At 39.7% G+C, this 121,677-nt stretch overlaps 2 protein-coding genes across 4 annotated transcripts in view; one reads left to right on the top strand and one right to left on the bottom strand.

Moving 5' to 3' along the window:
• Window positions 1-14,131: 14,131 nt before the first annotated feature.
• OXCT1 (3-oxoacid CoA-transferase 1) lies at window positions 14,132-102,536 on the bottom strand. The gene is made up of 17 exons (XM_061469484.1): window positions 102,391-102,536; window positions 99,803-99,911; window positions 98,377-98,467; window positions 87,012-87,147; window positions 84,143-84,292; window positions 82,359-82,465; window positions 78,938-78,998; window positions 53,613-53,720; window positions 50,894-51,005; window positions 50,314-50,408; window positions 49,632-49,680; window positions 46,514-46,586; window positions 45,673-45,748; window positions 28,686-28,775; window positions 22,891-22,971; window positions 21,321-21,422; window positions 14,132-14,259 (listed from the first exon to the last, which is right to left on the bottom strand). The coding sequence occupies exons 1-17, from the start codon at window positions 102,472-102,474 to the stop codon at window positions 14,224-14,226; spliced, it is 1,560 nt and encodes a 519-aa protein (XP_061325468.1). The 5' UTR covers window positions 102,475-102,536; the 3' UTR covers window positions 14,132-14,223.
• Window positions 102,537-118,794: 16,258 nt separating this feature from the next.
• RIMOC1 (RAB7A interacting MON1-CCZ1 complex subunit 1) overlaps window positions 118,795-121,677 on the top strand; it is a 3,878-nt gene continuing 995 nt past the window's right edge. Inside the window, exons 1-5 of one of the 3 annotated variants that reach the window (XM_061469462.1) lie at window positions 118,795-119,047; window positions 119,493-119,593; window positions 119,997-120,143; window positions 120,535-120,666; window positions 120,878-120,992. In XM_061469462.1, the coding sequence (XP_061325446.1) occupies window positions 118,939-119,047; window positions 119,493-119,593; window positions 119,997-120,143; window positions 120,535-120,666; window positions 120,878-120,992 (604 nt within the window). In that variant the 5' untranslated portion in view covers window positions 118,795-118,938. Of the gene's footprint in view, window positions 119,048-119,492; window positions 119,597-119,996; window positions 120,144-120,534; window positions 120,667-120,877; window positions 120,993-121,677 lie in introns of all 3 variants that reach the window. The other 2 variants (XM_061469461.1, XM_061469463.1) reach the window with 2 other exon arrangements.

The following is a 121,677-nucleotide window of genomic DNA, read 5'->3' as shown; positions in this document are numbered from 1 at the left end:
GATGACTAGAGAGCTGATCATAGAACACTAGAATGATTTGCATTGGAAGGGACCTCAAAGATCATCTAGGTCCAATCCCCTGCCATGGGCAGGGACACCTTTCACTCAAAGCCGTGCAGGAGGGAGACGTTCTCAAAACAAACCTCCAGTGTGTGCAGGAAAGAGTACTTCCCCTTACACAGCATTTGTGTAGAAACTGTCCTGCTTTAGGGGTTATATCAGCCAGTTACTGTTGGAGGCTTTGGAAGTCTCTGGGCAGGTTATCACATGTTTGTAGCCATGGAAATTTGGTGCATGTGGGAAGTGGCCCTATTTTAAGAAAAATCAGTTTCAAAAAGCAATTTAATTTAGTGCAAAACTCCAACAGGGGTTCTTTGATAGCAGATTAATCTTGAGGTATCAATTTAGCCGAAATGAACTCCTTGCCAAACTAAGCAAGACATGTTATGGGTTAGATGAAGAAGTTATGGAAGAAGCTGGATGTCAGGCACTAAGATGATGTTAGCCCCTATGGGTCTCCAAAAGCTATCCATGGTGTTTAAACCTGATTTTGGACTGCTCAGATGGGATTTCAAACTTTTGAAAATATCACTTCTGAAAACATTATACTGAGTGGGATGCACATTTTTGCCAAGAGGCCTGTAAAACATTAGCCTCTTGGTAGGGCAAGTGGCTGGAGGACAGCAGGGAGCCGGAACAGTCTGTCTGTCCCACCAGCTCACCATACCATTCAGCACAGTCTGTGTCTCTGGAAAGCCCCTTTCTCCAAAACTAGGCTGTGTTTTTCAGCCCCAAAACCTCATCTACCAAATCATTGCTTTAGAAAAGCCAAAATGCTAGAGTTTTGTCAATATGAAAGTAAAATTCTAACAAGCATTTGCTCTCCTGCCTTTTGGAAGTTGATCAAAAGCTCTCTGGCTCTGGCAAGCAAGAACTGAAGCATTATTTGTTTGAGTGTCTTCAACTCTTTGCAACCTGCCTTTGCTCTCTGGTTTGCCTGTGGAAGAAGTCTGCCAGGCTTTTGGGTGGGGAGGAGGCAGCTGAAAGCTGAGCCTGTGAAACAAAACTTTACAGAGGGTACCTAGAAACTGCTTATGTTATTTTGCAAATGCATTGAAAATAAATGTTTCAGTTGCACTGAAAAGCAACATTTTGGGATTTTTTTATTCTTAAGTGGCTTTTCATTCTGAAGTGTTTTATTTTGCTTTGCACCTTACTGAAAAGAGAAAATCTGTTTCACTGTAACAAAATGTTCTAAATGGCTGATCTGAAATTAATTGCTTTTTATCTTGTTATGTGAAGGAAACTTTGATGCTTTGGGCTTTCTTTTCATTTTGCTGTGAAAACAAGTAGCAATATTGTGCAGCTTTCCCAGGCAAAGGAATATTGAATTTCAACCAGATCTTGTTAAAAATCACAAGCATATGAATTGCAGAGTTTTGTCTGTATCTTTACGAACAAAGATTTTTTTATTCTGTTTTTCCTGGAGTTAACAAAGATTTGTGAGCTATGGGAAGAGGCTGGGGAAGTCTAATTTGTTGCTTCTTAGTGGTACAGATGTAAAACATTATCTGTATCCTTATTTACAGCTAATAGCAAGATAACATGCCCAAGAGACAATTCATAGGCTCTTTGAAGTGCTTGTTAGCTCAGAAACACAACATCCCACAGCATTCAGCAAATAACAAAGGCTTGCAAAGGTATTGTTAAGTTTATTGTTAGAGAATAAAGATGATGTGAATGGACACAGGACTATAAATATAATTTCATGAAAGGCCACTGAGAGGAAAAATTGAAACCAGCACCTTTGCGGCCTGACCACAGAAGCAAAGAGGGGTGAAGCCATGCGAGGGTGATGGAGGAGGGTCCTGGGGCAGCTGAGCTGAAAGCTTGTGGGAGGGTAATCAGCTGCTCCAGTGACTCTAAAAGCAAAAGTGTGGCCTGAAATCACACTCATTTGACTTCAGTGCTTGTTCCCAGGCTTTTACCATGGTTGCAGCTTCCTTGGAGAGTATACCTTTGTTGCCAAAGTGTGTACTGGAGAAAAATGAGGTGCCAGGCGTGGCTGAGTTGGGTCAGTGCCTAAGATCAGGAGGCACAGCTTTGACAGGGCTGAAGGCTTTCCGCTTTGATAAGGGAAAAAAACAGGAATTTTCTACATTTCCAGTCTCAGTCTAACTGACTAGAGCTCTTCCCTCTTGTGTTGCCATGTGGCAGGGCAGGTCCCTTCTCTGTCAGAACCTCCTTGCTGATAATTCAGGAACACACACCTCTCTCCATGTTTAATTCTCACTTCCCTCTGTCCCTGCAGTGTTATACACAGCATGGTAAATCCCAAGAAATAGTCATATTGTCATCTTTTTCCAGGGTTACTTGAAGACTTCCATTGTGAGCAGCCTGAGAAATTGCCTTGAACAACATTACGGCAAAAGTCCCTGTTGCCATAAATGACAGAAATGAGCCTGCTGTAGAGTCACGGGTGAAGGCTGCACTGTCCCTCTCTGCTCTCTTGGTGCAGGTTTGCTCTATCAAAAGAATTACTGCATTGGAATAAACTGTTACTGTGCCAGACTTCCCACCCCTGAGAGCGTTACTGTATAACTTATTATGAAAAGAGCATTTGATTGGAGGAACATACAGATGGTCAAACCTACTTTACACTCATTAGGAGCTGAAGTGAAGGTTAAGCGAGAGGATGAGCTTTCAGGGATGCAGTCAGATGGGACATAAATGAAGGGAAATAACTTTTTCTGGTAACAGGAAAACTACCACCATTGCACAAAAATGTTTTTTAAGTTTAGTGAGACTTTTTCCAGTTACTGGCATGGGCAGTGAGCAAACTGTTCTCCTGGCCTAGGGACTATGGGAGCCACTCCTCTCCCAGGCTTCATCTGAATTTTAAAATGAATTTATTCTCCTGGATACTATTATATTTTTCTTTGGTTTTGAGGGGTTTGTTTTTGTTTTTGTTTTATTGTACTAGGATGTTCTGGGGATGATTCCAGAACCTGATTAAAAGACAAAGCTCTGACCAAGTGCACACAGAGAAGCCTTGTCCCAAGCCCTGTCCCCAGCAGGTCCCTGCCTGCAGGCCCAGGGGGGCTCCATGGCAGCTTACATCAGTACCCACAGCCCTTGCATCACACACATGCCCCATTTTGTAATCAGAAAAAATTTCTTTCACCTGTCCAAAAATAATCCATGGGGAGTAATGCACATCTCCAGTACTGAAACCGCATCTTGCCCTGCCAACACTTCACATGCTCCGTCAGTTCCAGCGTTGTCCAGAATACTGAGTAGCAAACTTTATGTATGCTCTTTGGCTATCTAAAAAGCTCTGAGACTCTGAAAGCTGGAGATTTGCCTTCTGCCTCACTGTTCCCTCATTTTAAATGATTCCAACAGCAAGTCATAGGATTTTCAGGCACTATGGCTCATAACCTGATGTGCAGTCCCTTTCCAAGGGCTGGTAACAAGACAGTGACCCAGGCAAAGAGATTTTAAATTTATCCCTACCCACAGCGTATCGAGCACCATGCCTCTTAGTATCACTGCAACATGTGTGACTGCAGTCTTCTCCCACTTTGTCTTACACTCATGCAGATGCACATATGCTGAGGATCCTGATCATCTCTGGAAAATAAGGTACAAAACCCCTATATCTTTTGTTCCAAGAAAAAAAAGCTGATTTTTTTTTTTTTTTTTTGCCTACACAGGTGAAAAAATGAATATTCTGTTTGTACATGACTGAGAGGAAAGGAAAACTGTGGGGAAATGATGTGTGAGAACCAACTCTGCCTGTGCTTTCTGGAGATGGTTCTCAGCTGCAAAGATTTTTTGTTTACTGCAAGTATGTCTGCAATTTTTGAACCACTCAAATAGAAGTAAGAGCCCTCTGCTTTGAATAATATCTCTGCAACAGCTCCATTTTATCCTTAAAGATCTCCATTGCCTCTAAGGCAAGGACACCTTCCACTAGACCAGGCTACTCAAAGCCCCATCCAACCTGGCCTTGAACACTTTATGAATATTTATGATAACCTTCAGAAATGCCCCACTCCAGCCAGAGTTCAGCACTCAGCTTCTCAGGGAGAAGGTGCAAAATCTCTGCAAAACAGGCTGAAGGTCCTCCTCTTTTCAGACAGCTTTGCACAGCCTCGATGAGACTTTGAGATGGGCTTTGACAGCATGCGGCAACTGTCACACCAGCAGCAGCATGCACAGCACTTCCCAGCTCTCCTGTCCACCGTCACTTGCTCTGCCCAGAGAGTAGTGGCGTGTCCCACACACTTGGCAAACAAGTGCCCCCTTGACTTCTGGCATTTCTGCTGCAGCCAAAAAGCCATTTCACAGCAGGGTGCCTGTCTCCTGCTTTTCTCTGGCCTCTTCCACTAAGCCCTTGCTCCTGAAGGTCCCCAAGCACACGTTTAAATATGATTAAATTTGAAGATATGCTTAAACTAAACATGCAGTAGTAGAGATCACCCAAAAGAGGATCCCATCCAAATCAATAACCATGAGTAGTGACTTTTGGAGGGTGGGTCTATTGGAACCCCCATTGGTCCCCAGGACCAGCAGTGCCATGATGTGATGCATGGGGCTGTTCACCTGTGACCCATGGCTGTGACTGAAATCGACTTTCATTTGCTGCTCCCTGGTCCCTCTACCGCTTTTTAGTTGTGCTGTGAAAGTCATCTGATGCACAATTAAAATCCCCATGGAGAAAGCTCTCAGGCTGGTACCTACTCAGAGGGATTGTTTTGCAAAGGGTCAGTCAGGCAGGTTGTTAGGTAGAGACATACAGAAGTGGTGATTTGGATAATCAGTTTCTAGAGGTCACTAGTGGGGAATGACTTCTGCTTTTGAAGTAAAGTTACCAGTGATTGTTACCCTTTCTCAGTTTCTCTGCGTTAATACACATTAGCTTTATTTTTTTATCCATGTGCAAACATGGAGATTTTTTTTTCAGATTGGATGAGTTTTACAGCTCCACATCTCAACTGGTCTGCAACATGTTCTTTGTAACTATTACCCTGTTGATGTACTGAGAATGACTTTCCTACATGACTGAGGGAAAGTACTTTGGAAATTATAAATGGGATTTTACAAGGCTGTGTTTTATTTTATATTGATCTGCAGCTGTTAACGTGTCCTAAAAATGCTGAATTGCTCTTAATGAGAACATGGATATGCTATTGCAGACTAATTTCACCATCCTTCAGTTTTATAGCTACTGGATTTATGCAGTTAGCTTTTTTTTTTTTTTTTTCTTTTCCAGGCTGTAGGTTGTCTGAAAAAGAATCTTGAAATGTCGGTCTAAATCAATACAGCAGCAGAGAATCAGCAAATACAAGCTTGTAAGCTTGAAGAAGAAGGGAGCATCAACAATACTGTAAGCATCTCTTTACATAAGCCAAAGTTTCAATGACAGTTCTGCCACACAGGGCAAGGAAGTGTTTCTGTGCCACTTCAGTCCCTTTTCTTAATCCAGCCCTTTGTTCCAAAAACATCCTGAGCCATTCTCAGTCAAGGCAGTCAGACCTGATGGTACAGCCTTGTGGCCTGCTGCTGTTTAATCATGTCCTGTACGATGAGCATCTAAGATCTGAGAAGAACCATGTCCAAGCTTGGCATCTTCCTCCTTGCCCCAGCAGGCATTACAGCCAGGAGTTTGCCCAGGGCTTGGACCAGCCAGCCCCTGGCTCTTCACCAAGATGCGTCCATTTCACAGGAGGGCATGGTATTCATTTTTCATCTATGTGATCTCCAAGCTGAAATGAAATGACAAACATGCATCTTCTTTATTCTTCTCCTGTCAGTAGGTGCATGAGTAGCAGTGCATTTTAAACAGGTCAGCAAACTAGACAGGCTGATGTCACTGTTAGCTCTGTAACACCATTCCTCAGCACCGCCTCTGCCTACACCATCCATTGCAACCATATTTTGGCTGAGAGCACCAGGAGTGATCAGTGTCCCCCTGCAGCCATACAGTCAGGCACTGCACACATCAGCTCTGCTCTTCTGGTCTCACTTCCCCCACTGGCATGGCTCAGCTGATGCAAAGAGACATGCTTCTGCCTTCTCTCCTTCAGCTGAGAATGAGCTCAGGAAGCAGGAAGACTAATGAAAATTGAGCAGTCTTCCTTGGTCAAAGGGACATACTCCTTTAGTGTTACGTGCGTGCCAAACCACCACAGGTGATGGACTTTATAGGAGCGAAGGCAAGATGGAGATAGATGGAAATTACTAGTAGCCAGAGCACCCTATTATAGCCTTAAAGTTTGTATTTTTAGGGATGTCCATTGGACAAGACAGCTTTGCTTGCTGTAGGATCGCACTGATTGCCTCATTCTTGGACAGATCTGAGAGAAAGTGTTAATTTCCCACAAAACTGGATTTTCCAAAGTGATGGTGGAAGCACTATTTTGCAGGGTATGGGCATCAGATACAATTTATAGTCTTTATTTACTCACCAGCCAAACAGAGATTAAATTTGCCCTAGAATTAATGTATGCTTTCGGTAGGTGGTACCAATGTGCTGCTTCTGTGGTTTCCCTTTATATTTTAGGGTTAACATATTAAATTTGCTTTCCAAGTTGCTTTTGCCAAATTTATGCAATTTATGCCAAATTAATTCTCCTCCTGGCTGCAGTTTTTGTGCTTCTTGTAACATGTTTTCCCTGCATTTATTTTTTTCCAATTTCCTTTTCTACCTATGCATTACATACTTTCCAGCTGACAGAACAAAAGGGAACGTTCAGAAACTCATCCAAAAAAAATAAAAGTAATTGACACAGGCACCAGCAAGAGAGTATAATTAATTTGGGCAATCCATTCTTGAAAGTCAAAATCCCTCTCTGTGCCATGCTGAGGTGCCAGAGCACCACACTGCTTGACCTGCCAGTTATGCAGAAGCCTTCATGCTTCTGCTCTGCATTTGCCCTGAAACACCTGGCTAACTGCAGGGAGATGCCAACATGCACGGGACCCAGAAAGGAGGGGAACTGAGTTGTTTTCATGGTTTAAACCCGATGTCAATAAAACAAAACCCATTCTTCAAGGGATAATTCAGACCTTGCCATTACTGGGTGAATGACTTACACATTAGATTATGGTCTCCTGCTCTTTCATTACTTCTTCACTCACAGCCTCATAGCCCTTGCAATCCTTTCTGTAAAATAAGCTGTTTCCCCCCAAAGCAGCTGTCTTACCCAGCTCACCTCATAGTGTGGCAGGTTAGGTGCTTTCCTGGAACAAGTGAGATGAGCTTTGGATCTTCCTCAACAGAGTTAGGAACTGAACATTCACACACACTCTCCTCACTAATACAGGGAAAGAAGCAGTGTTGCCATTTTTTAAAGGAGCTATGGCTGTGCCACTTCTGTGTTGAAAACTGCACAAACATACCTACTTGGTGAGACCCCTCAGCAGTCAGGTGGAGGGACACTGACTTGTGAATCTTATACAGGCACATGTTTGAGACAAATGTAATGACTTGCGTAGCACCAAAAGTAGCAGTTCTTTCACCCTGTGCAACAACAGCACTCACGATGCTGAAAGTATTGCAGCAGCTGCAGTCTAAGCATCTACCACAGCTTTACAAAAATTTAACAGTGTTTCTCCTTATTGCATGCTCAGGAGACAGTTTAAGAGAATGGAAATAGAAATTCTAGTTTGAGACCCTACTGCTCCCACAAATAAGCAATGTTCTACTTGCTTTTGCATGCTATTACAATAATAAAATACAATAAATAAAATCTAAGTACCATGGGAGGCAGATGGAGAACCCATTGGCCTTGAAGGCAAGCATTTCTTCCATGCTCTCATTTATTCTAAATATGTACATGAATACATGAAACAGGAAAAGCAACACAAACACTATAGTACTTTTACCTTTGCTGAAACCTCAAAATCTCATGTTACATAAATGCATTCAGGAAAGGAATTTCTCCTCCCACAACCTCCCTCCCTCTCCCCAGGCGTCTCCTAAAGTTGTTCCATTAAAAACTAACTGCTATACATCCCGCAGTGTAAGTATATTCAGAGCTAAAACCATATGGTCTATAGCAGCAGATGGATATGGGCAGAAGACGGGCACAGAATACTGCCGTGTATCAAAGAAATGATGGGAAATTGTAAAACAGTTATTGTGGGTTAACCCCAGCCAGCAGCTAAGCACCACACAGCCACTTGCTCTTTTCCCCTGCAGTGGGACGTGGGAAAGAACTGGAAGGGTAAAGTGAGAAAATTCATGGGTTGAGATAAAAGATGGTTTAATGGGTAAAGCAAAAGCTGCACACACAAGCAAAGCAGAAAAAGTAATTCATTCACCACTTCCCATGGTCAGGCAGGTGTTCAGCTGTCTAAAGGAGAGCAGAGCTCCATCACACGTAGTGGTTACTTGGGAAGAAAAACACCATCACTCCTAATGTCCCTCTTCCCTTTTCTTGCCTCAGCTTTACATGCTGAGCATGACACCATATGGTAGGGGATATGCCTTGGGTCAGTGGGAGTCACCTGTCCCGGCTGTCCTCTCACTACTCCTTGTGCACCCCCAGCCTGCTCACTGGTGGAGTGGTGTAAGGAGCAAAGGCCTTGACTCTGTGTAAACACTGCTCAGCAATAGTGAACACATCCCTGTGTTATCAACACTGTTACCAGCACAAATCTAAAACATAGCTCCCCACAAGCTACTATGAACGACTGTCAACAGAAGAAATGCAAAATGGAGCAAAACTGCTCAGATATGGCTATAAGCAACTTTTTTCCCTCTTATCTAGTAAAACTTTTCCTTCAACATTTGTGTGAGTGGATATTAGAGCTGCAAGACCAGTGTATTATCTGCCTCAGTGGTTTTGGCGCTTACCTTGTATCCCCTGTCACATGGGTGACAGACTGTTGGATTTTGACTATGCATATAAATTACTCAATAGTTTCATTTCAGAGGAAATCATCAAGGTTTTTTCTGAGCCTAAACATTCTTCTTCACATCCATCAACCTGCTTTCTGATGATACTAAAGACAAAATGAAAATATGACATATTTACTCATGACCTTACACAGGTATGGAAGGATGACCCAGACCAGCATTTTCATCACTTTGCAGTCATCTACTTTATCATTCACTAGGTGGTTAATGGAATTCATCTTCATGTGTCATCTAGTACTATTTTCAGAGTGCAGCCACACACTATCATCAATGATTAACATCTCAAATGCTATCATTTCTACAGCAGCTTTAATCAAAAGGTAAAAAATCACTTCTCTAAGGACTACATATGTAGTCCATTATTTGGCTTGATTGAAAAACAAGTAATCGCATAAACGAACGTGATAATTATATTTGAGATTGACCCAACCGATACATCAGTGAGGTGAGAAGACATGGAGAATCCAGCTGTTAACTGAGTTTCAAGCTTTATTATTCCTGTTTATCAAATCCATCTTCAGAAAAGATCTTAAGTTTTTTGTGTGCGCTGAGATGTGACGTGCTGGTGAGAACATGAAGTAATGTTTTACTGCACAAATGACAGAACAGAGCACCATGAAATACAGTAGCAAGAGACAAAACCCAAGATTTTGAATTTTTATTTTATTGATTGTTTTGCAAGTACATAGAAGGACTTCAACATTTAGTTTGCAGAGTTTACAGTACAACTACGTTTTCTATAATATTTCATTTTTTTTTGCTTTTTCAGGGCAAGAGTCAATAAAATATAAAGTTAAATAAGTCCAATGTGATAATATAGTAGAATCATCATTTTCTTCAGGACAAATGATATCAGCTATCCTGTCCTGTGAAGTGCTGTCAAGCAGGGGATATCTCAATGACATCCCAATTAACATTCACGCATATTATCAGCCACTGAAGAGGAGTAAGACAATCTCATCCCTGTAATACCAATCATCACAACTACTACTCAGAGTAAACCTCACCTACAAAACCACACTTGCCCCACAGAAAGGGAGATACTCAGAAGTGCTTTAATTTCTAATCCTACTTTACAAATCAGCTAAAAAAGTGGAGTCACAGCTTGTTGCAATTAGCTTGTGCGGACACATGAGATTTTCTTAACAATACCAATATTCTACCACAACATGTCCTCAAGATGAAAAAATTCAAGGGTGACATGCAGATATTTGCACCACTTATATATAAAGAAAGCCTGTTTTCCTTTCTTCCCCAGTTTTCAGCACTATAGTGACTTTCACTCTCTTGCATTAACAGTGACACAAATAAGACAAGCCAGAGAGCTCTTGGTGAAGTGCGATCTGCAAACTGAAGAGAAAAAAATAAGCTGTTGCACAGACCTTTTCTGGTTATTTCTCACAACATCCATGTGAGGTAGGATGAAAAACATCTCCTTTTCCAGCAACAGGAGATAAGGCAGAGAGCACAGATGACATTTGTCAAGGCAGTATGTGCAGAACTGGAAAAACGAAAACTCGGGAGTTCTTGGCTCTTACTTCTTTGCTTCAGAAACCAAGGTGCTAAACTCTCAGACATCAGATCATCAATCTTTTTATAGCCATACATTAATGATAGATATGGCTTCTGTGCGTATGCCAGCAAAGCACAGTTTTATGGCAGAAGCAGCATACTCCTGATGCTGCCCTTAGACACTTCCCTTGTACTTTATTTACGTCAATAAATGTTCATTGCAATAAACTAATCAATCAGTCTTACAATTAATGTAGCAGAGGTAATTGCAATAGATCACATTTCACTTATAGATTTCTTAAAGACTTCCCAGCTATTTAAATACATTTGTTTGTTTGCTTGTTTGGATATATTAACAGTTACTCCCTTTCCTTGTATAATAGTTTTTATATTCCTCCCCTAAAACCAGCATCCCTTCTGGGTACTCTTTATGAGAGCTTTGGGGGATGATGAACAAGACACCTTCAGGGATCACACACATCCCATCAAGAGCAGCTTTCCACCCATCCTTGGCCATGAAGGTAAAGGCAGGCACCTTCTGCTGTGTACAGCACTCCACAAGGGTCAGAATTGTCACTGAAGTGTCTATGCACTGGGGAAGATGCCTCTGGTCTGCTCTATCCAAAACCAAAACTATTTCATACTGAGCTAAAATGGAGTAAACTTTTCTTACACAGAGAATTTTAATCTGCAAAAACTCTGCAAGCAGAACTTCAGGCTACCTCCATAGCAATAGAAATAGCCAGACTTTAAGAATGTCACTTGTTTGGAACGAGTAAGTAACATAGCAAATACATCTAAACAGAGAAAAAAGCTGAAAACTAAATCTAGGTAAAAACTAGCTTGTGCTAATCCTGCATTAAGATATTTTAAAGCACTTTGATCAATATAGTTTCAAGTCTTGCATGCAAATTAGCTATCAACAAAAACCCTAGCATATGCTTAGCAGTAGCCTTTGTACAACACGTTTCTTTGCCATGGGCTCAGCATCAGGCCTTGCCTATGCCTTCGGGCTGCACAACAGCCTATCACCTGTTAGCACCCAGCAGCTCAAGTCATATAACTTGGTACTATGGCAGTACTTTTGTACTAGCATAAAAGTGCTTACAAAGGCATTTTGTTTATTGCTTTGTGGGAAGAGGGATAATCTACGCTGGTATTGACAAGAAATTTAAAAAGAACTGTTTAGAGTTAAGTGTAACTAAACAAAATAATCTCACTAATCAAAACAGTTTTACTGCTTTAAAACCTATGTATGTGTGGATCAAGACAAATTTTAAAATTGTCCATGAAAGAGAAGCATCTTTTATTTCAGAATGGAAAAAGTGCAGTACAAAGGCTAGTACAGAAGCTAAACATTGCTGGATTTTTTTATTCAATTTTTGGTTCCCTAGAAATGAGTTATACTTTTTCCACAACAAACACTGGCTATGGTGAATACCTCACCTACCTAGTATTCAGATGCCTTCCATACCATATCCCCATACTGTTTATCACTGCATATCACAGGTATGATAGGCATATATATATACATACATATTTATTCGTGCATCTACATTTTACATGTTTTTTCAGTCACTTAATTTGCTCCAGTCCTGATGTCAAAATTATATCAGAATTATGTCAGGAACTATTGTAACTGAAGTGTTTAACACATTCTTATTTACATGAATGACAGAAACCATTATACTTGGAGGGAACACTGCATTTTAGTAAATGCAGATCTCCAGTCAATTCATGATCTGTACAATAAAGACATATTGTGCTGATCTGGGATGTGATATCTAATGCTGTCATACTACCTATTTGCAAAAATAACAGTAATTTTGTAATTAATAACAGGGAAAGGAAGATCTTTATCAAATAGCAGAACGAGTATGAGAGAATGACTTTGGATTTTGATTCTCTCACGGTGCTCATTCTAGTTATCATGAGTCCGCTTCCAAACTGTTTAATTTTTGCTGATTCCTCAACTGACAAGTGGTGCAAACTTTTTACACTTAACCAACTGTATTCCTTTAGAAAGAATCTTCTAAGTGCCCACAGCATTATCTTCCCAGTTCTCTATGTAACACTGCAAGGACAGACCTCACTCCAGAAACAATCTTAACTTGCCTTTGAATGGAGGCTAGGGAGAAGGATTATATCTGGAAAATAAGAGCAGTTCAAGTAGGACAGTTGTGCAGCTGCCAGCTGTATGCATGGGGACATACTCCTTCACATTAGCCCCATTCCTGTTTGCATGATTTAATTTGCCATCCAGAGGGACCTTGACATGCTTGTGAGGTGGGCTGATGCCAACCTCATGAAGTTTAACCATGACAAGTGCAAAGTCCTACACCTGGGTCAAGGCAATCCAGGCACAGCTACAGGTTGGGCAGAGAAGAGATTCAGAGCAGCCCTGCGGAGGAGGACTTGGGGATGTTGGTCAATGAGAAACTCAACATGAGCAGGCTTCAGTGTGAGCTCACGGCCCAGAAAGCCAACAACTATCCTGGGCTGCATCAAAAGGAGCGTGACCAGCAGGTCAAAGGATGTGATCCTGCCCCTTTACTCTGCTCCTGTGAGACCTCACCTGGAGTATTGTGTGCAGTTCTGGTGTCCTCAACATAAAAAGGAGGTGGAACTATTGGAACAAGTCCAGAGGAGGGCCACGAGGATGATCAGGGGACTGAAGCACCTCTCATATGAAGATAGGCTGAGGAAGTTGGGGCTGTTCAGCCTGGAGAAGAGAAGGCCATGTAGAGACCTCATAGCAGCCTTCCGGTATCTGAAGGGTGGCTATAGGGATGCTGGGGATGGACTATTCATTAGGGACTGTAGTGACAGGACAAGGGGTAACGGGTAAAAACTTAGAGGAAGTTTAGTTTGGATATAAGGAAGAAGCTCTTTCCTGTAAGGGTGGTGAAGCACTGGAACTGGTTGCCCAGGGAAGCTGTGAATGCTCCATCCCTGGCGGTGTTCAAGGCCAGGTTGGACAGAGCCTTGGGTGATGTGGTTTAGTGTGAGGTGTCCCTGCCCATGGCAGGAGGGCTGGAACTGGATGATCTTAAGGTCCTTTCCAACTCCAACTATTCTATGATTCTACGATTCTATGAATTATAAGGGATTAGAGTTGGACTGTGGGAGGTGTAGGACTCTTAATGTCAACAGACACACACTGTGAAACATCAGATACAGTCAAGGCTAAGGACCTAGTTATTTCCACCAGTATAAAGAGTTTTGTCACTCATGAAAATTTTCAAGAAAAGGGAAGTTCATATTCCTGATATCTCTCTACAGGTGTGTACATTTTCTCTAGACCACTCTAGGAAAAAACAACACACCTTTACAGGCACAGGAGAATGGACATCCTAAGTGCTGTAGTTCCAGAGCAATGGAGTGACTTGTAAGTTTAATGACATCAGGAAAAGGAGAAGCAATTGTAAGTTTGCATGGACATTTTCTGATTCTGTGTAAAAAAGCGTAATGTTTGGCAGAGAGACTACAAGGCTTTTTTTTTTTTTTTGACAATGTTTATATTAGCATAACATCATTCAAAATAAATTCACCCATCCATTAAAATTGGTAATGTAATGAAAGTAAAATACAATTCTGATAGTCACAGCCTGAGTTTAGCTATCTGGAAACTACTTAACAAGCCCTTAGAAAAATTAAAAAAAAAAAAATAAAAAGAAGACAAATAAGAAGTAAAATTGCAAACCAGACATCAATTTCTCTTCACTGAGCTCCCGTTTGGAAACAAGCTTTCTGGCAAGTTAAGCCCAGTCCGTATTTCACGTTTAAATCTGCCTCATTGGTGTTAGTTTTGGTGAAACCTAGCAGAAAAGAGGGAAAAAACCACAACAGTTGGCATACAGATATAGCAGTACAACGCACCATTCACTTTCACCTCTATCAACTGTGCCACTGAAGACTAGAGATACTGTATTTATTTAAACTAATACATTTACAGGATTTCTGAGATAAACACTCCCACCACTATATTTTCCAATGCAAGAATGCAAGATACGTGTGGTGTGCTAGTATCCATCCTCTAAATTTCATTTATCTTGATTTGGGTTATTGATTTAAGAATACAAGAAGATTAAAGAAACTTTGAAAGCTGAACGTGTACTCGCCCCTGCTAACTGCATGGTCTTCTTGCATAGCTTCCAATGCCAGCAGAAGAGATAGCTGTACTCAGGTGAAGGAGCTCCTCAGTTGTACATTACACGAACATCACTCAAAACCAGGCCTTGACCTAGTTAATGCACCGGCCCATAAATGGTTATGGGTGCAGAAGTAGTCAGTCAACTGAGTTTTGGAGCATGCACATTAGAAAGGGATATACAATCAAATGTACATTACAATATACATACTGTACTTACAGTATATGCAACCTTTGATTTGATACTAATTTGAAGATGATATAATTCAGTACTTCTAATTTTACCTATTTTTAAAAAAATATTTGCCTTCTTTCATTCACATTTGATTTGTTTGATGATGATGTAGTTTAATCTTTGTAATTTTACCTTTTTTTAAAAAAACTTGCCTTTTTCCCTTCATATTAATTTTTGTGTGACAACACACATATTCTATTAATTCCACATACTTGTAAAAATAAATTAGTGATATTGGAAGACATCCAGCAGGACAAAAATAAAACACAGTAAGCTTAAATAGGAAACTAGATGAGGAAAGAAGGTTTAAATGGAAACAATACAAGACTTTGAAGAGTAGCAGTGGTTGAACCTGGACTGCAGGTCTACACAAATATCCTGAGGAAAAGCTCTGCACTGAAGATCCAAGCCTCTTCAAATATCTCCTGTTCTCAGCCCTATTTAAATATATGCTCCAGTATCAAAACCAAAACCAACTCGTGATCTTGTTCAGGATAAAAGACACTTCCATAGATAATCTGGCTCCTAGTTCATCCCTGTGAAAAATGCATTCCTTCTGCCTCCTTCTCCCATCTTTTTCACTTAATAGTACTGAACAAGCTAACTCATCAAAAGTGATGTATAAAGGCCTTTCCAAGCATTAAAGCTTCTTTTTTTTTGTTAGAGTACAGGGCTGTATTTCCTGTGCCGGTTAGATTTTTACATTTTCCTTCCTCTAGCCATTATCTATCATTACTTATAATCTTATGAGAAAAACCAAGAAAAGCTTAGTTCATGAAGAATGTGTTTACTCTATCAAATGCTAATGAAATGTTTTTAGGAGATGGAAACTGTTCATTGGTTTTTCAAAGTTGCGTGTGAACTAAGATAATAAATAGATGTAAGAGATACAAGTGCAGAGGAGATGGAGAAAATCCCTGAGTGCACCAGCTTTCCTGGACTAACTTCAGAAATGTTTCAACACTCCTAACTCTAAGTACTTATGTGCCTCACTTAATTTGTGCCTACTTCTGCCTTACACAGGGATAGTTCCATTGAATTGAAGGCAAAAACTAGACGGTGAAGACAGCACCATTAAAATCTGTATTCTGCAAATAACGACAAAAGCCAGTTACTGGAGGAGATTGTTCTTTCCTGCTAACGTAGATTCTGGTGCCATCAAAACCTCAAGTGTTTTACATTTGAGCAGATTACATTAAATGTAATGTCTGCACATCTGATGCTAACAGCTATCATTTGTGTGTACCACTGTCTGCTTCAGACATGGTCAGATCCCCTGACTCCTGAAATGCCACAATGCCAGATGAAGATAGTAGAGGTGGTGAGAACCCAGCACCCCTCAGAAATGGACTCAAATGCAGCTGTTTATTCTAAATAAAATGGCATTAAATAAGCATAAAACTGCTAATGTAACAAAAAAGAAGGTTTGTGCTTGGAAAACAAGGGCTCTGAAATGCAGAAAGCCCCTGACTTTTAAATCCCGTAAGAGTCAGTCAATTTGGTAAGGGCTGAATGTGCTTAATGATGTCTGTTTTACAGTATACATCCACACAGTTGTCACTTTCTTACAGTACCTCCTAAGCACATTCTTAATATTATTTCACTTGTAGGAAGAACAGCTTGTCTTGGAAGCTTCACAGTAGTTTGCTACCATTAAACAAGAAGGTATACTGGGGGAGGATTTTGAAAGGGCAGTCCTGTAAGCAGCCTACAAACTGGTAAGAAAGAGGACACAGGGCCTCCAGGATTTCCTGCAATTCAAGCTCATTGGCTCTGATTTCCAACCCAAACTACCCTTCCAGCTACACAACACAGCCCTATGCCTACTTAGTTCTATTTCTTTTTAGCGAGCAGTTCTTTCAAGACCTGGTTCTGAACAATGCTTAGTCCTAATAACTTCTAATGACCTCACCAGGTGCGCAAAAGCAAGTTATTGTTCAGGAATGTAAAGAATCAGAGAAAAGAAACACAAACCAAAACACAAAGATGGCCAGCTTTAGCATATCTGTTAAAATAAGTTGCTTATCCCTTATTAACTCCTAATTATTTGAAATAGCAGATAAAAGCAAACTACATTTCCAACATCAACTTTTGTACAAAACTCTGTTCCTAATGTGACTTTGATAATGGGGGTGATTGATCAGGAGAAAACACAACATCCATTTTAAAATGGACTCAATACTTGACATCCTGTTTCCTCAAAGGAAATGTTCTTCCAGAAAATAAAACCTTATCCTCTATTATTTTTTACTCACTGGCAGATGCTTTTCCTAAGCAATTTTCATGATTTAGTGTGAGGTGTCCCTGCCTATGGTAGGGGGGGTGGAACTAGATGATCTTAAGGTCCTTTCCAATCCTAACTATTCTATGATTCTATTCTATGATTCTATGATTCTAAACTGTTATCTTTTAAGATCATTTTGTAAAACTGAGATTTTACAAAAAAAAAAAAAAAAAGAGAGAGAGAGAGACTTATCCTGATTATTTTTATAATGAAATACAAATTCAGAAGTATGGTTCTCTCATGGTCTCCTCAATGATATAAACCAGTACCAGCCCAAACACATTACCTGCCAAGGTGATCTATATGCTAGGCTACAGCAAATATGATTTAAGCACACAAGATAAGCCAACATTTTGTATTTAGAGCAAATTTAGTAAAATTGAGGGTGAACTGTTAATTTTTTATGTAATGCCAGTCTTTAATGAAGATCATTGACTCTAAATCACGTGTTCTTTGACATTCTGTTGCTGCAAATGTCCTTTAGGGGATGTTTTCCCAAATAAATAAGCAGGCTGATAAAATGGGAATGCACAGCTGAATGTGTCTCTAAGAAAGGCCTATAAAGGAGTAGTCTGCAGGAGGCAGATAGTTACATATAAAGTTACAGCTATCCCTTACAGTCTCACTTGTAATGAACCTAGAGAGATGTTTGTTTCAGTTCAGATCACCCACTGCACTCATGGAATAAAGCTGCTAGAAAAGGGTCAACTTCTCATTTTCCACCCATTATTTGCTTCAAACTAGCAAAACATATGATCCAAAAACCTGTAGCAATACAGTATCACTAAAGTTCCTGTCACTGATACAAACAAGAACAAGATGTCTCGTTCGGTGAACGAGAGGCACAACTGTTATTCTTGCAAGGAAGCCTGAGGCAAAGTCTTGAAATGTGGAAAAAAGGACCAAGGATACTGCTTTCTTTAATAAATAAATAATTGTGGTTCATGCTTCCTATGTTTAGTGCTATAGAGATTTCAGGCACTTTCCTATTTAGCAATCAGTAGGTAACACTGACCCCCCCCCCACATTCCCTGGCAGAGGTACACGCTCTGCACGAAAGATGTGCTTTGCAAGCATTCATGCAAGCTGCATGCTGTTAAGGTAAGTATATAATAGTGCATAAACCAAGCAGTATCTACGTTTTTCATGCCCACAGCTCCTTTAGTGCGGCTCGTGATTTCATGCATGACAATGGCAGCTGTACAAAACACACTGCATCAGTTTGCCTCCAGGAGAGCTAGGAAATGGTGCCTGTGAAATGTCCCAGTGAGACAGATCCCAGAGACCTAGATGGTGGACTGTTGCAATACCTCTCATCAGTTGCTAACTTCAGGTTACCTTAAAGATTCAAGATTTATGCCACTGTTCTGTAACATTTACAGTAAAGTACTGTCCTGGGTTCAGCAGTAGCAGTCATGTTTCTCCTCCTTGGTAGCTGGTGCAGTGCAGTGTTTTGACTTTCATCTCAGGAACAGAGCTGATAGTGATGTTTTGGTTTGGCCAAGGACTTCGTGAGCCTCATGCTCTGCCAGGGAGGAGGGGAAGCCAGGAGGAAGCAGAGACAGGACACCTGACCCAAACTGACCAAAGAGGTATTCCATACCACAGCACGTCATGCCCAGGATGTAACTGGGAGTTACCCGGAAGGGCTGGGAGTCTGCAGGGTTGGAGGAGGTATCGGTCAGTGCTTGGTCGGGCTGGGGGGGGGGCGAGTTATCGGTCGGCTGGTGCTGAGGTGTTGTATTCTCTTCCCTTGTTATTTCCTTTATCATTATTATTATTGGTGGTAGCAGTAGTGATCTGTGTTATACCTTAGTTACTAAACTGTTCTTATCTCAACCTGTGAGAGTTGCATTCTTTTCGATTCTCCTCTCCGTCCCTCCGAGAGCAGGGGGAGGGCAAGAAAGGGGGGGGGGAAGTGAGCGAACGAGTTACCTGACTGGGTTTAAACCACGACAAGTACGAAGGGATAGTGGGTGGTGCTAATCTTTTCTTTGGTCCTAATAGCCTTGCCCTCTCATATCCACCATGCTGCTGTAAAGCTTAATCTCATAGCCCATCATTTTAAGGTTACCACTTCTTTATCTGAATTCTTTGGCTGCTTCTGCTTTCATTGCCTTGAGCATAGGCTGCTGGATTTTGAGTAACTCGCTCTCAATTAATACATATATACTCGTCACCCGAACCAAAAAGAAACAACTCCTTCCAAACAAGCAGGTTTGGAACACGTAACGACTGGTGTCTTCTGAAAACAAAGGTCCTCTACCGTAGTGTCAGTCTATTTAAATGCTTACTATACATCATACCTTTAAATCATGAAGTTTATCCCCAAATTAAATGTACAAGGCCAAAACAAAGTTCCTGACTGCAAAAGACAAAAACTTAGAAGGTTGTCCTGGTTTCAGCTGCAACAGGTTGCTTTTCAGGTTTTTTTCCTCCTTCCTAGTAGCTGGTGCAGTGCTGTGCTTTGGCTTCAGTCCGACAATAGTACTGATTGGTTTAATTGTTGCCAAGTAGCAGTTACTCTGATCAAGGACTTTTCAGTCTCTCATGTTCTGCTGCTGAAGAGGGGTACAAGATGCCAGAAGGAAGCAAGGACTAGACACCTGACCCAGACTAGACAAAGGGGTATTCCATACCACAGCACATCATACCCAGTATATAAACTGGGGGGAGTCACCCAGAAGAGACCAGTCGCTGCTCAGGTTGGGCTGGGTATCGGTAAGTGGGTGGTGAGCAATTGTACTGTGCATCACTTGTGTTTACTGTTTTTTTCCTTTCCCCTTTTAGTCTTACATTATCTCCCCTTATTATTTCCCTTATCATTATTATTATTAGTAGTAGTAGTTTTATATTATACTTTAGCTACTGGACTCTTCTTATCTCAACCCATGAGGTTTACATTCTTTCCATTCTCCTCCCTACCCTCTCCCAGATGCTGAATGAATAATTTATTTTAAACATAGAATTGCTGAGCATGGAAAGTTGCTTCTAGCATAAATTAAAAAGTAACAATGACCTCTATAAAATGTTACATGGAAAATTAATAAAGAAGCAAAGTGAATTTGTAGCAGTTTCCTGCCCCTGCAATTGCAGGACACTTGTCTCTAACCAAACAATTGTTCTCAGATAAATGAATGTATTTTCAGAAGTAAAGACATCTTTACTTAGAATATTTAAGAAAAACATACACTATCAAATTTAGTTATCAGAAATTACAGGAATTGTAGAGAAATTCCACAAGCTCATTCCTCAGATAGTTTTACTTACTACCAGTAGTATGCTCAACCCTTAATAACAAACTCTTTTACATACTAACTGCTCTGCAATCTTTCAATTTTGTGCCCTAGCCCTGCCAAGTAACTGCAAAGAGGAAGAGTATTGCACATTACCAAATATTCCTCAACTATTTTTACAGCAGTATGTACACTGCCATACTCTCTGTCCTTGCCAAAGGAGGGCTGACCTGCCCCAAAAGACTTCACATCATGGAAGACAAAATTTTGCAATGTGCACGCAGAAGACCGGGAAGAAGCTGTATGTTTTCAATCACACATATGCAATCAGTTACAGTCCCGTGCACTACAACTTTTCCACTGGCTTTTCCACTGATAAACCAGTTTTATGTTAGCATTGAGTAAGACTTCAGAATGAAGTGAAGGTCGAAAGGCAGTGGCTTTTCTGGATTAATGCAGAGCATATGTTTCGCTTGTAGAAGGCAATGGGAGAGAAAAAGCAAAGATATCAACAGTAGAGTACTTAACTGATTGGCACTAGTAACAGAGAGTGATGTGTAGTCACCCCTGTTGAGAAGACTCAAACCCTACCTAAAGATAGCATGAAAACTTAGTAACAGCGTTAGGTAAACTAACTTACACAGTGGAAAAATAAATATTCCTCCACCTTTCAGATATTAATAAACTCCTCTCTTCAAAGCATCATGAAAGTTCCATTTACACTTTGTCCTTTTACTCTTTGTCATTTCTCCATCTCTTCTGTTCATCCCAGCTGCTAATGCTTCCATTATAATCATATGAGATTAGTCCTAGATTGTCTTCTTATTTTTATTGAAAATCCAACAGCTAATCTACCCAGCTCTTACAAGTAAGGAGGAAACTTACTGCGTCTCCAAGACTTCATGTGATGAGTATTTGTGGAGAATGTATGTTCTGACACTCGACTAACTATATTTGCTTGTAAAATTACTTACTGTGAAGTCACAGCCAGTGCTTTTCTTGATATCATCCACTGTCAGACCTTCCCAGATTTCCACAAGGGTCAATCCCTTCTTCTTGTCCACATCAAACACAGCCTGTCATGGTTCAAATAGCACAAAACAATTTTTTTATTATTAAAGCAGAAAATGAGGGTGTAAGTAGTAATATTGTATAAAATGGTGCCAAAGTAGGCAGTGTTCAGCCAGTAACAAAAGATGCCATTATCACTGGGTTTCACTTTTCACTTTTCTGACTGACCAATTAAGATTTCTGCTACCTTTATCTGTACGTGAAAGAATCTGGAGTCTGAGACGTTTAAGTTTTGTGAGGAGAGTGTGCAACTGCTCTTCAGTGCACAAAATGAAGACCACGTTCCCAAACAATCTGGTGAGAACTGTCAAGTCCAAAAGAAAGGGCTGAGATGTTCTTTGCTGCAAGACAATGCTCATGAGCAGATTATGAAGAAAATCAAGAAAAGACAATGTCTTCCTCACTCTTTGATTTCGTTTTAAGGCCAGCAGAGAGGTACAGTGTGGTTGATCACCTTCATCAGATTATGAGATTCTCCAACAGCTATTGCACAGTCAGTACAAGTTTTAGTATTTCCATAAGATAGCAATGGAAGAACAGATTTCTTGTTGTATTTTTAATAGAAAGCCTGGGAGGAAGTGGCTGAAGGAGCAAAGGTTGTTCTTTCCCCTTGCAAGGCTCACAAGTGCATCAAATAAAAACACATGTAAAATGACGTGCACTTTAATGATGCCTACCAGAGGGATATATACAGGTTGCAAGCTAGTTGCCATGGAAACCATAAGGTCTATAGTGATTTTTCTTAAAAAAAAAATAAAGAAGTTAGTAGCAAAAGAACAATGAAGACTGAACTTGAAATTAAAGCAAAGTCTTAAACTTATCACAGAAGTGTACTTAGGTTCAGCTGTCCTTTGAGCATAAGACTTATTTATAGGATGGAAAAACAATAGCTCCTCTAAATCTTAAAAGAAAATCTGGGCATAAGGAAGTTAGTGTGGAAACAGAATTTGTAACACTACCTAAGTATTGTTGTACATTTGTGTCATCACCTAATAAAGCAACAAGACATGACAACTGGTAACACAGGGCAAATTCTGTTGTTTATTTTCTATCAGTCTTCGCTCACTCTATTTTTTTCTGTACCTTATATTTGTATGAGGTCAGTTAGTAGAAGACTGAAAAAACTTCAGTTTTCATTTGTTTTCCCTTACTTTGTGGAGAAAAAAAAGAACAAACCACATTTCAAATTACAGTAGCAATATACCACCAGGAAAAAGCAAATTCTACACCAGCACCTTTGATGAATTCTATTTGAATGTATGACAGATGGCTTATAGAGGAACTATTCTAAGCTCTTAAAAATGTAAACACTAATAATAAAAGGAGTATGACTGCAGAAAAAATCTTAAGTCACTTATCCTTTGCTGAAAAGATCCTCTAATGTACTTTGAGCAGCAGCACTATCAGATGCTCACACACACTTGCACTGGAGAAGAGGAACATATTGACAAGTATTCCAGAAAAGTATTTTACCTTCTCTGTAATGATGCGGTTTACACATTGTTTCCCAGTAAGTGGTAAATTGCACTTTTCCAAGATTTTATGGACATTACCCTGTGTTTAACAATAGGAAGACAAATGTTAATTTTAAAAACCAACACAACTTACATAGCATTCAAATGCTTACATGAAAATTGCAGATGTAGCCATTCAATATTAGTGAAACATTCACTGTACTCAGAACACTCTTTGAATTAATTTATATGACAGATTACATCTCCGGCAATTTGGGACAGTTATTACCTAAATCCCACATATAGGGAGATGAGTAATAAGAATCTCACTGTACTACTGAGTGGGCTCCTGAGTTTAGAACTTCTGTATTCTTCTGGTTTATAATTTGTCTTTCCTTCTGCAATGTGAGGATAAAAGATACATGATAAGACCCCAATGATGAAGGACAAAAATAAGGGAAAGACATTATAGGCATGACATTTTTCTGTCTTACACTTTATCATAAACTGTATGTGCAGGATCAGCCATACACACAGGCATTTCAAATACCTGCTAGGGCACAAATGCATAGTCATGCTCTGAAATTACTAAATACACTTTCTTTACCTACACTGCATTCACACTCCCTGTATCTCTCCACGAACGCCCAAAAGCACACGACATGAGTACAATAGGCTCATCTTCAAGTGCTACACAGGAGTTACATCTCCATTTTAGACAGAACAAATTAGCATGCAAATACAGAAGAAAATAATACATACATATATAAAATTGGATTTATTTTAAGGCACTTCCTTTTAGGGGCATTAAATACCTGTTCCTCTAAATCGTAGGAAAAATACTACCTAATGAGAAGGAATAACTTTTGACATAAAGGTTTGGGTGGTGAATTTGGGGAGGTTTTTCTCTTCTTTTTTTGTTTTCTTTTTTTTTTTCTTCCTTTTTTTTTTTTTTAATAGTTCACAAATGGCTTTACACCCTCCTAAATGAATGTAGGCTGCAAAAGCTCTGAATGAATATAAAAGTGATGGATTATTTTATTTTCAGTCAGTATTTGTAGGCATTTTACAGAGGTAGCATAACGTACACGTTTCTCCCATTACCATATGCTTTTATTTTGTCTCTAATTATCAATTTTCAGCTATGCATTTTGAAACTCTCAGAGTATTATGTGTCTTTATTTAACTATCTGAATCTAATACTTTCTAAATTGACAATCATCAGTTTGCCTTAAGGCTTAATATAATCTCAGGAACCATCTCTCAGCCAGTTTGACTCCTGAGTGATAATAAAATGAGCAATCCATGCACTTTTGAATTTATCTTTTTCTGTGAAGACCTATTTCTTCATTCTAATTCTAATTATACTGGCAAGATCCACGTCAGGTACCAAGGCAACTGCTTTGATGAAACTTGCTTACTCGTAATGAAACTAATGACTTGCCACTGTTACTTTCAATTGATCTACTTATATCCCATCCATCTCAGGGACCTTCCTGTGTGCTTTGCCTAACAGTCAAGATTAACCTGTGCTATTTGTAATATCTTCAAAAAGATATCAGGTATGCTTCTCAGCCATATGAAATGAAGCATCTCTTCAACTAAGATTGAAATGTACGGACTTGCAGAGGTGACAGCTTGAATATCTCCCATGACCCTGAGAACTGGTACCTTCTATCTTCCTAACACTTCAGCTTAAGATCATTGTATTACCAATCGGCATAGGAGGCCACTTTTGGAAGACATTCATCAGGGCACTATCAGAATAGGAATCCAAATGGAACTGCATGAATTTTTACCATCTTGAGTTCATACAGGATTTGTTCAGACAAAGAAAAAGACTGCTGTGTAAATACGTAAAGCCTTAAGGTGTTTAGTCTACTTTAAGTAGAGAATTCTGTTGTTGAAGAATAAAAATGTCCTTAATCTTCCACAATACATTAAAATCAAAACTATTCACAATGATACAAAGGAGTTTTCAATTCAGGGCTCCATGCTTCAGTCATGTCCAAATCAAGGGCTTAAAACTAGTTTCTGTTCTCTTTTTCTGAATGGTGTAGACAACTCATTTCACAACATGGAACAATTACCAGCCATTACTTTATTATGTTTTGCAAAACATGTCAATGATGCTATGAGGGTAAGAATTTGATTGTTATTTCTCTTAGGCAGTATTCAGCACATTAGGCACAGCTGCACAGTGACTTTTAAAAGATTAAATAGCAACCTTACATCCTATTATTTTTCCTTATGGTTATAAACAAAACCCTAATTTAGCAAAAAGTACATGAAGAAATATCGTAATGAATTAAACTTAAGGTCTGTTTGCAAAGTCTTTCACAGGGGCTTAAGCATATGGAGCTTAAGCATATGGAGCAAAAACTGAGATAACCCTTCCATAGATACGTACTCCTGGTTCCTGCCATGCGGTGATGTACAGATTTTCTGAGCTACTGACTACTTCAAAGCAATGCTATTTAATTGTCACTAGTGAACTTAAGATCATAAAACAGTTCAGTCCCTTTCATATAAATTTAATTCTTGGAGCTTCTGCATCATCCTGCCAATCATCCACAACTTCATTAGCTGGCTGTTTTTTGTTGCTTTAAACACGGTAGTTGCCAATTTCAGTCAAGTACCCCTACTTCTTTTATAAGGCAGTGACTAGCCATTCTGCATCTATCTCCTCCATGCCATTATAATTTTTTTCATTTCTATGTCACCTGTCCACAATAGCATTTCTTAAGCTAAAAAATCTTATCACAGAATCATAGAATAGTTAGGGTTGGAAAGGACCTTAAGATCTTCTAGTTCCAACCCCATTGCCATGGGCAGGGACACCTCACACTGAACCATCTCACCCAAGCTCTGTCCAACCCGGCCTTGAACACTACCAGGGATGGAGCATTCACAACTTTCCTGGGCAGCCCATTCCAGTGCATCACCACCCTTACAGTAAAGAACTTCCTCCTTATATCCAATCTAAACTTCCCCTGTTTAAGTTTTAACCCACTACCCCTTGTCCTATCACTACAGTCCCTAATGAACCTCCCCAGCATCCTTATAGGCCCCCTTCAGATACTGGAAGGCTGCTATGAGGTCTCCACACAGCCTTCTCTTCTCCAGGCTGAACAGCCTCAACTTTCTCAAGCCTATCTTGTACAAAATTAATTTTACGCTCTGTCATCTTTCTTCTGTACGTTTTGGTTTTCATTACAAGTAAGAAGTTTAGTAATTAAAAAATGCAAATAGCTTCTGGCAGAGCGTATTTAGGTTTAGTTGCAATATATTGTATATCAGAGTTTATCAGTGTTAAGACAGATTCTAGTTTCACCTTCATAATTAAGCTAAGTATTTTGCCTCCCCTGCAAGGACTTAGCCTATCCCTATGTTTAAAAACTACAACGTGTACTGAAAAGGAGAATGCACTTTTAAAGTCTTGGAAAACTTATTTTACTGCTTAAGAATCCATTACTGTTCCAAAAAAAAAAAAAAAAAGGATTGAAATATCCTTCACAAGATCACAAATCAGACAAAGCTGACTCCAAGAACTACCTATCGCAGCAACTCTTGAACAGGTCCATTGAAGGTACTGCGTATATCTCATGCCTTTCACTTTATTTCTATCCATCAGATCTTGACTGCTGTTGATTTACAGAAGTCTTTGGTGTCTAATGATAGATTTCTTATTATTTATTTGGAGAGTAAGGTAACAGAAAAGCCCTTATTCTAAAAAGCCAGCAGACACCACAAACTGTCACAGTACATGCAGACATTTCTTTCACTCAGTAGCACATTGGGCATTGAGCAGGATAGAACAATGTTCCTCTGATCCATAAATACAGATGCAGTAACTTTGTGAGAAAATATTTTGTGTAAAGAATTAGACAGCTGTAGTGTGAGGTGTCCCTGCCCACGGCAGCGGAGTTGAAACTGGATGATCTTGGACCTTTGCAATCCAAACTATTCTATAATTCTATGAATAGAAATCAGCTTTGTAAGAAACAGTCACTCCAAGAAAAAGCTGAATTTCAGAACTGGTCTCACAGGTGCTATGTTTGCTTGTGTTCAAAAAGATTAAAAAAAAAAAAAAAAAGGAAAAAAGATAGAGGAGCACCTGAAAACTTTAAGATCAGCTTTTGATTTCCAAATGTAAGATTTTCATATTTTGTATCTTCACTTATGAGCAAACAAGAAGAAGCAGTATGAAGACCCCAAAAACAGCTAAGGTAAGAGGAAAGAGCGCTAAGAATACCCTCTTTGAAAATAAGAGTAAAATTAAAAATCATGCATATAGTTTAGTTTTGCTGTGCAGTCTCACAAAAGCAGGAGAAATAATTTATGAAAGCCTACAACTGGCTCCGTAGTGGTGCTCACCAGGCATCTCATGTACTTAAGAGGCCAAGTTATGTATACATATGCCAATAAAAATAAGTCAGTGCCTGGACTGTTTGTAACAGTGAACATATCTATGTTTCCGTCTTTTGCAGGTTTCTGTACTCCTGCTGACAAAAAAAAAAAACAGCATGCAAACACTTCGAAATAACTGTAGTGAAAAAAAGATTCTGGTAATACTACTTTTAAGAGAAAAACTGGCATGAATAATTACATCTGTGTGGACTCTGGGCCTTAACCAAATTCCACAATAACTAGAAATTTAACATAAATATTTTTTCAGATCATATTTGCACGTCAAGTACATCTCTGAGTAAATGGATAATTACATATTGAGTTTTGGGGTGGCTGTGATACAGATGCGAATCACATAAATGAATTTGCTTTGTACATTAATTTACTTATTGACACAAATGCACACAGAAACCATCAGGTCAAACTCAGCCCTGATACTAAAAATGTGCTCCTTGAGATCACAGCTTAGTATAAACTGTGAAACTACTATATTTTATAACAATTTTTTCAAGTGAAAATTCAATTCTTCAAACAATATTTAAAAACACACAACTGTTACTATATTTAGTTTAAATATTTACATATTATAGTTTACCATGCAAATTCCTTATGTTTGCCCTTATGCATGCTGAGAGGGATATTATCTTGCACAACACACAACTAATTCTTATTGCAAGCGTTCAACAAACTTGGAATTACAAAAACACAGGAATAAAAGAAAAAAAAATCATTTTTTAACATTTGGTATACTTCCCTGAAAATTAAGATATTTGTCCTTCAGCACATTTTTGTCATAGTTTGGACAGTGCCATTTTAGAATTTTCAAATGACAAGTTTCTTTGACCTTCTGTGGGAAACTGTTTATACCTATAAAACTCCACACCCCCCCAGCCCCCCCTCAAAGAAGTCTCTAGATTAACCTCTTAACCACATAATGTTGTAAGGCATCCAGCATTTCATCACGCCAAAAAGATCAGTGCTGTTAAGCTGTCAGTACTGGCAACTTCAAAGGTAAATACCTTTCCATCGTAACAAGTTTTTAACCGTGGGGAACCTCATTTTCCAAATTATTCTGAGGCAAAGAGTAAAACCTCTGGGGTAGTATCTACTGCAGCTTTGGCAATTGTCACCCTCCTTAAACTTTTATAAAGTAACTAAAAAAATGTGTACAGCTTTTGAACATCAACTTACTATTTTTTTTTTCCATAGTGAATGATTCTCTTACAATACGAAAGGAATCATACTAACCTAGCCCCCTGTTGCACCTCCATAATAATTAACAGCAAAACTGTCAAATCCTTACAAAGTAGCAGAATGAATGTAAGATGTCTTTTTTTTTTTTTTTCTGTCCTTTTTTTGGTATAGTACAAAACACTTACCTAGAAAGAAGTGACAGAGCCTTACCTTGGCTGAGTGCTCCATGGTGACAACCACTTTGGTTTGTGCACTGGATACCAGGTCCATGGCACCTCCCATTCCTTTCACCATCTTACCCTAAAAAAAAAAAATTTAATGGAAATGTAACATTCTGACTACTACAAAAAAAAAAAAAAAAGAATATGTTGGCTGCACCAACGCAAAACCAGCAGTCTCATTCTAGGCTCTATTCAATGCAAATACGAGAAGAATAGTGAGTAGAGTAAGGACCTACTGTTTTTAACTTAAATCTAAGTAGTACCATTGTCTTAATGGAAGCCCTGACACCCAGGAGTGATGAATTCAGTTCAATGGCTCTGACATTAAAAAAGCAAAGTGTTCACTCTCCTGTTGATAGAAATGTCATTACTTCCTCAAAAGAAATCTTTGCTTATGAAATGTAGCAACAAGAGCATCTGAGCACTCTCCACCTGCCAGTTTAGAAAGACATAGCTTGTATCACTGTATCAGCACAAACCAATCATTTTGTTCTATTCCAGATATGTGGATACCATTTCAGAACATGGCCAAACAAATTAATGTGGATCAGTACTCACTTCTGTTTGCCCCTCAAACCACACAATGTTTTCTGCATCTGACTCATTCTTCTCTTAGAGTGCCTGAATTTCACCTGTTATCACAGCAGCGGTATTATGGCTTGGTGTTCAACGACCTCTATTTTTACTTTCTGTAATGCTACAAACAAGGCAACAACCTCATATTCCATTTGATGAGAAGGGCAAAAGGGGAGTGAAACATCAAGGTACCTGCATGATACTGGAGGTCAGTAGGAAATACTAGGCAAGGAATTTTATAGCTTAAAATAAATTAACTTCTGTCTCAAGTGTTATGTATTTGCTCTCTTTTGACTGGTTATTATCTGTAATTAAAGTAAGTTATGGACAGTAATAGCATTTATTTTACGTTTCATAACCTAAAAGTAAACAGTTGACTGGAAAACTTGCTAGTATAAGCCTTTTCTCTTCATTTTATTAGCTAGGTGATTCAGTACTTTACTAGTATCAGTACCTATGATCCAATACATAAAACATATGGAAGGGACTTACTGGTCTCTTGATCATCATGAAGGGAATATGCACATGCTCTCCCCTTAAAAATAACCCAAACAAACAAACAAGGAAAAACAACCATATTTTCTTACTGTTTGCACTGTAAATAATAAATAAAATCTTCCTGTATCTATAAACAACCCCTTTGGAATTTCTCACATCAGATTAATATTTACTGTTAATCACATTAATTAACATTACCACTAAGTATTTCTTGGCAAATACAAACCTGAAAGGAATGAAAATATTTATCTACATCCTTAACTTCCTAGCATTCAGATAATTCTCCATCTTACCTGGAAATACAGAGCTCTTACAGAGACTGCAATAATCTCTCACCTGTCTGGCAAAGGCTCACTGACGAGATAATGCAGAATAGCTGAAGACAATGGATTATCTCCCTAGTAACTCATCCCAGCAGATAAAGGCTGGATGGCTGCACACACAGAGTTGTGGTCAACGGCTCGTTGTCCAACTGGAAACCAGTAACAAGTGGTGTCCCAGAGGGGGCGGTGTTGGGACCAATCCTGTTCAACATCTATGTCAGTGACATGGACAGTGGGACTGATGCACCCTCAGCAAGTTTGCCAACGACACCAAGCTGTGTGGTTCAGATGATCAGCTGGAGGCAATGAATGCCATCCAGAGGGACCTTGACATGCTTGAAAGGTGTCCAATGCCAACCTCATGAAGTTCAACATGGCCAAGTCCAGGGTCCTACACCTGGGTTGGGGCAATCCTAAGCACAAATACAGGCTGGATGGAAATTGGATTGAGAGCAGCCCAGAGGAGAAGGACTTGGGAGTGCTGGTTGATGAGAAGCCTGGCAATGTGCACTTCCAGCCCAGAAAGCCAACCGTATCTTGGACTGCATCAAAAGGAGTGTGACCAGCAGGTCAAGGGAAGTGATTTTTCCCTTGTATGTACTCTGCTCTCGTGAGACCCCACCTGTAGTATTGCATTCAGCTATGAAACTCCTGACATAAGAAAGACATTGTCCTGCTGAAGCAAGTCCAGAGGAGGCCACAAAGATGATCAGATAGCTGGAGCACCTCTGCTACAGAGACAGGCTGAGAGAGCTGGGGCTGTTCAGCCTGGAAAAAGAAGGCACTGCGGAGACCTTAGACCAGCTTCCAGTGTCTAAAGGAGCTACAAGAAATCAGGAGAGGGCTATTTTACAAGGGCATGTAAATAGAGGACAAGGGGGAATGGCTTTAAACTGGAATAAAGTAGATTTAGATCAGACATTAGGAAGAAGTTCTTTATGTGAGACACTGGCACAGGTTGTCCAGAGAAACTGTGGCTGCCCCATCCTGGCAGTGTTCAAGGCCAGGTTAGATGGGGTTTGGACAACCTGGTCTAGCAGAAGGTGTCCCTGCCTGTGGCAGAGGCATTGAAAGTACATGGTCTTTCAGGTGGCTTCCAACCCAGATCACTCTATGATCCCATGAAAGAGCCTGAGAAAATAATTTAGCTTAATAGTAATCCCTAAACAGAAACCTTCCTGCTGGTTTGGTCACCTTTGCCATCCAAGACAATTTGTGGTGTCCCAGCAGAAGGTTGCGTGTACCTGAAGGTGGGCGAGACAGTAAAGATATTTTTCAAGAGAATGTGAAGTTTTTTCACAATGGGATAGCAAGCAGGAAATAACTTATGAGAAAATCCAAACCGGCTAAAAAAGAGGTGGCTGAGAGAAAAGAGGAAAGATCAGGAGCCTTCCAAGCTTTTGAAGGTCTTGTAACCACACTGGTGTCTTATACCATTCCTTTATATTCCCGGGGGGAAGGACTTTTCTTCCATAACTGAATTTTATAGCTACTCCAAACATTGTAAGATAAAACACACCTAAACTGATCTGGTTGTGTTAAAAGAACATAAACTTTCGAGACAAACAGATATCACATCAACTGTACAGCAAAGCAGGTGCTGATGACATGTTTGAGGAACAGTGAAAACTGTGGTAACTGTGGAGTTTGAAGGATTAATACTCAGATTGAAGGAAACAAAAGCTTGAATAATTCCATTTAAAACTGAATATCAAAGGACAGCCAAGATGAAAATGTGTACCTGTTTGAAAAGGAACTAAGGTACTTCCTTATTGAGTCCCTGCCCATGTTGCCAACTGCCCTAATACTGTATTAAATAAATACCATCCAGTCTGAAACTTCTCTTTCCTTCCATTAAATGAAAGAATATATATGCTTCACACTATGCTCAAAGTTCGTGAAAACTATTTCAAAAACTCTCACAGAAGATAATGAATGCTTCTAGTTCAAACTACAGTTGTCATGGAGGCTTCCCATTCAATCTGTATTCCAAGTCATCTCCCTGGAAGCAGTTGAACAAGCTACTTAGGATGAGAAAGTGAAGATTTTAAAAATGTCAGTGTGGTCTCTGACAGCTACAAACACAGACTAAGTAGCAGGTATGGAATCCATCACCAGTCTCAAGTTCCTTACAAAAGGAATTAATTACATAGCGCCAGTGATGGCTACTAAAATTCGCAGGAACTGGAATTGCACAAACTCCATGGAATGAGACCATGGTTTGGGTTGGAAGGGACTTTACAGATCACTTAGTTCCAACCCCTTTGCCACGGGCAGGGACACAGAAATTAACGTAATGCACTAGATACAAGACACTTCCATGACCACTGTCAATGGTGCTAACGCTGCAGTCGAGAGGATGAGCTTCAAAATAGTTTGCTCTGCCCCTCCCTCCAGTGCTGTGTATGCACTAACATACATTAGTCACATAGGTTTCCCTATCCATATAGGTCTGTCTGTCTTCACAGATGTGCCAACTTCAAATGACATGCATAGCACAAGTTAGGAGCTCACCAGAGCATAAATAGTTATTTAAAAAAATCTCGTTAATTGTTGTGCAGTTAGATGTTGCTAGTTTGGGTGGGGTTTTTTTGTATGGTGGCTGCATATTAACACAGAGCTTAGCTTTGTACAAAGGAGATACCAAGCAGAAGGTAATATTAAAAAAATACATATGCATAAATCTCCTCTAACTACATAACAATGTAGATAAAAATCCTTTGCTCATTGTTAACAGTCCTGTCCAGTGTTTAAAGGAAATGTACATCTATAGTTGATTACAAAATGAAGGCCACAACTCTTCCAGATTTCACTTCCCATTTCTTCAGTGCAAAAGACTGTATAAATACTGTATCAAAAATTATGGATAAAGTTGAAGATTAAGTGTTCTAAAATATACTTCCTTGTCCTATTTTCCACTGATTTGATGTCCTTATACAACACATTTACAGAATTATTGTAATTATGCTGTCAACTATGACAGCTAGATTAGATTTTACTCCAAGAATGTGACTGAATAAACATTACCAAGAAACAATGGGAAATCATTATTGGGATATTTTAATCAGTAGAGCTGATAATTCAATAACACAACAAAGAGTTAATACCGTCTGAATGTAACAAAGCTGAGCAGACTCTACATGCATGAGGGTGAAGATACTTTTTTAAAGGACGTCCAAACAGAAAATGACCTGTTTTTCCAGAATGCTAACCAGATATCTCCTAACACACACACAAAATGAAAAACAAATGTAAAAAGAAAATATAATTATTTTAAAAAATGGAACGTAAGTTCTTGAGTGACTGATACTTCCTGACAGAATTTATTAATAACTGTTCCCTAAAATGTAACATACACAAATATGATCACTAACTATATTTATAGTTTTAGTTGCTATAATCAGAAAATTAAGGAAGTATAAAATACGTGCAAAGAAAGTTGGCTTAATTTCATTCTTTAATTAGTTGGTGAAATTTTATTCCTTTATTCTCCCATAAAAATAATTTTAAAAAACCGTTGGCAACAGATTCAAATGACCGAATGAAATTCAAATGAATACATTGAGAAAGTGCGTCTCAAAAGCAACTCAAAACAGTCTGTAACATGCATACTGAAATTGATGTGCTTTGCAGAGGTGAATGTTATTTCAGTGTAACAGGACAGTTAATCCTTCTATTTACCATTGCATACTGTTTCCAAAACACACAGCATAGCATGCAATAATTAAATATTACTGCCAACATAATACTAGTCTCACTTGAAAGTGATGGTTCCGTATCATAGTCACAATTGTTACCACTAACCTGTGGATTTGGAGTCTTTTAACATATGCTTGTATTCTTGGCAGAATTTCTTCAGCTGTTCTCACTTTACAGATGCCTCATGCAAAGCAGCCACTTCCCACATGAAAATTTAAGTATGAATAAAATACCAACAGTGAGCTCCTACATTCCCTCCATGCAGTTTAAAGAGAAATCAATAAAAACAAAATTGGTAGAACAACCCTCAAAAAGATGGAAGAAGTAGACCTAACATAATATGCTCCCTTTCTCCTTTGAGGTTCCAGGACTCTTCAGTAGTGGTAACCATGTGTTGCAAGAGCTCTGCAGGGCTTCCAGGCACACGTTTGTTGGGAGAGAAGGAGTAAACTGATATACTACTGTAGGCTTTATTCCAAGACACATGCCTGCAAATACCTAACAGCTATTTATATTAAAATAATACCCCATTGAAATGTAGATTTCCAAGGAGAATAACTAACTGCAGGTCCTGTCCTCTTTAGTTCGAGTACTGCTGTATATCACTTAGTCAGTCATGTCCTAAACATTAAACAACTTCACACTGCTACTATGAGAAACACAGTCATTGAGCATAATTAAACTGCACATTTTCTAGTCACACAGAATTTAGCTGATTTGTAGTCCTTAATTCATTTTACAGTTAATAGCCCAAAAAAGTTTCCTAAAATTTCTTGTAATGCCGTACAACTTGAAACAGAAATATTAGAAGAGTGTTATTAGACGGTGCATTTTGACTCAAAAGTATAATAAGCCTTGTGCAAAGACTCTTCTATTCAAGCAAAGTGGCAAATAGCTGGCAACAGGACTTCTTGGAAAAGACATACTGTGTTCCCAGGCATGCAGGGATACATGTCCCTTCTCCCATCACTAAAATTACAATTTGAAGTCAGAAAATCGTTTGCTGCGGAGCCCTCTCCTATCAAATTCGGCACTACAAACAGTAATTAAAACCAAAACCAAACCCAAAACCCCATCCCACAGTCACATACTCAGCTGGCCTCTGCCAGTTTACTATCATTTTGAAAATCTCTACCAATGAACATGCAGTTCACCTCATGGCCAAAGTGTCCAAAACTGTCCAGAAGATGTACTTTGAAACTCTCTAGAAAAACTACCAATAATGTATAAAATTATATTCCTAACCTTAGGTTATACACCTAATAAAATAAAATATTACTAAATTTGAATTGCGGTTCCTGATGCCTTCTTTTCAGATAATCTTCTTTGCCAATGCTTAAAAGTTTTATACAATTTTATTTTAATTTATTGTATTATTACTGCTTTAATCATTTAGGTTTTACTAGAGCATTAAAAACTAAGACTGTTGCTTCTAAAATTGAAGGACTTTTTTTTTTAATTATCAAGATTTATGTATCCAAACTGCATCATCCTGCAAAAATTACATCACCCTCTTCTTCAGTCCCCTGACTGCACTACGTTACTTACCAAAATTTATCAAAAAATTATTTACCAAAAATTGCTGAGGTGAGTAGCTCGAAAAAGGAGGCCTCCAACACCGCAGCTGGGGAGAGATCAGCGTTCAGGAGCCTCAACTCCGAAAGGCGAGAGCCACCGAGGGAGCCTCAAGTCCTCGACGGGACCTGCCCAGGCGCCGGCAGCTCAGCTGAGGCGAGCAGGGACTCCCAGCGGGCGGAGCCAGGAGGGGCGGCACCAGCCCTGAGTGGGAAAAAACCTGCCCCAGGGAGCGCGAGCGAGCGGCCAGGGCAGGCAAACAGGTCGAGGCAGTTTGCGCGGCAGTTCGAGCGGGGATGGTGAGCACTCGCCGTGTGAGCAGGGCCCGGTCTGGGAGCTCTGCTCTGGCTGCCCCGGCGGTGGCCAGCGTAGGCACCCAGACAGAGCCGATGGGAGGGGAGGCTGCAGTGCAGAGCTCGGAGTGCAGAGAGGGCCTGCACTGGTCTGGTGAGGGGAGGGTGCGCAATGGGCAGCGCTGCACCCAATGCTCCCTGGTGGAGTTCCTCCTGCAGCAGAGGCTGAGCTGCGGGATGCTGTTAATAGGCTGCGAGATGTCAGGGAAGCTGAGAGGAAGCAGGAATGATTGCTCCTGTCCCAAACTGGGCGGGGGCCTCGAGCTTCCCCTGTAGCTCATGAAGGAAAGAAGGCGGTCGTTAACCCAGGAAGCTGGGAATTAGTGACAAAAAAAAAAAAAAAAAAAAAAAATTCCCCAAAAAAGGAGGAAAAGGACAATTAAAAGCAAGGGGCTTCCCCCTAAATCTGTTGTCCCCACGCAGAACCGCTTTGCTGTCCTGCGGGGGGCTAATGAGGAAGCGCACTTGAGCCAGAAACAGCCGGTTGATGCTCTGGTAAAGAAGATCTCTGCTGGTGCTGCTAGGAAAAAACAGCGGGTCATAGTAGCAGGGGACTCTACACTGAAAGGGACAGAAGCACTCATCTGCCGGCCAGACCCCGTCTCAAGGGAGGTGTGCTGCCTACCAGGGGCATGGATCAGGGATGTTGCAGAGAGGCTGCCTGCTCTAGTAAATCCCACTGACTATTACCCACTTCTAGCGATCCATGTGGGTGCTACGGATATAGATAGTAGTAGCCTGGGGAACATTAGGAAGGACTACAGAGCCCTGGGGGAGGTGGTTAGGGGCTCTGGAGCTCAGATTGTCTTTTCGTCAATTCTCCAGGATACAGGGGAGGACCTAAAAAAAGCTAGGAGGATTGGCCTGGTTAATATATGGTTAAATGGGTGGTGTCATAGTCAGGGGTTTTGGTGTCTTCAACACGGGACCCAAGTTTGTGGGCCAGGTCTAGTGGGAGCTGGTGGAGCTGGTCTGATAAAGAAGGGAAAGAGCAGTTTTGGTAGGAGGCTTGCCAGACTGGTCAAGGAGGCTTTAAACTAGATGGGGGGGGGGGGGCATCATTCCATCCCAACACACTCAAGTCAGTTGCCAGCACCTATAATAAATGCTCGGAGCAATGTAGAGATATTCCAGCCGCTCCAGCCAATGAGCTGGCTTCATTTGGAACTCAGCTCAGATGCCTCTAGACAAACGCCTGTAACATGGGGACCAAACAAGAGGAATTAGAGATGTGTGCACGTCTACAGGGGTATGATAAAATAGGCATCGCAGAAACATGGTGGGATGGCTCCTATGACTGGAGTTTTGGAATGAAAGGTTACAGGCTTTTTAGGAAAGACAGGCCTGGCAGGAGGGGAGGGGGAGATGTCCTTTATGTTAGGGATAGGCTGGAGAGTATGGAACTTTGTCTAGGGACAGGTGAGTGGTTAACAGAGAGTCTGTGGGTCAGGGTTAAAGGGAAAACAGCTATGGGAGACATTACTGTGGGAATCTGTTACAAACGGCCTGATCAAGGAGAACCTGCATTTCATAGACAGATGAAGCATTCCATAGACACACAGGAAAAGCCTCATGCTCACAGGCCCTTGTTCTCATGGGTGACTTCAACCACCCTGACATCTGTTGGAAGGATGGTACCGCCCAGCACAAGCAATCCAGAAGGTTCCTCGATTGTGTAGAAGACAACTTCCTTCTGCAAGTAATAGAGGAGCTGACAAGGAGAGATGCCATGCTTGACCTCGTGCTCACCAACAGGGAAGGGCTGGTTGGAAATGTGATGCTCCAGGGCAGCCTTGGATGCAGCAATCACAAGATGGTCGAATTTGAGATCCTCAGGACAGTGAGAAGAGTGTGCAGCAAGCTCACTGCCCTGGACTTCAAAAGAGCAGACTCTGGCCTCTTCAGGAACCTGCTTAGTAAGGTTCCATGGGATATAGCCCTAGAAGGCAGGGGGGCCCAAGACTCTTGGTTGATATTCAAGGATCACCTGCTACAAGCTCAGGAGTGTTGCATCCCAACTAGAAGGAAGTGCAGCAGGAGGGCCAGGAGACCTCCTTGGATGGACAAGGAGCTGCTGAGGAAAATACAAACGAAAAAAGAGGCTTATAAAAAGTGGAAGCAAGGACAGGTGGCCTGGGAAGAGTACAGGGATGTTGTCCAGGAAGCTAGGGACCAGGTTAGGAAAGCTAAGGCCCAGTTAGAATTAAACTTGGCTAGGGATGTTAAGGATAACAGGAAGGGATTCTACAGGTATGTAGCAAATAACAAACAGACTAGGGACAACATAGGCCCGCTCAGGAAGCACTCGGGAAAACTAGCTACACAGGATTTGGAGAAGGCTGAGGTTCTGAATGACTTCTTTGCCTTGGTCTTCACTGGCAAAGGCTCTGACCGCACCACCCAAGTCTTGGAATGTAGATGCAGGGACTGTGAGAATGAAGACCTTGGGCCCACTGCAGGAGAGGATCTGGTTTGAGACCATCTTAAAAACCTGAACGTACACAAATCCATGGGACCTGATGAAATCCATCCGCAGGTTCTGAAGGAGCTGGCAAATGAAGGTGCTAAGCCACTGGCCATCATATTTGAGAAATCATGGCAGTCAGGTGAAGTTCCTGACAACTGGAAAAAGGGAAATATAACCCCAAATTTCAAGAAGGGGAAAATGGATGACCCAGAGAATTACAGACCAGTCAGTCTCACCTCTGTGCCTGGCAAAATCTTGGCAGGCATGCTAAAGCATATGAAAAACAACAAGGTGGTTGGTGACAGCCAGCATGGCTTCACTAAGGGGAAATCCTGCCTGACCAATCTGGTGGCCTTCCATGATGGGGCTACAGAACTGATGGACAGGGGTAGAGCAGTTGATGTCATCTACCTGGACTTGTGTAAAGCGTTCGACACTGTCCCACACGACATCCTCGTCTCTAAATTGGAGAGACATAAATTTGATGGATGGACCACTCGGTGGATAAAGAACTGGCTGGATGGCCTCACACAAAGAGTTGTCAATGGCTCAATGTCCAGCTGGAGACCAGTAACGAGTGGTGTCCCTCAGGGATCCGTGTTGGAACCGGTCTTGTTCAACATCTTTGCTGGTGACATGGACAGTGGGATTGAGTGCGCCCTCAGCAAGTTTGCCCATGACACCAAGCTGTGTGGTTCGGTTGATGGAGGGAAGGAATGCCATCCAGAGGGACCCTGACACGCTTGTGAGGTGGGCTGATGCCAACCTCATGAAGTTTAACCATGCTAAGTGCAAGGTCCTACACCTGGGTCGGAGCAATCCCAGGCACAGCTACAGGTTGGGCAGAGAAGAGATTCAGAGCAGCCCTGTGGAGAAGGACTTGGGGGTGCCGGTCGATGAGAAAATGAACATGAGTTGGCAATGTGCGCTCACAGCCCAGAAAGCCAACCGTATCCTGGGCTGCCTCAGAAGCAGCGTGACCAGCAGGTTGAAGTGATCCTGCCCCTGTACTCTGCTCCTGTGAGACCTCACTTGGAATATTGTGTACAGTTCTGGTGTCCTCAACATAAAAAGGACATGAACTGTTGGAACAAGTCCAGAGAAGGGCTGCAAGGATGATCAGGGGGCTGGAGCATCTCCTGTATGAAGAGAGGCTGAGAAAGTTGGGGTTGTTGAGCCTGGAGAAGAGAAGGCTGTGTGGAGACCTCATAGCAGCCTTCCAGTATCTGAAGGGGGCTATAGGGATGCTGGGGAGGGACTCTTCATTAGAGACTGTAGTGATAGGACAAGGGGTAACGGGTTAAACAGGGGAAGTTTAGACTGGGTATACGGAAGAAATTATTTCCTGTTAGGGTGGTGAGGCAGTGGAATGGGTTGCCCAGGGATGTTGTGAATGCTCCATCCCTGGCAGTGTTCAAGACCAGGCTGGACGAAGCCTTGGGTGAGATGGTTCAGTGTGAGGTGTCCTGCCCGTAGCAGAGGGTTGAAACTAGATGATCTTAACATCCTTTCAACCCCTAACTATTCTATGATTCTAAACTATGATTTTTATACTATGGCAGAAGAATATACAAAGCTAGAGCTAATTTTCTTGCTCAGAATTGTATTTAGTTTATTTTATTGCAGGGAACAGATATTAAGCCGGCTCAGTGTCAGTAACACCTCTCAGGCTGCTGCTTGTTAACTGAACTGCTACCCACCAGGCTGTGAACCTAGTGGTTTAGAAAATTACCAGCTTCCTTGACACCTTCGGATGTATCCTATCTGCTCTTGTGGACTTTGTGTGTCCAGTTTACCCAGTCAGTCCCTGTTCCTCTTATATAATGAGTACTATACACCCTTCCCCACTGAAGTGTAGAGGTTGCTAACCATTTCTCCTTGGATTATCGGGCTTCATTGTGCTCCCTGTCCCTGTCTTCAAGCTCAGGGGGCTGATTACCTATCTTACTATTAAAGAGGCAAAGAAGGCATTAATTACCTCAGCATTTTCCTCATCCTTTGTCAGTATGTTCCTCATTTCCCCACCCAATAAAGGATAGAGATTCTCCTTAGCCCTCCATTTGTTACTCATGTATTTATAGAAACACTTTTAATTGTTTTTTATGGCAGTACCAGATTAAATTCTAGTTGGGCTTTAGCCCTTTTAATTTTCTTCAGTCATAATCTCATGACAACTTTCTAGTCCTCCTGAGTATATTACCCTCTCATTAATGGTATGCTTCCTAGGTATACTTTCCCCCATAACAAGTTTCTGCCTACTGGAATGTGACAACACAGACATTTCATCCATTTTGCTTTTTCATATTCATGAACCTCCAGCTGCAGGGCTCCTCTGCCTAGTTCAAAGTTTTTTCTGCTGGTGTAGCATCTCAGCTGTATCAGTAGTCATATTATTAGTATGTTTTAATGGTTAAGGGATGTTCAGAAATTCATATTAAGAAGACAGAGGCTCTGGTGTTTTGTTTTGACCAATGCCCAGTCTCTTGACACATCACAATGGCAGTCAGGTACCTTCCATTAGGAAGGCTGTAGCAAACAAAGCCATACTTCTTAGTAAGGTGTAGCAACCAAAAGGGCACAAAAACCTGTTTAATAAAATGTTTCTATTCTGAGGGTCTCAAAAATTCACCAATAGAAAGGAACTACAGACAAAACAAGTAGAGGCAGGGGGATGTGCATTCAACCCCACAACTTTTAAAATCCCAAGCGACACAATGCAAACTGCCACAGGAGCCAGGACTGCTGTGACAGTACAGTTTTATGCTGCTGTCCTGCCTGCAGCAATTTCTGACAGTTGCTTGAGAGATACAGACAGGTCAGATCCTGTGCCTGTCACTCACGAAGTGAAACGTGGCTCCACCCAGTGGCTCCCAGCAGACATGGGCTCCCATCTGCTCTGGCCTGTCTGCCCTACTACGTGGTGGTGGCCTGGCCGTTTCTCTTCCACTTCTCATCGCTTTCTCCCAGCTGCATTATGTTCCCAGGTACTCCCCAGAGAACAACCTCCTTCTCTGCAGCCTCCTTCTCCTTTCCCTCTCCAGAAACCCTCTTGTTAGTTGGAGAAATACCAAAGGGAAAAACACGAAAAGCCATTAAGTAGTAGTGCTTAACAGAATAAAACTACCAATAAATGACAGTGTTTAGGGAGTAACTTTTGCATAAGCAAACAGCATTGTTTACTGCAGGTACTTAAAATATTCTCACCCTCTTATTCCTTTACTCATAGGATTTTCCTATGCATTAGAGATTAGCATATGAGAGCAAAGAAAGGGCTATTGTTGCAATGAGCCTCCTTAGCTCAGTTCCTAATAAGAGCAAGTAAATACTCACATGCACACATTAGGGCTCTTATGGGAGAAGGGTAGCTTCCTGATGGTACTATTCAAAACACAAAATTTAGAGTTATCACTTGCCTCTGAAATAACGGTGAATACCATCAATCCAAGAATCCAAAAGCTACTAGTACATAAGTACTTAAACCAAACCTAAATGCAAAACTAAGTAAAAAATGTTACAATAATACAGTTTAGTTTTGTTACACTATGAGCTTTCAGCAGTCAATCTTTGTATCACCTCACTCAAATCTTGTGACTAAAAGAAGACACATCATGCTCGCAATTCAACTTAACTGACAATGACATACCACCTTATTTACAGGAAAAGCAGAAAGTCCTGAATGCCTACATGCTGGTTAATCCCATTTTACAAATCTGTACTGTAGAACAGTAATAACAGCAGTAAAGCAGATTAAAAAGCATCTGAACAATTCTCAAAATAAAGTAAGTTGAGGGAAATGACTGATGATTTGAATGGCTGGATTTAGAGTGTCATAAGGCATATTTACTCAGAAGTATATATGAAGTCACTGCAAAGAAAATGTACAGACAGCCAAAGCTTAGTAAGAGTGGCAAATGAAAGTAGCAAAAAGTCAAATATGCATGTATGCTAGTAAAAAGGTACACCTCGAAGGTAACAAAAAGACAAATAAAAGCTAGCAAAAGTCTTATTTTATTCTTTCCTGTTTTAAAAATGCACACATAGTTCCTAAATTTGGGACTGAACAGAATGAAAAGGCATTTTCATAAGCAGAATATACAATTACAGATATGAAAAATAATGCCCTTGATATGGATGCTAAATTGAAATCAGTATCTTTTAGAGAACATAAAGCATTTAAAAAAGGAATACATAAGTCTGCCCAGTTTTAAGAAAAACTTAAAATACAATCTGAACTTCAATGTTTCATGAACTATATTTGTAAATACACCTGTTTTATTAATGCCAAATACTGGCTTCATCTTTTGATAGAACAGATCTTGAAAGATAAGTCACAAAAACTGTCAGTGAAGGAATGTCAACGTCATGATCAGAAAAATGAGTTTAACTTCCAGATGGGAAAAAAGTATTCTGAAAGAAAGTAAGAATTGCACAAAGCTACTGGAAAAGTTAATATTACTTAGATCCTGAAAGCACTGTATGTTATTGTACATATTATGTGTGCCTGCATTGCCTGTGAATGCTGTGCTTTTGTCCAGTGTAAGTCTAGGATATTGAAAAAAAAAAAAGCAAACAAAAACAAACAAAAAAAAAATTAAAAAAAAAAAAAAAAAAGAAAAGGAGGGAAAAACCCACCTCAAGTAAGAAACCAAGCAAGAAAACAAGTAGTGAATTGCTCTGGCTCATGACATTACCTTTCAAGATTGAATGATCTAGTGAATAGATTTTAGATTCAAAGCTATTATGCAACCACATAAAATTTCATATCCTGAGATACCAATATGGTCAGTTGAAATTACTGGGATTTTTTGGCATTAAAACCTATTCACCTATTCAGGAGTGCCTTTTTTCAAACATTTCAGCTTCATAAGCTCTCACTAGAGGTACATTTTTGCTAGTTTAATAGGAATACTTTAGTGCAGGAATATTTATTTATTACTTTTTCACTGGGTATTTTGAAGAATACTTCTCTTGCCACTTCAATTTACAAAATCAACAATAAAGCAAATACAGCTATTCTTCCTACCTAAAATTCAACCTACCCCCTTCCACTTTCTGATAGGTCTTTCAAAAACAGTTTGAATAAACATAAGGCTTTAACAGGTGCAGGAACATTCAACACTGCTTTTACAGGACCAAAGGACTGTCAAAGAAGAAAATCTCAGGAGTTAAGTAATCTTGAATACAAAAGATAGTCTAGAGACACTTTTACATATACAGTGTTATTTCATTTTTCAAAAGTATAAAGAGAATGTCAGTTTAAAGCAATTCAGCTAAATAAAACCTAGAACTTATCTGACAATTGAAAGAAAAAGAGATATAGATTAAAATAATCTTGAGCTATGCCAATAAGAAAAATCTCTAAACACTAATAAACCCTCCCCCCCCCAAAAAAAGTTTATACCATAACAGCATAACAACCTAAGTTTAAATGTTTTTTTCTCCTCTATCTTTAAAATTTTGACAGAGAATGTAATAATTCAGAATCATTCTTAAAAGCCACTATGGAAACAAGTAATTTCTACTTGTATAAAACACTATGTCCATGCCAAATTAACATGAAGGAAGTGCTTTCACAAAAACAAAGTTTCCTTATCCAGTGAAAGAAAGGAGTAGTTCTTAGACTGACACAAAAAAAAAAAATCCTACTCAGCTTGTCAGTGACACGTACTTGCAGTGCTGGACTGACAGCGTATATTTATTTATGTCGATCATCTGAAGAAAGTACATTTCACTAAATGTGTTTCAAAGTTAGCAATTTAAAATATGTAATTTGAGTTTGGGTGACTTATCATACCTTTGAGATACAAAGCCATGGATAAACCAAATGAACTCCAATTTCAGTTAACCAAGGTTTTAACTCCTTGAAAACATACACTATCATAATTTTGCCTTGGCTCAAACGGCAAACCTAGGGTCAAAATTTAATTTGATTTACCCCTCATATTTCAAAGTGTGTGGTGAGTTCACAACAGAGGCTGGTTTCATTTTGGATTCTAGTGACAAGTTTTTGTAACTCTAGACAAAAAATAAACTGGAATTGAAAATGCAAAACTAACCAGTATTAACTTAATGCATGTCATACTTGAACTCTTACACTGTATCTGATCGTCAGGTTATGTTTAAAACACAGAGTTCCATCAAAACATATAAAACAGCAATAGAGCACAAACAGGATCCCAGAGTGCTACACTAACAGAAGCACTAATTTCCAGACCCTGTTTTTCACACTATATACTTGATGACAGCACAAGTAAAAATGTCTCGAAAAGCTAGCACTTCAATCAATGGAGTATGAAAATATCTAGGCAGAACTAATTTGTCTGTTCTCATAAAATCAGGTTATGCTGTGACAACATTGAAGGACTGTTTTTTTATGGATTTCTCTCCTATATGCTATATTCCAACCCAGCCATAACCCCTTCACATTCCCTTACAATCACTCACATGGAGACCTGAAATCACTCTTCACATATTCCATTCTCCCACATCTGCCTGTACAGACCTTTTCTTTGTCCCCTCTTGCTAAAAGCAGCTTATGCTCCAGCCACTGCTCCATGACTTGTACACTCACAAGCCTGCTGGAAAAGTCACACAGACTGCTAGGCTCAACCAATGCTCCTCCAAGAGACAGGACATGCATTGTTTTTTTTATCTCCTCTACCCAGCTTTCAGTTTTCAAAAGACTCTCCTGAAACTTTTAGCAGTGCTCAGGCAGATAGAAATATGCCTCATTACCTTAAACCAGGCTAAAAAGAAAATTTGTTTCTAGATGTCTTTGATGAAAACTGTATTAGAAAGAACCATATTGAAAATATTAAACTTGCAAACCACGTGAAAGGTAGATATGTTTTTTAATGCTGAAACATAAACTTTGTTCAAAGAATGGCTTAATGTCATCAACTGCTTTAATAATATATTGGGATTAGCTTGTACTTTTATGGTTGAAACCTGTAGGAATTTTTTGGTGAACACAGTAGTATTGCTGCCTTCTATATTTATTCAACACTGCAGTGCTGTGATCCTTTGACAGGAACACTGAGAAATATAATGCAGACATTTTAATTTTTTTTTTTTTATGAGCTATGTATTATTTTACACCTTCCTTCAAGTTCTTGCTCCAGGCACAACTATACAAGAGTTGACAGTCTCAAGAAAAAGCACAAGATCTCAGCAAAAGAAATGTAACATTTGAAAGGCATAGACCCAAGTGGAAGGAAAAAGGCTTGTGCATAAACAATGTTTATGCTTTTCACAATGCTTAGCACAAGGATAATTTTAGGGGGGTCACTCCTGATAATTGCAGCTTGGTGCCAGAAACGGGAAAAAATACCTATTAACCTTAAAATTGAATATATCCTATATTTTAATGCTTTAAGCATCACAACACCCATTATGCTTCAGCCCTTTTCTCCTTTGCCTGACCCTCAGCTACATTTATATTATCCTAAATATAGTGCATTGACAGTAGTACAAACATCTACTTACAGGAATCATCCAGTTGGCCAGGTCACCATACTTAGACACTTGCATAGCTCCAAGCATTGTCAAATCAACATGGCCTCTGGCAACAGAAAGTGTGTAATTAGCATTATCATGTTCAAGTAACAGCCCACAGACCATAACAAGCTTTTGTTCTCGTTATTATTACATCAGTACAAAAAAGGTGGCATACCACAGAGGTAGCAACCATTCTTTCACACACACAGCTGGACTTTTTTTCCCCTGCAGATGTATCACTGATGCAAATTTTTCTACTGAGCATCAAATATGTTACTACTTTTTGTCTGGGTTTAGCTACTGCATGCAGAGTCAATCAGTTCTGAACTCATACTTTTAAGTGCACTCATTCACATATTTACATGCGCTCATTATCTTTTCAGAGCCATTAGGATTTAGTGTTTGTTTGCATTCAACCTCCTTCTCCCCAAAACAAACAAAAAACAGGTGCAGATAGTGAATTTCCATTAGGGAGGTGAAATGATGATCACAGTTGCAAGCTGAGCAAAGAGAATATACAGAGTGCAAGTACAGATTAGGTACTTGGAAATGATGAAAAAAATAGTTGTTAAAACATAGTTACAAACGTGTTTATATATGGCCAGGTGGTGGTAGACATGAACATCACTATAGTATCTATTAGTTACAGTGGTTTTCTATTTCCAATAGTGTGACCTAATCCTCTGTAAACCCTCACTGCTTAAATCCACGTTTATTTTACAGGTTGTTAAACGCTAACTGCATTTCAAAGAATTACTAATGAGTTCAGTCACTGACTCAGTTTATTCTTTTCATGTTTCAAAAGATCAGGGTTTGTGTTGTTACGTACCCTCTTATCATTGCAAATGATTCATCACTAGAGAAATAGGAAGAACCTGGAAGAACAGTGACTGTCTCCTTACCTGTAAAAGAAATAAGCTATAGTATGTACGTGTTCTGTCTCTTTTACAAATGAAGTCACAGCTATTGACCAAGATAAGTTCTTTAATCAAATTCCTTTGGATTCTGCAGAACTATGGACCTGATTACACTTACTATGTCACATGTAAACCTAATCATAATGAATTGTAGCAGTTTGTTACAGTTTTTAATGATAGGACTGTCCACTCTTTGACTACCAACAGTTTCAGGCAAGACACCCCTGACACCAGAGGCTAAGAAATCTCTGTGCATTTCAGCTTTCTGCTCTGCCTACAGAAAAAGTGAGAGGTAACTCTTTTGAAACAGAAAGAGCATCATCAGGAGAGAGGGAAGTTGCAAGGAAGAGTGAGCAGATCGCTTTGAACAGTCTAGAGTGATAACAACATACAGTAGAGAAAAATAAATTACAGATCTAGTCTACTCTTGCTTTGCTAGAGTGCACCAGAGAATGCGCTTCTGTGTTCTGGACTGTTCTTTCCACAGTGCTTGGATCAAGCAATGAAGCACACATGGAAGTGCCTTATTTTGACTCTGTCCAGGGCCCTTTCTTTCCTGCCAGCACAGAAACAGTCTAAGCAACAACCATGCATACAGAGTGCCTCTGGAAAAGCATATGAAACACAGCTGAAGGCAAAATTATAAACCAAGCCTTTATCACCAGATGATTTTATGAAGAAAAAGGGAAAGAGGAACGAGACATCTTTACAGTTTCCAGAAAACAGGGGAAAAGACAATGGGATTAATTAAGAGGATGGGAAAAAGGAAGAAAAAAGTGCAGGAAATTAAAATGGAGACCAAGTTACTTGCTTCAATTTACTGAGCTCACTCGATGTATATTATAGGCCAAGATATTGCATGAGAATGTAATTTTGACACAAGTGCACAGAATTAAGGTTATACAGCAGTCCTGTAGTCAGACCTCAAGAGTTCATCATGTTAATATCCAGACCTTCTAAAACTGCCTCAGTTGCCTTTCCCTACCAGGTACCCACCCAAAGCAGTGGGAGAGACAGCATAGCCTGCAAACAGCTAGATGGAGTGAGAACCCTGGGATAAAGTGACAAGCTAAGAAAATGCTAAGTTGAAAGAGACACAGGCTGAGGATCCAGCAGCACCACATTACTCTGTAAGACAGAACTCTGCTTTGGGGAAAAAGAACCCATACATTTTTCAGAGAAATACAACTGCATTTGCAGACAATATCTGGCAAAAGCCCAAACCAGGAGTGTATTTCTAAAATGTAGACTTTGGGGGCCGATACAGGACCATTCCAGTAGATGAATACAAACAGAATTAAATCCTAGTGTTTTGTCATATAGTTTCTGTTTTCTTCATGTATTTATATATTTAGCTGGAAAGTATCCAGAATGGTCTTAATTCAACTAAAGTGTCTGAGAGGTTTAGCAGCTACTGAATGCTTCAGCAATGATAATGATAATTTTGGTGGTAGAGCTGAGGTTTGCCTATCCTGTGTCTTGTCTACTGCAGCTGCAGAGGAAGATGTAAAGGTGCTTAACAAAGAATTAACAATACTAGAATAATCTTATTTCCAATGTTGCATTCTGACCTCCTAAATTACCTTCATCCCTGCAAGATTACCTCTTCAAAAATATTTATCACCCATAAACAACAATTCAAGATCATCTTGACATCCATATAAGAGCACAGTGATTCTTCAGAGTATTTATCAAGTTCTTGGATATTTTTCCCATCATTAATTTGTTAATGTGTTCATTTCTAATGCACCCATATTAGAACTTAAGTTCTAATGTGCATGCATATAATGTCACCTCTTATAGTAACCATTTTTTTATTCTGAATTTTTCCTTCCAGTGATACCTTTAATTTTAAAAGCAAACTACCAAAACACAACATTTTCAGTTCAAGTGTTAACATAGCTCTCATATCCCTAAGACATTTTTCTTTGTGCGGTTTATCATCAGCAGTTACCTAGCTACTATTGAAATGCTGGACTCAAGTCCTTAATAATTTCTTATTTCAAATCAATTTTTTATTTAAAACATAATACTGAAAGAAGGGCAATAACATAGCAGAATGATAATATTATCAATTAGTTAAGACAGGTAGCAAATGTTTCAAGACAGTGAACAACTGATAGACTTCATCCTAATATTAAACAAAAAGCAGATAACTAAAAAATATAAAATGCACAGGTTTTCTATATGAAAAGAACAGCTCTAATATGTCAGCTATGGGTCTATAACCTATACCATTAACATTAATGAGAATTTATACCGTGCCAAGGCCTACTTTTGTTTGTTACAATACTATATGTAGGTGCAATTTTACATGGAAACAGAACAGATGCAGGCACAACTTTCCATAAAGAAAACAGATATCAGAAAGACACATTAAACCATAAAAAGCTTACATTTTTACATTGTATGGCTACTTCTGAGGTGTCATGCCCCAAACCAGTTTGGCGAGAACAGTATGTGAGGACTGGCATTTCCCCCTTAAAATGGCAAAACCAACCATCTGCAGCAGAGTCCTCCAGTGGCCAGGTGCTGTTTTGGGAGGCTCTTTCCCCCAGCCCTGGCTACTGTTCTCTCTCTAAATGCAAATGAGTTGTATTCCTGCAACTTACTAGCCTGGAATAAAGCAGACCAGGAAACATAGGATGTTTTACAGCATGTCCCAAACACAAACCATTTTCTAGAAGACACAAGGTGAAAAGTAGCAGGAAAACAAATCCACATTCACATCTAGGCTTAAAACAATCTCACTTCTGAAAAGGAAGAGTTAACCCTTTACTGCCTGGCCTCAAGGACAACTTCCTTTAGTACCAACTAGAATGCATCAAAGCATAAGCTCTTTAACTAGAATATTAAACATCTCCATTGATCAAAACCAACCTTCAGTTAAAAGAAGACAAATACATTAATATTCATAATATTCAGTATATGAACCCAAGAGTCTGGGTTCATATACTGAATCAAAATTATATTTTTAGATTAACATTCATTAACAATTTTCCATGAAATAAATTTATTTGAATATTTTACCTGCATTAATCAGGTCTGGATCTACTTCATTTTCAAGCGGATAAGGACCCTGAAAACAACATACATATATGTCTGCTTTATATTAAAATACATTTGAGAGAGAATTCACAACTTCTTTTATTTCTAATGCTTGTTACTGAAAACAGTTCATCACAGACCTGCATTTTTTTAATCTTCAGCAGAACAAAGTCCCTGACAAGAGAAGCCACAATTTACATCAACTATCGTATGAGAACTGATGAACATATTGTTAGAGTTGTTACATAACCAGAAAGCCTGGGGTTTGGTTGTTTGGTTGGGTTTGGGTTTAACCAAAGTGACAGACATTTTTCAGAAAAAGGTAGATAGGTGAAACTTCATAAAACCAAACAACAGTGAAAATAATGTTTACCTTAAGATTTATTTAAAATTATGTTTAATGAGGCTTACAAGGCTTGGTCTTGAAAACTACTGAAGTTTCTGACTCCTTCTAGCAAAACATGTACTTAAAAACATATTTGGCAAAGCAGTACTACAATCCTGAAATAAAGATTTCTAATGAGAGTTTTATGATCATGAAATATGGCATATATTTGAATATGACTTTTAGTAAAATTCTGATCAAGCTGGGGGTGTGTGGGGAATGAAACTCAGCCCCTGCAAGGTAAGTACACTGCAGTAAGGGACCAAGATATATTCTTACCAAGCCTAGGACTCCATTTTCACTCTGTAAGTGAACAGTTATGTCTGGACTGATGAAGTTACTGGCCAACAGTGGGATTCCAATACCCAGATTAGCTGAAGAGAATAGGTTAAGGCACAAACAGGAACATACTGCAAACTAGTAAATTAAAAAAAAAAAAAAAAAATCATTCTACTATGACTAGAACTGTTCTCTTCAGAAACACTTTCAGTTTTAGTTAGATGCCCCATATTTGTGATGAATTATTTTGCCATTTGGATTGTTTAACTGCATTCTGTCAATGCTTTACATGCTATAAAAAACCACAGTGCAAGTAACCTTCATTTTCAATGTACGTAACTTTTTTGAGAAATTCTTCAAAACATTCAACTGCTAACAAACTTTCCAGATATGCTTGGATAAAAACTCCATGTACCCTATTCCCCAACATCCTATATATTTCAACAAGGTATTAATAAAATGACAGAAGCCCAGCTCTGTGAAAGACAATGAGCATGGTAATTAACCCATCTTAAACAAACTAGCTGTAGTATTATTCTAATGAGTCATCAGTTTAACCTATAGCACAGATGAAGGATACCATACATGCCATCCTCAAACTCTAAAGCAGCCCGTCTGATGATTCTCTCCCTCACATTGTCTCCTTGTTTTTGTTTGGCCTTTGAGTCTTCAGGCTTTCGAATTGATAAGCGCTGGAAGAAATGAAGTAATCATAAGTAAAGATTAGAATCCAAATTCTTGCTTTTCACAGCACAAAAGCCCGATGTGTGGTTGCTCAGAGGTACTTAGTGTAAGGATAAAATTATTTATGCATCTTCTACAAAAAAACCAACCTTTTATTCTATCAGTTTATCTAAGCCAATGAAGTCATCAAATATCCCCAGTGATGGCCTTAGAGCAAAATGTTATTTCTTTGACTGTATTGCTATGGCTGAGGTAATACACAGACAACTGGTTAAGAAGGCACCAAGCATTAGTGCAAATATTAGCAAGTCTGAGATTCATTACCCAAGAGATACTTAAATAGATTTGTTAAATGTCAGCCTAAAATACAAATACTGCTCTCTTTCTTCATTTAATTCAGTGGTGCTAGTCTAGATTTATATGCATGAGACAGACAAATGCCAGTCATCCAAAGATACTGGGAGCTAAACAACCAAATTTTCAAACATAAGTCTGTATAATCTTGCAAAATATGCCCGAAGTTTTTTCCTGATATTTTCTGCCCTTAAGTTAATGCTTTCTAAATCACACATTGGTGAAAATGCCATGATATTCCAGAAGTTTGCAAGACTTTTTTTGAAAATTATTGTTTACATTGATTATGTTCTTTGCACATCTCTCCCATGTATATAAAACTGCTCTGAGTAGCACCATGTCCTGCACCCCCATTATTTTTCACACGCCTTCCTACTTCAGGCCATAATGAACACATCATGCAAAATTATACTCTGTTACTTTTCATCACCACAAAAAAAAAAATTTTGCAGTCTCTTTTTTCTCCATGTTGGAAGTCACTTTCCTCTCAGGCAGCCAGAAACAGTCAGTATAAATCCTCTTGAATTCCCCAGAGGCTTTCTTTTTCTGCCTTGGCTATTTCCCTACAATTGCTTCACTTGCAAGTTACAGAAAAAGAACAATCACAGAGGGTTTCTCTGCAGCAAAGAGAAGGTTGGACAGAGAGTATGACTTGCACTAGTGGGACCACGTCTAGGCCAAATTAAGAAGGAAATGCTATTTAAATCCAGCAAGAATTACAACAGACTAGATTCTTCTTATTCTCTTTATTTCTCATCTCTCCTCTTACCACTAACATACTCAGCACTTTCATATGTACAGCTACTTCCTTATACCTAATCTTTTATGGAAGAGTAAATAAATCTACCGTTTCCTTCCTATGCTTCTATTAATGAAAGGCACCACTGCCAGAATTACAAAATTACACAACCAAAAATAATCTCTGTTCCTTTGCTGAGCCATTTATAGTAGTTCTCCTCCCACACCCCTTCATTTTTTCCTGAAGTATATAGGAAACAAGGCAGTTGACTATGTAGGTGTATTTACTTATATAGGCAACCCAAAGAAAATCAGGTGTTTGTACAAAGGTCTTCTCTGGACAGAGAGTCACCTTTTCATCCACTGCCAAACTGCAGTGAAAACAGCAATATAATTAATGCAGAATGGATTTTGCTTGTAAAAGGCGAAAGCTTTTATGTGAGATATTGCATCCTCAATAATACAGGCCATTAACGTAAGTACAACAAAACATGCACAAAGAAAAAAAAAGAGAAAGGAAGAAAATATATTTGACACATTTGTTTCCAGTTAAATACTCAACAACATGCAATATGTTTTTGCAGAATGAACAGATGGAACGAAGAAAAAAAATGCTTTTTAACCTAACATTCATGAAAGAGTTTAATCAGAGAAAAGGCCTTATATGACTTGCTAGGACTTTATGACTTGATTTTAATATTAAAAGTTTAATTATTACTATTCTTTTCTGCACTGTTTTTTGAGATGCTTCTTTTTCCTTACGTCATATATCTCCCCCTCCACCAGCTCTTCTTATGACATTTTGAATAATTCCCACCTCCAGAGTATGGAGACATAGGAGAAATAAGAATTTTCAATTACACTTTAAAAGCACTGTCAAATCACCAAAATTAATAATATAGGGACATAGCCTGAGTGGGCAAAGCCACAGAAACAAAGAACAATTATGTAATCCTCATTTTTCAGTGACAGAATATTATTGCTGTGATGTTGCTATTGACATCTTATGCAGACCAGAAATGCCACTGATTAATGAAAAAGAAAGGGGCCTTTGCAATGTAATATAATTCAATACACAGCAAAAAAAAAGGGGCTGATGCTGGCCCTACATGTTCATATCAAAAGCTCTACAGCAGAAAACATCTGATCAAAGACAGCTCATAAGTCTATGTGCTCCCCTTGTTGTGTCTGCAGTAGGTGAAGTGAGAGAAGGAAGGAGAAAGAGGTAGCATTTTCCATCAAAACTGCCGCTGCGTTAGAGCCCCCAGGACTACAGGCTGTTGCTCTTAAATTATTCAGGGAATGAACCAGAGAGGCTGAGGTATAGGAAACAATGCTTGATTCTCAGGCCCACACCTAACTACTAACTACGTAAGTACCTACCCAAGCTTCTAGCAAAACTCAACAAGCGTTTCTAACACTGTGTTCTCAGTGCTAAGACTTGGTGTCTAGAGTAAAACCCTATATATTCTAAAATACCCACCAAGCTGAAATATATTGTGACCAAACACTCAGCTACTTACTTCAATTCTCTTCTCAAACTTCTCTCCTTGTATCAGACGATCAACATAGATTTTGGGAACATGAATGTCTTCTGGGGCAAATGCTCCTATATCAACAATTTCTTCTACCTGTAGAGAGAAATGGAAAAGTGAAAACATTTAGAAAAGCTTATTCAACAAGACATTAGCCATGCGGTTTCAAATATTAAATATACAGTGGATCAAATAAAGAAAACTAAGGAATAGGACAAAATAGATACACCATTTAAAATAGGCTGGCTTGGATGTTTAGATTTCCTCTTCTTTCAAAGGACATTTCTACACACAAATTGAAGGTTTACATTTTAACAGCACAATTTGTATGACCACCTTGAAAAAACATACAATATACAGTTACATCAGAATTGGTTTTACCGACAAATAATTTCCGTCTAAATAGAGAGAAGCAATACACTGGTAACAAAACGTCAGAGTATAAAACAGAACTGGGAATATTAAGGATACAAACAGAGAAGCTGGCTTGGAATTTCTCCATGGTGTACTTGAAAATAAAATTGAAAATATTTGAACTGTAATAATTGACTGTAAGAGAGATGCAAAAATCTAGAAGTCTCTACCTTTAGTGAAACAGAGATTCAGCACAAAATGTCACCATTCCACACAGAGTATATTTGAAATTTCACCTATTTGGAGCACCACAGACAACAGGATTTTCCTTCCTTCTATACCTGAATTCAGGGTGGTCTATGCGGAGACCCTGCTCTGGTCAGACGCCTGCAGCAGAGACCCTCAGCTGTGTCTGGTGCTTTCTCTACAAGCCTTATGTGCAGAGAGCTCACAACTCTCTGACACAAAACAGACACTGTGTTAGGGCTGCACCTGCATCTGTATAACATTAAAGCTACAGGTCAAAGATAATGTCTGAAACAATCTAATAACAAATAAATTAAGTTTCTAAACTGCTTTATCACAAAGAACTAGTTAAGCTTTCAGGAATGTCTGAAGTCTAATCCAAAAAACAAGACTCATGACATATCTGTAAGGGTACATCATTTAGCAGCCATCACCAATGAAGCAACATTAAAGAGCTTAAAATTCAGTTTGACATCCTACTGTTACTGCACAATGTGATCAATAATAAAATCTATACTATATCTCATAAGCAATTACCTTCCCACCGTCCCTTGCAGTGTGACAGTAAACAAACAAATCCACGCTAAAAAGGCAGAGGGAGAGAAAAAAATAAACTAAAGATGAGGAGGATCAGGTTCAGATGATACTTAAAAGAAGCCCTGGGGTAAACAGATGGGATGAGGCAAGTTGTGAAATTTGCAACGCAAAGGCTGTAAGGAAGATGCAATAACAGTAACACCAAAATCTGTCCATGGAGAGCAGACACTTCCAAAAAGTCCTTATCCACAAGATAAAGAGGGACAATCAGAACGAGTATTTTAAGAAGTCAGACTATTGTTTTCATGAAAAATGATGCAATTGCATCCATCCCGTCTCGCTTAAGATTTGCTATTTTATACATGAAACTTAAAATTAAGATGGAGACCAAGTCAAACACAGGGTAAAATGAAAAAATCCTGAAGCACACAGCTGAAAGACACTGCACTCTTGGTGCAGTGACTACTATCAGAACATGCTCAGAGAAAAGACTTTTTGAGGAAGCCATGCACAAGCAGAGATGGTCTGCTATTAGAATTCCCAAATTCACCTTTCTTAATTAAATTTGTCCTCATTTATCAGGTGGAAAATTAGGCCTGAAGAATACTGATTGCTACTGATTTGAACTTTCTCACTGTTGTGGTTTAAACCCAGTCAGGTAACTTGTTCACTCACTCCCAGTGAGTGGTGCCGAGCTGACAACAATCGAGGTCCGTGTCCCCCCCCCACTGGGGTTCTCCCCTTCCTCACTCCCGGGGGAACGGGGAGGAGGATCGGAAGAGTGCAACTCCTATGGGTTGAGACAAGAACAGTCCAACAACCAATGTACACAAATCACCACCGCTACTATCAACTACAACAATGATAAGGGAAAATAACAAGGGAAGAGAATACGATACCACCGGCCAAGAAAACAAGTTCCACTCGGAAGCCCGTGTCCTTCCGGGTAACTCCCAGTCACCCCCCACCCCGGCCATGACGTGCTGTGGTATGGAATACCTCCCTGGCTAGCCCGGGTCAGGCGCCCCATCTCTGCTTCCTCCCGGCTTCCCCTCCTCCCTGGCAGAGCATGAGCCTTGCAAAGTCCTTGGTCAGGGTAAACATCACTTAGCAACAACCGAAAACATCGACTTCACCAACACTGTTCTCAGGCTGGAAGTCAAAACACAGCACTGCACCAGCTAACACAAAGGGAAAAAAAAACATGACTGCTACTGCTGAACCCAGGACATTATCCACCCCTTATTCCATACCATTCACGTCGTGCTCAGATCCCACATTTTCAATACACCATTGCTCTCCCATATACATACATCCATATACATACAGACCAAGAGGAAAAGATCATTTTCTTAGTGCATGGACCAATCCCTATAATGCTGCCGAGTCCATTTGGTCCATGATGTTCAAAGTTCATTCTCTGTTGGGATGATGGCTGGAGGGAAGTCAGGGCCAGTCGCTGGTGACCTGGAGACATCTAGTTGATGGGCTATAAAAGCATTACACAGCAGGCAACAGCATACAATTGAGTTCACTGGCTGTTTTCCCCTAAAATCAAATCCCCTTGAGGTATACATCAGACTTCCCCATCTTCCCGCATTACCCACCAAGTATATCCAGGCCCCTGAGCAAAAGCAATCCCACGAGTGGGTTTGCCTTTACCTGAAGCAGGAATTACCCAGACTGTCTTCCCCAGCAAATTCTTCATATGCACCATGGGAACTTTGTCCCCCTCTACAATATGTAAAAGTTCTGACTGGGCTGGGCCAGCCCTGTTGGCAGATCCTCTGGTGTTGACCAACCAGGTGGCCTTTGGTAAGTGTGTATCCCAATGCTTGAAAGTGCCCCCACCCATTGCTCTCAGTGTAGTTTTTAACAGCCCATTGTACCATTCGATTTTCCCAGAGGCTAGTGCATGGTAGGGGATGTGATATATCCACTCAATGCCATGCTCTTTGGCCCAAGTGTCTATAAGGTTATTCCAGAAATGAGTCCCATTGTCTGACTCATTTCTCTCTGGGGTGCCGTGTCGCCACAAAATCTGTTTCTCAAGGCCCAGGATAGTGTTCCGGGCAGTGGCATGGGGCACAGCATGTGTTTCCAGCCACCCGGTGGTTGCTTCCACCATGGTAAGCACATGGCGCTTGCCTTGGCGGGTTGGTGGCAGTGTGATATAGTCAATCTGCCAGGCCTCCCCATATTTATACTTCAACCATCGTCCTCCATACCAAAGAGGCTTTAACCGCTTGGCTTGTTTAATTGCAGCACATGTTTCACACTCATGAATAACCTGGGCAATAGTGTCCATTGTTAAGTCCACCCCTCGATCACGGGCCCATCTATATGTTGCATCTCTGCCCTGATGGCCTGAAGTGTCATGGGCCCACCGGGCCAAAAATAATTCACCTTTATGTTGCCAATCTAAGTCCATCTGAGCCACTTCAATCTTAGCCGCTTTATCCACTTGTTGGTTGTTCTGGTGTTCCTCAGTGGCCCGACTCTTGGGTACATGGGCATCTACATGACGTACCTTCACCACCAGGTTCTGCACCCTGGCAGCAATATCTTTCCACAGTGCAGCAGCCCAGATGGGTTTACCTCTGCATTGCCAGTTGCTCTGCTTCCATTGCTTCAACCACCCCCACAGGGCATTTGCCACCATCCATGAGTCAGTATAGAGATAAAGTACTGGCCACTTTTCTCATTCAGCAATGTCCAGGGCCAGCTGGGTGGCTTTCACCTCGGCAAACTGACTCGATTCACCCTCTCCTTCAGCAGTTTCTGCAACTTGTCGTCCAGGACTCCATACAGCTGCCCTCCATCTCCGATGCTTTCCCACAATACGGCAAGAGCCATCAGTAAACAAGACATACTGCTTTTCACTTTCTGACAGTTTATTATATGGTGGGGCCTCTTCAGCACGCACCACCTCCTCCTCTGGTGACATTCCAAAATCTTTGCCCTCTGGCCAGTCCATGATGACTTCTAGAATGCCTGGACGACTGAGATTTCCTATTCGAGTTCGTTGTGTAATTAGTGCAGCCCATTTACTCCATGTAGCATCAGTTGCATGATGTGTAGAGGAGACCCTGCCTTTGAACATCCAGCCCAGCACGGGCAACCGGGGTGCCAGGAGGAGCTGTGCTTCAGTGCCAATCACTTCCGAAGCAGCTTGAACCCCTTCATAGGCTGCCAGTATCTCTTTCTCAATTGGGGTATAGCTGGCCTCAGATCCTTTATATCCCCGACTCCAAAAGCCGAGGGGTCGACCTCGAGTCTCCCCTGGAGCTTTCTGCCAGAGGCTTCAGGTAGGACCGTTCTCCCCAGCTGCAGTGTACAGTACATTTTTTACATCTGGACTGGTCCGAACTGGTCCAAGGGCTACTGCATGAACTATCTCGCATTTAATTTGCTCAAAGGCTTGTTGCTGCTCAGGGCCCCATTTAAAATCATTCTTCTTCCGGGTCACATGATAGAGAGGGCTTACAATCAAACTGTAATTTGGGATGTGCATTCTCCAGAACCCCACTGCACCCAAGAAAGCTTGCGTTTCTTTCTTATTAGTTGGTGGAGACATTGCTGTTATCTTGTTGATCACATCTGTGGGGATCTGTCTACGTCCATCTTGCCATTTTATTCCCAAAAATTGAATCTCCTGTGCAGGTCCCTTGACCTTACTCCGTTTTATGGCAAAACCGGCTTTCAGCAGAATTTGGATTATTTTCCTCCCTTTCTCAAAGACTTCTTCCGCTGTATCGCCCCACACAATAATGTCATCAATGTATTGCAGGTGTTCTGGAGCTTGCCCCTGTTCCAGTGCAGTCTGGATCAGTCCATGGCAAATGGTAGGGCTGTGTTTCCACCCCTGGGGCAGTCGGTTCCAAGTGAACTGGACACCTCTCCAAGTAAAAGCAAACTGTGGCCTGCACTCTGCTGCCAAAGGAATTGAGAAAAATGCATTGGCAATATCAATCGTGGCATACCGCTTGGCTGCCTTTGACTCTAGTTCATACTGAAGTTCTAGCATGTCCGGTACGGCAGCACTCAATGGTGGTGTGACTTCATTCAGGCCACGATAGTCTACTGTTAGTCTCCATTCTCCATTAGACTTTCGCACTGGCCATATGGGGCTATTGAAGGGTGAGCGGGTCCTGCTGATCACCCCCTGACTCTCCAGTCTACGGATCAGCTGATGGATGGGAATCAGGGAGTCTCGGTTGGTGCGATATTGCCGCCGGTGCACTGTTGTGGTCGCAATTGGCACTTGTTGCTCTTCAACTTTCAGCAACCCCACAGCAGAGGGATCTTCTGAGAGACCAGGCAAGGTGGACAGCTGCTCAATTTCCTCAGTCTCCAAAGCAGCAATACCAAAAGCCCACCGGTACCCTTTTGGGTCTTTGAAGTACCCTCTCTTGAGGTAGTCTATGCCGAGGATGCATGGAGCCTCTGGACCAGTCACAATAGGGTGCTTTTGCCACTCCCTCCCAGTCAGGCTGATTTCAGCCTCCAGCACAGTCAACTCTTGGGATCCTCCTGTTACTCCAGAAATATAGATGGATTCCACCCCTTGACAGCTTGATGGCATCAGGGTACACTGTGCACCAGTATCTACTAGAGCCTTATACTTCTGTGGGACTGATGTGCCAGGCCATCTGATCCACACAGTCCAGTAAATCCGATTGTCCCCTACCTCCACCTGGCTGGAGGCAGGGCCCCTCTAATGGTCGTCACAGCGTTGGACACTTAAGTCGTGGTGAAAGGGATTATTCTTCGTTATCACAGGAGCTGGAGTAAAATCAGCTCTTCCATTCCATCTGGGAAACTGCTCACCAGAGACTGAAGCCGTAGCTCTCATGGGACGATCAGTCTTGGCCCTTGCTCCCCTCTTCAGTTCACTCACCCGTTCCTCCAAAGCTGAAGTAGGTTTTCCATCCCACTTTGTCATGTCTTCTCCACGATCCAGCAGGTAAAACCATAGGGTACCCCGTGGCGTATACCTCCTGTATCTCCTCTCTTGAACAATAGGACGCCTTTTGTTAATAGCTGAGACGTGTGTTGGTACAGGTGAGGAGCTGGATAAATCAGATAGATCGTCCCTCAATTGTTCGAGGTCCTGGGACAGTTTTTTCACAGCTGAGATGATGGAAGGGGTGAGGTTGTCTTCGAACTCTCGGAGTTTATGAACCATTTCATCCACTGTTAGTGGTGCTATGTCATTCCAGGTTACTGTTGCCAATGAATGGGCATATGATGACGGTGCATTTCGTGTAAATTTTCGCCACATGGGTCGTGTACATTCAACTTCATCTGGATCTATAGGTGTATCCCCATTATTCGGCTTGATGTGATAGAGCATCTCTACGATGGCCGATTCCCTCAGAGACTGGATGCCTTTGTCTATAGTAGTCCACTTGGCCGAACGACTCATAACATCGTCCTTGTACGGAAACCTTTCTTTCACAGCTGCCAAGAGCCGCCTCCAAAGGCTGAGGGACTTTTTCTCTCTTGCGATTGCTTTGTCAATTCCCCCTTCTCTAGCAAGTGATCCCAGCTGCTTGGCTTCTGTACCTTCTAGTTCGTGACCATCGGCCCCATTGTCCCAGCATCGGAGTAACCCGGTGATGATGTGCTCCCCTGGTTGACGGGTAAAATCTTTTCGCATATTCCGCAGCTCGGTTGAGGTCCGAGGTCGAGAAGTTACCTCTTCTTCTTCTTCTTCGTCATGTGATGATGACTCCTGATCAGATTCTGGACCGGGTGGTGAATTCATTGGTTCTTCATCTCGCTTCACCCTTTTTGCCTCCTTTTTGCTTGTTCTCTTGCGTACAGGGGCAACCAATATTGGTACGAAGTGGTCCTCTGGTTTGGCTGCAGTGATTATCACTGTGGTTTGAGTAGCAACTGTACTTGTTGCTGGGGGTGGTGTAGCTGCTGTACTTGGAGCTGGGGTAACCGCGCTGTCTGTTGCAGTTGAAGTTTGAGCAGCTGCTGTACTTGCCACTGGGGTAGCTGCTCTGTTCATTGAGGCCAAAGTTTGAGTAGCGACTGTACTTGTTGCTGGGGGTGGTGCAGCTGCTGTGCTTGGAGCTGGGGTAACCGCGCTGTCTGTTGCAGTTGAAGTTTGAGCAGCTGCTGTACTTGCTGCTGGGGTACCTGTGCTGTTCATTGCAGCCAAAGTTTGAGTAGCGACTGTTGCTTTGCCCTCAGATCCGCCGACATTCTTTTCCTTTTGAAGGTGCTGGATAGTGTTGAACAAGGCCCTGTAAGCATAGGCCAAGCCCCAGCACGTTGCCGTGATTTGTCCATCTCTGGTATGGCCAGAATGACCACACACCTCATTTAAGTGTTTTACTAATTCTTCTGGATTTTGCAGTTGTTCGGTAGTGAAATTCCAAAGTACTGGAGGGGCCCACTGACCTAGATACTTGCCCATACTATCCCACACACCCTGCCACTCATGGCTGTCCAGCCTCAGGGAAAATCTCTCGGTCCTCCTACATCGTCGTTTGACCCCAGACAAGACCCAAACCTGACTCTGCTTAACTCTTGAAATCAGTAGTGGGCAAAACACACTCTGTATGCGTGTTAGCATGGTGATTCCCATCACCATCAGCAAACAAGTCTCAACAGCATTAAAATGCCATTCAAAAAATTCAAAACTCTCAAATGTAAATGGTCTGGGGGGACGACTGGGAGGGTAAAAGGATGTCTCCTTCACAGGTTGAGCACCTGAGAAGGAGAAAAAAGATGTGTAATTGCTAAGCACCTCCATCATATACCTCCCAAAGTATCAAGGTGGTGACCACACTGGAAACATAAGCCAGATCAGTTTCATGACCAATGATTCTATTGTATTACAAGTCATTACCAGAAAGTATAATGGGACAAAAACCTTAGCCCAAGCCCCACACTTGAAAAACACTAATACAGCAAATACCGGATGGACCTAAGATACGGTATACTGAAACTGTGAGATCAAGAGGAACAACCTTGAGAGCCAATAAATCAGCATTGTGACGAGTGACTATCAATCCAGTCAGATCTGTTCTTATCTCAACCCCTCGTGCCCCACATTGGGTGCCAAAAGAACTGTTGTGGTTTAAACCCAGTCAGGTAACTTGTTCATTCACTCCCAGTGAGTGGTGCCGAGCTGACAACAATCGAGGTCCGTGTCCCCCCCCCCCCCACCGGGGTTCTCCCCTTCCCCACTCCCGGAGGAACGGGGAGGAGGATCGGAAGAGTGCAACTCCTACGGGTTGAGACAAGAACAGTCCAGCAACCAATGTACACAAATCACCACCGCTACTATCAACTACAACAATGATAAGGGAAAATAACAAGGGAAGAGAATACGATACCACCGGCCAAGAAAACGAGTTCCACCCGGAAGCCCGTGTCCTTCCGGGTAACTCCCAGTCACCCCCCACCCCGGCCATGACGTGCTGTGGTATGGAATACCTCCCTGGCTAGCCCAGGTCAGGCGCCCCATCTCTGCTTCCTCCCGGCTTCCCCTCCTCCCTGGCAGAGCATAAGCCTCACAAAGTCCTTGGTCAGGGTAAACATCACTTAGCAACAACTGAAAACATCGACTTCACCAACACTATTCTCAGGCTGGAAGTCAAAACACAGCACTGCACCAGCTAACACAAAGGAAAAAAAAACATGACTGCTACTGCTGAACCCAGGACGCTCACTGAAAGACTTGCATTTATTTGCTGCAGTACCTGAGATTATAAAACCAGAATCTCTGCTGGCACAATTCAACCAACTTTAACAGAATTATACCATCAGAAAACTTGACACACTGTATCTTTTCTCCCATAGAATACACAGGATAAATTATTTATCCAACAATAAATTGGATTTTGTTGTTAGTCACCCTATCTCTTTAATTGGTTAGTATTTTGTCTCTTTGGAAACAGCAGTCAGTGTGATAGCTTTTCCCCTCAAGATCCATCAACATAATTATTTATTATTTCTGTATGTTTTCCTAAATGAACATAACGGAGACAAATCGTATTTTGTACCAGGGATTTCAAATGAGCTTAAGGATCCCTACAGACTGGACCATCTTTGTGATCACAGGCAGTCCCCCCACTATTCTTACTGGTGCTTTGCAATTTCCATCTTCTATTACGTGAAATAAGCATCAAATGTAATTAAAATGAAGCATATTCAAATATCCATCTAGCAATAAAAAGGAATTTTGAAAAGGGATTAAAAATTTGCATGTAATTTCTGCAATACATATCACCCCGCTCTGCAAGTGAAATTAATCAGCATGTTATATGAAACAAAAAGAATTCACACAGTGGAAGCACAAATGTCACCTGATTGCTCCAACCCTCTCTCCCAACTCTGCTCACAGGGAACTAGAACATACTCCAGCTGAGACACTGCAGGTGGGCGGGCTGCCAGCTACTCCATCAGTATTGCCAGCCGTGTTACCACAAATGAAGCTGTGCCAACAAAAGTGAAACCAGGAAATCTGATAGCAATGGGAATCAGCAACTTAACTTTCTGTGACCACTGCAAGACGTAACCCAATCACCCTTCTAGATAAGGATGATAATGCAAAAATAAATAGTTTCGTATCTGAGTATATTCATTACCCTTTCAGGTTTCATATTCTTTTATTGAGTTTTCTGTAACATAAAGCTCCTAAACCTCAATGAGACATGCAGGTGAGCATTCATATTAATAGTTAAAGGGGGGGGGGGGGGGGGGGAGTTTTCTTCCTGGCCTGCTCTTCTTATCTAACCTTTAGTTCTTTCTTCCCTCTACTCACCTTGCCTCAGGCTTTATATTGTCATGTACAGAAGAATCCCTGTAAGCATAAAAATTCATTCTATGGCATCCCACCCAAGAGACACAAAGTCTGGCAAACGCATAATTAGGGCAGACCACCTCCTGCACTTTTTTAAATTAGCAAATCAAAATACTCAAGACTGCTTTGATCATATTTGTAAATTCTAAATCTTAAGTTCATCAATAAAGAAGAAGACAGAAAATGTTTACATCTTTGCTACACAGGTGAGGATTAAGAGTAATATCAAGAGACCATACAGGCTGAGTTCCCTCTTCTAGGAAGACTCTGATGTGTGCATGATTCAAAAGTCCTTTCATTGTTTCAAGAGTTTCCCAGTATTGGTTTTCTTCCTGGGCATAAATGTTCTTGCAAATCTTGTCTGATTGCTGACAGAGACCAGAATGAATAAATTCAATCATTCTTGAGTACTGGTTTATCTTCAAATACACCCAAAACATAAAAGCTGTTCTCCGCTATGATTCACAAGAGCCTTCTGCCATTCCTTTCGGTATCAGCACTCATAGAATCAGTGGTCATTTGTTTCGCAATATCATTTCCTTCTGTAATTTACATCTACTTTTCCCTATTTCAAGTAGCTTGATTTATTTTTGTTCACTGAAATTTAGCTACTCTTCTACAGCTTTATCTCAGAATTTCTGACAGCTTCCAGAGAGAGAAAAGGAACCTCAAAGGTTATGGACTTCCATTAGAAAGATAAAGAACTTTGGTTCTTGGCCAAATATTGGCAAGGAAATTACAAGGACACAAATACTCATGCCAAAACACATGAAAACAAAAAGGCCTTTCCTTTGAGTATGTACCTTTCAACCTATTTCTGCAGCCTAATTAGGTCCTCTATGATGCATGAAATGTTTTCAGCTCTTTAGGTTTTAAATCTCAGTTTTCATAAAACTAAACCATAACCAGAAATGGGAATGTAATTCCTTATTATGAGAAAAAAAAAAAATTCAAAAATGTGCATGTGTGGGTGAGTGACAGACAGAAAGAGACTGGGAGAGAGAGAGAAAGAGCTTAGCAAAACCTGCGCATTTTTAAATATTAAATCTCTCTATCACTATCTATCACTATCAGTATCCTAGTACACTTCAGATCTTCAAAATGAAATAATAAAACTACCCAGCAGAACATAAATAGAATAAAACATTACACCTGTTCAAATGTTCAAAACAAGAATGAAATCAAATTCAGCCCATTAGATGCTCAAGACAAACTCATTAGAGCGGTTATCAATTTCACTACTGGAAGAGTCAGCACGTCACTGCAAAATTCAGCATAACATTTATAAAATCATGAGTATTTAAAAGAAAAATCAAAAGCAAAATAGGGGCTATGAGGAAAAGTTGTGTGAAAACATGACTGCTACTGCTGAACCCAGGACAGTCTGCTATACTCAAGATCCCAGAATGCTCAATCGTTCCTGCGGCTAAAGACAAACAAGATTTAAAAAAAAAAAAAAGAAAAAAAATGGTACAAGGTCAATTTTTTAGACTGAATTTTACAAGAAACTTTGATATTGCAAAATAGTGGAATACACTCTGAAAACAGGTCACTGGAAATCAAAAACACACTATACATATATACTTATTGAGCTACAGGAAAGAGCAAAGCAGGTTAATATTTACTCAGTTCTGCCTGCATGCAGCAAGGTAAAAACGGGATCTTCTGAGTTCCTTTCTGTCCTTTTCTGACTAATATCAGCCAGACTATGAAGTTTCTACTCGTGCCAAACTGCTATGGTAATGAAATGACAGTCAATCAGAAGCCATCCTGAAAAAGAGACTTTTCCAACAACTTTAAAAACCAAGCAACCACCAAGTAGTCTTGGTAAAAGCACATCTTGGTCAATAATCACCACATTATACTCACATCAGACTTGGAATAAATGCCTTCATAAGCATAGTGAGAGGCAAGGGAACTGTAAAAATCAGTTAAAAAAAACAAACCTAAAGTTCAGGTTTATTAGAGAATAACCTAACGAGACTGACCTGGATCACACTCAAGGTCCATTTAGTCTAGTAGACCTTCTTTTTTTGGCAAAGAAAGGGAGCTTAGAAGTGTAGTACTTCTGATTATATTCTTCCACTTCTAGCAATGTGCAGTTTAAGGACATCCTCAGTCAGAGGCTGGACATAGACCACCTTGCTTCATAGCTTCTAACGGACCATAAACTTGTCCAATAGTTTTCCTGGAACCTAAGAGACTCTTATCATGACATTCCTACAGTTTAAATAGTATGAAAAACATTTCTCATTAGCTCTTGTAATTTCACTGTATGCTTCCTTCTCTTTGCAAGACAAGAATAGCATTGTTCCTTCTTTGACTGTTCTACACCAATAAAGATCCTAGGTACTTTTACACTTTTTCCCGTTTTTCTAGTAGACTGTTATCCTCTGTGAACACCATAGAGAAAAACAGTGAGGTTGTGCTGCCAGTATGTCATTTCTGATCATCAGGGAAGCAAAGCTGACATAAGTCTTCTAGGTTTGTCTCCAGGTTTTTTATCATATTGCTATAGATCGTCATAAATTAGGAGCCCTTGCTAGATTATACTCATTTCACCTTTGTTTTCCATTTTAAATCTCTGCAATTACCTCCACTTCTTGTTGCCTCAGGCTTAATCTCTTCTCTCACACTTCTCTGCACCTGCTGCTTGTTTCCTCTAACTGCCCCCTTTCCTTCCATGCATTTTGCATCTTCCTACATGCTGTATTGCTGACAGAAGAAAACAACTAAAAATACCTGCTTTAGGCATTCACACACAGAAATTCTGGAATAACAATTGCAAAGGAAAGAGAAAACATGCTTATTAACTGCAAAAAGTATATGTAAAGCTGTGTGCATGCATGAAAGAATATGAAAAATTTACACACCAGCCTCTGAAAAAGTTCTACCATAAGCATAAAACTACATTACTTCAGAGCTTTTTTAGCTAGTCACATTTTAGCACAGCCAGAATAGACAATATTCTTAAGTTTCAAGAACATGATCAAAGTGAGAAGACACTGAGATTTCTCAAAGGAATAATCCTAAGAAGATGACATTCTCAAAACAATGTATTTTCACCTTTCTTTTCTTTTTAACTGGGAAGTTTTACCCAAAATAAAAACTCACATGGGCAGATTCACTTAAATAACAATAGAAGTGATCATATAAAAGAGTAGCTATCAACCATGCCAATGAAGATATACTGTAAAAATGTATTTCGTAAGTATAAAATGAAACTTGCAGGGCTTTCCTCAAGATGTTTGCATCTTGATGCATGATAATGAAGAAAAAAGTAAAGTCTGCTGTTATTGGTCACTGAAGTTCTCCATGAAATTGATGGAATTGCTTGTTTGACAATTGCACAAGTAGGTCTATATAAATCTGTATACATCAAAAAGCTAGTGATAAATGATAGCTATCTTCTTGCTTCCTTAAATTCATTCATTTGGATTTTACACTATTTTTCTAATGTAAAATTACCTAATTACTTTATAATCCAGTGTCCTCTCAGTCCCAGTATTACCAACCAACCCAGCCTCCTGCAGCAGGCACACCTAAGAAGTGATTCCTTCCTAATCCCTTCTTAAAATCTGGTTGGTTTTATATAAACCATCAATGAACTCATGCTGGTTGTGATCACATTTTGTGACTTGTGCTTTCTTGATGAAATTAGGTGATTTCAGAGTACTCAGTACTTATTTTTACTGTACTCAAGTGAATGATAGTACTGACAAGACCAGGAACATGACTATGTTCTTACATCTTAATTACAAACTGCCAAATTTCTATTCAGCCTAGGAATATATATATGGAATACATATAAAATTGCCTTCTCAGATCTGGAGAAGGCAATTTTGGAAAATTTTTTTTTTTAGATTATATTATGCAATTATTTTTCAATCAGGTAACTAAATTAATGGGAGAAGAGCCAGAAGAAAACAAACAAAAACCCCCACAGTCAGTGGAACATAAGCTTCATCTGTTAAGGGCTGGCTAATGGTGAAAGGACCTGCTTAACCTGTACTAGGTACCCTTGCTGAATACAGTAACTGACCACATCTCTAATTCTTCCACTTCAGAAGGGCTGCTAATAGAATTAACTCTACTAGAATGATACAATTCAACATTAAAAAAAAAGAAGAAAAAAAAAGTGCATTGCTTTAAATACATTATTCCTCTACTTATTTTTAAAATACATGAAGACTGAAAGCCTTTGAACTATTAGAAGGTAAAAATAAATAACTGACAAATGACAAGACTGAAAGAAATCCCATCTCCTATGCATTCAAAGAAATATAAGTTAAAGGTCAGGAGATAAACTTAAGTTTTACTTTCAAAAATAAACTAAGAGGAATTTAAGTACTGAAGGTAACAAAGTAAAAAAAAAAAAAAAAAAACCACAACAAAATAGCACAAAAAAAACCACAAACAAAAAAAAAAAACCCAAACAACAACAACAAAAAAAAAAACACCAAGACTCAAATACAATTCAAATACAGTTCTTTGCATTTTCCAGGCTATGCAAGTCCAACTATACCACCCTCAAATTCAAGGAATACATTTCAGAACCAAACCAGAGCACCTTAAGCACGAGACATACAGGAAGGTAATGAGGGCAAATCAATATATTAGCAATTATTTTGTAACAACTATGTTGCAGGGTCTCTCTGGTAACTAAAAGAAACTCTGCTTGTACTTCAATAAAGGCAACAAAGAGACTCATCATTTCTAAACGGCATTTTACATGCACACATGTATTAGTTATCTTTATTTCAGATGCTCATTATAGACAGTGGTAGTTACAAGGACTTTTGAAAACTACATGCTACCACTTTCTTTCTGAACAAGAGATCCCTGTGGTCAATTTCATCTTCAAAACCACAGCAGATACCCCCAAACCCAAAATATCCATGATGTAACTCTTCTCCAGTGTTAAGGAAGAAGGTAGAGTATTTTCCAAGGAAAAGCTCAGAAGAAAGAAAACAACTCATGGTAGTATGTCATGTGGCTTCTACGCTTCCAACAGATTAATCTGAAACCACAGGAATGTGGGTATCAAGAGATTGCAAGTAACAAATTTTAAGAAAAAAAAAACTTAAATATACTTAATCATTATCCTTTCTGAAATCTTCCTGGAAAGCAAAGCAGTAGACATGCATGGAAATAAAAAACAAGAATAAAGTGCTTCACAGACCAAAACTGTTATTTGATGATGAAGCTGATGGAAACATAAATCAGCTCTTCGCACCATAAAAATAAAAAGTTTTTGTGCTTATCACACTAATGAGAAAGCTTTTATTTCTTTTCCTTTAGAAATGGTGAAAAATTGTCTTCAGCACACCTGATATTCAAAGACATAACAGGTATGATCTCTAATCTCCTGATTATATCAAGTTTTCTATTCTGTCTCTGTGTTTATAAATCAGTTGGAATAACCTTGAAGAACATCAAGTCAATACTAATTGGTTTAAAATTCCCAACAGAGCTCTTATGCAACTTAGTTAAACTGATTTTTATATAAACTGTTTATTTAGGTTTGTAAGCCTTCCCTCCCCAGCCCCTCAAAATAGAAATACATTATTGTTAGGTTATGATTCAAACTTAAGCGGCCAACTTTATATAACCCACATGGTTTTCCCCTTTCTCAAAAGCCTCCTGGCAGACAGCTAAGTAGGATACATTAGTTTGGCATACGTTCAACCCTGATGGAATCTGATAGAATCCATAACAAACAGCAATTCATGTCTACTTTTACAATCACTCAATTTAGTGCCTTAAATATGTTTTTTCTTAAAACCCCAAATTAGTTCTAATAGTGAATGAATGAAGCACATCTACTATCACATTTCTGTAAAAATTAAGATCAAAACCATGTGAAGATAGCTTTTCTCAATGCACGTATACCAGGAGATACCACATAGCTGAGGAAAATCAAGGGGTAGTCCACTTCAATGGGGGGGACAGTAGTCCTTTTTAATTGCCGGTAGCAAAGGCAAACACAAAGCACAACCCCTCCTAAATGCCTTACAAGAGGTAACCAAATGCCACAGCATCAAGAATGTGCTGCTGTCCAGGCGAGGAAGCCGATATCTCAGCTGGCCTCGTCATAAATGTTACAAAAGCTACAAGAATTTTCAAAATACACAATAGAAATAAAAAATAAAACAGCAGTGTAAAAGCAACAGAAACAAGGGCACATAAGAACTTCCCTAACTCACTTAAAATAGCAATGGAGAGCCATGAGACATGAGTACAACTTCCACCAGCCTGGAATTCAAATAGGTAAAGATTTTGGTATAAAAAAATCAAGTTTCTATTATGAAGGTACTGTGGGAAAAATAAGTAATGCAAACTATTTTTATTAAGAAATCCAGTTTACTAGATTTCTCAATAAGATCAGTTAAACAACTAATTGCCAGTAGTGTTTGTTTGCAGTTCTTTATGCTCCTTGAAAAATTAAGCACTTTGAAAATCCAGAAGGCACAGGTGCTCCTTAGCATGCTGCTTATACAGCCAATTGGCTACATAGTTGCCCTATTTTCAACCAGAACATATTCTAGCTCTCCTCTCTGCTTTCCCTTTCTTCTTTCAACAAGAAAAAAAAAAAACTGGTATAACACATTTGACTTAGTCCAAAAGTTAACAAAAAAGAGAAATGTTCTTGGTTTTCTATAATAATAAACAAACAAACAAAAGCAAACAATCAAACATCAGTATAAACATGTGGCAAACTAAGGAATTTATTATCTAATTTGTAGGAATATCAATGGGAGTGCACTTCCACACAGTGGACTTCATGACTGTGGGAGTACAAATGTAAGGTACAAAGCAATTTAATGCAGTTTTGGAAAGAAATGGAAGACTAGGTGACTTTCTAATAAACACCAGGAAAGTGTTTGGGAGACCGAAATAGAAAACTGCTCTGTGGTCTTTATTCATTCTTTCACCATCTTCTGCAGCCTGAAAAATAAACATGATTTGAAGTCAAGATAGTCTTTGTATCTCAATCCTTTTACTTCTCTTTAAATAATCACTTTCTTCACTGGATAATTCTATGGCATTTGCAGGGAAGGATGCTGCAAAAGAATACTAAAATCTGAGCTACTGATTCAAACACTTACTCTAAAATTCTCACTGCAGCAATAGTTACAAAGCTGTAGCTTTTCTTTTCTCTGCATTTGTCCACCTGAAAAAATGCATTTGCTTCAGGTCAGTCAGCACTTATATTGTGAACTTGTATTATTTTCAGCTTGAATGTCAAATCTTTCTCATTTTGTACTAGAAATCTCCATCAGGACTATTAATAGCACAGAAAATAAATTATTGCTTAACAACATAAATAAAAATACAGATGCATATAAAATCCTTCAGTCATGCCTAAAACTCTTTGTGCCATATTTTCAGTGATATATGCATACATGATTTAAAATGCAGAGACTGATAAATCATTGACTAACACATCTTGCACACAAAGCAGGGGATAAGAATTATCATTAATTTATTGTACACATTAATATACTCAATGAAAAGTTAAATCTAGAGTATTTTTAATTCTATTAATTTTCAAATTCCCATGATGCAGGACATGGATACTCTTAATGAAATATACTTCAAAGGCACAGCATATCAGGCTTTCTACAAATTTTTATAAAAAATATCCCCGACTAAATTTAGCTATAGAAACAAAGGCTTTCTAACAGTTTCCCCAGCACATGGACTTTCTCACAATCTGCAGTTATCTACTGATCAACCCTGGACTTGCCTTAGCTTGTGCTTTTTGAATATCATTTTTGTTCTTAACACATGTGACAAGGTGAAAAGGATTTTTTTTCACTGACAATTATATTCATATCTGCAATGAGCTTCTGAAGCTGAAGGCTGAGAGCGCTCATGAAACTCAGTCAAAAAGGTATTGATTTAGAAAGGAATAAAATATGAGAGACAGATTAAAAAAAAAAATCAAATCTTTCAGCATAATGTTGTGTGAAAGTAAAACTATCTGAACAGCAGTCAGCAACAATTTGATCTGCTACAAATTTTAACCACTTAACATTCGCTACTCCAGCAATGAAGTGCCAAATCTGTACCCACATAAGTAGAGGTTATACATAAAAGAAAAGCAACTGTAGGGAAAAAAAAAAGAAATAAAACAAACAAACAAAAAATAATAAAAAATAAACCACAAAACAAAACCACATACCTAAATTAACTATTAAAGAAGGTCAGAAGCATGTTAACTAAATGTAAAAATCACTCCCTTCTAGCTCAGCCTAGTAGAGTGCATCTCAAATCATTCTAAGATGGACTGCGCAATAGCTGTAAAACTATTTTGCTTTTCTGTTCCATCTTTTAATAAACACATGCACAGATAGAAGCAAGGAATCAAAAGCAATGAAGTGAAATAAAAACACCAAAAGAGCATTCAAGTCTGGGGGTGGGATTCTTTTTGGAAAACTGAAATTACTGTGGCAATGGTATGCAACTGCTTCTAGGAGCTGCTTTTCCAAATCAGTACGAGCAGTCCCTGGGTTTAAATTCCAACCCTTCTGTTGACCCATTCTGCAACCTTCTATGATTGGAGCCACAATAGCCACCAAACTGCTTCTTAATGTTGTTGAAGACTGAAGCAGAAAAGGTATTAAACACTTCAGCTTTTTTTGTACTCTGTATTGGTAAAATCTTACTCTCCTTATGGAGCAGTGATATATCAACATCTGGGGTCTCTCAGCCCACTACGTATGTAGTCTTAGAAACATTTCTTGCTGCTTTCAAGTCTACTTAGTTTGCTGGAGATTTCCGAGTTTGCTCCTTTGTGCCTAAATTTTTTTGTTTGTCTGGGTTTTGTAATGCTTAGCCTCAGACATCTGATCTTGGTCTCATTTTCTGTCATTTTTCTTTTCTGTGTTTGAGAATACAATGATTGTGATCAAGGTCGAACTCCCACTGCTCTTCCAATGCTTTCTCCATGATGGAAAAGTTTATTCTCAAGCTCTAAACACTGTCTTCCTCAAATTTCATTTCTACTTAGCTATATCCCCCAGAAGCCTTTATCTACTAAGTCTTTGAGCTGACAAAATCATTCTTCCTAAGAGATATTTTGCCATTTTCCCTTCTATGTTTGCTAAGGATAAGAAGCTTGCAGTTCATAGTCACTCTCAACAAGCCTTCACTCAAATCTTTTATCTAAGGTTCCTTTAGGAAAGGATGTTGTAATGTCTATACTCTATACGGGTTATCTAAATTCAGATCCACAAGCATTTCATATTCAGGATTTAGCCAAAACCTAGGCATGTAAATTCAATCATATAGTCAAAAGACCTGACTAACCACCTAGGTGTTTTAAGATGCAAAGACTTCCGTACTTATATTAATAATATGTATTTTTATATATAACATAACTTTTGCATATATTATACTAATGTATTATGGTAACTATAATTTTACTGCCACTTGTACCAAATGCTTCTAGTAAGGTGGCAGGATTAAACAGCTCAGCATCCATCCTGTGCCAAACAGGATTCTCAAACAAAACATTCCCCCACTGAGGATTTGTGGGACACCCCCTCAGCAACCACTGCCTCAGCACACACAGAGTCATCACTGAGCAATTAAATAATATCAGAAAAGGCCATAGCAACGCAATGGTTACAGCATTTGCACGGAAGAACTTCAATTCTGTATCATTCTTGGCCTCAAACCTTGCTCTATGGTTTCCCAGAAATACATCCCAATGCAAAGTCTGTGCCCATCCCAAATCCACTTCCTGCACTAGGGTTCAATTTCAAGTTCCTTGGATGAGTCATCCAAGTAAGGAAAAAGATTCTTTTAGACTCTGTCTTCCACTTTAAAATAGTACTTGCAGGTTTTTTACAGTATACTGTCTCCGTGTAAAAACCTTGAAGAATTTCTCAGTATACAGCTATGCATCTGAGGAAAGTTTTGCCTTTGTTAGAGCACTTAATAGAACAGACACCAAAAAAGGGCATTCATTTTCTAGTTTCCTCAATAAAACACAATGCCATGATTTAGCACAGATAAGAGGATACAAATAGCTTATTCTAGTCTACTTCTGTCCCTTAGTGTGGTGCAGTTCATTGTACCTGAGATAATGGCATTCACTGACGTGGCTGTGTTGTCACTAGGCAACCAGAGATAAAATGCTGGGTTTAATGATTTTTATTTAATGCATTTTTATGAGAAAGTACACTCTCTTTATACCTCCCCTAATATTATTTGAGGTGGAAATGCTGTTTACACAAGGAGATATATTTAGCCATCCTCTGCAATCTGAACAAGAAAACTATTCAAACTGGATATTCAAACAGTCAGTCAATAAATATTTCTAAACATACTGACTATTACCACTATCAAACACTTACATCATGGTTGTGGCTGAGATCTCAACCCACTTCACCATCAACAAGTATTCAGTAGGTCTCACCAAAAAGAAGAGCAAGGCAAGAAAACAGACGAGCTGAGGGGTGTTTGGGGCTGTTATGAATGTTTATGTACTCCTTCATGGCAGAGATCAAGCTCAAGTCTCTATCACCCTTCACCTCTCCCATGCTGAGATGAGGTCTACACAGGGCAAGGTGACACCATGTTTCATCCTGTGGCTTTGGGTTGCCCCTATTTTTTCCATAAAGGAGGCATTATCATCAAAAGCTGACACTCCTGGTGAGGCTGTGCTCACAGGTGCCTCTATAGGAAGAGGCACATACTAGAGAGCATTCTAATATCACAGCCATTGCCTCTAGCAGTCTAGGCACACATAATCCCTATAACTCTGAGGGGCTACACATTTCATTTCCCATCACACCATTCAACAGGTCTGCTGAGGGGCCTGACAACAGTGCTGGCTGCTGTATTCAGCAGATACCTCCCTCGTTCAGCAGAGTGCTGGAAATGGTATCACATACATAAGACCACACAAGCCCTCAAGTTTCTTCACATGCTGGGCCCTTCCTCTGCACCTTTTCAGGGGCTGGTGGCTCATATATGACTTGTCACCACTGATTTCCCAACTTTCCTCTTTCTGCAATAGGAGCAGGAAAGCATTTATAGATTGGAAAATCAACTGAAAGCCTCAAGCTGAATGTGTGAGGGCCAGACAAAGCTACAGCTCTGCATACCTAGCTCAAGTTCTGCAAGACAAAGTGAGAAGCAGGTGCACAGAGAACTTTTTAAGTGCAACACTGTGTAACTATGAAACCAAATAAACCCCTTCGTAATTTTGCCTCCACATAGCTAAAACCAAACTAACTAATGCTGCCAATGCTGGTTTATTTAACCTTTTTCTCTGCAAAGGTTACCTTCCAAATAACAGGAATCATGAAGTTCAGTTGAAAACTTTTTGACCTTTAATACTAGTCATCTTTAAATTAAAGTAGAAATTTAAATGGCCTCAGCCACAGCTGGATCTTCTGTGCCCCAGCATATAACCTTATTATCTTGAATGTTAGCAGGTTCTATTTCCTATTGCTTAAACAAAAGCAATGCATGTAGCATTTCAAAATATTAGTTCAGGTCAGCAAACAGCTCTTGTATTTCACTCTGATCCTAAAAAGGGTACTGGACCATTTGCTTAGTCAAAATAAACAAGGCTGAGGGTCAGACACTTTAATTACAAATTAATTCTGGGGAAATTTCATAATCAATAATTCTCCAGTGTTTGCACAGACGTAGGTGGTGATGGTACAGCCTGACTCGTTCTCCTTCAGAAGGGTGAGAAGCCCTGCTCCTCACAGCACAGGATAGTTTCTAAGCAAGAAATAGCTATCAGTCTGTGGGTTTGTGAGGTGGAGTTTTTTTTGTCTCTGCTTTTATCCTCCACACCTACAGGAAATGGTGAGTTCTCCCACCTCTGAATTGTCGTAAAAATTGTCTTTACATACTTCACCTAAGAGAGTGCAGAATGCCACACTGACTTTAGATTAAGAGACCAGAAGCTTTAACACATTAAAGAAAAAAAGTGTCTTTTCGTATTTAAGCGTATCAGGAGATTTCACAGGTCCTCAGGTTAACTTAAAAGGACAAGTTAACAAATGAAATTGATTCCTAGGGCACTTCCCACTTCCACCAATTTCACAGATACCTTGAGATTGGATTTACAGTAGTTTATTCTTCCCTTGGCATGGAATGCACTATGCCAAGTACCATTCTATATTTTTATCAATTATCAGAAACTAAAATAAATTGAGAGAAAGATTGGTGAGATAATAAACCCTAAGAAGGAAGTATCAATAACCAGACACACAGGTAAACTTGGTCTATTCAACTATAACATGTTTTATAACAAAACACAAAGTTAGACATCTGTGATGAAGAAATATCTGCCACATTTACAGAATGTATTTTGGAAAACACTGATTACACTTCCTGAAGAATGCTGGAAACGGATCAACAAGATGTAAGCAACGCTACAGGAGCCCCTGTATAATGATCAGCAAAGACTGTAGGTATGCAAACAAGGAAGCAGCAGGACCAAAGAGTAACTTTACTTTTCAGGTGACATTAGTGGCAGCAGTGTTACAATGCTGAAGACACTCCAATTACTCACATTAGTAACGTTTCAGAAAAAAAAACAGAGCAAGAAGGAGATGGACGTAAAAAGGATAGGAGAGCTGAAAAAAATGTTTTTAGTTAGAATCCATATGACCTCAATCTTTTCATCATATTAACAGCACTGAGAATTCATCCAGTGGGAAGGAAATGACAACTTCAGAAAGTTTTCTAATCTAGCAGAAGAGGTGGAACGTAAAACCAAACTAATTACAGTAAGAAGACATATTTATACCAGTGAGAGTGATTAACCACTGGAATAAGCACAAACAGAAGGATGATTTTTTCCACCTCTTGTTTTATTTGCATCAAGGTAGGATAAATTTCTGATTAAACCTATCATCCAAAATTCAAATTATACTCCGATTGAATATACTTACTGGCTTAATAGTGACATAAATGAACAGCCTAGCATGCATTCTCCTAACTTAGAGTTTAACAAATTAAGTTCTGTTTCTGAAAAAGGTACTCTTTCTAAAGGACTAGATAAAACTTGATGTATACAAATAAGGAACAAAAGAGAAATAAATAAATTACCAGAGTAGCTATGAGAGAAAACAACAACAACAAAAATACACCAAAAAACCCAAACCAAAACAGTTCCCCTTTTCTAAGTATTTATAGCATTCATTTTAAAGGAAAAATTTCAGCAACTCAAAAATCAGAATCAAATATTAGACGGATATGCTTCTAATTTTTCCTAGCCACCTATCTCAGCTTTGTTCTTCATGCTAGACAAGCAAATGTTGACAGCATAAGTCTGGTTGCATAACAGGTGGAAAGCTCCACCATCAAAATCAGGATGGGACTGCCAGACAGAGCAACTACAATCCTGCAATTTCCAATTAATCAATGCATGACTCTGAAGACAGCCCTGACCTGTAGCTAGTTTGATGGAAAGTAGCACGGATGACTTCAAATCTCTACTTATAGGACTCTCTTCTTGAATTAAGCTAAATGGTCAGCGGGTGATAAAGGGAAACAGAGCTGGGAACAGGAGCTAGAATTCAGAAATCCCTCTACCAAGAGGGTATCTGCATCACTACCCTACAGAAACCTTTTTCTTCTCCCTCTGTTATTGAATATTTCATACTTCAGCCTTGAACAATGTTAACTAAGGAGTTAGGCAAAACTCTTTTCAGTCACTTGGGTTCCCTAGTGATTAGCTCTAAGCAGCTGCAAGCTGACAATGTGCTGTACTGAGAAAGTGCCTTAACGAGATCTCTCCTGACTCCCTGGGTTTGAACTCTTAAATCCGGACACGACATTCTGAATTCCACTTTGGAAGAAAGACACTTAAAAGTTAAGCAAATAAGGCACTGCATTTGGTTCAAAATATATATTTGTCCTAAATCTCTGATTATGCCTCTTCATCCATTAATTTGTCCATAAAAGATAGAATTGTGAAGAAACATTAATGTACCACCTTGCAAGACACCTGTCAGTTTCTAAGTGTTACTGAAAGTGCAACAAGATTCAAGGTGGACACAGTTCACAGCAGATCTGTTTAAGATTGCTAAGTGGAATTATAGCAAGAAGGGTGTCTCATAATTGTTGCTCACTGACAAGAAAATTCTACCCTATCACATGTGGATAAAAGAGCAGACAGAGAGAATGAAATGAATGTAGGTGGAAGGCTTTGATCTACTTAAATTCTCTAAATGCCAGACTGAAAAAAGTATTGAAGGGCAACTGTCTAGAAGGAAAGGGAATGATGGAAAATTATTTCATTTTTAAATGGAAAAATATTTTAAACCTCTCTTGAAAACCAGCTGTGAAAATTCATGTACTGCTGCTCAATTGTCACTGTAAATCATGCGAAAAATTCTATAGTACTTTTTGCCATAGTTCTTTTAAACACAATGAAATAACTCAAGTTCCCAAATGTATTATCCAGAGATGTTTATATAGCAAATGTTTTCCATGTTGAGTTTTTTAAAAAAAAAAAAAAACAAAACAGAGCAAAACCCAACACCCAAACAAAACCAAAACAGAACTCCTGAAGAAATAAAAGCCTATTGCATTTAGAATTTTCTACAAATAGTCCTGAAGAGTTTTTCTTGATCTTACTATTAAAACTTATATAGCTTTCATTAGGCATATAAAAAGCTAACAGAGATGAAAAAATGATCAAAGCATTCTATCTTTCAGATATTGCTATGCCTTAGCAACTCTTCGGTCACTAATATATTTCCAGTGTAGGCTGCTCCAATGTTTTAAACATTATTGTTTTAGACAACAAGGAAAAAGAACAAAAAGAAACTTACAGATCATCTAGTCCAGCCTCTTTCTCAAGGCATAACCAAATGTCTGTATCTTATTCTGGACTTAAATTTATGTAATTTATGAAATTTTAGAGCCCACAGCTGTGATACCTCCATAATTTGCCCTATTTATGTTGTTATATACTTATCCTTATTTTCAGGAATTTTTGCATAAAGTATTATGTTAATCTTCTCAAGCACAGCCTAAGACTATTGTTTCTTCTTTCATCCACATTTTATTTAGAAATTTGAAGGCTGTTGCTCTGTTTCCCTTTCAAAGGCTGATCACAGTGAATACGAAGTCCTGGCCAGGATCAGATGAATAATAATAAACTGAGGAACCATAGTGAACTAATTACTAAAACGTAACAAGTGTTAGGAGTAGGCAACCCAAGGATACAATTTATACCACTGTCCCTGATATGAAATCTAACAAAGAGTCAAGAAAGGGAGAACGCTGTCCTCAGAATACCATGTAAATTGAAGGGGTATGTTGACTACAGGTGTATAGGGCTTACTATGTGTCAATTTCCTACCTCTACCACAGTTGTCTTGGCAGCTTTGCACATAGGTTGGTTGAAGTTTCTTGCAGTTTTCCTGAAAAAAAATATAAAATGAATAAATAGCAAAGACTGTAACAGTATGAGGAAAGAATTTTCAGAGATAAGCTACTACAAGTGTCTCTGTAATATAAATATCACAAACCTTTGACAAATAGCTAGAGGACTAATAAAGAAACAGAAAGGAGAAAAATTATTATGGATTGTGCAAGATACGTATGAAATTAAACCACATTTTGTGACATTAGAAAATATTACAGCTCTTTTTCAATCAGCACCTTCTCTAATTGGAATTGGGTATGTAACTTATATCTGCATTTAATAGATCCAACAGCAGCAGCAAGCTGGGCTTTGCACAATGCTCCTTCCTATTATTTCACTGCACAAAGAATTAAATTAATCTTCACGGGGGCCAGCACAAAGCCTAACAACCTCCCATATCCCACATGTGCCTTCATAGTTCAGACTAACACTTGGGATAGCATTTTTCACCATAATAAATTTAATCCAACCCTTCTGATTGAAAAGGCTGCGCCAGTTTTGGCACTCACTGCAAAACTCTGGCATTCATCCTAAGTACTCCAAAACAGTATTTCTGTAACAAGGGATCTGCACAGAGATTCTAGAAGACACAAAGGAAAACACGCTAGCTGTGTCAACACCTCTATGTGTTTTTCAGAATATTTAAGAAAAATATTTTTAATGGGGTTCCACTGATCTCATCTCAGCATTTTTCTCTTTTAAAAGGTAGAATTCTTGGAAATTTTTCACCAAAATGCACGAAACTAGGGTTCAAAACAAGCCAAACTCTCCTATTCCTTTTCCACACAAACTTTTCTTTTTCGCTGGACACCCTTATTTTCCAACACCTCCTCCTTTCTTCACCCTTCTGCGTGATGACCATGCCGAATGCCACAGCCATGATAAACTTTGGGATGCTGCTGCCATCTCGTGGCTTTGGGGGAGGTAGCAAACTGAAACGGTCAACTCCTGAGGCTTTCAGTTCTAACAGGATTTCTAGAGAAATCTGCAAAGACCTACAGAGTCAAAGCTAAACCCAAAGACACATATCCTGGAAAAATCCTGTTTTGCTGGCCATATGCAGCAGCTGTTAAGTCTCCAGTGGAGGCTACAGAAAGGACAATATCTTTTGTCCATGGGTCTCCTCAGTGTGTAAACACAAAGGGATGTAAAACATTAAAAGTGAACAATTAAAAAAAAAACAAACAAATTTCTATTCTTCTAGCTATTAATAAATTGTCACCCTAAACTATGTAGAGTCAAAAATGAGAAGAAAAATGGAATTACAAAATCTGAATTAAAGGAACAGGGAAATGGATACAGATGGGGAAGGCAGACGTGACTACTTTACTGAGCCAAAGAATTTTCAAGGTAGTAGTGACTAGTCTGCCAATAAAAGAAATAGATATGAAATTATTTTTTACAGAGAGGAAAAAGTTACAATAAAACATTTAAATGTCAAATTATGACAACTTAATAGGCTTGATTCTAACAATTTATAAAAGTTTATGCAATTTAGAATTTTCTGGTGTTAGTAAAGTTGTTTTAGAAGCAGCAGTCTTTTACAAAATTGAACATCTCATTTCTAAAAAACACATCATGTCATGAGAAACATTCTAGAAAGAGTCCCACACTGCTGTGAAAGTGGTGGCAGATTTGAGTAAACAAAGCCTATGTCTATCCTCAGCAAACAAAACCAGAAGTCACACAATAAAAAAAAGTATGTATGAGTCCCATTGACAGTGAATATATAGACTCTATGTGGCATGATGTCAAAAACACATTTTCCTTTTCATCCTGCAGGTCACAGAAATATTATTGTTACATTATTATCTATGACAATCTACTCTTTTGTTGTCTCCCGCAGGATCTGAAATGAGCCTATATTTCTCTGTTCTAGGCCATCAGGCAATGTGTCTCCATCCAAAAGCAGAATGGGTCACTGCTTATTATGAGCAAAATCTTTTAAGCTAGCAGTACTTAGCATGGAGTAAGGCACTGGATGATGATGTTCCCATCTTTGATTAGTTACACTTGAAAGAAGGAATCAAGATTTTCAGGTCTTTACTCCAGGCAGAAATAGTATGTGTATCAAATGACCAACAGAACATAAAGGGGGGGGGGGGGGGCGGGGGTGGTGAACAAACGGAGCCAGTTTGGTTTCTGTGAAGAATGAAAGAATTTTTCAGAAATAAGTATCAGTAGACAGATACAGGGTAAAAGCACAGACAGCAGAGGTTCATGATCAAAGACAAGCCCAAGGGGGAAGACTTTCTTGTATTCCATGTCCCAGACTCTAAGGAAATAAGTTTAGCGCCATCACATTCACATGAATGAACACAAGAAACCAGTTTTCGATCAGAAACCAGTGGGCAAGACAGGATGTCAAGAGTTTTAGATTAAAGAGATTCAGATTAGACATTAGGAAGCAGTTGTTCACTCTGAGGGTGGCGAGGTGCTGGCACAGGTTGCCCAGAGAAACTGTGACTGCCCCATGCCTGTCAGTGTTCAAGGCCAGACTGGATGGGGCTTTGAGCAACTTGGTCTAGTAGAAGGTGTCCCTGCCCATGGCAGGGGACTTGGAACTAGATGATCATTAACATCCCTTGCAACCCAAACCATTCTGGGATTCTGCATCTTGTAGTAAACTGCAACTGATTACCACAACACTTGCCTTTTCATCTGATAGCCATAAACAAACAAATAAAAACGAGGCATTAAACATAAGTAAAGCTCTCCTGCTTCAGTTCAGGACAAACCAGAGCACAAATGCAGTAACTCAATAAATCAACAAGTCAAATATCAATTAGCGATAACATCAAATAAACTATGTTATCACTAGCACAACACCCAAACTTTTCACTGCAAAAGATGCTTAAATTCATATAATACCTCTCCCTGTATCACTGAGATCAATATGATTTTAAATACAGTTTTCAGGGGCAGGATCAAGTTTTCCCATCACTGACTGGCCAGGACACTGACTCTGGTCCCTTCCCTTCTGATGTACATAAACTTGCACTTCTTGAGTCAGCCTTCAGAGGCACAACAAGAAGGACCAAAACTAACATGAAAATTGAAACTAAAAGATTGTCACTACATTTCTCCAAAGTCATCACAATGACTTTGGTCTGCTAAGCCATATTTTTAACTACCAGCGCCTTATTTGACAGCTATGTTTGAATTCTCAAAAGTCATTATAGAAAGCAATTATATTTTGATTTTTCAAGAAGTATAATTTGACAGTAGGGAAAGGCAGTATGAAAGAAAGCAAAATCAGTGAAATATTTTGCCATTGCACAAGACACAGGATTCTCCTTCTCTTTCATTATCTAAACTGTTAAATAATCTTTTCCCACTGGTAAACAAGTCATACCTGAAAATTATGTTTCCTGCACGATCAGCTTTCCATGCCTTCACGAGAGCAAAATCTCCTGTAATTGACTTCTCCAGAATATAGTGACGCCCATCAAACTCTCGCACCTACAGAGAAAAGTACACTACTGAAATGTAGTTTTTTTCAAACAGATCTCCAGTGTAGTATTTGTTTATGGGATTAATTTTATGAACTATTATATTTAGACCTCTTCTGGTACTACACAAAGTTTTATCTGAAAAAAACTGCAACTCAGCTGTACAATAATAGAGAAGCACAGGAAGGTTATAAACCCCAGGTTCATCATAGTATCGCTCTTTAGTGAAACTGTATGAGAAAGAGATCCATATTCCTGCTGCTCCATCTGCTGGAATTAGACATGCTTTTTCTCACACATCTACCACCTAACCAAAAACTGAAGTGCTAAAGCGGAAGTACTGAGTAAGTTCGTAATCACTGCCCATCACCAGACACCCCAAATGTAAAATTAAATGGACAAAGCGAGACATATTACTCAATTCACAACATGTGATGGGTGGAATTTCATTTGGTTTTTTCTGCATTTATGATCAATATTTGTAATGATACAGTGCCTGAAGTGAGAATATGTAACTGATGAACAGCTAATATTTTAAAACTATATAGAAACATGAAATAGCATTTCTCTTAGCAATGCAGAAAGTTAGAGAATACACAAACACTTGAGACCTGGTTAAAATTCCTGAGAGGCAGAGGAAGTATGCTAAAAGTCAGAAGTCAGGTTTTCGGTCCTGTAAGAGGAGATCTGAGCTTTTAAAAATGACAATTATATTCAAAATGGATTGGATCAAATCGTGGCAGTCACATTATTAGCCTCCCAAAAGCCTGAGGAGGGTAAGAGAGACATTTCCACAATTGTTAAAAGTAGAAGAAAAATGTTATCAAAATTATAAGCTATTTAATAAACAAAACGTTCCTTCTAATTGTAAAACATCATAATGACATTCAGTAAGAAAATAAAGGGTGGAAAAAAACCCAATCCTAAGTTATTAATTAAATACTGAAAATAACCACATATAAAATACAAGAAAACACAAGGGGGGAAATTACCTTTACCCAGACATGTTCCTGAGGTAGAATTTAATGCAGTTTGCATCCTATTTGGAAGTTACAGCATTAGTCGCATTCACTTCTTGAAGAACAGTTATGGCACCAAGAACCTATTTTCTTTACGAATCCCTTGTTTCCCACTTGGAAGCCACACTTTTTTCTCTCTTTGCAATTTCAAATGCTCCAACTAAACTGCACCTCTGAAAGGCTGTGCTAACTGAACTCTTCCCCATGTAACAGGAAAACTTTCCATATCTGCTACTGCTAAAGCTTCATGTATAGTGACAGGGCTGCTTACTCCATTCCACAGTATTTAAGGAGCACCGGACCCACTAGCAGGATGCTGTTCTCCATCCATACTGTGCACTGTGCTGACCTGGTATATGATTTTCTTTGAATACACAGGGAATCTGGTCAGAAAACTGTGAAGTGAAGGGTAACTCAGCAAGGCAGGCTTTCACCTGGACCAACTTTTGATACTAAGCCACCGTGAAGATGTAAAAACTTGCCTAACGCATCACAGAGGACAGAAGAGTGGAAGCAAAACTAATGCATCTGATACAACAGAAAACCTCTTAATGCAATATACCAAGGTTAAACTTGGACAGGAGCTGCTTAAACTACTGTTTATCTTGGAAATATGTAAGAAATTCAGCTTTTAAAAAAGGCTTCCTTAGTAACAATTGACGTCTTACCTCTCTTGGCTGGCTGGCAATAGCAATGGTGCCATCTGTGTTATATTTGATAGGTGCACCCCCTTCCTGTACCAGCGTCCCATAGCCAGTACTAGTGTAAAATGCTGGGATTCCTGCTCCTCCTGCTCTAATACGTTCAGCAAGCGTACCCTATGGGAAAACATATTTAAGAATCAGTCACTTGGGAACACCAAATCAAACTTTGCTGAATGGGTAACTAACTTATTTTTACATCCTGTCATTTGGAGCTTTTCTTTCTGAATTCAGCAGACCATCACATCTATTTTTCCTCCTATTTTATCTCTCCTTTATGGGATCGGTATTGGATATGGCAAGAAATGCTTCACACATGGCCACAAATTGCTCAAGAGTACACAACTTGCTGTCAGTTCTCTAGCCCTAGCACTTTGTTGTGCCTCCTTTCCTTCAGCTTGTTCTCCAGTTCATTACTGTAAGTACAGAGTTTTTTTCTCTTTTCCAACTAAATAAGCTAGAAGGTTTTTGTTTTGTAACAGCCTAAACCACAAAAAGTATGTTTCTACATAAATACAAACTACATAAATGTGTTTCATTCTCCAAAATCTTACAAAAAACTTCATACCTCACTCCAAGATGAATCAGCCAAACACAGCAGATCAAGAAAGAGAGTCCAGTGATCTAGGTCCCTCATGCTAAGAATACGACGAAGCTGAGAGAATAGCATTTCTGCTGTATTTGGCCACCAAATCTACACTCTGCTCTATGTCCAACTGTACCATGAATACTAACAGTCCAAATTTCTCATCAGTCTTAATTACAGACTTATGGCCAAAGACATGTCTGCCTGCTTTTCATTAGTATCTTTTTTTTCTTCCCTTTTTTTTTACATATGTATATAAATATATGCATTTCTGGATTCTAAGCAAGACAAGACTGTCATGGTCAATTATCAGTCTTGGCAGCTTCCAAAATACAGGTTGGATTGTCACCAGTTATCTTGTAAGAAACACAATGTGTTTCCAAGCAGCCTTCACATTTCAAGATCTGACCAGGACCTCTCCCTTACAGTGTAACAAGGACACAGCAGTCCCCCATTTTGCCTGAAGTCATACCAACTTGAAGAGCATTTTCCAAAAGCCTATTTTATCTTGAAACAAATATTTCAAATCCCACATATCCTAGCAGGTCATTAATTCACCTGTTTACTATTGCACACTGTAGACCCAGTATTTTCATTCTGGATCTACACAGCTTGTCTGTGAAGTCCACAAAACCAATTACATGCGTAAGGAGCTCAAGATCTTCTAGATGAAAGCATTCAACATCAAGTAGGGAAAAAAAAAACAAAACAACAAATTGTGAGATTTGTGGCTTTTGAAACTTGGGAAGTGACAAGTGCCTGGTTATTTTCTGGATGACTGGGTATAAAATGAGCTTTTCTGTCCATCTCTGGGATTCTGAGGGATACTCCCAAGAGATGGACTCTTCTCTGTAAAAAACACAGGACTGTTGCTTTACCCAAACACTTAAAAAAAAATAGCTGTTTAAAGCCCAAAGGTTATGTATCACCTTTGGAATTGCCATACACTAATACGCTGTACGCTTTAAATTTAGAGCACTGATTTTACAAAGCTACATCTCAATAGAACATGACTGATACTCATTATTTTAGCATCTCATTGCACTCAGGCTATATAGGTAGCTTGGCAGTGCTAAAATAATTAAAACTATGTTACTAAAAAGTAAAGATGTAAATACTGGCTGATAACTCTACATGGAGATTTAGTCAAGATTTAATGACCAAGTCCAGAAGAGTTATGTCTCACAATGAACTGAAATCCAGCTTGATGTCTACCCACTAGATGGCAGACACTGCACACACAACATCCCCTAAAGCACACAAGAGCTGCTTATTTTGCCCTTACATAGGCCATAGCAGCCTACAGTCCAGGAAGAACTACCAAAAAATCAAACACTGTACAATAAAATGTTCATATGTGTGTGTGAGTATATTATATATATATATATATATATATATATATGTATATGTGTATATATATATATATATGCACACACTCGAAGTTAATATAATGTAACTAGCCATAAAAGGCATTCATGTAATACAACCTATCAGTTTTTAACAGACTTACCTGTTTCTTAACAGACTAGTTGCAGTGCACCTCCCATGAGCCTAAGAGGGTGCACTGGGCTTGTGTGGCAAAGTTCTGGTAGCACGGGGGCTACAGGGGTGGCTTCTGTGAGATGCTGCTAGAAGCTTCCCCTGTGTCCAAATGAGGCAAAGCCAGCCAGCTCCAAAATGGACCCACTGCTATCCAAGCCAAGCCCACCAGAAGCAGTGGTAGGGCCTCTGGGATAACATAGTAAGAAGAGTGGGGTGGGAGTGTAAACTGTGTAACACTAGCTGCAGTCAGAAGGCAGAGAATTGCAAATGTATGTGAGAAACAGCTCTGCAGTCACCAAGGTCAGTGAAGCAGGGGAGAAGCTGCTCCAGGCACCCCTGCAGACCATGGCGAAGACCATGGTGAAGCAGGCTGACCTTCTATTAAACTCCTTTCCCCAAGTCAAGTCTGTTTTGCCCATGACAGTAACAGGTGAGTGATCTCTCCCTGTCCTTATCTCAACCAGCCTTTCATTATATTTTCTTTTTCTTGTCCAGCTGAGGAGGGAGAGTGATAGAGCAGCTATGGTGGGCACCTGGCATCAGCCAGGGTCAACCTACCACAGGCAGCAAGTGCTGTCTGTCTTCACCATACATCTTCACAGAGGTGAAACATTTAGACTGTAAAATTGTTTTCTAAAAGCATTTCAGCACTATTCTACTCAGCAGTATTTCAGAAGAAATCACCAGTCTCCTAGAGACACTACTTACCTGAGGTGTAAGTTCAACTTCAAGCTCACCAGATAAATACTGGCGTTCAAATTCAGCATTCTCTCCGACATACGATGACACCATGCGTTTTATCTGCTTAGTCTGAAGCAGAAGACCAAGTCCAAAATTGTCAACGCTGTGTGGAAAATGCCAGACAATACTCAGCATTTATAACAGATTTGGGATATTCAAAGCACTTGATAAGCTTTAATGACTTAAAAAGACAGAACAAAGGTATCTCCTTCCACTTTAGACATAAAGAATTGGAGACAAAAATCAAATTCCATCTTTTAGAAGGAGAAACATCAAAGATACAGTTAAAATTTAGGAGTCCAGTGCTCAGACCTCTCCTCTTCCAAGGCACTGAATAGATCTAAAACTCCCTTTTAAAGATATTTCACATGTAACAGCTACAAATACCAGCTTAACAAGTAGTGTTATTTTACTTACCTGCTCCTTTACAAAGCCTTACTAATTAATAAAAAGTGACACATGGCATAATCTGGTTTTGAGTGAACAAAGAGCTATTTCTTGTTTAAATTCCTGAGGAAAAAGGCAAGTGATTGATTAGCAGCTTGATGAGAAAGGCACATTCACATTTATAGTGCTAGTCTGTATATAAGGCAAGAGAATATTTGTAGTTAAATTTTCTTATTACAGTAAGTAATTCAATTTGAAATTGCCTACTTCATCAAAAGATATTAACACTGAGGTCAAGATTTTCTTGTCTTTATCATAATATCAGCTTAAACTGAATGCCAAAGATAACACATTACATTTTTCTTGTCCCAGTGCTTCTAAATTCTGATATTGTGAAGACATTACTCTCTATTAGTCTTTAGAAATTTTGTGATGTTTGTCACCCTTTATTGTGTACATATTTCAAGAGTTCCTGTGACCAAGGATAAAAGAACTTATCTCTGTTAGAAAAAACAGTAAGTTAAAATATAAAAATTGAAATAATCAGATTATATTGCAAAAGCATGTTTCTTTCATGTTCCAAACACATTATGCAGGATGTTGTCAGGCTGGCACGTGTGTGCAAAACTCCACTACATTTATGTTGGTCATGCAACGCAAGTGGAGAACAGAAAGATGTTATGGTCCAGAAGCACCTCAAAAAAAAGTGACATATACCTACCACTAGATGTCTCAACTCAGTACGACTTCATTATCTGCACAATAGCTTGAGATTTCAGCGTAAAAAATATTGAAAAATATCAAAGGAATACTTTGAGAAACCAAACCCAGTATCCAGCATGCTGTAACTAGCATGAACATGTACTTAAAATATATGCATCCTGTTGAAAACACCACCCCCAAAGAAGAGCTCCAAAAAGGTTGTCTGTATTTTTGTAATTCTATTACTTGCTTTAATGAAATATATCCCTTTCCTGTACAAATCTCACCCTTTTGGTATTCTTACATCACCACATCTCCAATAATGGTTCCTTCTCCATGTAATCAGAAATGAGCTCTTTTCCCACTAATGACCAGATGGAGAAAGCAGTGTGTCAGATCTTTTTCCCTCTATTATCCCTCCTTATACCTTACCCAAATTATCAGTCAATATATCCTCTGTGTGCTATGTAAGCTATGGTGATGGAGAAAAAAAAGAATGTAAAGGAGACATGTATAAATACTGCAACGGAGAAAGCAGTGTGTCAGATCTTTTTCCCTCTATTATCCCTTCTTAAACCTTACCCAAATTATCAGTCAATATATCCCATGTGCTATGTAAGCTATGGTGATGGAGAAAAAAAAGAATGTAAAGGAGACATGTATAAGTACTGCAACACAAATCTATGCTCCCCATACAAATGAAAAAAAACAACCAAACAAAAACAACCAAACCAAAAAAAAAAAAAAACAACAAAGAAAAACCACCCACCTATATTACTCAAGGGGGCAGGGAGAGGGGACAACAAATCAAGACACATTGCTGAGTGAGCTGAAATGTATTTGTTTCACACAATGAAACAGTGTAGATCAGAAGAAAGAATCCACTGAGCCACCACAACCAAATCCCACTTAATGCACGTTAATATCCCACCACTTCAGGATCCATGTCAAACATCTCAGCTGCAACCTCATGACATCCTTTCAAAAGGCCAGATTAAAAAAGTTTACTGGTATGCAATAGTCATTTTCAAATATTAAAGTGGCAATGATGAACCCAGTTTTGCAACAACACCACTATCTTATTGCTTGTCAGCATCAATGTCCCATATCAAGGCTGCAGTGCTTCAGATGAAGGGATTAGGGCTGAGCAGAGCAATATCAGGGTCACCTCCTACCACAATATTCACAATAGATGCACGGAAAGACGTGCAATCAGAAAGACTTCTCAGCTGCATTCAGAACAAGGACTATTTTAAGGTCAGGACTATTTTAAGAAGATAGCCCACTTCTATGCATATTCAGGCATTTTGGAAACTGCAATGCGACGACATGGAACAAGTTCTCTGCATTTATTCTGGGTCTCTGCATTTATTCTATGTTCTTTAATCCTAAAGAACGTGAGTTACTATGAAAGCTTGCTCCATTCTCTGACTCTGACCTATAAAAAACAAATAAATAAATAAAAATCTAACTCTGATGCAATATTTAAAATGTCACAGTGCCAAAGCCTCAAGACTAAAATGTGCGTTGCCTGGAAACGACCTATATTTCTACCTTCCCACAGGAAAAGATTCCAGCAGTTTCAAACTAGAAAATCTGGGAATAGAGAAGAAAGAGGAGTCTGTGAGCAAAGAAAGGGATTAAAACAAATTAAAAAAAAAAAATACAAATGCCAAAACTTCCACCCATAGCAGGACAATTTCTCTTACAAGAAAACCACCAAACCCTGACCTGTCATTATAAAAGGTAGCAAGCAAATGTAGCAGACCAGCCAATACCAGATGGCAGTTTAATGGGTTTGTGTTACTAAAGTACTATGCAGCAAAAGTACAGAAGTTAAACAAAACCACACAGTGCTTTATAGTGCACTAACAAGTAGGGGCAGCTTGAACTGGTTACAAACCAGTCTGCCACTTCTGTGCATCATTCAGGTGGTTAACATTGCTCTTACCACTGCAAAATTTGCAAGCTATTGAATAGAAAGAAGCAGACAAGAGACTTTTGCATGCTACAAAATTGTAAGTGTGCGTTCACACAAGAAAGGGACGGCAACAAAGTTTCAGCAGATTTGCAATGGTTAAAGAAATTTCTGCCTCATTTTACTAAGATCTATAATCCACCCTCCTACAGTCTCAGAAGCAGCTATTGCAGCCCACTGTCCTCAATAGGATTCTGCTTACCATCCTGCAGGATCCCACATGGATACACTTGATTTTTTCATCTGCTACCGGCAGGTATTTTCTCTCAAACAAAACTTAGTACTGTTACGAAGTCCCGTATAGAAATGAAAGTTGCACAGAAGTTAGGCTCTGTCACATTCATCCCAAATTGTTCTTCAGATCTTAAGTCATTCCTTTCTCCTCACCGCAAAGGTGAGGAGCAGTCACTGAGCACACAGGTCATAAAACCTTATTTCCCCAGCACAATGAGGAGAGGAAATTTACCTTCAAAAAGTCATGCACCAAGAGTCTGACTGCCTGATAACAAAAAACTACTTTAATTCCCAGGCACATTTCATCTTCAGAGCAGCATTACAAAATCCAATTGCTGTTACTCATAGTTTATTTTAAATGCAAATTTCTTAAAAGAAATACAGCACTACCCATCTTTTTAAGGATGCAGTCTTCATTCAGTTCTCCAGCTAAAATAACCCTTTTGCTTTCCATGCTCATCCTTCCCAAAACTCACTCTGAGCACTTCAGCCTGTTTCACACTTTCTATGGTTTTTTTTTCTTATAAATGTCCTAAGAAACAAACATTTCACATTGGAGTGAAAATGCTGTTCACAGTATTATTCTTCACTTGACATGCTTATCCTAGAATACAAATAAAAATTTCCAGTTTAAGAAAATTCCTTTCAATGTAGCATTTTTCATGGCAATTATTAGCTACTTGCTCTCCCGTATTTTGCTGCTTTCATGGTTCTGTTGGTTTAGGCACAAAAATTTCTTTGAACTTTTCAACTTAAATTATGATTATACTGAAAATATTACTATTTGATAGAAAGGGCATTGCCTGCAAGACAGATATTTTAGGGATAACCATGAAAAGAAAACCAGATCCTTTAATGAGTGCATGGACTTCATGCATCCCGTGTATCTATTTTAAAAGCTGGATTGAGTGTTTTAAAAATTTAAACAAAGGTGAGTGCAATAAAAATGTGTTGCCCAAGATAGGAAGGAAGAAGGAGTGGTGTAAATTGATATAGTTGTATGCTGTTGGAAGCGGGAAAGTACACATTAGTGCCTAGACAGAGAATGCATTCTTCAGCTCATAAAAATGTTAAGATTTCTAGAAGTTTCCCCTTTCTGTATTAAGACAAAACCTGAATCAAGAGAATATATGAAACATATAGAAAAAGAGATGTAACCTGGCACTCACAGGTAAACTAATTTTCCCATTCTATTGATGTGGACAAGAAACATTAAGAAGGTCTGGTTGTTTAGCAACACATTCCTTCCAATTGGTTTGCTCCTTTCAGACCTACGAAACCTTCCCGTCAAAAACTAGTATCTGCCTTCTCTAATAAGATATTTGTCAGAGACAACTTCCAGAAAAAAGACTTGAATGTCATGCTACTTTGACAAGAGACACAAGATGGCTTACGGGTAGGGGTGGGGGTGAGTAAAAGGAGATGATTATGCTCTCCTCTCTCTCTCTGCATTTGTAAAGACACATATACATGCCTAAGAAAAATGGGAGTGGTCAGGACAGACTGGCTGCCCTTACTGGGAACACTGGAAACCCACAGTGAGCAGGATCAATTAGCATAATGGCTTCATTCCACATCTCTTAAAGAACAGTCTTCCTCTATATTAATTGTTCAAAGAATCTCCAGGAGCTGTAGTGGATATTTCTGGGAGACCCCACCAAGACCAGAAGTCATGGGTTAGGAAAGATTAACATAAATATACATGTTTTGAAGAAATAAAACACACTGCTCAAAGAGGAGATAACAAGATGACCTACCTGACCTTGCTCTTCTCATAATTTGGTGATTGGAGGAATGAGAGGATAACTACATCACTCCTGAAGACTATAGGTTAAAACACTAGTCATCTTCTGGAGAACCACGAGCAGTCTCTCCAGGCATTCAGCAGGTCCCAGTGCTGCAGAACTGTGTGTGAAATTTGACAACAGATAGACCTGATCCAGAGCTAGACATTTTCCTCACAAGATACTAGGACTGGAAGAGGAAAACTCCCTCTAGCATTCTCCAATTAAGAGTCTTCATCTTGTCTGCTTTACTATAGCATGAAACTTTACCAACATGAAAAAGGTATGAGGATACCATTCAAGTTCTTACTGATGCACATTCATAGGTCCACAAAAGTAATCATAGAGTATAATCTGGGAAGCACCACAAAGTGATTCTTTCTAGACATTGTGCAGAAAATGAGCAGATGCCTACTAGATGGTGACTGCTAGAAGACACTGCACAAAAGTGCAGGCATACCAAGAGTAAAATAAACATGGACAATCACCCACATGAGTTCTTCATGACTTAATCTTTCCCAGTCTTCTAGCTGCCTCTTAACAGTGAGACTATGTCCCACAATAACCTCCATGGTACACTAGAAGATTACTAAGAAGCCAGCTCAGATGATACTCTGTTTCGCCTCCTATTCTGTCCCCCATTTCCAGAAAGCAGAGGAAAGACAGCAAGATGGGGAACGGCAGTCAACTAATCTGAAGAGAAAAACAGATTCAGTTGATAGGAAGGTCAACTAGACACAGGCATAATTCTTATTTGTCCCATTGATTCTTCAGAAATTGTCTATAGCCACCTTTTTTCTTTCCTGCTTCCTAGGACATTTTCCCACCTGTCCTAATGGAAAGCAGAACGGAGAGGTAGAATCTCTCTGAAGGAAGGTGACCAAGAAAAGAGAAGGAAGGGAGATGGGTGCTGCCATATACTAAGGCAGTCTTGGTCATGAGAAGTAAGAGCTAGGACAGGAAAAAAAGGGCAGTGGGTCAGCTCCCAGAAACCACAGAAATTGTCTCACCCCCTTTTCAGCCCCTGGCAAACGACAAAAGAAACAGTGCACTGAATCTCCCTCAACTCAGCAGCCTGGGACTTCAGCCACTCCTGAGGGGAGAAAGAATAATGAAAATAAGGGAGCCCAAGGTTGTGTGAATCATAAAGCCCTGTGTGCAAGTTAGAGTAACTAAGCCCTAAACTCCCTCTGCTCCTTCTCTGCAGTGTTTGCCCTGCAAAATGCTCCACTACTAAAGCCTTCTTAAGTGAATTCTGTCCTCTCTGCTCCAGTAACTTTACCTCAGCTCCAGCTTCTCCCCAAAATGGCAGTATTCTCCCCCCACCATCCTCCTCCAAAAACAATGGTCCACTACTGTGGGAATGATGGAGGCATATAAGCCAAGTCCATCAAAAGACTGCAAAGGCAGGTAATTTTTGAAGAGAACAATTACTGTATAATGCATGGTTAAGTCAGCATGAAATCACAAACCGTGTTTTCAGTTCAACAAAAAAAACAACTCTATTAAAAACTTCAAAAATTTACCATATTTTTCCTTCTCAGTGAAGCTATATTGTACAGACTTAATCTGGTAAGTATTTTCACTTCATCATGAATTCATCATACTTCAAAAGTTTCCTGGCTGAAAGCTAGGTTAAACTTCTACTGTCACTTCCCTAAAACCAACTTGAAACAGTTCCTTAACAAAGCTGAGTTCTATACCTACTCTGTTTTCATTTGTAATCACAATCAGAAAGTCAAAGGCACATCTGATTTCTCAATCATGTTGCATGTAGTGCAAAGTTTAGTACAATTCATGCTGCTAAAATGCTAACTAACCTCTATACTAAAATCAGCAACATGACCTGGTCAGATTTTCAGGGATTTGCAGTTCACACAGTGTCACCAATTTAATAGCTGTAATAAAGCATCTGATCAGATATGTTACAAAGAATGAAGATGATAAAAAGAGAAATAAATTGCTTCAAGGAATCAACACTGAAAATATCTTAAATATCTTGCTTTGTTCTTCTGGCAACTTGCCATGTGCAGGATTTTACTTAACTTCACTTCTCTCCACCAAGAGAGAGAAGAGGTATTGGTGACCTTGTATTTCACTTCTGAAAGTATATTTATGTTTAAGGAATTTCTTTATGCATATACAAAAATGACTCACAAGATAAGATACTCTGAGCATCACCTTGATCACATCTTTATGGACATGCAGGCTTCTTTCCCAGGCCTTCAGAGACGTTTTCAGTAATATTTCACTTCTCTGAATCAACGGATAGTCAAATTCATGCCATTAAACCCCTTGCCACCTTACTTTATGTGAAAAAACTTCTAAACTCTATGTGAATTCAGAATGCAACTTCCACCATACTATAAATTTTACATATAATTTTAATATATTTTAATATATATAAATATAAATACATATGTAAGTATATATAACAGATATAGATATATATATATAAAAGAATAAGAAGGATGCAAGAACAAATATGGAGTCTGCGGGAAAGGTGGCTGATATTTTGTTTTTAGCAGAAATATACAATTAAAAGTAATGACTGAAAAATGAGATAACCTAAACTTTAATACAACTAGCAGTTAAATATTTTGAATTTAAGGCAGAATTGATAAATGCTAAGAACAGAAAAATAGCCTTTGTGTTTCAAAATATGGGGTGCAGCAAGTCTACCATCGCATCTGATGCCATATAGTGCCTTATCTGGAGATACGGCTATTGCAGATAGCCCATTGGGAAAACAAGGGTATTGTGTTCAACAGAACTAAATAACAGTGCACTCAGGCACCATGATCAATGGTTAAATTGTTTATTTCAAAGCCATTTTCTCCTTTCTTTTGTATAACACTGTAACATAAAAAGAACTTTGAAACCAGCTCGAAGACCAAAGGTTCAAAAAGCTGCTAATGCCTTTTAATAAGACAGCCTGAACCTGTGATAATCTGACAGCATGCTGTCAATCTCCTTCTAGATGAGCACCTAGGTGATTAGTAATTAAGATATTAACCATGAGTTCTCTATTTTTACTGTAAGTGAGGATCTACTGTTCAACACTCTTGCATTCAAGAATGTGTATTTAAGTCCCAAAAGCAGACAAAGCCAGAGGGAAGTAGCTCATTTGATACCACAGTCAGACCACATGTGCAGCTACTCAAGTAATGGACTTCATTTTTACCAAGTACAAATTCAACCTCGTTATGTGGCAGAGACAGAATGGAGGTATTGATCTCAGAACGTGATTATAGCCAAAATTAGTTATCCATTTCATTAAGCAAAATTAACAATAATAATTTGGTGCCAATTTATTGAAATATCATTTTAAATGTTTGGCTATGTTGACAGGTTAAACAAAAATAGATTTTGTTTCTAAATTTAAAGGGTTTATAATAACATAGTATCAAGGAAGTATTTAAAATATGAACAACATAGGCAAAAGAAGTTATAAAGGAAGGTGTGACAGGTGGTATTTCAGAAGCACACCCACTCACCATGTTATCTTTCACTATCTCTGGTTCACAAGCTCCAGTTTCCCCTGAAGCAAGTTGTGTAAATACCAGAGATACTGGATATTTGTACTGCTTCCCTTTCAAACACTTTGCCTTGTTTGGCTTTGCAAAGTGCAACTATGGTGCTGTTTCACTAGCTAGCACAAAGCATATGCACTAACATAATCGATAGCAATAGCCTTTAAGTTTATCAATATGATGTTCTAACTTAGGGTGCCTAAGAACACTCCACACACTACTGTACAACTTGTCCTTGGTAAGCCTTTCAAAGGCTGGAACAAGGACTTTACCTGCCAGCAATTATGTGACTTGAACAAGGATGTGTGGGAGGAATCTCATTCCTATTACACTGCAGCACAGAACAGTACAGTGTGAACTTGAGAACATTCTTCTTCTTTAAAGTTGTCTCCAGTCACTGCCAAGCATTTCTAGGCTTTACTGAACCTTCTTTCCAGCTAGAAGAGGGCTGGTAAGAGTGCTTCAGGACTTCCTAATTACTGCTTTTTACTTAGGTATAAGTGAAGCACTGTCTCCATTGATGCTATTTTATGAACAGATAGCTCTGTAACACATTTTGTGTTTACGCATATTGAAAGACATGTGACTTAATTCACACAGCTGCACTGTTCTCCAAAATAGGATGTCTGTCTGCATACTCGGCTCCTTCTCTGCTCCAATTGCAAGCTGCCTGCTAACCCTGCTGCAGGATGAGAAAACCCCATCACAACCAATTACCTTCTGCTTGCTGGAAAAGCTGGAGAAATCAGCTGCATTCAGGAAGATGAAACACCGCAAGGCATCAAGTGCAGCACAACAGCACCAAAACAAAACACACTGAATCCTGAGGCATGGTTGAAAGTAACAAATTACTCATCCCACAAAGTACCTGACAACTCACCCTTTGAATACTATTGCTGTAAGATACATGACTGCTGTGCTACGTCAGCTTAAAGTGTTAACTTAATATTGCAATACTTTTTAATATCACTATACTTTTGGACATGGTATTGGAAGATGCTTAAATGATATATACTGCTATGATAAGGATCGTGACCCTATTAATGATGACATTGGTGTTTTAACCTGGTTCCCAAACCCTAATGAACTATAGCAGGAGAAGTTCCATATAACAGTAATACAACTAAAACAAGCAGCAGATGAGACTATACTTTATTATGAGTTAAATTTCAAAATAAATTATGCTGTTCACCATGAGAGCAAAAGCAGGACTTTTACAAACTAGACTTCTGAAAATCTAAATGCCCTTGGGCATTTTCAAATCAACACACTGTTGTATGAGAAACTTGCCAGACTCCCATGAATGACCACGGAAAACTAGTTTCAAGTAAAAAGAAATTAAATTTTGTTTTTCTGCCAGCAATCAAACATTTTACAGTAATCATTCCAGCCTCAAGCTCCAAAGAATTTTCAGGAAAGACAGCATTGTTTCAATCAAAATTGATTCTAACCTGCAACACCACCACCGATTTGCAGAAATGCAATGCAAAATGGCTTCATCCCCATTCTATTCCACAATGTTTCTCTTTTCACTTTTCCTCACACTCCAACCCTCTCCTCCAATCCAGGAGCATTTGTGCAGTCTCTCTATCTACATACACGTGTGTCATTCAGAGGTAAGAGTATGAGGAAAGTGAATGATCTCTACATGACTGATCTTTCCACTCAAATTATTTCTGTCTCTTTCTCTCCTCTTTTTATCATCCAGCAGAAATAGCTCCCCATTGTCATGGTTTAAGCCCAGCCACTGGTGTGTTATCAGCGTTGTTCTCAGGCTAAAGACAAAACGCAGCAATGCATCAGCTACTAGGAAGAATTAAAATAACTGTTACAGCTGAAACCAGGACACCCACAAGAGTCTAAGGACCTTCAGTCTGGCAGTGTACGTGTCAAATACCAACACAAATCATATCTATCACCCAATCAATATGCAAGAGCAAGCATGAAGGACAAGGAAAAAAAAAGATAAACATATAAACTTCATCCTCAGAAGCCTGAAATACATATAAATACATTAAATCTGTGGGTTTTGAATGGTATTCAGGTTTTAACTACTGTTAAAATGTTGAAACAAAACAGACTGAGATGCAAATCTATGGAGAAAGTGTATGGGAGATGTAATGACACAGCTGAAAATAGCACAAGGCATTATTAGATAAATCCTACCTAATTCACTTCTTTGGCAAGGCTGGACGAATTGAAGGAGGAAGGTTTGACATCTATTTTCATTTTGTATGAACAACAAGGATCTTTATACTCAAACAACCTTTCTGGCTCACATAAACTTGTCTCTCTTTCATTCTAATGTAGGTACACAAGAAAACAGTTTCCCAGTGATATTTTTTTTATTCCCTTTAGCAACTAAATAAAGGCTGAGCTCCTACAGAGCAGATGGGAGACTACCTACATGAGAAAATGGCTCATAATTACAAGCATTATAAGTTCCATGGAAACAATACAAAATTGTCATTATTATTTCACCACAAATACAGAATTAAAAAGTAAAAAGTTCACAGAAAATGAAATAATGCAGTATACATAACAGAGTACTGAACTTTCTGGACTCATTCCAAAATTAACATTTTCAAACAAAGCGTAAGGCTAATGCAAAACTCGTATGACAAAAAGTAAGACTTTTTCATATATATCAGCCTTTTCACATGAGCATAATATTTAGTCTGTACTTAACAAACCACAAAGATATGAATACCTACCCTGCATTATTACTGACTGCTGTTATTCCCTTCACACCAGTCTTCAGTAAACCCCCAATGAGGTTTTCAGGAATCCCACACAATCCAAAACCTATGTAAGTTAAAGAAAATTGAAAATGTAACAAGTGTTTGAAAGAACACAGATTAATCAGAAGTCTAAGAATGTGCACTGCTTTATTAAAAAACTTTTTTGAGCAGAACAAGCTCCTTCTAGTTGACGTCAATAACACTTCCGGAAAGATTTGCACCCTAGTACTGGAATCTTCCAGTCTCTAGATGGTTCTCAGTTTGGAGGAAAGCCATTTAACCATCTCCACCCACACACAAATGGCCTTTGAAGAAGGGCTCCAGGATCCTATTGGTGGTACTCATTATTCCTTTTTCCCTTTCTACTTAATCTTCAATGGTTTGCTGCACATAACAGCATCAAACAGGAGGACCAAGTTGCTCTTCCACACAGCCTAGCCTATAATTAGGTGATAAAAATCTCGGAAACTTAATGCTCTCAGGAAGACGTGTAACTGGAAGTACAGTAACCCAGATCTCCACCCAGGCTAAAATACCTACTATGCAAGAGCTCAGTATGCCTAAAATGAAACACCACGCCACATCTGAGGCGCTTAAGTCTTAGACCAGGCCCTAACACTACAACTACTACCATTTTCCTCCCAACTACTTAGCTCCAGACCTTCTTTTGCTCCAAAAACAACAAAAAAATACAATAATTCTTCCTAGAAGGAATTTTACTTCATTACACATCTCCAGTGAGGTTTCTCATGTTTCACAACATTCTATTAGTTACTTATTCAATAGTGAAAATCACTTACAACTTACTACATAGAGAGATTGCTTTTCTCTCAGTAGACCAAATAGCATGAAATTGTGGAAATCATATAGAATATTCAAAAGCTGTGAAAGTCAGTATGACGCAACTTCCTTATTCCTGTGGAAATGCTACACATAACTATTTCGTGTAATGTTGATAAGTATTATCTTCACTTCCTACAGCCGTAAACAGGTTAGGTGATTTGTTCAAGGTCACAGAGATCAAGTCACTTGGCAGATATAGAATACAGAAAATGCTACCACAAGAAAACGAAAAAAAAAAAATTAAATTTTACTTCCTCACCATCTGAAATAACAATGCTAACTTAAAAAATCCTAAATTGATTTTCTGCATTCAAATTGCATGAGTGAAGTCTAAGCACTTCACCAGTGGGGAAAAAAAAATAATGATTTTTCTAGGACTTTTTCTGTCCCCTAAGGCACAAAGTGGGATTTTCTCACTGAAAGAGTGTCCCCCTTTTATACCCACACAAGCATATGTATTCTCAAATTAGTTAATATTAAAACAAACATGGTAAACCAGTAAAAAGTATCTCATTAATAGAATGTAGCTGCATCCAGAAATAATTTAAATATTTACCACCAACAAGTATAGTTGCTCCGTTGGGTATATCTTTTACAGCTTCAACAGGATCAGTATAAAATTTGGTGTTGTGATGACAGCTAGTGGAAAAACAGTATCCAAAACTCTGGAACAATATTAAAATAAACAATTGAATTAATAAAAAGCATTACATAGTAGCTTTATAATGATGACAAATCTCTCTGGATAGGTAAGTGGGAAAACATTGAATAAATATTGCTACTATAAACAGTAAACACTGGGGGGGAGGGGAAGAGAAGGGTTCAGGTCTTCAAAACAAGGACTATTGTCTCTTCCCTGCACCCACATTTTACAGCGTTCACATGCATAATGAAGGCTTTAGGCTTAATATGAATCGATTTGACAATATCCAAACTGATTTTATATTTCTGAATTCCATTCTAAACTGCTGACAGATTGTGCTTACTGTGAACAGATCCACAAATGCAACTCCTCAGCACAAGTCAGAGCAACACAAAGGCTGCTTTAAACAATATATTGTTACTTGCAGCTTCAAAGATATCCAGACACTAGGCATAACCAGAAATAGCTGAAGAAGAGCCAACACCACCACAAAATTTGAGTGGAGGCCAAGGAACAATATGAAGTACATCACTGTGCTGGCAGCAAAGTAAGAAAAGACCCCTTTCAACAAGGCAAACCTTTCTCCAGCTTCCTAACACAGTCTTACAGGTCTTCAACAATTTAAGTTGAAGGATCAGAAGACTTCAACAAACTGATGAAATGGGGAGGGCAAAAGGGAAACCAATAACAGATCTCACTCCCAAAACTAGACTTCACAGTGCAAGGCCATTGCACAGTTACCATCATAACTCATCTATTATATTCTTAGGTCACGGTAACCTATTTTTTTGTTGTTTATTTTTCTGTAAAATGGGAAAGAGGGAGAAGAATGAGTAAATATATAACGAAGCTAACCTATACACTGTTTAAAAACAATAGCCTAATTCTTCCCTAAAGAGTTGCCTGAAGATCCGGTTACAACAGGAGCAGTAATTTTTGGCTCAGTTTCAAGATGACACAAACTGCCTTCTTTTATAAAATTAAGGCTGCAAGAGTTTATATTGAATATTAACAAAATCTTTCTGAATGGAGGCTCATCTGCTTCCCAAAGGAAACACTGATGTTTCTTTGTTCTGGTGGGCTCAAAAACAAAATCAGTACATGGGTCATACAGAACAGTGCCAAGTGAGAAAAAGACCCTTCTCCATGCTCAACTATACCATGTTTCTCTCAGAAATATTTTTTTCAGGAGGACAGTAAGACTGCAAAGCATGTCTCTTCTGGTCACATTCAGCAGGCAAGGGACAAAATGAGTTATTATGGCTGGCAGCCTCAGGAGACTTGGTACAAACAGGTCTGTTAAGCAGACATGAGGACTAGGGCTCAAGGTGGCCAGACCACTGTTGTGTCACTGTACCCACACATCAGAAAATATTTTTAAAAAGACCATGTGGTACCTTTTCCTTAATCTTCCCAACTGCCTGCCGCAGAGGGGAACAACAGAGCAGCATGTGTTATATATGCATGTGCTCCAGGATGGAGGTCTCTAACGAGGGTACATGCCCTTCTACACTAAACAGGTTCGTTCCAGTCCCCTTCCCACCCACTCTGCTGTTTGAGAGCAATGGGATCTTAAGGAAGCAAGATGCCTGGGATCAACCATGCTCCCCTGCACACAGAGGCAGCAAGCTAAGACCTCAGGAGCTGTCTTCAATTCTGACACATCAGATTTAAAACAGAAGCAACACGGGGACAGACAAGCTTCTAGAACAACCAACAAAAATCTAAATAAACTTTACAGAAGAGCAAAATACAACTTAGCAAAACAATGACTGAAAGAGCAATCATTATTTGCCCATAAAGACATCAGGAAGAGTAAATATGGGTATGAGAAGAACAGATGAGCTGCTTCAATTAAAATAAAATAAGAAAAGCCACAGGAACAATTTTGGCTGAGGAAACTAAAAATTAACATGGCTACGGTTGCATGTGGGCTGGAAACCATTATAACAGTGAGGTCAGGTAGAAGCTTCCCCCAGGAAGAGGAAATCGAGCAAAGGAGCAAGCTGCATGGCTGAACTCCACGCTGTATGAATGGCAGTGCATGGAGGGCTGCAGGGAGCTGTGTTCCTGACCTGGGCTCTTCCTCCCGACACCTGCCCCTACCTCAAGGAAACACCAACGTGGTGAGAAGACAAGACTGGAATATGCAGCAACACACTGCAGTGGTGCAGCGATTTCAAATGCGGGGTAAGTAAACAAACTAAACCTTAAAGCCAAACCTCCAGGCTGGTCCCCAAGGTCACCGCATCCCAACGCGCCGCGGGGGCCGGGCTTATCCTGGAGACGCGCTCTACCCTTCTCCTCGCCGCCCAGCCCCCGCGGGCCAAAACCGGCACCAAAACCAGTTGTTTTTATAGAGAAACCCAGGCTCATGGGTCGGTTTTGTCTATGAACAGGTTCCCCTCGGGCTCTAGGCGCCCGCCCAGGCAGGGTTCCGCTGAGGGGGAGCAAGAAGCCGAGTGCCGACCCGTGGCCTGTGTCCGCGGGCTCGCCTTTACCTCAACCGCGGCGCCTCGCGCCCGGGCGGAGGGAAGAAGGATGCGGCGGCTGAGTGGCGGCAGGAGGAATTTGTACGCCGCCATCTTCGCGCTGCTGGGATCTCGGCGAAGGGGAGCGGATGGGGGGGGGGGGAGGGTTGGCAGGCAGCGGGGCAGGGCCGAGGTGGTAGCTGCTGCTGTCCAACGCCGGGAGCGGGGAGCGGCAGCGGGCGGGATGGCGGAGCCTGAGGGCGGAGGAAAAGAGGGAGGTTGAGGGGCTCGGCCCTGACGTCGGCTGCGACCGAGGCGGGGCCGATGGAGGGACGGGGGGGCCGCCGTCGGAGGTGGGGCGGCGGCCGCCGTCGGAGGTGGGGCGGCAGCCGCCGGGGCCCGAGCTGCCGCTTCTCCTCCTGCGGCGGGCCCCCCACCCCCGCCAAGCCAAGACGGGGACGCGAGAGCTGCGCAGCCCACGGATACCACCAGTTTTGCTCTATAAGCCCCTCAGAGACACGGAAAAGGCATGTGGAAAAATCGTCAGTGCTACAGTGCCTTCAGTTTTAAAGGACGGGAATCTCCCCCTCCATCACTTCCACAGACACCTCCTATGTGCCATTGCAGATGTCTCCCTTTGAAGTCAAGGTGGTTTAAATTTCTGCCCTACCACCTTCACAGAATCATTAGGGTTGGAAGGGACCCCTGGAGATCCTCTAGTCCACCCCCCTGCCAAAGCAGGGCCACCTTGAGCAAGTTGCACAGGATCATGTCCAGGCAGGTTTTGAATGGCTCCAGAGAGGGAGGCTCCAGAACGCCCCTGGGGCAACCTGTTCCAGTGCTCTGCCACCCTCAACGTAAAACTCTTCCTCATGTTGAGGTGAAACTTCTTGTGTTTTAGTTTATGGCCATTGCTCCTTGTCCTGTTGCCAGATGTTTATTTATGTCAAGGTTTATTTATCATGAGATCCCCTCTCAGTCTCCTCTTCTCTAAACAGGCCCAGCTCCCACAAGCTCTCCTCATAGGAGAGATGCTCCAGACCCCTGATCATCCTTGAGGCACTTCACAGGAGTCTTTCCAGTAGCTTCTTGTCTTTCTTGTACTGAGAAGCCCAGAATTGGACACAGTACTCCAGATGTGGCCTCACCAGGGTCAAGTAGAGAGGTAGGATCACCTCCATTGACCTCATGGCCACGCTCCTCCTGATGCACCCCAGGATACTATTTGCCCTCCTGGCCGAAAGAGCACACTGCTGGCTCATAGTCCTTTAAGGACTAACATCACAAGAAACAATGGAACGACAGAGGCTTTTAATGGTTAAGTTTCCACTGTACAGCCCTTAGGGGTGAGCCAGGCTCCAGTAAGCACGTGGTTTCCACAGGGCACTTGGATGCTATGTTTGGGTGGGAAAATGTTACTAGAATAGATATATACTCATTTAAGCAGCCACATGATGTGAACTGCTGGTATTTCTGCTTCTGCTAGAAGAAAAATTCAAAGCATGCCTCTGCCATTATTTACACTGTCTAAAAATAACCTAAACGATTAGCGCATGCCATAATGATGCTTGATGGAACAGAAGGATTCACAGAAAATTGTGAGCATTTGTTCAGATGAGGGAAAAGACCAATTCCCCTCACACACATGATGAAAGGTCACACTTCTTGCAGGTCACACTACTTCTCCTTTGTTTCCAGCTTGTCTCCAGCACAGCTGCTGTGCTTAGCCATTGAGATATGAACATGCAGCAGGATAGTTTCCAATGAGGAAACCAACATTTTAAAAGAGTGCTGCCAGTTTCCAAAGTGTTAGTGCACACCCAGCCCATTGTATTCAGAGCACTGGTCAAGCCTTGCAGCCTGTCTGTGGCCCAACTTGTCTGTGGCCCTGCCATACGCATTTTAAAAGGTGGCAGTACCAGTTGTTACAGTCCATGTTACAAACCTTGCAGATGCCCATAAAGCGCAGTGGAGACATCTTTCCTGCCAGGAAAATTTAGGGTTAGCTTTTTCTTAAATATTCACTGTATCTAACTAGTCAGTTAAGTCTGAGCAGTTCCAGGTGTAAAAAGCTACAAATTACACAGGCTTAAAGAACTGAAAAACAAAGTTAACTGTACAGCTTGCATTCTTCCATGGCTAAGCATCAGCATAAACGTTTTAGAGGGTGGATTGCTGAGCTTCAGTTCTGCCGAAATGTCATATAAACATGTATATTCCTTAAGTCAGGTTTCCTTTCTTGAAAAAAATTTCATAAGCATTGGAAAACCTGTGTAAAACAAGTTTATTCTCTTCCTTGAAAAAAATTTCATAAGCATTAAAAAACTTGTGTAAAACAAGTTTATTCTCTTCAGTTCAATAAATATCTTCCTTTAAATCAACAGTGTGCATTCTCAAACCTACCAAAGCATTCACTCCTGAGTACTTGTTACATCCCCTGAAAGCATTTATTTTGCATGGGGTTTGGCCTATTTGTGACTGCAACAACATCCCTCCTTGCAGGCTGAAGGAAGGGGGCTAACTGCATGCAGTTGGTATAGTGCATGAGTATTTGTACTTCCTTGGAACAACTATTTGCAAAGCTGGTAATTCTACTTACATAAATTACAAGTTTTGAACTAGATAATTGGGGGAATATACCTTCTCCTTTGCAGGTGCTATGGATTACCTAAAATCAAAATTATTAAAAAAAAAAAAAATTGTGCAAAGCCCATGTGCTTCAGACTGCAAACCCTCTTATTTTGGGTTAGAAAAGCTTCAAACATACCTGAATGAGTAGATAAAAGAATTTGTTCTGGAGTAGTTTATAAAGCATAGTAGATCATCTACTTTGTCTTAAGATGTCTTAAAGCTCTTCACACAAGGACTACAACTAAGCAGCCAACATGAAACAAGCCTCTGAAATTATCAAGAATACTTTTAATATGATCTTAGTTTATTCATTGAAGTAAATCACATGACAATGGTAGCATGCAAGTCAAACACTTTGCAAGGTCAACAGCATTTACAAATGAGTAGTGGGAGAGTTTTGAGCCGTTGATTCCAAAAACATGTCAGCAGGGAGGCATTCTGGAGCTCCCACAGGTTAATCATTATATATACACCATATAACACCAGCTTACTTATACTACTACCAAGCATAATAAAATGTCAAAGTCAGCACTCCAATACAGTGAAATAATATTTCCCAAACAAGCCACCAGAGAGTCAGCAGATAGGCAGGCTATTTTTGTATGTTTGATTTACTTGTAAAGGGGGGAGAACCAGAACTCTGAGACTAACAACTTTGTTTCTAGACAAATTTCTTAAAATTTGGTTATCCTCAACCCTGATTCTAGCTAACTGAAATTTAGCAATTTACCTTTCTTTCTGATCCATTGCAATCTGGCAAAGAAATTCACTTATTGAGGCAAGAAAATCACATATGGAGTCACATAGAAGGGAAAATTCTTTAAACTATGAAGAACACACAGAAAACACCTAAACTGACATCCAGTGTCTTAATAGATCTCAGTCCTGAAACAAGGGTGTTTAAGTATTTCTGAGTATTACTCAAAGTACTGAAGTATTTTTTATATTAATTATTGAAAAGCACTTGAAACCCATCTTTGGATAAAGTGGAATGAACCTGATTCCCTTGTTACAGGATGAAAGTTAAAAAAACAAAAAACCAAAAAAAACATTTAACAGCTTCCTCATCTTCCTGCAAGGATGGAGTACTACAGGGAAAACAAATAAAGAAAGAATATAAAACTTTTGATATAGACCTAAAAGCTTTATATAGTTATAAATACATTCTGTCTGAGAACATAAAAATAATTATGGGCTCCTGTGTGATATATTAAATTATTTTAAGACCAACTCAGAGAGCTTATGGGAGATATATTTAACTAGGGAAAACAAAAGGGCTGCCACCCGCATCACCAATGATTTCACAAGTAAGCCACATGAACTTAAATACTCAACTTATTAACAAGGTTCCAGTGAAAGGAAGGTCATTACAAAGAAAAATGGATACTTACAGGTCTAGTGAAAAGTATACATGTTAAAAATCAGCAGGGACTTGGCAAACAAAAATTCATACATAATATAAACACCAAGGGCAAAATTAAATTGGGAAATACTCAAAAGCCATCTTCTAGACAGTTATGGAAATGTAAAGCAAATGAGAGAACCACAGAACCAAGATTTTTGAAGGAAATTACATGCAAGGTATGGAGGAATCCCTTTGCTGACTAACTCTGGCAACATTTTCTCTTCCTAGTCCTAAACTTAAGATAAAAGGCAATACCAAACTATGAAAGGATCCTAGAGCTATGTAATAAGAAGAATTAATAACCTTCTTTTTGGCAAAAGAAGTTCTTTATCCCTGGAGGAACTCTGAGCAAACAATAGAAGGTCAACAATTATTTTTGTTACAGTATCATAGTGGAAGACAGCTCACCTAATTAAGAAAATTTCAAAAACTTAATTGGATAAGGAGCCGGACATTGTGAAAAATAATCTGGCATGATTTTTTTCGTAATAATCCAGTTACCATTAGAGCAGTCTTATATGTCAGGCAGGATGCCCTGCTTTCATATAAACAATACAGAAGTTTCTAGATCATGTCAGTTTATCTTGTCATTATTACAAGCAAAGATAAGCAACTGTGAAGAACTTAAAAGCCACTGAACATTTTATACGTGGTCAAGATGAGAGAATTAAAGTTACCGCAGCAAGTTACTTTGACAGCACTAATAGCAACTGAAATATCAGCAGTTAAAAGTTAAGTAGTTACAACAATTCTGTAGTCTTAAAAATACAAAACTTTGGACTTTCTGCCCACTGCAAATGCTGCATCTCAATTCAAAACCACAATATTTACAAGGTGTAATTATGCAGTATTTAAAATTAAGGTGCAATTTTTGTTTAAATAGAGTCACAAAGTCTGTTACTGAGCATGATCCTTGGCACTCCTATTTATGTTAATATATTGCTTAGTTAGTAACTGTCACCAACACTGTCTACATTAGTTAAGTGTAATAACCTTCAACAGTGATAGTCAGTATGTCTACTAGTTCTGAAGAAGGGGTAAGTGACTTATCACTCCTTTACAGCAGGAGTGAGATAAAAACAAAATGCCTATTCAGCGGATACTTACAGCCAGCAGCTGCACAAGTTCCATATGTTTGTGTACTGATACTTACAGAGGTTGATCTAAACTCTTATTCAGAAAACCCTACTAATCTCCTATTCCTCATTTTTGACAGGAATTTTTTTGTTGCAAAAATGCAACAGAACAGGAAAGTCTGTTAACCCCCTTCCCCAGTCAAACTGAAAGAATGGGATTATATTACAAGTCCATGCCAACAGTGTTGTAAAAGAGTAAAGGTAAACATAGCAAAAGAAGCTACAGAAATAATTAACTGTAAACAGGAATCCTATGCAGCTGTCACACTGCAAGTCAGTTCATGTTTGGTAGCACTACTGTAACAAGCTTTTCTTGATTCTGCAATGCAACTCTACGTTAATAAGCTTTCAAACAAAGCTCATCAACAAGAGTATACTTTACATGCAGAGCCTATGAGGACTTTGTAAAATTACTAGTGAAGAAATCTGTCTTTTTTTCAGTAACTTAGGACAAAAAACACAGAGCCTTAGGATGATAGTGCAGAACTTTGCAGATATGCACAGTAAACAGATCACACACACAGCCCTCATACTTCTCAGCAGCTAGTGCCGTACAGTAACACTACAGGACAGTTGCCCGAGATGGAAATGAAGAAAGCAACACCTGCCTGTCTGCAAGTTTCACCCATCTCTGGTTTCCTCTTGTCATCAATTTCATGGGTGTGGAGCTTCATTGGCAAACACCATTTCTTGGCTCCAAGAGTCTTCTAGCATGGAAAGTCACACATGCAATCCAAGCCCTTGTAACTAAGCTATCATGTACTGACTAGGGAGACAGTTCCCTGCATGCACTGACAAAAACAAGTGCCAATCCATTCTCATCTGAATTGATGTGCCTAATTCTTCTAGTCCATCCAACTGTTGGAGGAACAGCTGTCTGGAGTTCGGAACAGCTGTCTGGAGTTCAGAACATCTTCCCCTCTACAGTGGGCAACTCATCAACGGTTTGGTTAATATTCTCAATGATGTAAAACTAACAAGAAAAGCAGTCATTTCCTGTGATATTTCATTTCTATCACAATCAATGAAAAGAAGAATTAGTAATGAAGATAACTTACTTTTCACATGGGATGTATGGTAAAACAGGAAGTTTTGTTGTTATGTGCTCTGTAAAATTATTTAAAATAAATCCCTACCATTAATTCATCCTTTTTTTTAAAAGGCCTCTTCGAATCAGTCATTCTGGGGTTTCTCTTGCCTCTTCCCCAGTTTCAGTAAAGTTTGTCTGTCTGACTTCTAGCCTAGTTCTACAAATACACACTCAAAAGAAGCCTGGAAGCCTGCCAAGACTAACCAGCAGATTCCCTGCATTTGCAAGCACAAGGCTGCTTGCTGCAAAGCTCGGGGGCCTCTTGCTCTTAATTTCTGTACTGCACTTCTGGGGTTTTGCAGAATTTCACTTCATATTGACATAACTACCACAAAACATTCCCATTAAAAGCTGGACGATCCTGAGCACACTGGTGACACCCCGTGGAAACCTGCTGAACTCTCAAACACAAAGGGCTTCAAGGTGTTCGACACTGTTTTTTCCTTCAGCAAAGATGCCTCTTCTCAGCTGACTCGGAGGCCCTAATAAGGTGCTACTACTATAGCAAGTTTGGCATAGGGATCTTTATGTACCAGTGGTAGCCACAAAGACTTGAGTCGAAGCTAGCTACTACGGGAATGTCATACGGAGTCTCAGATCCCACATAATTTTAAAGCATCTTCAGAATGTGTCATTCACATGACTGTAATTATTCACCCAGGTGATAAACATGATGCTTTTTGGTTGTAGTGCATTTAAATTGTCAATAAATTAAAGCAAGTGCTTACTGCATTTTATTCAGCCTGCAAGTTATCCACTCCAGGAAGCAGAACATATGTCAACAATCTTGGATTTCCCAACTACCTCACAGGGCAAAAACTCTGATTACCATTAACACAGTTTGCAACTCCAGCAGCTGTACACTGTAAAGGAGGAATTACTTGTGACAAGAACAGGTCTTCAAAATCAGTGTGCTTGTATTTATTTTCCTATGCCTTTGAAAAGTTAGGGTTTTTGGTTGAACTTAGGTTGAAGTGAGTTCCCTCGGCAGTTACATTCCCAGGTAGCAGATTTCCAGCAAGCCAACCAGAAAACCTCAGATACTTCAGAACCCACGCCATGCTTACCATACAAGAAACATGGACTTTTTGCCCTAGCAAGGACAGTACATGCATTTGCATGGTTGAACATTCAACTGCAACACAGGAAAAGGGGCAGGAAAGCTTTTAACATACCTGATTCCCAGTCATGTTCATCTGAAAGACACAATTACATGAGAACAATTTAAAAAGCAGTATTGTAAAGTGGGAAGAAGGGGAAAGAGAGCAGAACAGCTATTTAAACTGGTACTCTTTCAAGAGAAATACTTGCTAAACTACAGCTTGACATGTCTGTCTTGCATTCTCAAGTACATACTGCATCTTATCCATCCCATGATCCTTTCAGGAATTTTGCGGTTTGGTTTTGTTTCTCAAGGGAATTCCCAGAAGAACCAGAAAAGTGTTAATGCTAAGTGCTACACAGATTGATACAATACCCCAATTAGTAGATTTAACATTTCTATGATCCAAAACATTCAAATTTAGAAAGCCTCTTACAGTAGCATAGAACTTTACTAAAAGCCAGGTAAAGGTTCCCTGAGGGTAAGTTATACATAACAATTTCAGAAGGAAGTTAAAGTCTCAGCTTACAGCACTCAGATCAGCTTGTGATGCAACTGCAGGCTAGGTTTGTGGAAAAAAAATAGAAGCTTTCAGTCAGATAAGCAAGCTGACCTTATACATGAAACCAACACATGACTCAGATTAATACAGTCACAGATGGGAACATGCAGTTAGGGACATGAGTCTGGTCACTGTGACCTATTGACATTACTTCTGCATTAGCTAGAAGTCAGCCATGAATTACATACATCCTAAATTACATACACAGTTATCAGTTGCAGCCCGGGTTGAAGACTGCTGTAAGCAAGTTCTCCCAAACCGACATGTACACCATAAATGAGATGTGGCAGACACAGGCATTCTTTTGGATAAAGGTGTCCACAGTGCACACCATTCTTTGATTATTAACACTGTAATAGAAAAACACAGGTTTCCTTGTTGCAAGTAAACTATTTCCTTCCATTACAGAATATTGTACATTTTATACTTGCTTTTTGAAAAGAAACTACTTCATCTCTCCCTCAAGCATCACAAAGCAGTTCCTATCTGTCCATTCCTAATGCTCCCTTATTCAAGGGAGGTCATTCAAAAGAGAGTGGTTCCAACATCAAAGTTCAGTGTATGCCACTTCTAAGAACCAAAAACCAGACTGTTAAATCATTTTGTACATCCAGAACCTATTTAAATGTGAATCAGGTAACATGTTGTCCTAGTTGCAGGTGACTACAATGTAAGAAAGCAGCTGGTTTACATTTTGTCAGGGCACCACCCAAACTACATACAGAGCAGAAAGCAGGTAAAACAAAGAACAGTCATGCCAGGTTAGGAAAACAAATGTATGACACACCTACAATGTCTACTGATATTTGGCCCTCACATGTGTCCAGAATAAATATATTTCACACCTATTGACACAAAGGGAAAATTCCATTACAGATCTCCCTTATGCCCTGATTTCACATTTGGCATCAACAGTATGAATATCAAATGCTCTGATATGGATATATTTCAGACTTTAAGAGGACTAGATACTTCCTTATTCAGTGCCATGACATTATCCACTATGACAATGAGTTCTGGAAATTATTTCATAGTACTTAATCCCGTGAACATGGAGGCAATCTTTGATGACTGTCTTCCACTTTCTTAGCATTATTCTGAATAAATTCAGTTTAGCCTTCCCTGATAGCCACAAAGCCACACAGTGAAAGACAGAGAACATGCTACTTCTTTTTTGAATCTGAAGAACATTTGGAAGGTAATACCATAATATTGACCATCTTTCTCACAGATATTAGATACAATAAACTCATGAAGTTCACATACAATAAACACCCTTGATTATTAGTTTCTGTAAATAAATACTTTTTTTTTTTTCCAAGAGCAGAAATATTTCATTCCAACAATACAGTGATGAAAGGCCTGAGGACAGAATATTCTATAACATAGTTTAATAAATTCAGATTCTCTTAAGTATTTATATAAAAAACATTTCTTGTAATCCTCAGATAGCACAGCTTATGGCGCATCTGACATCTGAATGCAATAGTTCAGTTGCTAGTGATGCAGCTCTGACCAGCTGAGCCACAAAACAGATTTTGAAGCTGGCACCTCCCTTCAGTTCACCTTTTTGCTCACCAAAGCTCCTTTGTTGATTCAAACTAAAACAAAATAGACCAGAAGAAAACTTCAAACTTATTTTGGGCAAACTTGTTGCTCAAATCACGAGACAAGTATGACTAAATGTCATTAATCCATATAAACGAGTAAAAGAGCAAGTACCTTGGATTAATTTTTATAAACTGCTCCTTAGCCACTGTAGGAACACCACAATAGCAAAGCTTCATTTCTAAGACAGCTAAATCAGCATAATGCTCATCACACACAAAAATTCTGATTAAATCCTGAATTCATACTAACACCCAAGAGAACGGAATTTATCCCTAGTTTAGGCAATTATGCTTTTCTAACAATATCAAAGATTGTAATTTTCTTAAACAAAAGAACACTAAAGAAAGTCATTTACCTCTACTTTCTTTGCTGACAAAAATATACCATTACTACTTAACATTTTACAAATATTCCCTAATTTAATTAACTCACCAGATATCAAATGCATTTGTGAAATACGTCGCACAGCTGAATAAGCCTACCTCATCTTTCCTTAGTCAACTCACATGTGTCTCAAGTTACAGAAACAGTTGCCTGACACTAAATTACCTGCAAAATTTATGAGGATCACACATTAGTCATACTTGCAAAATAAGGGCAAGGATTCATTCTGAAATACAGTAATTCAGTGTCATTCTAAGATGCTGTACCACACACAGTATTATAATTTCTCTCAGGTTTTACAGGACTTGAAGCATGCTGCTATAAACTCGTATTAGCCAAGTACCTTTGTATTAATATCCATGATGTCTTCCCTTTTCATTTCAAAGACACGCTTTGATCACAGACTCTACAACTGTTAGTAATCTGCTACATAAGGGATCATTTCTGACATCTTTTGAGTGTTGTTTGACCAAGTCTAATCTAATTTTTCCATCTCTGTCTTTGCATTCAATTTTCCCATTACTAAGTACTTCCACCTCCATACATAATCTTTTTCTTTCCTTGTTTTTCCTCCTTTTATTTTTTTATTAAACAGTAAGAGTCAGTTCATAACCAAAGCAAATAGTAAGTGATCTGGTAATCATCACCAGGTTTGGTAACCTCTGGCCAGAGGACTAATTTGCTGAAGGGAAAGTGTCTCTCTTACAACTTTCATTCTAGAGCTCAAAACCACACAGAATCAGAGGGCTGAAGGGTCCCCTCCTTGCAGTCTAGATTTTCCTAACTACTGGCCACTTTCTCTCCAAGAATTACTATGACTTCATTATCGCCGCACTTACCTACCATAATTAAAGAAAATTTGTAAAACCTTGTCCTGGGTTCAGCACTAGCAGTCTTTTTTTTCTCCTTCTTAGTAGCTGATGCAGTGCTGTGTTTTTGACTTTCAGCCTGGGAACAGCGCTGATAGCACCAACCGTTGCACCAACTGCTGCTCAGTAATATTTACTCTCACCAAGGACTTCTAAGTCTCATGCTCTGCCAGGGAGGAGGGGAAGCCAGGAGGAAGCAGAGACAGGACACCTGACCCAAACTGACCAAAGAGGTATTCCATACCACAGCACATCATGCCCAGTAGAGAAACTGGGGGCAGTTACCTGGAATGGTTAGATCACCGCTCGGGTCAGGCTGGGTATCGGTCAGCAGGTGGTGAGCGGTTGTATTCTCTTCCCTTGTTATTTCCCTTATCATTATTATTATTGGCGGTAGCAGTAGTGGTGCTGTGTTATACCTTAGTTACTGGACTGTCCTTATCTCAACCTGTGGGAGCTACATTCTTGTGATTCTCCTCCCCATCCCTCCAGGAGTGGGGGTGAGGAAAGGGGGAAAGGGAGTGAGCAAGCAGGCTGCATGGCTGAGTTGCCGACTGGGCTTAAACCAAGACAAACCTGCTGTGAGAAAATGGGGGAAATTACTCCCCCAGACCCACAAAGTTCCATTACAACACTAAGGGAACCTTAGAGTAAAACACAGGTGCTACTTCCAGGGTGGGATGCAGTTGGCATGCATGGAAACTATGCGGTGACAGTTCCCCAGGCAACCCTGCAGCCTTGCACATCCTGAGAGAAATTGACCAGAGTGTGGAGCGGAGCAAAGGCTCCAAGGCCAGGCTCTGCTGTACTCTGCAGGAGCGGGAACTTGCGGGCACCATATACTGATAAACCACACAGCAGCTGCCAAACAAGGAAACAGGATTTGTACTTTAAAAAGCAAAACAAGTGAATTTTACAACAATTGGTAACAAAGTGTGTGTGACCAGAGTCACTCAGCTCCACAGGCACAGAGCGAAAAACTGAAACCTGTGTTACTATGGAGAAGCTTGGACAGATGCAAGAGCCTCCCACAAGGCCAAGATAACACTGACGAACGAAGAACTGACAGCAGGAGAGGTGGCCTTGCCCTTGTGTAGATAGATTAAGAAACAGGGCTAACGAATCTCTAATTGGGAAGGACTATCCTTGAAGCCTGATACATCTTGGAAGCACATGGACATTGCCAACATATGGCTTCACACATCAGCAAAACTTGATTAGGGTGTCCTTTTGATGAAAATGATTTGACCTTATGCAAATTAACTGACACTATACAAATTAACTGACACCTTCATACATGGTGGGAGTGTTACAGGGAGTTACTAACCTGAATTGTATAAATATGTGAAATTGGGAAAGGGAAAGTAGGGATGACTCCATCATAACTTCTGGGATCAGTTAATGGGTTGAACCTGTCTTCTCCCCATATGGATGCCTATTGGTTAAGAACTTTATCTTATGCGTGCTGAATGACTAACTCACACTAGCTGTTATTAGTGATGATAATCTGGTTGTGTATCACTTCAAGATTGTTTTTATAGACACTACATTAGCACTAGCAACCTCTGAACCCTACCCTGTCACAAAGTTGTATTTTATACATACACTTGTGTATATATACTTGTATATATACACTTGTATTTTTATATAAACTTGTATATATAATAAAAGACTTCAGCTGAAGTGTATTTTATGTAAGTCTGCAGAGACCTGAACATTTGAAATACAGGATTTGACTTGGTGATGCTGTCAGCGCAGCTCCCTGAATAGGTTAGTCAAATCACCCCCAGATTTGGTGGGCTGTCAAGTAGGGTCCCTGTAACAGGACATGAACGGGTTAGTTGAGCACAAGGGTCTCATCTTTCCTGGGACACTGGCAGGCTGGTCAAAATATAATGTGACAGTGCTGGTATGCAGGACAAATTTGGACAGGTAGGTGTAAGCACTATACAATCCTCAGGCAAAAACAGTTCACCAAGTCTGAGACTAGGACTGGATCCAGCTGCACAGTTCTCAGTTCTTCTGAGATCTGGGGAATCAGCTGGGAAGCAAGGGTCTCCCTGCTGAACCCTGTGACTCAGCTGGAGTGTCTCCCTAATACATCTTGCCTGCTGGCCTAAGGTGAACACCAGTTCCATGACACCTGCAGAAGTTAAAAGTTCTTGAATAACGGTAAATAATCTTGCCAATAATGGTAAAAGTGTTTCAATCATTGCTGTGCAAAGCTACTTTCTCTAGACAATTATATATTATTGATTAAAGCTAAAAATATTTTTCTAGTTTGGATAATACTAAACATAGAGGAATGACACATTTGTGTTTACGTATTGTTTCTTTACCTTACAGAAATAAAAGATGTCACAGACATCTATAGCAAGGTAGATTACGCATGTTGCTCATTCAAAGTTTTCAAGTATGTAGAGATGTGAGGCTAGCCCAGTTCCATAGTTAAATATATCAGGACAGTTAGTGCTTATGGAATACTATAGGACAAAAATTATGCCAAAGTGTACAGAATCACAGAACCATAGAATTGCTTGGGTTGGAAAAGACCTTTAAGATCATCAAGTCTAACCATTAACCTGGCACTACCAATTCCACAGCTAACCCAGGTCCCTAAGCACCACATGTACACATCTTTTAAACACCTTCAGGGATGGTGACTCCACCACTTCCCTGGGCAGCCTGTTCCAATGCTTGACAACCCTTTCAGTGAAGAAATATTTCCTAACATTTAATGTAAAGCTCCCCCGGTGCAATTAACTTGAGGCTATTTTGTCTTGTCCTTTGTTTGTTACAATGTGTTCTGTAGCAGCATACACATTTACACACACAGATCTCAGAAGCTGAGGGTATGTGGTTTGGAAGGAAAGAAGCAGCAAAATCTACTGTAGCAATCTACAGAAGCTACGTTACATTCTCACCATATATACACACATGCACATGCACTAAGAGATATATATGAACCCCAAAATAACAGCTGTGGCAATGACATATTCTTGGCTCTGAAGGAAAAATCCTAACAGCTTTCCATCTTCCGTCAACCACAACTCTTTACACACCACAACGCTTTTCCTGTTGTGCTTCCACTAATTTAGAAACAAAGCCTGCCTCTGAAGAGCCAACACATTATGCCTTTCCCTACTAGTAACAATGGCCTTAAAAACACAGAGTGCCAGGAACTGAAAGATCATAAATCCCACATAAATCCCTTCATCTTTTTACCATTTTTTTTTTTTTTAACATCATTTTACTATATTGCAATTATTCCCTAAAGTAACTCTAGGTAGTGAAACAGTTTTCTGCTTCAAAGTAATCTATGTTAAGTATCACCCAGCAAGAGTGTTTCAGAGAAATACTGGATGCAAATCTTTGTGTGACGCTCTGAGAATTTGAATTTTAAGATCTCCCAGCTCTGAAAAATACAGTGAGAGGGAGCAGACCTCAAAACAGATGATGCTCTTCCACATATCTAGCAGGGATCCATCTAAACAGGTTCTAAGTAAAAACAAAAATATAAGGCAAATTGAGCACACTGTTCTCTCAGATAGTCAGACACCTAGTCTTTCACCAGCCTTCAGACCAAAGCACTTCGCAAGGTGTGAGGAGAAGTTTAGCATAGCAGCTCCACAAACTAAAAAATGCAGCCTGGAGGGCTAGTGCTGGAGGAACTACATCTTGAGGAATGACAGACAGGCCACAGCAGCCAGGAGTGAGGCAGGGCCCATGGGGAGGGCTTGCTCACTGCAGTGAGGAGACAGCAGCCCAGCCTGCTCAGCCCCAGTGCTCTTCCACTGCTTCCTCACACATTTCATGGCAAAATCAGGTTGGGGTGTGTGTAAATAAATTAATAAACAAAGAAGCAAACAAATCCACTAAAAATCTTCAAGGTCCTCTTTTCCTCAGGGAAGTGGACATCACCCCCCTTTTCAACATTTGTAGCAACTTCTATTTTACCAGCTTATATACAGAAACACACCTCTTCCATCTCAGACACTGATGAGAAACATCAAACCAGATTTCACTGTATATTTAAACAAAGAGTATATAACAATTTCTGTGAGAAAAAAAAGTTACTGCACAAACATCTAGCTTTCAAATATATATAAAGTAAACTGTAACAGTGCCTGAAGCACAGTAAGAAAAAAAGGGACCACTTCCTTAATCGAATGACTCAGCACACAAACCCCTTAAGTTTATGTTTTGTTTTCTTTTGTTTTTCAATAGACATCTGGAAAGCTGGATGACATCTCCTGCACCATTAAGGGCTGACCCATCTGCTCACTCAACTGGTTATGAACTAAGAAAGCAACACAGTACTGAAACAGAGAAGGGCAGGCAGGACGAAGCAAGCAAAGGATCTGAAGAAAGGCCTCAAAACTGACAATAGGGAAAGTGCTGTATTCCACTTCAAACATGAAGCACCACCTCTTCTACTCCTAGGTATGATAATGGTTAACTACCACAGTACTTTTTGTATTGGCAACACAGCTGTTACCTGGAATGCATGACAATACACATCCAACCAAAATATTAAGAGATTTCTCCTAGAAATAGACCATTTCTGGAAGTAAACACAACTTTGCCTTTTAGGGTTTACTTTTTTTTGTTGAATATCATCTGTTTGGCAACTCTCCCAGAAGGGCTAACACAGCCAACAGCAAAAACATCTATGTCTGTAAGTAAACAGCTTTCCACTACCTAAAGTGCTTCAGTAAATGGCACTTTTTGATGTTGATTTGGGTTTTTAAGTAATTCAATGGGACATGGGCACAAACATAATGCACACTATGACTTGAAGAAAATTCTTTGCTCAATTATTTTTTTAAAATAATCAAGCTAACAGTCCAGAATATTGTGAGGTGACAAGTTACGCCAGTGGACACTGAGGCATTAGCTTTTTCAAGGCAGGTAAAGAGGTGGAGAAAGCTAGAGAAGCAGTATAGTGAATTACAGCATTTTTGTAACTACACAACATAAAGTATTAGCTGATTTGATGAGGAGGTACTAACAAGACTTTGTTAAAAACAGAAGGAAAACTTATGAATTTCCTCTCATTATATGGAATCTATTTAGCACTTCTCAAGTTCATTAAGTGTTCTATTTAGAGGTGGACAAAACATTGGAGCAACACTCTCCAATGTCTCTAAACAAATCTATAGTTTCAAGATTATTTAAGTGTACTTTCACAGCTGTACCTCTACGTGTTAAGTAATGCAATACTAAAATGTAAGTTAGAACCACCAATGTATTTATCGACAGAAAATATGGGTTTGGTCTTAAACGCCTCTGCCTTTCGTTTTAATTAACCTATGGGCAAGCCCTATCACACAGTGAAGCTGTAGAGCATTCTTCTGGGGGCAACATATGGACACGCCATGTATTTCTGGGGGGCCCGAAACAGATTTGCACGAGCCATAATTTTTTTTTTTTGTAAGCGAGAGCTTTAAACTGCACATAAAACCAACCCCGAAGTCCCGCCTCAAGGCCGCGCAAGGCCTGCCTAGCAGGCCTGCCCTCCTCCTGCGGCCTCGCTGTGGAGGCCAGGCGAGGCCTTTTACCCGTCACCGCCGCTGCGCACGTTCCAGCCGGCACGAACAGGGAGTGAGCTCCACGAGCATCCGCCCCTTCTCATCCTGCCCCGCCGGGGCAGGCGCCGATCACTATCGGTGAAGAGCGAACAGCCGGCGACAGCGGCCACAGCGCCGCTGCGCCTGCGTGCCGCTCCCCGTCCCAGCGGCCGCCATCGCGGCAGGCCCGCTCTCCCTCCTGGTGCCGGGCGGCAGCGATGGGGGAGCCGGGCTGTGCAGAGGCCCTGGGTGCGGTGTCCGCGCTGTGGCCCCGGCTGGCAGCTCTGGGCCGGCGGCTGGCGGCGTCCGGGGGAGCGGGCAGCGACGGTGAGAGGCCACAGGAGAAGGGGGATGGGGTTGGGTTCTGCCCGGCTTATCGGGGCAGCTCCGCCGTCTGCTGCCGCCGCCCTGTACAGCGTCTCGGAGCGCAGCGAGACGGGCCTGGGCGTAGAGCCCGCTCTGGGACAGCGGCTGAGGGCTCCGCGCCTCCCTCCTGCAGGAGGCCTGAAGTGAGCGAGTTGTGCCTGTAAATGCACGACTTCTTTGAGAATAGAGTGTGTGGAATTGGTTTTGAAGCATCAGACCACAGCCATGAATTCCCTTAAGCAGTGAAAGATGTAGTTTGACAGGACCGTGGTCCTGTTGGAATGCTGTATTGAGCTGCTCTTGTAGATAGCGCAAGGGAGGATAAAGCTTACTCTCCCCTTTCATTTCATGTGGCAAGGCTTTGAGTGCTTTCCAGCGCTAAGGAAGCATTGTGTTCCTCCTTCAGATACCTTCTTAGCAAAGGGCTCTGCTACTCTGGATAAGTTGAAGGACTTCCGTAACGAAGGGAAAGAACATCCTTCCACGCTTTTGCAGCTCTATACACAGGTAGTATGTGTAAGGCCTTAAGAGCTTCCTTTCAAGAAAGTCTGCTGTGTAGGATGTGAGGGTTGGGTGTAGGCAAGAGGGGGTACCAGAAGGAGATCTCTATAACCTGGTGTCTGCAATGCGCATCTATGAAATGTAGGACTGCATTTGTTTCAGTAAGAAGGTAACTTAGAGTTGGTAATAATCGTGCTGGGCCTGAAGGTCAGAAAGGGGTCTGAATTTACATTCACTGTCAATATTCTGAAAATATTTCTTTCTTCCAGCATTTGTAACCTAAATGTGAAAAAATACCTTAAAGTCATAAAATTCTGTAAACTTTATCAAGTTTGTATGTTACTGCACACTACTATCTGATTATTTTGGTGGTAGCATTTTTACATTGTTTATCTTCTTGCTTTCATAGGCTGTCTTAGATATTACATATTTTGAGGAGAACCAGCTTGTGGATGAAGATTTTCCAGAAGAATGCTCCTTGCAGAAAGTTAAAGAACTTACTTGTATTCTTTCAGAGCCAGAAGTCCTAGTGAGGGAATGCAGCATAAATGAAGAAGTGAGTACTGATACTATTCGGCCAGAGAATTAGCTTTGCAGTATTTTAAAATAAAAAATCTGAAACAGGATGGCAGTATTTGTGTTTTTGATGGGCAGTATTTAAGATCTTTTGAAAATTTTTCAAGTCTTATTTGTATTTAAATTCCTGAAAATATTTTTTTCACAAACAACTTGTTCCATGCTCACATTTTTTCTTGCTAATATTTCATGATTCTGTGTGCTTTTGGCAGTTGAAATCCAAACTGTTAAGCTTGTGTCTGTGACTGTTGCTGTCAAGTACAGCCTCTAAAGTTAGCGGCTTAATATAATGCTATTTGTATATATAAGTATGTATATGAGTAGTTCAGGTGTTTTTCGGGATTAGCCTAGTTTGTTGGATTTTATTTCAGCCAGTGAACATCCTTGGTGCAGAGTTGTTAGAATGTCTTTACTGGAGAAAAGGAGCCCTGCTTTACATGTATTGTCATACAGCAAAAGAAAGGAGTGAATGGCTACAAGAAAACACTGCCATATTTAAGAAGGTAAAGGAGATTGAAAAGTTCTATAAGCATGTGAATACAGTTTTAAAATTTGACTATTTGCTTTGAAAATACAGCTTCTTTTCCCCATCCCTTCCCCCTTTCCTCCCCCTTTAAATAGTGTTTGGGGAAATTCATAGCAAGAAATATTTCTGGCTGTCATTAAACTAATTAGAACTTAGTTTTTGCCTTTTCTTGTTTTAACTGTCCATAGTGTCTTAATGATGGAGTTCATTACCTGATGAAGATGCTTAGCTTTAGATGCCCTCTTCAGCTATATGAAGATGTCTCACTTCAAGATAAAGACTCAGCTAGATTACTCAGTGAAGGTAAAAAAACCCCCGAACAACTCCAAAAAACCCGTGACCCCAAGCTCCTCTTACTAACTGCTCTACTTTATGAAATGCTTTGTTGCACATTTTTGTTGTTCGACTTCATTTGTGTTAGAAAACTGTCACTTTTTAAAACAAAACCGATGAAACTAATAAGGTGGCAGCAGTGCCTTGTCCAGTCCTCTCCCTTTTCTTCTTGACTCACAGAATTTAGGAGATGGCAGTGCTCATTTTCTCTGTGTTTTTGAGTGCACCGGAGGAAGGCAATCTGAGGCAATGAATGTTTTATGCACAGCATGAGTGTTTTACAGCCATCCAGTTAACTGACAAATGTTGAAAGCACGATCATGACAGCAGATGGTGCTACATGTTCTTGTATTGGCCTTCCTGTTTACATATAGGGGAACACAGACACAAGCACTGAATTACTGACTTCACACAGGTGTATGTACAGAACTGGTTAGATTTGGCAAACTTTTAGTCTCTCTATATGCACTTTATGGAGCTTTATGTGAGTTGCATTACTATAGTACACGTACATGAGGATCTGTGGCTGCATGAGTGTGGTGCAGGAGGAGGGGATTTGTAAGGCTGGCGCTGAGGACATGGTGTCCTCATTGTACACACTCAAAACTAGCTGTATTCTAGCTATGGGTGTTGGACCACTTTCTTGCTTAAATTC

This window comes from Pezoporus flaviventris, unplaced genomic scaffold (assembly GCF_033815535.1).
Source record: "Pezoporus flaviventris isolate CSIRO_AGI_PZ_B2104156 unplaced genomic scaffold, CSIRO_AGI_Pfla_v1 ptg000057l, whole genome shotgun sequence".
Taxonomy (NCBI): Eukaryota; Metazoa; Chordata; class Aves; order Psittaciformes; family Psittacidae; genus Pezoporus; species Pezoporus flaviventris.
Note: the sequence above shows the minus strand (reverse complement) of the source record. Positions and strands in the feature narration are given on the sequence as shown.

Excerpts from the sequence above, each read along its gene's own strand:
- OXCT1 (XM_061469484.1), bottom strand. The coding sequence starts at position 102,474 with ATGGCGGCGTACAAATTCCTCCTGCCGCCACTCAGCCGCCGCATCCTT. Across the intron at positions 98,468-99,802 it reads AGCAACTATACTTGTTGGTG|GTTTTGGATTGTGTGGGATT; the intron begins GTAAATATTTAA and ends TAACTTACATAG. Across the intron at positions 51,006-53,612 it reads AGTTTGAGAAGAGAATTGAA|CGCTTATCAATTCGAAAGCC; the intron begins GTAAGTAGCTGA and ends CATTTCTTCCAG.